The 137,363-nt window shown below is 39.1% G+C and overlaps 8 protein-coding genes across 17 annotated transcripts; 5 read left to right on the forward strand and 3 right to left on the reverse strand.

Annotated features, from left to right (window-relative positions):
* Window positions 1-19,278: 19,278 nt before the first annotated feature.
* LOC143859434 (uncharacterized) lies at window positions 19,279-20,487 on the reverse strand. Its single transcript, XM_077370147.1, has one exon. It carries the CDS (start codon window positions 20,485-20,487, stop codon window positions 19,279-19,281), a length of 1,209 nt encoding a protein of 402 aa, XP_077226262.1.
* A 5,356-nt stretch (window positions 20,488-25,843) lies between these two features.
* On the forward strand, window positions 25,844-27,678 carry LOC143848955 (remorin 4.1-like). Of its 2 annotated transcripts, none has more exons than XM_077358004.1 (2): window positions 25,844-26,561; window positions 27,265-27,324. In XM_077358004.1, exons 1-2 carry the CDS (start codon window positions 26,007-26,009, stop codon window positions 27,310-27,312), a joined length of 603 nt encoding a protein of 200 aa, XP_077214119.1. In that variant the 5' UTR covers window positions 25,844-26,006; the 3' UTR covers window positions 27,313-27,324. The 2 variants fall into 2 exon arrangements, with proteins under 2 accessions (XP_077214119.1, XP_077214114.1); XM_077357999.1 differs by having other exon boundaries at window positions 25,850-26,561; window positions 27,303-27,678.
* A 4,237-nt stretch (window positions 27,679-31,915) lies between these two features.
* LOC143848971 (translocation protein-like protein) lies at window positions 31,916-46,086 on the forward strand. The gene is made up of 5 exons (XM_077358011.1): window positions 31,916-32,158; window positions 39,817-40,131; window positions 40,391-40,592; window positions 45,124-45,352; window positions 45,698-46,086. Exons 1-5 carry the CDS (start codon window positions 32,072-32,074, stop codon window positions 45,936-45,938), a joined length of 1,074 nt encoding a protein of 357 aa, XP_077214126.1. The 5' UTR covers window positions 31,916-32,071; the 3' UTR covers window positions 45,939-46,086.
* Window positions 46,087-52,461: 6,375 nt separating this feature from the next.
* Window positions 52,462-56,540, forward strand: LOC143848981 (guanylate kinase 2-like). Of its 2 annotated transcripts, XM_077358020.1 has the most exons (10): window positions 52,462-52,737; window positions 53,119-53,156; window positions 53,363-53,470; window positions 53,579-53,655; window positions 53,740-53,869; window positions 54,420-54,782; window positions 55,225-55,346; window positions 55,435-55,570; window positions 55,693-55,832; window positions 55,926-56,540. In XM_077358020.1, the coding sequence occupies exons 2-10, from the start codon at window positions 53,154-53,156 to the stop codon at window positions 56,086-56,088; spliced, it is 1,242 nt and encodes a 413-aa protein (XP_077214135.1). In that variant the 5' UTR covers window positions 52,462-52,737; window positions 53,119-53,153; the 3' UTR covers window positions 56,089-56,540. The 2 variants fall into 2 exon arrangements, with proteins under 2 accessions (XP_077214135.1, XP_077214144.1); XM_077358029.1 differs by lacking the exons at window positions 52,462-52,737; window positions 53,119-53,156; window positions 53,363-53,470 and having other exon boundaries at window positions 53,641-53,655; window positions 53,731-53,869.
* A 929-nt stretch (window positions 56,541-57,469) lies between these two features.
* Window positions 57,470-67,526, reverse strand: LOC143848993 (nuclear transcription factor Y subunit A-1-like). Of its 3 annotated transcripts, XR_013235516.1 has the most exons (7): window positions 67,309-67,525; window positions 65,859-66,150; window positions 63,926-64,038; window positions 63,684-63,755; window positions 59,326-59,490; window positions 57,953-58,350; window positions 57,470-57,846 (listed from the first exon to the last, which is right to left on the reverse strand). XR_013235516.1 is itself a non-coding variant. In XM_077358048.1 (6 exons), exons 2-6 carry the CDS (start codon window positions 66,106-66,108, stop codon window positions 58,003-58,005), a joined length of 948 nt encoding a protein of 315 aa, XP_077214163.1. In that variant the 5' UTR covers window positions 66,109-66,147; window positions 67,309-67,526; the 3' UTR covers window positions 57,470-58,002. The 3 variants fall into 3 exon arrangements, 2 of the variants coding, with proteins under 2 accessions (XP_077214163.1, XP_077214155.1); XM_077358048.1 differs by having other exon boundaries at window positions 57,470-58,350; window positions 65,859-66,147; window positions 67,309-67,526; XM_077358040.1 differs by having other exon boundaries at window positions 57,470-58,350.
* A 9,206-nt stretch (window positions 67,527-76,732) lies between these two features.
* On the reverse strand, window positions 76,733-81,081 carry LOC143860477 (putative cytokinin riboside 5'-monophosphate phosphoribohydrolase LOGL10). 3 transcript variants are annotated; one of them, XM_077371153.1, is made up of 8 exons: window positions 80,552-81,081; window positions 80,339-80,436; window positions 80,167-80,197; window positions 79,970-80,069; window positions 79,806-79,876; window positions 79,564-79,707; window positions 79,196-79,331; window positions 76,733-77,148 (listed from the first exon to the last, which is right to left on the reverse strand). In XM_077371153.1, the coding sequence occupies exons 1-7, from the start codon at window positions 80,684-80,686 to the stop codon at window positions 79,233-79,235; spliced, it is 678 nt and encodes a 225-aa protein (XP_077227268.1). In that variant the 5' UTR covers window positions 80,687-81,081; the 3' UTR covers window positions 76,733-77,148; window positions 79,196-79,232. The 3 variants fall into 3 exon arrangements, with proteins under 3 accessions (XP_077227268.1, XP_077227276.1, XP_077227262.1); XM_077371161.1 differs by lacking the exon at window positions 79,196-79,331; XM_077371147.1 differs by having other exon boundaries at window positions 79,806-80,069.
* A 17,051-nt stretch (window positions 81,082-98,132) lies between these two features.
* On the forward strand, window positions 98,133-113,166 carry SVR3 (elongation factor family protein). 4 transcript variants are annotated; one of them, XR_013235522.1, is made up of 16 exons: window positions 98,133-98,434; window positions 99,315-99,424; window positions 101,142-101,345; window positions 102,000-102,176; window positions 102,332-102,484; window positions 103,827-103,916; window positions 104,089-104,229; window positions 104,663-104,779; window positions 105,926-106,077; window positions 106,165-106,249; window positions 106,472-106,566; window positions 106,847-107,012; window positions 107,144-107,339; window positions 112,193-112,384; window positions 112,488-112,546; window positions 112,939-113,166. XR_013235522.1 is itself a non-coding variant. In XM_077358064.1 (15 exons), the coding sequence occupies exons 1-14, from the start codon at window positions 98,200-98,202 to the stop codon at window positions 112,333-112,335; spliced, it is 2,064 nt and encodes a 687-aa protein (XP_077214179.1). In that variant the 5' UTR covers window positions 98,133-98,199; the 3' UTR covers window positions 112,336-112,384; window positions 112,488-112,844. The 4 variants fall into 4 exon arrangements, 2 of the variants coding, with proteins under 2 accessions (XP_077214179.1, XP_077214191.1); XR_013235520.1 differs by lacking the exon at window positions 112,939-113,166 and adding an exon at window positions 112,621-112,844; XM_077358064.1 differs by lacking the exon at window positions 112,939-113,166 and having other exon boundaries at window positions 112,488-112,844.
* A 10,302-nt stretch (window positions 113,167-123,468) lies between these two features.
* Window positions 123,469-129,546, forward strand: LOC143849032 (calcium-dependent protein kinase 20-like). Its single transcript, XM_077358087.1, has 8 exons — window positions 123,469-124,741; window positions 125,976-126,099; window positions 126,325-126,468; window positions 127,207-127,359; window positions 127,623-127,738; window positions 127,882-128,049; window positions 128,752-128,982; window positions 129,087-129,546. The coding sequence occupies exons 1-8, from the start codon at window positions 124,253-124,255 to the stop codon at window positions 129,231-129,233; spliced, it is 1,572 nt and encodes a 523-aa protein (XP_077214202.1). The 5' UTR covers window positions 123,469-124,252; the 3' UTR covers window positions 129,234-129,546.
* The last annotated feature ends 7,817 nt before the right edge of the window (window positions 129,547-137,363 follow it).

Raw genomic sequence — 137,363 nt, forward strand, 5'->3', positions numbered from 1 at the left:
TCTTCATGGTAAATAGAATTATAGAAACATTCTGTATAAATGCAATCACCCCCCCCCCTAAGGTTTCAGTGTGGCCCACATTTTTCTATAATTCAGACATTTCATCTTATCGGCCCCATTATCTTAATGTTTGGATTAGTGGAACTTTCTCGTTGAATGTGGATCGTTGTGTGTTTTTTGTGTTGTTTTTTTTCTAACCATCCATTTAGACAGCAGTAACGGAGGGTGAGAATTATCTATCTATTTTCCTCACTTTCTTATCTCTACATCTTATAATTGGGCAAATTTGCAATCACTTGCATGCAATCACGTTCTTAACATGGTTTTAAATTTCAACCGAAATCCGAAGGAGACCGACACCGAAACCACCAAAAACCGAAACAGTCATTTTTTTTTACCGAAATTTCAATTTTGCCTGAAATTTAAACCAAAAAACCTTTTTTATTATTATTTTAATATTTTACCTTCGGTAATTTCGGGCGAAATTTAATATTGAATAAAATACCATTTTCTTTGTCGTACCAGATTTCGACCGAAATTTCGGTTGAAATTTCAAAATTTCAGAGTCCGAAACCGGTGCCAAAACCGAAATTTTAAACCTTGGTTCTTAACTGGAGTCCATTTATTTGCATCACTTTCATAAGAACGTGGAAAGTGAATTTTATTACTATTAATTTGTTAAATTTGTCAAAATGTTTCCCCACTAAATGCACCCTCAGGGGTGTTTGGATGATTGGATCTATAGAACAAAAGTGTAAAATATTCATTACTTTTCAATCGTTCCACTTTCCTCTTTATCTTTTTTTACTGCCTTGTTCAGTTTGGATTTTGAGAATTGATTTTGCGTCCAACACTGATTATTGGGCTCAAAATTAAACACAAATTTAAGTTTAATTATCGTTTTTGGACTCAAAATTAATTCTAAAATCCAAAACGAACATGATATAGAATGTTATAGAATGACTCGTAGTTTCAAGACTCTAGCACGTCATTGTCAACTCATCCGAGTCTACTCCCTTTTGTCTTGTCAGAAATCTGCACTATGCCCTACGAGGCTAATCAAAACTCCTATTACCATCCTAGTTAACGATTGCCGATCTCCTCAAACAAATACTTGTTTGGTTCAATTGAGTACTCAATCGTATCATGCTAGGTCGGCTGGGATTTGCTTTGGCCACATTTTTATCTGCATTTTGAAACACTTGTGTTAGGCCTAAAATCGGTTAACAGATATGACAGTGACGTAAGAGCTGAGCTGGAGGGCCCGAGGAGCCGAAGTGAAGGGAATGAGTCCGGCAGAACTGTGTTCTGCGCAGAAGCAAACGAGGTCAGAATGACCAATCCGGAGTGTTACTCCGGACAGGCCCTTCAACACTCAAGTCAGTATGAGCAGGAGTGCAGAGCGAGTTTAAGAGTGGTGGGTGAGAAGTTAGTACCCTGATTTATGAGCTTTGGAAGCCCTTTTATAGAGGAAATTTGGGGTAGGTGGGGAGTTAATGCTCCAAGGCAGGTGTCGGCCAGCCATAGGTCCGAGCTCACCTACTCTGAGGTAATTACCGAACTACCCTTGCTGACGCGGGATCTGCAGTGGGCCCACTCCGAGACACGTGGCGGCACCTGATAGGCTGGTCTACGGTGGGCCCTTCCCGAGACGCGTGTCAGAAGCCGATAGGCTGCAGCATTTTTACACCCCATCAGTTGCCCCCCCAGTTCTCCAAGTTATTATGGTGACTTGGGGAAATGTGGTAGAGTACATCTTTAATTGGTGGTGGTAGAGGGGCCTGCGAAGCAGTCCGGATTCTGGAGCAGTCCGGCTTTGGAACAGTCCGGATTTTTGGAACAGTCTGGATTTTTGGACAGTCCGGATTTTTAGAACACTCCGAATTTTTGGAGCAGTCCGGATTTTAAAACAGTCCGGATTTTGGAGCAGTCCGGATTTTAGAACAGTTCGGATTTTAGAACAGTCCGGATTTTGGAGCAGTCCGGCTTTTGGAGCAGTCCGGCTTTGGAAAAGTCCGGATTTTTGGAACAGTCCGGATTTTTGGACAGTCCGAATTTTTAGAACAGTCCGGATTTTAGAACAGTCCGGATTTTGGAGCAGTCCGGCTTTTGGAGCAGTCCGGCTTTGGAACAGTCCGGATTTTTGGACAGTTCGGATTTTTAGAACAGTCCGGATTTTTGGAGCAGTCCGGATTTTAGAACAGTCCGAATTTTGGAGCAGTCCGGATTTTAGAACAGTCCGGATTTTGGAACAGTCCGGCTTGTCGTTTTGCGAAACACGTCATATCCAGTCCGACTTTGGCCGGACTGCTTTTTGTCGTTTTGCGATCCAGTCCGGCTTGGGCCGGACTGCTTTTTGTCGTTTAGCGATCCATTCCGGCTTGGGCCAGACTGCTTTTTGTCGTTTTGCGAAACGGGTCATATCCAGTCCGGCTTGGGCCGGACTGCTTTTTGTCGTTTTGCGAAACGCGTCATATCCAGTCCGGCTTGGGCCGGACTGCTTTTTGTCGTTTAGCGATCCAGTCCGGCTTGGGCCAGACTGTTTTTTGTCGTTTTGCGAAACGCGTCATATCCAGTCCGGCTTGGGTCGGATTGATGCACGAACACTTGGCGGATGCCCTTAATTCCTTGGAGATACGCGCGTATTTGCTTGCGCCTTTGCCTCGATGCGTGTGTCCATTTATTTATTTAATATAGGACACGTGGCACCAGTAAGACGCCCTCGAAGTGTGTGCCCTTCATTAAATGCGCACCGCCTCAGGTAAAACTTATATAAGGAGGTTTTTACCTTCTCATTTTTTACTTTTACTTCTCCTTCTCCTCCTCTTCTTTTCTCTGCCAGTTCGGCGAAGGCCAGTTCGGCTCGTGTAGTTTTGCAGCTGTGAACGGCCGCGGATTCAGAAGCTTCCAGTTCGGTACCTTTAGTAGACCGGTAATTTTCTTCAACGCGCTTCATTCGTTTCTTTTCCTACTTTCATGTCTAGTAGCTCTAGTTCTGAGTCCGGTTCGGGGGAGTCGTCTTCTAGTAGTTCAGGGGCTAGTGCGTCGATTAGAACCGAGGACAGGCCAACAGCCCCGAAAATGGCAAGTCCCGATGTCAGTGCGGATGTCATATGGAGTGATGAGGAGGTGGAGGACGAAGTGATTTTGGATTTGAACGCCATTCCGCTTCGGACAGATAGTTACGTCTCACTGGAGGGGAGTGTTGGTAGTGACGTCGGCGAGGCGTCCACAACGTTAGTCCCTGGCCGGGCCGTTGAGGTTGTGGCGAGGGCCCGGATGGATGCCAATCCCAAATACAACATACAGGCTCTCAACGAGGAGAATCACCTGGATGAGTCCATGCTGGTGGTGATTAGGGATAAATACTGTATTCCATCCTGGCTTGGGCTGAGGGAGGCGACGGAGAGAGATAGGGCTTGTAACGAGAATTCTGATGTTTGCATATATGAAGAGTCGTTGAGAGCCAGACTCAGGTTTCCTATGCACCCATTCTTCGCCTCGGTGCTTCAATTTTACGGGCTGGCTCCGGCTCAAGTAGCGCCTAACTCATGGAGGCTACTGGTAGGGTTCGTATACCTCGTTCAGGGCCGGCTCCAGAGGAACTTGACATTGCCGCTGTTCCGTGTGTGTGCGCAACTGAAGAGGCACAAGGGCGGGGGTTGGATTTACATTAGCCAGCGCCCAGAGGTGAAAATGATCACTGGCATTCCCTCCTCGATACACTTGTGGAGGAACCGGTTCTTTTATGTGGAGGACAGGGAGTCCAGCGAGCCCTGGCCGGTTCCTTTGAAATGGGGCACCCCAGACACAGCTGCGATGAGTCGCAAGCCGCTTCTCGAGGGTGAAGATGCGAGGACGCTTGCTTTGCTTCGAGACTTGCTGGACCGCGAGGGGCCTACCGACTGTTCGGACTTCCAAGGGGAAGAGGTTCTCATCGGGTTGGGCCTTAGTACGGCGACCCGGGCGCATACGTGGCCAGTCTCGCTTAAAACTTATCTTTCCTCTTTTTCCCTGCTTCTGACTAGTTTCATTTTTGTCTATCTTTCAGAGATGCAGCAGCAGTCTTTAGTTGATAAGATGAGGAAGGGGGCCTTTGGGACGGTCCGTCAGGGCCAAAAGAGAAAAACCGTAGAAGGGCGAGTCCGGCGCCCTCCCAGGCCACGGCACCGCCTGCCAGGGCACCGCCTGCAAAGGCCCCGCCTGCCAAAGCCAAGACAGTGGTCAAGTTGGTGGGCGCCCAGAGCCGTGGCCCGGAATCTTCCAAGCCGGGAGGCACATCAGCGAGAGTCCGTCCTCCCGCGGCGAGGACTGAAGACAATGTTTTCCGGCCCAACTGGGCCGTCCAGAAGAACGACACCGGTCTGGGTGAGACTCGGGTGGCTAAGGAGCTTCTTAGCAAAGTCCTCCTTAGCAGTGACAAGCAACAGGTTCTCCACGAAGAGGCCATTTTTTCGTCCCCTTACCAGGTGAAGTGGCTTTTAAGTGTTTATTTATTTTTGCTCAATCCTTCACTCATCTGTGCTTAATGCTGGTCGATCTGCTTGCAGATTTTATTGTATTTCAACGATCTCAATCAGAAGAGTCAGAAGTTCGCTGAGGCGATAACGAAATCGGAGGAGGAGAACGGCAAGTTGATCCGAGAGGTGAAAGAGCTTCAGGAGACCGCTGAAAAATCGGCTGAGGAAAACAAGCGGCTGAAAGAAGAAAACAAGCGGATCAAAGAAGACTTTGCCGCACAGCTGACTGCGCAGAAGGAGGAAGCAGTGGAAGCCCTCAACGCCCAGAGGGACAGAGCCCGAGAGAGGCAAGAGGTGGCTATTCAGAGAAAGGAGGATGAACTCATCGCCCTATCTAGCGAGGGGTACAAAATTGGGTTCTATGACTGCCTCGAACAGGTCAAGGATTCCGACCCGGGCGTTGATTTGTCCAAGATGGTTCTGCCTGATCCACCGACAATTACTGGTGATGATCCGGCCACAGCGGACGCACCCTTGTCTCCAGGGGCAGATCCCGCGCCGGGCGGCGGTGGCGAGGCGTCTTGAGCTCTTCTCCACCCCTTTTTGTGACTTTGGACTTCTTTTTGTAATGGCCCGTTGGAGGCTCGACTTTTTGTAACAGCCCGTTGAGGCGTTGTTTTTGTAATGGTCTTCTGAGGCCCTCATATATGAATAGAAAGCAATTTTTTACTGTTTACTTCTTCTTCGCTTGTCCGTTTCTAGTTTATACTGCTTGTCCGTATACTGTGTGGCGATTGCTCTAGGCGGTCGTCATGGGCTTAGGTTGAGCCTAATGTGCTTGGTGAACCAAGCGTCGAGTACCCTAGTTTTAGTGAACTGGGTTTCCAAGGAGCTTTGGTTTCTGCATCCGGGCTGGTTCCGGACCAGGAGTGGACTCCCGGTCTTTGCGGAGACGAGCCGTGGCGAACCAAGCATCGAGTACCCTAGTTTTAGTGAACTGGGTTTCCAAGGAGCTTTGGTTTCTGCATCCGGGCTGGTTCCGGACCAGGAGTGGACTCCCGGTCTTTGCGGAGACGAGCCGTGGCGAACCAAGTGTTGAGTACCCTAGTTTTAGTGAATTGGGTTTCCAAGGAGCTTTGGTTTCTGCATCCGAGCTGGTTCCGGACCAGGAGTGGACTCCCGGTCTTTGCGAAGACGAGCCGTGGCGAACCAAGCGTCGAGTATCCTAGTTTTAGTGAACTGGGTTTCCAAATGGACGAATACGAAGAGATTTGTAAAAGAGCTTCTTTCATTCATATTCAGTATAGATTTACAAAGTTATTTTCGCACCGGTTAGCTCGCTACTGATGGTATTTGCGAAGGTTCTTTGAGTTCCAGGCGTGGGGTAGGGGCTGTTCCTCGAGTGTTTCCAGCCTATAACTTCCCGGATGAATCACCTCCTTTACTTGGTACGGCCCTTCCCAGGTTGGGGAAAGTTTTCCGACCTTCTTGGGTTGGGAGCAGCTTTCCTTAAGACCAGATCTCCAACTCGAAACTCTCTGGGGCGAATCTTGGAGTCATGATAGCGAGATACTCTCTGCTTGTAGGCGGCGACTCTTATTCGGGATTCTTCTCTGGCCTTCTCTAATAAGTCAAGATTCGCGCGGAGCCCGTTACCGTTGAGCTGTTCGTTGAAGCTGGTGATCCAGGCAGACGGGGTGCCTACATCGACGGGTATTACCGTCTCTGTTCCAAATGACAGGTTGAACGGTGACTCACCTGTTGGTGTGCGTGGGGTGGTGCGATACGCCCATAGGACATGATAGAGCTCGTCTGCCCATCGGCCAGCTTTTTCGTCCAGTCTTTTCTTTATACCCTGTAGTAGGATTCGGTTTGTGACTTCTGTCTGCCCGTTGGTCTGTGGGTGCGCTACTGAGGTGAACCTCTGCTCAATTTTCAGGTCGGAGCAGAATTTCCAAAGTTTCGGCAGTCGAATTGTTTGCCATTATCTGTTATCAAGGCGCGAGGGATCCCGAATCTGCAGATGTGGACCCCGATCCGAGGACGGTGCCGAGGGGCGCGAGATCCCTCCTGCAATCCTCTCGGATCTCCACAACGTGAAGGAGAGCTCTGCCAAGGAACTCTCGAAACTGTCGCCACCCTCACAGCATAGCATGAGTGGCGATATAAAAAAGAAAGAGATAAATCCTGATCCGGAGCCAGGGCTCGAAACCAAGATATATCTAAAAATAACTCAGAGTCGCCATCCATGGATGCGCCATGGAACCAAAACAAATGCTCTGTTTGCAATGGATAACCAGAGATACAAAAGGTCCGTGCCTGATGACGAATGGAGAAGGTCCGAAGAGCGCCCCCAATTCGCCCGAGTGCGAACACTTGGTCTCTTATGCCATTTATTATTAACCTCGAAGAGTTTTGGGCAAAAATCATATGAAATGGGAACAAATATCCCCGGGAAGAGGTCTACCTAATCATGCATGACCAGGGGATGAAATAATAAGCACATACAAAACAAAATAAAAAAATGTGTCGCCTAATCACAACTAGGTTATGAGTGACATACCTAACTGGTGTCTAAGTTCTGATGGACAAGCACATACAAGCTACAGCTAAAGGTATAGGTCTGCACAAGAAAGTAAGAAAACACAACAAAATATACAATATAACAACACCACAAATCCTAAGACTCTAAAACGATTTAGCCCGAGTCCTCGGATGGTCTGATATTCATCCAAAGAAGCCTACGTATCCCCGCCTCCACGAGAATCAAGGCAACGTAGTTCTTCGCGCCTATTCTAAGCTAGGATGCCTAAGACACCTAGACCTCTATCATAGACTCGATCTAAAAGACCGGACTAATTATTAAAGCTTCTTGAACGATTATTTAAATTCCAGTGAATTGTAGATTTTAGGACACCCTATATGCCCTAACTAAATGCAAGTTAGCCCTAAGCTAATGCAGGTGGTTCCTACAACCTATGTGTAACTAGGCTGTGCGTCCTAAAGAAAACAATGGGATCACTAACGCATCTTAGACCTAGTCATCAGTCGGCGATGTGAATCGCCCACTGTAGACACCCCATTTTGACCGTGCCCTAATCTTTCCGAGTTTGAGCAAAACTCAACCAAATCAATCAATTAGGGTCCCAAACTTCACCCTAAGCTAGGTTAGGGTCCCATCTAGCTCCCCGTAAAATTTCGTCGAAATCCGAGCGCGTTTGCTTAGTGAACGAGTCGAGCAAAGTCATAGTGCAAGTTCGCAAAAGGGGGGTGAATTATCCTGGAGAAGGCCGACCAAGGTCCGAATAGGACGCGAGTCGGGCGTGCGCCCATCATTTTTTTGCGCAAATCCGCGCGCCAATCACAACTTGGAGTGCCAATATCAACATTCATTTTCTCTTATAAATAGCCATTTAACCTCATTAAAAGAAAAAAAAAAGAGAAGAATTAAAATTTTGCAGAGAGAGAAAAACGAGAGAAAAAAAAATCCCTAACCCATTTTCCGATCGGAATTATCTCTTCTCCGGGCAAATCCACCCGATTCCGGTCAGTGCTAACCGGATTTCTTCCTTGTTTACACTATTTTCTCCTCATGTTCACCTTGTTCTCTATTGTTCTTCTTAATTCCTCTTTGTAAACCCTAACCTTCTTCGGCCATACTTTTCACCGTTTCTCATCTCCGGCAAGCTTGCCTCCTCCGGCCGAACATTTTTATCTTTGATTAGCTCATTTGTTTCTTCTCTTTGTTAGATTTTCTTGTTTTCTGAAACTTCTAAACTTGAAACCCTAGATTCAACTTTTCTAAAGCCCTAAATACTTTAGATCCAAGCTAAGAAACCCTAATTCGAGCTCTACATCTCAGATCTATCTTCTAGTAGTGGCCTAAGCTTCAGCTTTGTAAAGAGCAGAGAGATTTGGATAAATTGATGAGTATTCAGCATGATACTTCTTGAGAAGTTGAAGGAAAAGATTTCTTTCGAGATATATAAGTGATTCTTCGTGAAAAGAGGAGATCCGAGTTTGATTCATAAGAAGAAAGGGGAAGAAGGTTCGGATCAAGGTGGAGGTAAGGTGATAATTTATTTTTGATTTAAAAATCAAATTATAACTTCTAAAGTATTTTATTTAAACCTGTTCATGATTCTACTAGTTATAACTATGATTCATGATTGTGTGAGTGTTGTTTCCAATTGAATAACAAATTCCTTAAATTCATTTGTGATAATTAGTAGGATTTGTCATTTAATTGTGTTAGAAATTTTAAAGAGAAATTACCTTGTTAATCTGAAATTTTGAATTTCACATCACTTAGAAATGGATTGCTCTGTTTCTGAATCTTTTTAGTCACTGGTGATGTTGAAATATTATCGCTATGATATACGTTTTAGGCCTTCTTAATTCATGCTTCAGTGAAATTACATATGTAAAATTGTAGGACTCTAGAATTTTGTCATCGTTGCAGAAGTTTCGTGGCTTCAGAAATCAGCCTGTTAAATAGTTGTATCATTAGCTGAGAAATTTTTATGTTTATCAGGTTGTATTTTGAAGCCTGAATCTATAATAAGCATGACTGATTTATATATATATAACTATTACATTGATCTTATGTTTTGAAAGTGTTAATTTTCATAATAATACTACATTTATTCCCAGTGTCTGCTCTGTATCAATTAGTGTTCATGAGATGGTATCAGCCCTCGTTTTTATTTTCCTTGATAATGGCAGCCCTACTTCATCTTGATAATGACAACCCTACTTCACTTTGATATTTGCAGCTACCACTTCATCTTGAGATTAGCAACCCATACACTCTTATGATATTGGCAGCCCAATGTATTCTCCACATGTTTATACGTTTATTCCCTTTCATTTCCAACTAATATCATCAGCCCTCTTACCTTATTCCTTCTCCTTTTAATTGATACTAGCAGCCTCTTTTCATTAATTATAGTATTCTCTATTCTCCTAAGTGAAAGAAATGTATTGGTAGTAATGACTTCCTCAAAACATTATTGCTTGATGTGTGGGAAAGTCAACATAAATGGCTAATTCTTAAAATGCTAGATACACTTTATAAAAATCGATAGATATGGTTGTTTTTCATGCTTTGTGAATGGAAAATGATTTTCCCAAGATAAAACAAATAGGGATAGCTAAGAGGGGCAGCATATGTATATATGGGGATTGTAACATCTGCATTTTGAGTGAATAAGTTAGGAAAGAAAACGTTCTCTTTTGTGATCCAAATTGATTTTGTTTTAAAAAGAGAGAGAGCATGGATGAGGTTATGTTAATTAGAGTAATCTGGTTTTTAAGACTCTTGCTTTCCATGCTTGCATATTCAGGTTGCTGATTTTTTTAAAAAAAAAAACCATTTGTTAAATTATCCATTATTCAAATGTTTTTTTTAAGCCCTCAACCTTAACCTGATCCTTTTAGAACCTGTGGCAATCCTTAGTCTTTTGCTTTTTACCATTGATCTTATGAGTGGTAATAAGTGTATTTGATTGATTGATTAATGTTTGAAAATCTTAAAAATCAATTTAGGGGCTGAAATTAACTTACTTTATTTCCTTTTATTGATGATCCTTGGCATAAAACAAGGTAGTCTTTATACATTTTTGTAGTTGGTTAAAAGAGTAGTTAGATGTTAAATATCTAGGTTCATCATGTTTAATTTTTCCTCGCTCTATGTGTCTCTGGCAAGATGATAGTAGGATTACCATATGTACTGTTTTACTCGTTTTTGTTTATTTAGGAATGATGCTAGTCTAGCTATGTTCAGGGTAGGGTATTAATGTATTCAATAAATAAGACTAGGGTGATAACATTCCTATTGAGACTATTTTAAAGAACTGATGCCTGTCTAATCGAATTTTGATAATGCCATTTTATGTGTTATTTGTCATATATTGATTATAATGATCATCTTATTAGTATATTGAAACAATAAAAAAAAGGTGGGTAAGGTGTAATTAAAGAGATATGGCTGTTAATATCATTAATTCTCTAGGGAATAAGAACTGGATGGTTATAAAATGTGATGGATTCACTTTGTTTTGATAGGCGCATCGAGTTCTTGCATTTCTTGTTGGAGTATTCATAATCTGTTCGTTTTGATTTGGATTTTTTGCACTAATATGGGTCATTGTATTTCCATTACTATCACCTTGAGATTTGTTATGTTCTTTATATCAGGTTTTCAAGTAAGTACATTCTGAAATGAGAACACCACTGTGTTTAGCTTGTATGTTTCGGTTACTTTAAAAAAAATAGAATTTGCTTAAAATCAGTTTTGTTTGGGTAGTTGCTCCATATAATGGCGCAGTCATTAAGTAGTTCTGTGTATGTCATTTTTATATGAAAGAAGGAGTTCAGTTTTTAACATTAGGTTTTAGCAACAGTTTTTAGGCTGACAATTATTTATATGATCAGTCCCATCATTCTCATGATTAGTTACCTCGAATACGCACTACAGTGAAAGTCAGTTTTAAGAGTTTATTGTTTTTGTTCAAAAGAGGTCAAATGGCTGATAATCTTTTTCATCCTAATTTCATTAGATAATCCTACCATAGCAAATGGGCAATGAAGGAGTTATCCCAAGCCCATCTTTTAGGGAGACCTACTTAGTCCATGTAATATCTCTCTTTCTTTTGTCTTTTATAAAGATAGCCTCAAGTCATTAGATCCTTCCATTCATCGCCAGGGCGATGAAGGCGCTAGCCTAAGCCCATTATTAGAGGACCTACATAGTCTGAATAGCGCTCCCCTTTTCATTTTTTAGGCTTATCCAGCCTTTAGTAAGTCTTAGAATTTTCCCTCTCACACCTTAATAGTGGTAGCCATTTCCATTTTGATATTAACAGCCTTATTTCACCCTGACAATAGCAAATATCATTTTTTCAGATTTAGTTATACTTCGCTGCTTACATATATTAAAAAAATGCCTCTTTTAATTTATACTTTGTGTAGATTAGAAATATCATTGGAAAAATTTGTATAAAATATTGAGAATTTATTACTTCTCTTTCATACTAAGTTTTGAGTTAGATTCTGAAGATAAATGGATTGTTCAGGTGAGATTATCTCAAAGCTTATTATACTCATTCCTTTTTATTTAAATAAATTGTTTAATAGGAAGAAGGAGATCAGATGACTACTCTATTCGATATTATCGACATGAGTACTGTCTGATTTCAAGGCGGGATATAGAAATATTATCATGTGTATTTGATATCAAATGATTACTTTAGCATCATCTGATTTCATCCCTATATTGGGGTGGTGTTTGTGGTTGGGCATAGAAGTGTTTGATATTGCTTTCTTTTACTTTATTAGGCTATCCAGCGGCTGGTCTGGACTAATTAATGTTGTTTATCATTTTATGATTGCTATAGATTTTTTTTTATTATTGAAAATTCTTCTTTGCTTAGCACTTGATTTATTTTTATAAGAATAGAATGGAATTTGTGATTATCTGGTAGCCTTTTCTTCTCTCTTTGATAGACTAACACAGTCTTATAGATTTCTGTTAATTTTCTTTAGATACTAGAATCCCCTCTCATTGCAAGGGTGATAAAGGTGATAGTCCAAGCCCATCCTAGGAGACTTGCCCAGTCTTGCTAGCATTTTTCTCTATCTCATCTCTGTGCCTAGGAGACTTGCCTAGTCTCATTAGCAATTTTCTCTATCCTACCTCTGTGTCTAAGAGACTTACCCAGTCTCATTCTCTTACTAAACCTCCTCTTTGTGCGTCGTTTGGTTTTGGGAGAACACCTTACTCGGCTTGGCAACATACCCCTACCCTTTGTTGCACCCTAGGGCTAGGTAGCTGTCCGGCCCGGCTGGGTGTTTTTCCTTTGCCAAATATGCACAGGGTCTCTTTTTTCCTTATTACTTGTGAGCTTTAATTTGGGTTTGATAGTCCACTAGCATAGGAATCCGTCCTTAGTCTAGAGAGTCAGTCCTCTTGTTCAGGAATCAAATTCTATCATCATAGGGGTTAGGATTTTATCCAACCTTTCATCAGATCATGTTCTTCTATCCGCTCTTGCAAGGTATAGGATGCTGTCCAACCCTTGCAGAGTCGTGTTTCTGTCTTTTTCCCCCGCAAAGCATAGGATGCTGTCCAACCTTTGCTGGATATCGGGAGCCTGTCCTCCCCTTATGATGATAGGATTATGTCCTCTTGTGTCAAAAAACAACAAAAACATCTGAAAAACTAAAAATCTCAAAAATCTTGAGTCATAAGAGAGTAGCTAGGAAAATCATTTCCGAACTACGTTGGCTTGATCCCTTTCAACAGGGTACGTAGTGCAGCTTGGGATCCAAATCCCAGGTCCAGCCAAACCTTTAAAAATAAACATTTCACATCTTTCAAAATTACAAAAATATTCAAACCTTTTTCAAAAAGATCTTCTTCTAGAGTTAGGAGTCTGTCCTAGATATTTAGGGTGTTTTAGAGTTAGGAGTCTGTCCTGATTTGTTGATATGGTGTGTCCAGTCATGAGAGTGTCCCTAGAGTTAGGAGGCCTCAAGTTGATCGGTTAGACATCTAGTCGAACCGATGGCTAGACTAGAAAGCATATAGTCAGCCCATGGTTTTCTTTAGGATGCACAGCCTAGTTACACATAGGATGTAGGGCCCACCTGCATTAGCTTAAGGCTAATCAACTTGCATTAGTTAAGGCATATAGAGAGTCCTAAAAATTACAATTCACCTGAACTTAAGCTATCGTGTAAAAAGCTTTAAAAATCAGTCGAGTCTAGTGGATCGAGTCTAGGATAGCGGTTCTAGATGGTTAGACATCGTAGTTAGATCAGGGCATCGAACTACGTTGACTCCGATTCTTCCCGAGGCCGGGATACGTAGAGCAGCTGGGATGGACGGCCATCTTGGTCCGAGTCAGGTCGCATTAGAGTCAGGACTCATTTTGTCCAGTCATGTATAGAATTGAATTGTGTTGTGTGTTTTGCTGTGTTTTCTTACTTTCATATACAGATCCTATACCTTTAGCTGTAGCATGCATGTGTTTGCACACCAGAACTCAGACACCAATTAGGTATGACACTCATAACATAGTTATTCTTAGGCGACACTTCTTTCATTTCTTTTATGTGTGCTTATTATTCATCTCCGAGACATGCATGATTAGATAGACGTCTTCTCGGAGATATTCGTTCCCATTTCATATGACTTTCGCCCAAAACTCTTCAAAATTATTAAGTAAATGGCATAAGAGACCAGGTGTTTGCACTTGGGCGGATGAGGTGCTCTTTAGACCTTCCGAATTCGTAACCAGGCACGAACCTTCTTTTATATCTCTGGTTATCCGTTGCAACAGAGTATAGTATGGGATCCTTGGCCCACTTCCTTGGATGGCGACTCTTCTTTGTTTAAGGTACGCCTCGAATCTGGGCTAGTCCCCGAATCGAGAGGTATCTCACCTTTGTATCGCCACTCATGCTATGAGGGGCACTTCTTTCGAGAGTTCCTTGGTAGAGCTCTCCATTCACGTGGATGATCCACTGAGACTTAGCGCGTGGGGCACGTCCCCCGCCCGCATCTCTCGGATCGGGGTCCACACCAACTGACCGGACAGAGGCGCTCCTAGCTAGGACAAACTCCTAACTTTAGAGGAAGATCTTTGGAAAACAAGGTTTTCAAAGGCTTTTGAAAGATTTTCAAAGTTTATTTACAAAAGTTTGGCTGGACTTGGGATAAAGATCCCAAGCTGCACTACGTACCTCGTGGAAGAGGATCAAGCCAACGTAGTTCGAAACGAACTCTCTAACTACACTCAGAACATTTTAAAACAATTCAAATGTTTCGATATTTTTGGATTATAGGTTTCTGATGTTTTCACCCTTTTGGTCAAAGACCGGAGGGAAAATACAAAAACAACACCCTATGGCCAAATCCTAGGGCTAAAAGGGGAAACTAGGCTCTAATAATACCATTATAAGAGCAAATGAGTCAAAGACTCTCTAATAACACCGCAAAGGACAAGTGAGTCAAAGACTCTCTGAAAGAAAAGGAATATGAGTCAAAGACTCTAACAATACCAACTAAAAGGATAAATGAGTCAAGGACTCTCTAAAAGAAATGGAAACATGAGTCAAAGACTCCAATAACACCAATTAAAGGATAAATGAGTCAAAGACTCTCTAAAAAAAATGGAAATACGAGTCAAAGACTCCACTAACACCAACTAAAGAATAGACGAGTTAAAGACTCTCTAAAAGAAATGGAAACATGAGTCAAAGACTCCACTAACACCAACTAAAGAATAGACGAGTTAAAGACTCTCTAAAAGAAATCGAAACATGAGTCAAAGACTCCAATAACACCAACTAAAGAATAGACGAGTCAAAGACTCTCTAAAAGAGAAAGAAACATGAGTCAAAGACTCCACTAACACCAACTAAAGAATAGACGAGTCAAAGACTCTCTAAAAGAGAAAGAAACATGAGTCAAAGACTCCACTAATATCAACTAAAGGATAGATGAGTCAAAGACTCTCTAAAAGAAAAGGAAACACGAGTCAAAGACTCCACTAACACCAACTAAAGGATAAATGAGTCAGAGACTCCCTAAAAGAAAAGGAACATGAGTCAAAGACTCCAATAACACCAACTAAAGAATATACGAGTCAAAGACTCTCTAAAAGAGAAAGAAACATGAGTCAAAGACTCCACTAATACTAACTAAAGGATAGATGAGTCAAAGACTCTCTAAAAGAAAAGGAAACACGAGTCAAAGACCCCACTAACACCAACTAAAGGATAAATGAGTCAGAGACTCCCTAAAAGAAAAGGAACATGAGTCAAAGACTCCACTAACACCAACTAAAGGATAAATGAGTCAGAGACTCCCTAAAAGAAAAGGAACAAGAATTTGCACATTTGGCAGAGGTAAAACACCCAGCCGGGCCGGACAGCTACTTAGCCCTAGGGTGCAACAAATGTGCGCCCAGTACCCCATAAGGGTAGGAGTATGAAGCCAAGCCGAGTAGGGTGTTCTCCCAAAAACCAAACGACGCACAAAGAGGAGAACTAGCGAGAGAATGAGACCGGGCGGGTCTCCCAAACACACACAAAGATGGGGTCCAAGTAACTTTATCATTGCCCTTGCAAGGGGTAAGCAAGGCTAAGACAACTAATTGACCAAATTGGTCTCTAATTAACAGAGGTACAAATTGAGGTGCAACCTCAGAAAGGATTCTACAAATGAGGCCAAGCAGGCCTTCTAAAGGCTAATTACTTACAAAGCCAAGACAGATGACTCCCTAATAACATCAATAAAGATCAAATGAGTCAAAGACTCCCCCGATAACATCATCACACAAACGAATGATTCAAAGGCTCTCTAAATGAGGCAAGGCATGCCTCATATGGGTACACCATTTATCAAAATCAAAGCAACCTCCCTGAGGTTAAGCTAAAAATGAGGCTTGCCTCCAAAGGAGGATTTCCTAATGAGACAGAATATGCCTCCTAGTACAGGTTCTAGTATCTAAAGAAGTCTAGAAGACTGCGTTAGTCCACCAAGAGAGCAGAAAAGAGCTACGAGGCAATCTCAAATTTCCATTCAATTCTTATATAAACAAATCAAGTACTAAGCAAAGAAAGACTTATAACTAAAGAGTACACAAGCTGTAATAATAGCAATCATAGCATGATAAACAACATTAATTAGCCCAGACCAGCCGCTAGGTAGCTTAATGAAGTAAAAACAATATCAAACACTTCAAAGCCAACCACAAACCCCAATACGGGGACTCCAATGAAATCAGATGATGCCAAAGTAATCATCTGATTTCCTACACGTATAATATTTCTACAAACCGCCTTGAAATCAGACGATATTCGTGTCAAGGACATCGAATAGTGCAAATCATCTGATTTCCTTCTTCAATTAAACAATTTATTTAAAATAAAATTAATTAGCCCAGACCAGCCGCTGGGTAGCCTAATGAAATAAAAAAATGATGTTAAACACTTCAAAGCCAACCACAAACCCTAATATGGGGACTCCAATGAAATCAGATGATGCCAAAGTAATCATCTGATTTCCTACACGTATAATATTTCTACAAACCGCCTTGAAATCAAACGATATTCGTGTCAAGGACATCGAATAGTGCAAATCATCTGATTTCCTTCTTCAATTAAACAATGTATTTAAAATAAAATTAATAAGTATGATAAGCTTTCAATATAGTCTCACCTGAACAGTCCATTCATCTTCAGAACCTAACTCAAAACTTAAAATAAAAGAAGAATCTTAAATTTTCAACAAATTATACAAATGCATGCAATGATATTTCTGATTTTTATAAATTTTGGTGCATAACAGGGGGCATCAACTTGTGCAGATTCAAGTGCAAAAAACGGTGAGCCACAAAACACAAAGACGGGCTCCAAGTAACCTTATCATTGCCCAGAGAAGGGTTTTTTTAAAAAAAAATGGTTAAAAGAAATCCAAAAGGTTGGGTAGGCCTACTAAACAAAAGAGGGGAGCGCTACTTGGATTGAGCGAGTCCCCTAAGGATGGGCTTGGGCTAGCGCCTTCATCGCCCTTTCAAGAGAAAGGGTCATCTAAGATTTAAAGGTACCTAAAAGGAGAAGAAGAGAGAAGAGGGTACTACCACAACCAGGTAAGTCCCTCTAATGATGAGCTTGGGCTAACGCCTTCATCGCCCAATCATGAGAAGAAGACTCTAACAAGCCGAAGGAGATATCAAATGCCGATAATTAATCCAAACCGAATGAGAAATCTCACATGAAAGAGAACATTGCCACTCTTAGCTTACTAATCCTAGAAACCTGGTTCTACACCCTAACTCATTTGTCATTTTCCGTATATAGGGGTCGACTGACCAAGATAAGACAAACAAATGATTTAACTCCACATGCACTCAACCATGTAATCACATAATTAACCTCTCCTTGAAACACTGTCACAAGATAATGCAACTCATAAGAATTGCGAGTCATACTATTCAACGATCAACACATGGCGGACTCATACAGCTAAATGATCAAAACACAGAGCAGGTACAAGATATAAGCACAGAAAATGACCAAGACCAATTAGTCCTGACCCCAACAACACTATGGAATTTTAGAACTAGGAAATTTGATACGAACCTCCAGCTTGGGCTGCCACATCGAACTGAGCTAATTATGGCAGATCAGCAGACATGATGCTGTCATTCACTGGCATTTTAACCTCTCAGTGATGTAGATATCAAGTGTATCTACCTGCTGAAATTGTTACCGGAATTGTTGACGGAAATGCTCGCTGAAAAATGATCAGAATTCACTAAGTCATCGAAATTGCAGAGTCGGTTCAGATCGAATCTTGTGATAGTGATGGAGGTTTAGATTTCTTCCGGAATTGCGGGAAAATGGATTAGGAATGAGAACGACGATGGTAACGAGGAGATGAAGCTTGTGGTGGAATGGGTGGTGTCATCAATGAAAGTTGGGATGATGGGTTTTGATTGTAATGGAAAAGGGTATGATGAAAATGGCAGAAGTAGTGGATGGGGTTAGAGATGGGGTCTAAGGGTGAGATGAAGACGATGGGGTTCGGATATGGTGCAAGGATACCCGGATTTCCGTGAATGTTGCCGAAAAGGGGAGTCGAGAACCTCAGATTTGAAGATGGTGGCTGAGGGTTTGTCAACATGGGTCTGTAGAAGGTTGAAATCAAAGGGGCTGATGATGGGGAATTCAAAATGGGTTTCAAAGGGATTTAAAGTATTGGCTGCCATGGAAGAGAAGGTGGCTGATGAAGAAGCAGGTGATGCCGGTCGGGGTTAATGGAGGATGGTCGGATTCCGGCGAGAATCCGACCGGAGAAGAAGGGGGTGGTTGGGATGAGGAGGTGAAGATGGTGGTAGAGATGGTAGTGGTGAGTTCTGGAAAAATTGGCATGGGCTTGGAGGAATGGGTTTTGTGGTCGGAGGAGAAGGGATGGTGGCTGCTAGGGGTGGTGAGAATAAAAATGGAAGAAGAAAGAATAAGAAGAAGAAGAAATGGAGGTGTTGCTCGGCTGCGGGGAGATGGGGTTCGCCGGAGAAAGGAAGGATGGCCGGCGGCTCCTCCTCCTCCCTCTCTCTGTTTTTCTCTCCACCCCAAAAATGAGACCCCCTTCCTTCCTTTTATGCCCTAATTCGATAATTTAGAAGGAAATGATATTTTTACCCCCCTTTTTCGTTTGGACAGCCCCCCTTTTAGTGAATTATGACAACTCTTCTTTTTTTTAACCCTATAGGAGGGGGTGCCTCGGGTAAAACAAGGGGGGAGGGCTCAGTCAAAATGGGGTGTCTACAGCAGACCACTGATTTCCAAAAGAAGTTCTGCACATTCTGCTCGGTGATCTGGGCTAGAGGTTCTGCCTCTACCCATTTGGTAAAATAATCAATGGCCACCACTACGAAGGTGCGCCTTCCGGAGGCCGGTGGGAAGGGGTCCAAGATATCCATCCCCCAAATCGCGAAGGGTAGCGGGCTGATGATTGGAGCCATAGATACAGCGGGCTGATGAATGGTGGGGGAGAACTTTTGGCATTTCTCACACCTCCTGACCAGGGTCAGTGCATCTTGTCTTAATGTCGGCCAGTACAGGCCTCTCAGCAGAACTTTGATCGCCAGGGCCTTGCCCCCTAGATGCTCTCCGCAGATACCTTCGTGTGTCTCTTGCAGGGCGTACGTGGCGTCGCTGGGCCGGAGACATTTTAAGTAGGGGAGGGTGTAGGATCTTTTGAACAGTTTCTCGCCATCAAGTGAAAAACGGGCTGCTCTTTGGATTACCTTGCGCGCTTCTCTCTTGGCCTCGGTAGTCTCCCACTTCGTAGGTATTCGACGATCTCGTCCATCCAGCAGGGCTCGTGTTCCACCTGCATTATTTCAGCAGCCCTTCTTTCGATACTGGATGCCCGTAAGAACTCCATGCGTATATTTCCGAGATTTGTGTATCCGGATGCGGCCAGCTTAGACAGTATGTCTGCCTTTGTGTTGTCCGTTCTGGGGATTCTAACGACCTCAAAACATTTGAACTTGGAAGATAGTTGTCGGACCAGGGATATGTATTTGATCATATGCTCGTCGCGGGCTTCGTATATCCCTTGGATCTGGCTGGTGACCAGCTGGTAGTCACAGTAGGCTTTCAATCTCTGGGCGCCAATCTGGACTGCAAGATTCATTCCGGCGAGGAGTGCTTCGTACTCGGCCTCATTGTTAGATGCGCGAAATCCGAACCTTAAGGCGTAGTCTACGGGGAAACTGTCCGGCCCGGTTAAAACCAGACCGGCTCCGCAACCAGCCTTGTTTGAAGACCAGTCCACGTGCACTTCCCAGAGTGATTCGGCGATTGAGGGATCATGTTCAGCTGGTGGCATGGGGATGATTCCTGTTCTGGCTCCATCTTCTGCTGGGGCTTGGGTGACTTCAGGTTCGGTGATCGGCTGGGGGATGGAGCATTCGGCTACGAAATCTGCCAATACTTGAGCCTTGATTGCGGGCCTAGGCATGTACCGAATGTCAAATTCACTCAGTTCCACGGCCCATTTAACGAGTCGTCCCGAGGTGTCCGGCTTATGAAGAACTTGCCTAAGCGGCTGGTCAGTTAGGACCTTTATCGTGTGAGCTTGAAAATACGGTCTCAACTTCCTGGCTGCCGTCACCAGCGCGTAAGCCAATTTCTCGACCCGCTGGGACCTGATTTCAGCGTCGTGCAGGACTTTACTAACGTAGTAGACCGGCTTTTGTTGGTTGTGCTCTTCACGAACTAGGACTGCGGCCAGAGCCAGGGGGCTTATAGATAGGTACAAAAGTAGCTCCTCACCGGGCTCCGGTTTTGTCAATAGCGGTGGAGAGGACAGATATTGTTTTAACTCCTCGAAGGCGACCTGGCATTCCTCTTTCCAGGGCGCGGTCTTGACTCCTTTGACTGCGCTGAAGAAGGGGAGACACCTCTCTGCAGATTTTGAGACGAAGCGCCCCAGCGCGGCTATCATCCCTGTCAGTCGCTGCACATCTCTGATGGTTTTCGGCGGAGTGAGCTCCACCACGGCCTTGATTTTTTCCGGATTGGCCTCTATCCCTCTCTGGCTGACCATAAACCCTAGGAACTTTCCTGAGCTGACGCCGAAGGTGCATTTGGTGGGATTGAGCTTCATCTTATGATTTCTCAGGACTTGAAATGTTTCCTTCAGGTCGGAGACATGATCGTGTGCGCTTCGGCTCTTGACCAGCATGTCGTCGACATAGACTTCCATATTGCGGCCGATCTGATTGCGGAAGAGCTTGTTTACGAGCCTCTGATATGTTGCTCCAGCGTTTTTCAGGCCGAATGGCATGACGCGGTAGCAGTAGGTCCCCTGGTCTGTTACAAAGGAGGTCTTCGGGATATTTGACTCATACATTCTGATCTCATTATATCCGGAGAAGGCGTCCATGAAGCTCAATAACTCGTGACCTGCAGTGGCGTCGATGAGTTGATCGATCTTTGGAAGCGGGTAACTGTCCTTGGGACAGGCTTTGTTCAGATCAGTGAAGTCGACGCAGGTTCTCCATTTCCCATTTGCTTTTTTTACCAGGACTACGTTTGCCAACCAGTCCGGGTACTGGATTTCTCGAATGAAGTCAGCCCTCAGGAGCCTCTCTACTTCGTCTCTGATCGCCTGCCGCCTTTCGAGGGCGAAGTGTCTCCTTTTCTGCTTTACCGGTCTGCAGGTTGGGTCAACACCTAGCCGGTGCGTGCTGACCTCCGGGTTAATACCGGGCATGTCCGCGGGAGCCCATGCGAAGACATATGCGTTGTTCTGGAGAAACCGGGTGAGGCTGCGCCGGGTGTCGTCGTTTAGAGAGGAGCCGATCTGAATCACCTTCTCGTCATCATTTTTGCACAGGGGAACGGATATAAGGTCTTCGGCGGGCTGAGTTCCTTGAGCTTCATCCCTCAAGTCCAGTAGCTCGATTGGGAACGACTCCGTTGCATTTTTGCCCTTGAGTGCTATTGCATAGCACTCCCTAGATTGTGGCTGGTCTCCCCTAACTTCTCCGACGCCGCTTGTCGTAATAAATTTCATCTTCTGGTGATAAGCAGACGCGACGGCGCGAATCAGATTCTGCCCAGGCCGTCCTAAAATAGCGTTATAGACCGAAGTGGCCCTCACTACTAGGAAGTTGACCATGGCGAAGGCTTGGCAAGGTGGCTCTCCGACGAGGACAGGAAGCTCGATTTGTCCCTCAACCTTGACTACCTCTCTTGAGAAGCCGAAGAGATCTGAGTTTGCCTGCCTTAAGCGGTCGTCACCTATCATCATCCTTTCGAAGGCGTGATAGTATAAGATGTCGGCTGAGCTACCATTGTCTACCAGGACTTTCCTCAGCTCCCAGTTTGCGACGAGCATTGTTAGGACTAGGGCGTCGTCGTGTGGTAATATCAGGCCGTCGAGGTCTGCATCTGAGAAAGAGATCTCATTCTCCGTCTTCGCCTTCTTGCTGCATACGTGCACGGCATTGACTCGGCGTGCGTAAGCTTTCCGAGCAGCGGATGAGGCGCCTCCCGCTGCCGGACCGCCTATGATTGTGCCAATGACTCCCCTTGGTTGGGAGCGGTGTGCCTCTGGTGGTGGATTGGGCGGCGGAGGAGATTGTCTTCGGGCTGGGGGCGATTGAGACCGCGGAGGGCTTCGGCCCTGGGGATCTTTCTCCTTGGGGTCACTTCTGCGGGTGTCGCTTCGGACATATTTTTTCAAGTAGCCCCTGGTGATCAACTGGTCGATCTCCTCCTTCAGCTGCCAGCAGTCATCTGTATCATGGCCGTGGTCCATGTGGAACCGGCAGTACTTCGACTTGTCTCTCCTGTTTCCCTTGGAGATCATTGGGGTTGGCCACTTTATGAACTCTTCTCCGCTGATGGCAGCAAGTATATGTCTTCGGGAGGTGTTGAGAGGGGTGAAGTTTTCCTCCCTTTTCTGGGGGGACTTGTCTCTTCTGACAACCTTATCATCCCTGCGCTGCTTAGCCGGGTACCTGTCTTGGTTCTTGTCATCGGATGTCCTCCTCCGACTCGAGTCTAGAGCAGCCAGTGTCTCTTCCACTGATATGTATTCCTCTGCCCCGGCCATCAGATCTGCTAGGGAGTGAGGATTCCGGCGGGCCACCGCTCTGCGGAAATCATTTGACTTAGCACCTGCGAGAATCGCGTTCGTAGCGGCCGAGGGTCTAGATTTGGCACTTGGAGTGCCTCCCTGTTGAAGCGGCCGATGAAGGCTTTGAGAGGTTCATTATCCTCCTGCCGCAAGGTCATCAGCGATGCTGTTGTTTTCCTTGGCCTGCGGCTGCTCATGAAGTGGCGGACCAGGTCTTCCCCGAAGTCATCGAAGTTGCTGATGGAGTTTGGTCTGATCCTTGAGTACCAGTCCCTTGCTGCACCTGTTAGGGTCGTTGGAAACGCTCTGTAGAGGAAACCGTCTGACGCACCGTGGAGGAGCATCATTGTCCAGAACGTCTCCAAGTGGTCCACGGGGTCAGTGGTCCCATCATACTGCGGGATAGTTGGCATTTTAAATCCCCTGGGTGCTGGGGCACCCATCACGTCGTCGGTGAACGGCGTTCTGCTTGGGAACGGCCTGGACGCAGGCCGGCTTTGATCCCTAGCCAGTTCTTCAATTATGTGGTCCATTTCTTCTATTCTCCGCAGCATCGGGTCAGCCCTACGGTCTGGCGACCTATTTCTCTCCACAGATTGGCTCGCCGCGGAGCTGGAGTGGCTCTCCGGACTCCTACGACAGGACCAGGATTTTGCCTGCGGTGGTGCGCACTCCTCATGAGCTCGGCGCCTTTGCACAGAGCGAGACCGCGACCTCCGACGTCGGTGCGGCTTCGTCTGTGCATGCCCGGCTGCGCGGTGACGGACTTGTTCGGGGTGACGGTGAGTTCGGTCCTCGCCATGGCGCGACGACTCTCCCTTGTAGATTTCTGGCCTTTCTTGGACAAGTCGTGGAGCTTCTGGAGGAGGTTGGGGAGGCGCTTGGAGTAGCTGCTGGTACTGATCTACAAGGGTTGTCATTTGTTGGAAAAGAGCTTGGACTTGCTCTGGAGTGGGCATGGGGTTCAGGTGTTCCGAACACGGTTGGCTCTGTTCGGCCGTAGCAGAAGCTGCTACTACCAGCGAGGCAACCCGCTCGCTCCGGGTCCTGCGAGGCAGGACGGCTCGGGTAGTCCGCGCGGTTGGCACCCGCGCACTCCTGCGCCCTATCATTTTTAAGAAGTGATTGGAACAGCCTTTAGTTCGGGGTCCCACGGATGGCGCAAATCTGTTAGGCCTAAAATCGGTTAACAGATATGACAGTGACGTAAGAGCCGAGCTGGAGGGCCCGAGGAGCCGAAGTGAAGGGAATGAGTCCGGCGGAACTGTGTTCTGCGCAGAAGCAAACGAGGTCAGAATGACCACCCCGGAGTGTTACTCCGGACAGGCCCTTCGACATTCAAGTCAGTATGAGCAGGAGTGCAGAGCGAGTTTAAGAGTGGTGGGTGAGAAGTTATTACCCTGATTTATGAGCTTTGGAAGCCCTTTTATAGAGGAAATTTGGGGTAGGTGGGGAGTTAATGCTCCAAGGCAGGTGTCGGCCAGCCATAGGTCCGAGCTCACCTACTCTGAGGTAATTACCGAACTACCCTTGCTGACGCAGGATCTGCAGTGGGCCTACCCTGAGACACATGGCGGCAGCTGATAGGCTGGTCTGCGGTGGGCCCTTCCCGAGACACGTGTCGGAAGCCAATAGGCTGCAGCATTTTTACACCCCATCAACTTGAATGTGTTGGGAAAGTTGCCTTGTTTCCCAAATAGTAAGTTTCCTTTGCGGTGGGAAACTAGAATGGGAAAGTAAGTTTCCTTTGTAAGTTGCCTTGTTTCCTAAATAGTAAGTTTCCTTTGTGCCGCAAGAGAGCCATGAGGCTACCTCAAGATGAGAGAGAGAGACAGAGAGAGAGAGAGAGAGAGGGGGGTTTTTTTTTTTTTGGACTCCTTTCTGGGGTTTCTTCTAGGTTCCTTTTGGGTTTTCTCTTGGCTTATTTTCAGGTACGGTCTTGGGTTGAGAAGCAAGGAAAGGGTTGCGGGTTTTGGGTTTTTGTTTAAATCTATTGTAATTCTTGTATATTGTTTTCTCACAGGGGAAAATCATGTTTCTCGCCTGTGAAAGTAGGCTTGGCCGAACCATGTAAAATTTTGTGCATGATGTGATCGGATTTGCCCGGCTGGTTTTCTCAACAGAATGAATAGTTCACTCCAGATTGTGTGTTTTTCTACAAATAGTCAGTTTCAAGAAAATTGAAGAAAAGGTTGAACTATCTGCACTTGTTTGAGACCAAAGTGCTTAGCAATAGCAATGCCCATAAAAAAAAGTGATTAAATAGCAATAGCGCTACTGGAACTGTTCCATTATGCAAATGTCACGTGCCATCCATCCGTTTACAACCTTGTCATATCTCCAACATACCGAAAAGATACATACAACCAATAGAGCCATATACACGTCCACCTGACTTTTCTTAGTGGGTTTCTGCCACGTGTCCCATTACCCTCCGCACAACACACTCACATTACATCAAAAAGAAGACAAATCCTACATGAAAGTGTCTAAATCTCATTGGATATGGAAAATAAAATGTTAAGCATCATTTTCATATGATAATAAATAAAATAAAAGCATAGGTTAAAGTTTGATTAGATTTTATTATCAGCTAATACGTGTACTGATCATATGAATCAAGAGACGTTTCACGGGTGCCCTCTTTCGGCAGCCATCATCCCATCACCTCCATGGAATGAATAAGACCACGAGTGGGCCCACACCCTATGAGGAAAACCCACGTGTCGTACGATCTCTATCCATGCGTCATCTCCACCGACCACGTGGCCCACCAAGCATCAATTACGGGTTCCTACGCGTCACTCGCTTAAAAAAACCCGTGGCCGACAAAAACAAACAAGAGAAAATGCCGAATTATTGAGATGACCCTTTTCACACTCTCTCACTCTCTCCTCATTTTTATTTATCTAATGAGGAAGATCATTGTTTTTGGTCCCACACGGAAACACACATGTGCAATCTTGACCGTTGATCATGTAGAACATCATCAGGTGAGCCCATGTGGCCGTCCGATAAAGTTGTTCACGATCAGATCAATGAATCCGATCGTTCAAACATGGCAAAAGTGGGCCCAGAAACTGCAAGTTAGGAATGATCCTAAGGCCTGGACTCTTTATAGCATTTTTCTTTATTTAAAATGATCAACGGTTGGAAATCATCCACCTGTTCGTGTTGCTTCATTGAATTCCACTCTTGTTTGTGTTATTATGAATTGAAAAAGATGTATGTGGCTCAAATGTGACGAAGTTTCCTAACTAAACAATGATTTTGTTTTCTGTACAATGCGCTTTACAATCCTCATATGAACAATCACCCCCTCTTGGCTCCTTTTGTAGTAGTGGTTGGGTCTAGCTAATACATACCATCAACTTGACATGTTGCAAGATCAAGGTGGCTCCAATGGAGAGGAAGAAAGCAATGACAATGAAATCCGAGACATTCACCAGGTGAACTCCCCGGCGAATCAAGGGAGACGGAGAGAGGCGTGGGAGACTAGTAGCCTTAGATCACCTAACTTATCTTTGTCTAGCGAAATTCCTAGCGAGATTTTCACTACTATGAGTAGAGAATTCAATGCTTTGGTATTGGCAGGATCATCAATTGAAGATGGAAACAATGATGGAAGTAACCTAGCCAGAATCGGCGAGGAGGATCACGAAGAGACGAACCCTTTGGCGATTGTCCCAGATAATGGTCGATTCGACCCCGTTCCTTCGCCTAGACCACTTGTAGGTTCATCGGGGAACAGTATTGTGGAGGAAGTGTCACTCCAAATGGTGAAGAAAGAAGAGACCCAATCTAAGATCTCTGCGTGGCAGACGGCCAAGATTGCCAAGATCAACAACAGGTTCAAGAGAGAAGATGCGATCATCAATGGTTGGGAGGGTGAGCATGTCCAGAAGGCTACTACTTGGATGAAGAAAGTAGAGGTATGCATGTACTATCAATACTTATATTATATAGGCATGTACATTTGATTCTTTTATCTCTAAGAATTCCTAGTTCAATCAGGGCTGTTTGGGTGCAAAGCAAAGTTTTCTAGAGTTCGACTAACTCATTTTTCATGATTTTCCCCCTAAAATAAGTAAATTTCCAGTTTTTTTCCACATCGATGATATATATATATATATATATTTTTTCCCTTTATTCCCTTTTTGGATTGTAGGAATTTTTTGGAAAAGCTTGGAAAGAAAAAAATATTTCTAAAATTTCCTACTCTAAAGACTTGAATCACCCCTATTCAATTTTTCTTTTGAGGGACCTTCAATTTTATGTTGACATCACTCTAAATTAATTATAATAATATAATTTTCTTCTAAATCAAGGAAAGAATGGATTTTCCTAAAAAAATTATGCCAGAAATGTTTTTCTTGCAATCCAAAAATTTTCTGTTAATCACAAAAGATCTCCATCTGTTTGGATTGCAGGAATTTTCTTGAAAAGTTTGGAAAGGAAAAGTATTTCTAAATGTTCCTACTTTCTTAATCATAAAAGATCATTTGAAACAACCCCATTCAATATTTATTTAGAGGGACCTTCAATCTATGGTGATATTCCTCTAAATTAACCATAATCATATCATTTCCCTCTAAAATAAGCAACTGTTTCTTGCAACATATGTAATTTCAACAGAGTAAACAAAAACCAATTAAAGATTTTCCTTTATCTAGAGGAAGCTAGAAGAGAAGAGAGCTAAAGCCATGGAGAAGATGCAGAATGAGGTGGTGAAAGCGCGCAGGAAAGCAGAGGAGAGAAGGGCATCTGCAGAGGCTAAGAGAGGAACAAAGGTGGCTAGGGTTCTTGAAATAGCCAACCTGATGAGAGCTGTGGGTAGACCTCCATCCAAACGCTCCTTCTTCTAGCCATGCTCCCTCCCTTTTGCTGGTTTTGACCCACTTCATTGCACAAGATTCTACACATTATAGTTGTAAATGGTTTTGCTGGTCTTTATTAAAACGGTTGCTGAAAAACATTATATGTTTTTCCATGTGTGGTGTATCATAATGATTGATTAGATATTTGAGACGAGTTGCTTAATTTGTTGAATTTCTGAATATTGAATGGCATGGCTTTTAATATCCATCGTAGTTCAAAAATAGTCGACTCGATGAGTCAACTCAAAACCTTGCCGAGTCAAGTTCATTTATTAATATATTCAATTTAGGCCATGTTTGGCTGCCATGGAAAATTTTCCATGAAATTTTAGGTTATCAAGTGGTGAGAGAGGGGATGAGAGACTAGACAGAGAGCATGAGGGAGGAAAGGGTGATAAGGAAAATAAAATAATTTATTTTTTTCCCGCTTTTGGGATTGGAGCAGCCTTCCAAACGGAGCGCCTAGATGGTATCAACTGTGTATTCCTTATATATGAAATAAACAATGTTGTTGTTATTTTTTATTTTGGGTGTGTATTTGTGGTAGGGGTGGTATATGATATTTTTTATTTGTATTATGGGTTAGAGACAGGTTTAATGTCCTTCTCTTGCATCTTTTATCCTTATCAATTAGATTTATGGTGCCTCCTCAGGTTCTTAGATAAATTCTGTGTTCAAAATAAAAATAAAAAAATAATAATAATAGGGAAATGATATATGCGCTCCTTTTCATCACATGGGACACCCAACTGCAATGTACCTGGCACTCAAATCCGTTGAATCCTTCTGACGTGAAGTATATCAGCCCCTCTACAGTCATTAATACACTGTTGCTGGGTGTCCCAAGTGATGAAAAGCGGGCGCATTTATCATTTCCCTAATAATAATAATAATAATAAGAGGGAGCTCTATAAATACACAATTTTCATGTTTTTTCAGTCATCCAACCGATTCATTCTATAGGACCTCACATAAATAAGGTGTTCCTAACAAACCATCTCCATATCATAATCCTAACCATTCAATTTATAGAAGCCTATTTTCTAGCCATCCATTCTAAACCTCCACAAATCATAATCCTTACCATAACCATAACCCTAATCATAACCTATAAAAATAATGGGTTGGATAACAGCTATGGAGTGGTGGTTTCTGAGCTGGAGCTCAAAAACCTTTTCCTATAACAATAATAATAATAATATGATTATTTTGAAAATAGTCATGATAGTTTTAGAAGTGATCAGCCAACAGGTTCCAAAGAAGCCTTAATATCCTCAATAGAAAAAAGATTAGCTTAAATGATCTTACTTGTAAATATTAACCAATCTCGACGGCATCAAAAGGGGTCTGTATGCCTCAAGATCGTGTTGGGAGTGAACGACTAGAGCAACACCTCATGCAATAGGAGGAATATGGCAATAAGCACCTTAGTGCGAAAGACGGAGAAGGCATTTCACATGAGTTGCAACAAACAGCTCTGCCAAGTATTTCGCCCTGTGAAAAAAGAGCAATGGAACTGTCATGGCTAGAATGCAATTTGTGTTGGGCCCGGTGATTCTTGGCCTAATTCAAGATATGTAAGAAATTTAGGCTAATTTGAGCCTATTTGAAGCCAAATCAGTAATTGCACTGGGCTTGGCCCTTGGTAGTTATTTTAAGCCTGTCTTGGCCCTACCATGGTTTTAAATTTCGAACAGCACTGAAACCAAAATTGGGAATACCGGAAACGGTACTTTGTTTCGGCTGAAATTTCGTTTTTTCCGAAATTTCTAAATTTCAACCTAAGAATCTGTATTTTTTAATTATATAATATTTTCTTGAAATTTCGACTGAAATTAGCGAAATTTCGGCCAAAATTTGGTATTAAATATAATATTATTTTTAATTGGTGTATCAGATTTCGGCTGAAATTTTGGTTTCGGTGACGACTGAAACACATTCCAAAACCGAAATTTGAAACCATGGGCCCAACCAACCTAGGCATGACCCGATCTACGTTGGTTTTGGGTCCAACATACAAGTTAGATAGGATTAGCGGGCCTTGATGCACCAAACTCGGCCTGGCCTGGTCCACTTGCATTCCTAATTAGGGGACAAGATGTTTTCAAGACATGACATATTCCCCGAAGAGCACTGCTTCTAGCAATTCTCATCAGTGATATACGGTTAATTAGGTAATCTACAACTAAGCATGGTTGAATTGAAAGTTCAATGTAATTATTTGACACATGCTAATGTCACTCTCCCTAATTTACCATTTCCCTCTGCCCCTTCTCCATCCATCATTTGGCACATACGTGGTGGCCCACCAAAAGGTCGTCATTATAGCAAACTCACATCCGCTAAATAGACCAATGAACCCATAGAGACTTGTAGCGACCCACCAGGTAAACACGGCCAAACATTACCAAGATGTGTCATGTGGGAGGGGCGAGTGGGAAACAATAATGCAAGGTGAGTAACATTAGCAAATGCCTTATTACTATTACAGTGATACTTTGAGCAGATTCCAATCTTAGTGTTTTCGCATAAAATAAAATTTTATGTAGGTCTCAACATATCTTTACTTTGAATCTAAGATATCATAAAGTGTGATTTCCATATCTTAGCTGTACACAAATTGATCATAAAAAGGCAAAATAATTGGTTAAAAGAAGGGAATGATTCGATAGTTGGAATAACCATACATATAAAATCGGGAAATGCTACGGACCATTGCAAAAAGTCATTTCAGGGCTGGCTGTTGCATGTGAGAGCAGCCACACCGGCTTACTTTTCGGCAGATTTTGTCTAATTCATTTAATTCATCATTTGAGGAGAACATTAGTTGAATCACATACAAAATGATGTGTATATATTTATGTATAAATATTTATATGAATTATATGTGAAATGTGATATACACTAAATTATAAGCAAGGTTTAAAATTTCGGTTTCGGTCGAAATTTGGTACACAACCTGAAAACAATATTTTATTCCATATTAAATTTCGGTGAAATATTAAATTAATATTTAAAAAACAGATTTTTTGGGTCAAATTTCAGCCGAAATAAATGACCGTTTCAGTTTTGTTTGATTTTGGTGTCGGTTTCCACCAAAATCCGAAATTGAGTTCGGTCGAAATTTAAAACCATGATTATAAGACGTGCGCAACAACATATGACATTCCCATGTTGTTAAACTGTTATGAATATTTTTTTTTTATGTGATGATATTTGAGTATGTGCATATTCTAGCACTTCCTGAAGTTTCATCTTAAATTCCCATCATTTGCATATGTTTTCATACATTTTCATAATTTTACAAGATTTCAATCAAAATTTCATCCGAGAATTCTACATGTTTCCATTCCTAAAATGACTAAAACAAATACCAAAACCAAAACCTAAAATCTAAAATCTTGACAATGAGATCTAATAAAACAATATAGAGCATAAAGTTCTTCATTAGAGGATATACATACATGTAAATTGGGTGTGGTCACTAATGAACATGAGGTTCCAAATGTTAATGGATAGGATTTGGGCACAACAATTAGATCAAATTGTGTCCATTGGATCCATATCCAAAGAAATTAGTTTAGATGGTAACCTATACCTATCCACATAACCCTATGGAGCTTAAGTGCTATTCTGATTAGAAGCCTAGAATGTGCCTATGTACAAAGTTGTGCTTCATATTTTAGTTCATGTCTATTCATGAGGTGTATTTTTTATTACTGAAAAAATCTATTCAAAATGACAAATAACATTTTTTATTTTCCTATTTTTCATTTTGATGACGATTCTCCCATAATCCTAAGCAAGGTTTTAAATTTAAGCCGAAATCCAAAATTCCGGATTTCAGTGAGGAACGAACCGAAACGTTTCGTAACCGAAATTGGTAAATTTCGGTGAAACTTTTGATAAAATATTAATTTTATTTATTTATTTCCTTACATAATTTCAGCCGAAACTTCAGCCCAAAAAAACCAACATCTCGAAAGCTTATACAAATTTCGCCCTAAATTTCAAGATTTCGAATAAAATTTTGGTTTGGGTGAGGACCGAAATTACTTGGAAAACTGAAATTTAAAACCTTGATCTAAGTCCTAAGCGTGTAGAACCATGAGTAGGATCTAAGACACTCCGGTGGACAGTCCAATTCAAAATAGACCGTTACCCAGACTTAAAAAAATAGTAGGATCCAGATAAAATCCGACCAGGATCTGAATGGATTGTTAACGATCCATCGTGAGTAACAGAGTAAGTAGCCTTTCAAATAAGAGGGGTAAGACGGGGGAGAATAAGCACGTGCGGGTGACACGTTCAATTACCTTAAGCGACGGAAAAAAACAAATGAGAAGGGTGGAGTCTGTAAAAATAGGGGACAAAAATCAGCCTTAAACGTATAAATTAAAAATCCCCTAATTAGGGTTTTCACAGAGAAGAGGGCGAGGAAGAACTATCAGAAAGAAACGATTTAGAATGCACAGTCGCGGGTAAATATTTTCTCCCGTCTCTCCGTAAAATTAAAAATCCCCTTACCCTCCTTCAAGAACAGAGATAAAGAGCGAGAAAGCAATATGAAGAAATCAGGGGCAGAGAAAAAAAGGGTTCGGCGACCAGCAATTCAAAACGGGGGCAGAGATCTCAACGATATAACACCGAAGGTTCGTAATTCAATAAAAATCTTTTTTTTTTTTAAATTTCTGTTTTTTATTTTTTTATTTTTTTTAGATCTAGGGTTTTGCATTGTGTATTATGAGATTATCTGTAACATCGATAGAACAGTCTTCTTCTAAAATTTCGATTACTACATAAAAAAAAGGTATATTTACGATCTTGGGTTTCTAGAAGAGGGTTTGGTTATTGGAATGGGTTGGATTAGGGTTTTCTTGGTTTCTTATTCTCTTTCCTCCCTGGGTCTTTTTTTATCCGGTTTGATCTTTTCTTTATAGTAATTTTGGCATTGAATTCTGGTAATTTTTTTTATTTTTTTTTATTTTTGGGTGAACTGATTGAAATGGATTCGAAGAGTCTGGTTTTCTGTTAAGTGTAGTTGTTATTCTGCTTTTTATAAGCTATGTGATCCGGGTATGCATTTGGGTATTTGAGTACGGGAAATGTTGGGTGGAGGGGCTCCTTTAGACCTTAATATTAGGGTATGTGCATGGCATGCATTGGGGTCCAATTACCTCAACCCGTGCAATCTCCCGATATGTATGGGTCACTGTATGGTTACTTGCTCTTCCCATGCCAGCATGGATGCACCATAGTATCAAAACTCCCTCGACTCCCTTTTACCTTGGCCTTGTCGTGCCAAATCGACTAGGATTTACTTTGGCCGCATTTTGGCCTGAATCCGCATTCTAAACTATGCCCCACATAGCAAACAATTGCAGTAATAGACTAATAGGTGAGTGGACGTTTGGATCAAAATGGCCTGTGGTAAACGTCAATAGTGAAGATTCTATGTTTTTCCCTACAAAGCCAATCAAAACTCCTTTGACTCTACCAAGTTATGGCCGCATCAACCTAGTAGTCAGCCGCATCAATTGAATACTTGGCCGTGCCATGCCGAATCGACTAGGATTTATTTTGGCCGCATTTTGGCCCGAATCCGCGTTCTAAACTATGCCCCACATAGCAAATAATTGCAGCAATAGGTGAGTGGACGTTTGGATCAAAATAGCCTGTTTACAATTCGATAGTGAAGAGTTCGTTGATTGGCTATGTCATCAGTACGGGTACAAGTTGCAGAATCTGACACGGGTACCGAGTGTTGGATTCGGCAAGCCTCAAAAAGAAAGATTCGTGGATTCGCCAAAATAATTTAATCAATTCTCATATTTTAATTATAACAAATAATATATTGAAATTTTTAATAGGTTGAGTAAATATAGTTTTATTTTCACATAAACAACTTACTATTAGGATGGATAAAACTCAAAATGTGATCTAATTGTAAAGTTGTGGTAGTAGCATTCAGGAAAAAAAACAAATAAAAGAGGCCCGAAAGTGTCTACGTGAATCCTGAAGTATTGGAATTTGAGACATGTACGACACAGGTACTTTACCCATTCAAAAGAATCCGTGTAACATAGTTGATTGGACAATTGTGATCGTCCAGTCAGTGACGGTTTGTATTCTGCCTCATACACAGTGGGGCACTTGTTGAACAATTTCTGATCATTGTGGGCAACCTACTTGTATGGGGTCAGTGGAGCAAACCACCAATTTTGGGGGTCAATTGGGGTTATCTCTCTCCTCATTATGAAACTTACCATGTCTTACAGCCTGTTGAATAATAAAAAACAAAAGCGGTGCAGAGAAGCAACAAAATATATCAAAAGATAGATAGAGCAAGCGAGTAAGGACTTGCCTTGAAGAAAATTCTCACATTTGAGAGCCCTAGATTTCTGCAAGGTTATCCTAGGAATTGATCTATGGCTATAATCAATCTACATTTAATTGCTTCCGGTTGCGAGATATGAATTTCTGGATTTATACTCAAGCAAAGGTGAGTTGCTGTGATTTTTTCGCAGTATTTTACTTATTGGTTATTTGGTTTAAGAGATTGTCTCACCTCTGCTGCGATGCGACTAATTGTATCTTCTAGAAATCAGCCTGTCACTTGTATGTGAAGGGCTGAGATTAGAAAATATGCTTTTTAGTGAGATTGATCTCAGGTTTCTCAGCCCATCACATAAAGTGAACGGCTGAATTTTGGGCGACGTGCTTAGTCACGAAGATGTAATGGCTTTTTTGCATGAGTTTCTAGAAAGCGGTAGGTTGGGAAAAAAATGAGAATACCATGCTTATAACTCATACCATACTAATGAAATAGGGAGCTATGTGTTGATCGTAGATCTTTGTGCCCTTCCGTAATAGAATCCTCACAGTTGATCATCTGCGAAGCCACCATATGTTGATTGTAGATCATTGTGCCCTATGTGTAGAATCAGGTGAGACAGTGTACCATTTGCTCCTCCACTATAAGATAGCCTGTGAGGCTCTTACTTATTGGAGTGTTGGTTCTATGCTCTGTGGCGGTAAAAAAAGTAAAATTCTTTAGAAAGTGATCCTTCCCGCAACAATATGAGTACTTTGGAAGGAGAGGAATCCAAGGGTATTTAAGGGCTGTGTCAAGAGAGCCCAGTCCATTTACATAAAGACGATTGCTTTATCCATTTCCTGGGGTACTAGAGAAGTATGGTGCAAGATAAAGACCCTTCCTAGAGAAGTATGGTGCAAAATATTGTCTAAATTTGATATTTCATGGGTCTTTCCAGCTAAGCTCTTAGAGTTATTGGAAAATTGGTTGGAGGAAGAAAGGAAAGATTCTATGGAACGTCTCCTTTCTAGGAACTACATGGGTGTTATGGAAGGAAAGAAATGCTCTCATCTTTAAAGGACATTCAAATGGAGCTCACTTTCTTTATAATAAGGTGATTGCACTTCTTATAGCATGGGTGAGGAATGCTTTAGATTTGTGTCAGTATATGACTTATGACATGGTTGGAAGGAGATATGTCGTGATTGGGCCATGCATCCTAAGATTATCCAAGATTGGGAGCCTCCCGCACATGGCTCCTTGAAGCTAAATTTTGACTGGTCCAGTATTGGAAATCCAGGTCCTTTTGGTATTGGGGGAGTCTTATGAGATGAAAATGGAGTTGTGAGATGGGTCTTTGCGGGGGCCCTATAGGAGAAGCAGATTCAAATGAAGCCGAAGTACGTTTGGCCCATCAGGGAATCAAGCTACTACAAAATGAAGACCTAAATAAAGTGATTGTTGAAGGGGATTCTCTCAATGTGATAAGGTGGCTTAGAGGCTCCCACGCTTATCATGGAGATTTGCATCCTTCTTTGATGAAATCCAAGATAGAGTGGGGGAAACATCAATATCTTCTTCATTAAAAGATTTGTTCCCCAACTTATATGTAGTAGTAGCTCATAAGGAAGTGATGCAAGTGGCCGCAGAAGCGCCGTCGGATTCGCCGGAAAATGATCGGAACTCCCGTGGAAAATCTCTATTCTTGCAAGGGGATGCAAGAAACCCTAATTTGATATTAATCTTGCATTAAACAAGATGAAAAATGAGGGAAATGAGAAGAGATTAGAAAATCCTAATCAAAATTTCCACTTCCAAGAAGAAATCACGAAGATAAAAGAGAAGAGAAAAATCTCTCTCTAATTTCTCTAAAAAAAAGAAATCTCTATACAACTCAAATAAATCAACAAGTAACTACAAATGAAAGGGAAATGGCCTTTTATAGGCAGCCCATACATGTAAAAAGACAAGTATACCACTACTATGGCTAAAATGACTAAAAAGGACATCTAAAAGTCAAAATAACCAAACTACCCCTACATGCTAGTAATGTAGAAGACAAGAAAAACTACACTAGACCTCCAAATGAGCGAGCAATGGCTGATGTAGAAAGTCCTAGGGGATGCTCCTACATCAGTTTTGGTATACCAAAGGCATCATTGTGGGATTTAGTTGTGGAGAAGATTGAAAGAAGGCTACCGTCTTGGAAACAACATATTTATCTCTTGGCAGAAGGATTACTCTCATAAAGGCGGTGATGGCAAATATACCAGTATACTTCATGTCAATATATAAGATCCCAATGAAAGTGGCTCAACGGATTGAAAAGCTACAAAGGGACTTCTACAAAGGAACTTCTTCTGGGAGGACGGAGAAACTAAAATAAAAAGACTCAAGCATCTTATGAAATGGCCGAAAGTGTGCGGACTGAAGATTCGTGGGGACTTAAGAATTGACGAAGATAGATTGAAAAACAAAGCCCTATTGGAAGAATGGTTATGGAGATATGGTGAAGAGAAAAACACATTATGTCAGAAGATCATTGGAGACAAGTATGGGAGGAAGGGGAGTTGGGAGAGTCAGAACTCAGTGTTAGGAAAAGGTTTAGTCGCATGGTAGTCCATCTATGTCCCTAGAGTCTAGTTTGAGCCCCATGTTAGATATATAGTGGATCTGAGGGAGGGCACATGATTTTGAGTAGCTCTATGGTTAAGAGAATCCCGTTTATGCCATGCATTTCCGTAATTATATCGATTAGCGACCCATAAGTCTAGGGTTTGTGATTATATGATTAGGGGGGAGGATGGGAAGTTTGAGATATTAGACTTTGGTGAAAACATAGAGAGTGAGAGAGTGTCAGTATGTCTTCTTTGCTTGGTTTTCTCTCATCCTTTCTCTCAAATTGACAGGAAAAAGGAAAGAAATATAAAAAGATTCAGAAAGTAAAAAGAAATTGATATTTGGTCACAACACACGCCATAAACAAATGAACGATGCACATTTTTCGTTTTTGAGGAGAAGAGAAAATGGTATATTATTTTTTTTTTGTGAGTAGACAACAAAGTGGTATGAAAAAAATACAATGTTTTTCCTTTTGTGTCTAATTTGAATTGCTACTGAACAATAGTTCCATGTGTAGAGAGAAAAAGGAAGAAAAAAAAAGAAAAAGAAATGAGAGAATTGGTGGGAATGGGTCCAATGGGAGATACATGTGAATTATGCACATTTTTTGGGGGAGAAAATAGAAAGTGATATATCATTGTTTTGTGTCTAAGTAGACCACAAAAATACCATGAAAAAAGATATACTGTTATGTCTTTTGTGTCTAATTTGATTTGTTGTCGAAAAATGGTTTTGTGGGTCTTTGATACTCGGATGCTAGTGGAGGGTCAATGGACCGTGTCTCACATGTTATGTTACTGATAATTTTACTCAAATTCTTCATAGATACTTTTGTTGGTCAAAATAACTATAACGTTTGAAATATCACTCTCTTCGAATGAACTGTAATATTTTTTGCTTGTTAGTATTTATTTGCTATTTTAAATTTACTATTAGTTCCACTTCTAAGTTAAATCTAGTTAGGTTTTATGATATTATATATGCATCTTCTGTCTTATCTCATGGTACGGGACACCTGTGCCGATAGTATCTCTGTTTCTCGTGTCTGTGTCTGTATCCATATCCCCATTTCAGTATCTCGGCTGCCGGTGGAAAAAAAAGGAAGACAGGATAATAAAAAAAAATTGGTGACAATGGGAGATACATGATGAATATAGAAAATATGATATTTTATTGAGCCTGAAGCTGCAGAAACAAAAGAATTGTATTTCATTCGCCAGAATGAGAGGAATTCCTTTTTTAAAAAAATTTCATTAAACAATAATTCTCAACCCAACTCAACCCTAAACTAGTTGGGGTCGGCTAATGAATCCTTTAGAAAATTTTCATGAAGAAGGTGAAAGAATCTACCAGGCTCAAATTGACTTAGTCTAATCTTGACACTAGTTGGGTTCCGTCTACATGCATCATTTTCTCCCATTCTCTCCTATCCAAGGTCATGTTCTCTGTTATGTTCCTAGCCATCAAGTCTTTCCTCATTGTTTGCGAGAAATTAATTATGATGGGTGCCACTTAAGGGCAAAAATGTTGAAATGCCTGTATTTGGAGGTTTGTTTACCTTTTTATGCACTATTTCATGGATGCATTTGTCATTTATTTGTTCTGTGGTTGTTTTAATTATGTACCATGAAAGAAAGTTAATCTTGGAGCTTGTTGTTACAAGTCAAATTCTGTTGTTTTTTTTTTTTCCATTTAGAAAAGTTTAAGCATCTACTAATGATGGTTACCCCTATCCCTATCCATCCTGCAATCGTTGCACGGGGAGTCTGAACATCTCACCAGAGTCTGTCAGGACCACATCCCACTGGCCCACTACTAATAGAGAAAATATTGAAACCATTACTGGCCCAGAGCTTTAAAGTCTTTTAGAATTATTTACTAATTAGTCTGAAAGATTATCACTTTTGTTATGAGCTCTTGTTTTTTTCTCCTTACATGTGGGTATTTGTTACATGTTTGAATCCTATATGAGGATTGACCCCGATGAGTCAGAGCTTAATTTTATTGGATTACTTTTTCCTTACTGTTATATGTTGGTACGGTATTTATACTTTTATCATAGATATGCTTTGAAACAGCATAGCCACAGGGGGTCAGCAGTTTGAACAGCTACATCATAAGGTACAAGGTACAAACGTGTCGCCTGTTTTACAGGCGGCATTTCTCTTTGGAAGTGTGTGGTAACTGCGGCTAACATCCACTATAGTCCATAGAATATATATGTACCCATACCAAATTGGTGAATAGCTCAGCATTGTCAAATCTGAGTACTAATCTGGACAGAGTTGATGAAAAAGGTGCCCAACTTTTTGTTTTCAGCAATAACGAGGATTTTTATATACGTACCCATACCAAATTGTCAAATATGAGTACTAATTTTGAGCTTATGACAAAGGCGCCAAGCAATGTTAAAGGGCAAGGTTCAGAAAAACGTCCAAGTCTAAATATATGAAAGCATAAAATCCCCTCTATTGCTCAAAACAAAATGTTTTTATTTAATATGGTTACTAAAATTTTAAAAAATACATAGGGTATACCAAAATGCATTGAAAGTTGACTTTTCCTTATTATGCTTTTGCTTACTTTTTTCAATTGTTGACCATTCATGTTACTGTGGAGGTTCTCACATGAACTTTTAACGCTGTTGCATTTTATTAATTTTCAGAGATATCAAAATGTTGATCCTTGTGGTAGTGACTTACATCTTTCCATGCTTAATAAGAGGAATGTACCTACGAACCTATGATTTAGCCGACACTTTGAATTTATTGCTGACACACCTGTGTCCACACGTGTCGACATCCCTTTCGACACTTGTAATTGTAATTGTACTGCTAGATGTGTCAGACTTAATGTAGGCATTTTGACACATTGTTGTACCATGTCAAGTGTGACATTCTGTTTTATTATTGAATATTTTGTTTACCTCTTTTATCATTTACTCTTCTTATGTTTTTAAACTCTTCTTTTTTATCTTCTTTAATTAATATTTGCTGTTATATCCCCTCCTAAGCCTAAAACCCTAAACAACCTCTTATTCCAATATTATATTCATTGTATCCTATTGGTTTTTTTGTGAACCCGTTTCTGGTTTAGCCGTGTCTCCTTTTCTAAACTTTGGGGTATTTACCGTGTCCGACACTCATGTCTGTGTCCACAAATCATAGCTACGAACTAGTGCTTAAATAGCTGCTACTAGCTGGAATCTTATAATCCTACCACATAGGGTCAAATGAGAATATCTACTAAGAGGATAACCATAGATGTGTCTAAACAGAATGTGGGTAGAAATGTAAAATCTTCATGATATGAAGAGTTGCTAATTTACTTTTCTTAAAATCTCTGCTTTCCTTTTGGACATTGTTATTGCAGAAGCAATCTTCGGGGAATGACGTGTTTCAGTTGTTTGCTGAGAAGGTGAGGGACCATAAGAAACTAGAATCCAGATGGGCTGTTTTACAGGAGACACGGGTTGAGTATTTCAGAGGGAAGGGCTTTGTTAGTTTTTTGAGAAACCATCCAGAGCTCAAAGAAGTATTGGGATCAGATCAAAGTTTAGAAGTAGACGATATTGCCAATACTCTTCTTAGGATGAATCTTTTAGTGAGATGTGATCGTGTGGTAAAAACTGTTCGTCCTGGGAAGAAGAAGTTGTCTACCTGGCCTGCCCATTTGGAAATTTTCCCTGTAAGTAATTTTTTTCCTGTTTTGGAAGGACATGTATACATTTTGATTTCCATGCTTCCATTTTTTAAATTATTCTTTGAGCGACACATTGGGAACCATTTTTGGAGATTCTAAGTTCAACTGACTCGGCTTTCACAAGTAAATCTAGATTAATCTTAGCTATATATATGTATATATATATATATATATTTCATGATTATTGTTTACTGAAAAGTAAATTTTGACGTTTTTCCTTCCTATTTTTTTTCATGTTTTGCAGGATCAAGTGTTTTCTGAAAATGATGCTTTTTTTGCATGGACATTTGTAAAACGAAGGCCACTATGGCAGACGCTTCTGTCCTTCCTTTGGCCTGTGGCAACTCTAGCAATTTGCTTGTTTCCTGTATTTCCCCATCGATGCAAGCTGATAGTACTATACTCCTGTGCTGGAATTTTACTGCTTATATTAAGCCTGCTTTTTTGTAAGTTCAAGTATTCGAAGTATTTCTACAATTATTATAAGCTATAACCATCTCTTTCATATTCATAAATAATTAGTTGTGTTAGTTTTGAAATGTAGTAAAAATATGGTAAAATGCACATACATGTGAAAACATCATTTATACTTAAAACGTATCCTACTGTTGTGTATTAAAATACACACACACACACATGTATGTATGTATATACACACGCACACACACACACACACACACACACACATATATATATATAGGGATTTGCTAGGGTCCATCACAAAAGGCATTTCGCAGCTGGTCTGTCGCATGTCAGACTAGCCACCTCGCGAATGGAGACAACAGCTTTTGTCTCCATTCACGAGGTGGGTGGTCTTACATGCGACAGACCAGCCGCGAAATGCCTTCTGTGATGGACGCTAGCAAGTCCCATATGTATATGTGAGATAATCGTACGTAATAATTTACATATATGAATTCTATCAATGTGTCCAAAACGTATCCTCCTGTGTTTCTCCTATCTTCAGTTAGCGCCTTCATTTGAGGAATCTTCAACAAAAATTACTGCTTCCGCTCTATAATCTTGTTAGTGATCATTCCTGCTTTTGAGATCTTTCCGTCCTTCAGCAGGTGCTGTTCCGTCGCCCCATTAGGTTAAGGAGCATAGTTACAAAAAAATCCGCTAAACTTTAAACATGAAAAAAATTTGCGTTTATATCAAGCCGTATTAAGATTGGGAAATGATATATTCACCCCTTTTTCTTCCCCGGGCACCCCATTTGTTGTGTAAAAAGCAGTCCTAAATAGAGGGGAGTGGCCCAGGAAAAATGTGGGTGAACATATCACTTCCAATTAAAATTTAAAAATATGCACATCAAACAACAATTCATGTCTAAAACGAATTTATGTGTTCTCTGAAGCAATTAATTCAAAATTTTGTTTAAAAGCAACTTTTACGAATTAGAAAAAAGAAAAACTGGACCCTAACTCCCTAACGCACGGCATAATTGTGCCCGAATGCTAAATGCTCCTATCTCTACACCTTCTCTTCCGTATCTCATCCATACTTACACATGGATGCTCCTCCTTGGGCCATCCTCATCCCTCCCCCTCTCCCTTAACCTCTCGTTCTCCAGACCCTTAAAGCCTTAGCCAATGACCATCTGCCTTTGCCACTGTTGTCGGATTTCCGGAGAAGACAATTAGCAGCCACCGATGTCACTCCGTAGCCGGAGAAGATGACAAGCAGGAGCCCACTGTCTCCAAACCATCGGAGAAAAACGACGAGCAAGGAAGCCTTCAGTCTCTCTTTCTGGCTTGCTGATGAGTCTACGATCATCCAACCTTCTTTCTCCCACGTTCCCTTTTGAAGTCCTAAGAAGTAGGTGAGTTCACCTGTCATGCTCATCTCAAACTCTTTTTGCATGGATTGAGCAAAGTCTTCACACATCTTATCATTAGTAGCACCAAATATGGTATCATCTATATATATTTGAACAATAAGCATATCTTTTCCTTTTCTTTAATGAACAAGGTTTTGTCAACCTTGCCCATTTGAAAGCTACTTTCTAATAGGAATGAGCTAAGCCTTTCATTAGGAGCTTGTTTTAAACCATACAAGGCTTTATCCAACCTATAGACATGATTAGGGTATTTGAAATCTTCAAAACCGGGAGGTTGTTCAACATAAACTTCCTCCATGATATACCCATTAAGAAATGTACTCTTCACATCTATTTGATATAACTTGAAGTTCTTATGGCATACAAATGCGAGAAGCATCCTTATAGCTTCCAATCTGGCAACCGGAGCAAAGGTCTCATCATAATCAATGCCTTCCTCTTTGTTGTAACCTTGGGCTACTAATCTAGCTTTGTTTCTTTGAATATCTCCATGCTCATCAAGTTCGTTTCTAAACACTCATTTGGTTCCAATAACTGAGTGATCATTAGGCCTAGGAACTAACCTCCACACTTTGTTTCTTTCAAATTGGTTTAGTTCCTCTTACATAACAACCATCCAAGAATTCATCATTTTTTTCTTCTTTTATGGAATTGGACTCTATTTGGGAGATAAATGCCATGTTGGCACAAACATTTCTATAATGATCTTGTCTTAACTCCTTGAGAGGTTTCACTTATGATTTGAGTAGAATGATGACTAGACATAATTCTACTATGTTTAGGAGGACCTTCTACTTCAACTTCTTCTATTGGCTGACCTTCTAAATCAAGATTTTCTAATGGTTGAACAAAAGTATCTACTTGACTAGGAGGCTCTAGAAGATTGGCATCATCATCATCTTCAATCACTTTAGGAGGTTCAAATGAGGTGTTCCTACACGATTGTGTAGATAAATTATCTACTCCTTTGGCTTAAAATACAGTGGGGCCCCACATTGTTTGAGTAGAAGGATGACTAGACATTTCTATAATGTGATCTTGTCTTAACTCCTTGAGAGGTTTCACTTATGATTTGAGTAGAAGGATGACTAGACATAATTCTACTATGTTTAGGAGGACCTTCTACTTCAACTTCTTCTATTAGTTGACCTTCTAAATCAAGATTTTCTAATGGTTGAACAAGAGTATCTACTTGACTAGGAGGCTCTAGAAGATTGGCATCATCATCATCTTCAATCACTTTAGGAGGTTCAAATGAGGTGTTCCTACACGATCGTGTAGATAAGTTATCTACTCCTTTCGCTTAAAATACAGTGGGGCCCCACATTGTTTGGGTGATGCAAACCATTCATTTGATGGGCCCTCACGTAGATAGGGTGTGACCAAAAAATCAGCTCCATAGGATCATCCCAACCCTTCGATTTGTGGAGGTTAAAATGGACGTATAAACCTTCACAAATCTGTCCATTTTTTAGCTCCTTAGTTCGAAAGGTTAGGATAATCCTATGGAGCTGATTTTTTGGGCACACCCTATCTACGTGAGGACCTATCAAATGAATGGTTTGGATCACCCAAACAATGTGGGCCCATTGTGTTTTAAGCCGGCGGAGTAGATAACTTATCTACACGATCGTGTAGGAATATAGGGATTTGCTAGGGTCAATCGCAAAAGGCATTTCACGGAACGTCTGTTGCATGAGAGCCGCCACCTCATGAATAATGACAAAATTTGTTGAAAAGTGGGCCTATGTGGCTGCTCTCTCATGCAACAAACGTTCCACAAAATGCCGTTCCACAAAATGCCTTTTGCGGTGGACCCTAGCAAATCCCCCCCCACCACACACACACACACACACACACACACACACACACACATATATATATATATATATATAGAGAGAGAGAGAGAGATCTACAATTCCCTCCCGAATACTTCCCGTATCATTCCCTAATTTTCCGAATTTCGCCATGATGATTTTTCCCTGAATCCAAATTTTGTGACTACGTAATAATTCAGAAGTCAAGAGTCTCAAGACAGCATAGCTACAGTACAAAAATTATTCAGCAATGGAATCTCATGTAGTTTTTACCTTTTGTTATCCACGGATTCATCTAATTTGGTGATGATTATCTCTTTTGATTTGTATGTTCTTTTTAAGCTTCTCTTTCACATATCTTTGCACAAGTCTAATTTCTGTTTCTGATTTGTTGTCATCCATGTTATTAACTTTTTCCAGCTTTCTTCTGAAATGAGTGTAATGACTTCCCTCTCCTCTCAAAATCTGGAGTAAATTTTGCTCATTCAGTTGATAGTTTCTCTAGGGATCTACTGCAGAACTGCACAATCTGATCAATAGGGGAAGATTTATAGTTTGCCACCTGTGAAATGGACCGTGAGAAATCTAGGGCCTATATCTGAGTGGTTCAGTCTATCCTCACAAGCATAAAATACATACAATAGCAGGTTGTTTCTTTCCATTTTCTGGATTCAACACGTTCAGATTTAGTTAACAAGAGTAGATACTACCATATTCCATCTCCCTCCCCCTCGTGGAATTCATAACTAATGTCCTACATCACAAGTTCGTAATTACTTGTTTCAAGTTTCTACAACAACAGCATCAATCAAATCTATTAAGTTTTGTTATTTAGTCTCCAGAACTCCTTACCCAACAAATGGAGGAAAGCATTTTACGAATTACACCAGTCGTCTCACTCAAAAATCGATCAATGGTATCCTTATCAATCCATTTAATTGATGTAGCTCGGCAGTTGAGGACCTTGAGTCAATTTGTTTTGATTTTTTTTTTTTTCATCTTTTCCACATTTCTTCTTGTTTTAATGTCTTAGTTTCGGGAGGCTATTTCACCATAATACTGGTTGGAGATGGGATATGATTATGACCACAAACCTGAAATTCTGTAATACGGCTATGTTGACGCAACTGTGCTGCTAGAAATACTAACTGGTGGTTGTCCTACAAGTTGGTAGGAGGAGGCTTGTTTACCCAATCCCTACAGGATCTACCAAAAATATATTATGTGCACTCTGAATATTTACTTAAAATTAGACCGTTTTCTATCTTATGTATGAGTGAAAAATTCTCTTCTTAAGATTCATTCTTTAACCTGCAGTGAGAGCTGTAATCTTCGGTGCGTTATGGATCCTTCTTGGAAAGCGCGCATGGATTTTCCCCAACATCCTAGCAGAGGAGGCAACATTGTCAGAATTATTCCGGTTCTGGCCCAAGAAAGATGAAGAAGAACGGCCCAAGTGGACTTCAAGGCTTACTTTTGCGATAGTGGCCGTGTTCGTCATATCGCTACTTCGGCACCATGCCCCCGATGAGGCTGCTAGAGCCAGGTCAGTTTGCACTAATACTTTGACCGAATCAAAGATATTTCTTAGAACTAAACTTGCATTTCAATTATATGGTACCCTAGGGGATCAGCAACAGTATCTCTCGCACATTTGCATCTTGGACTGTATCTCTGTTCTTTAATTTTGATGCTTATCATCACCCATATGGGTGCAACTTGGGTCGGGTTGAGCTTTTACTATAAAATGAATTGGAATCAACCCTAACCCGACCTGATTTTTTGGTACAACTGTACAAGTTCAACCCGAATTCCAAAAACTCGACTGAGTTGTACTCTTAATCATCCATGTCCATGAAACTCATGAAATGGATTAAATTTGTGCTCGCAGGTATCAAAAGCGTGTTTCGAACATTATCGATGATGTAATTGAATGGTCTCCAAGATTGGCATTGTCGGGGATGATGGAAAAGCAGCAAACTGTGGTTAATGGAACTGAAGCCAACCATTCTGAAGATGGAAGTAAAACAACCAAAGAAGAAGAGGTAACAGATAGGGTGGATGTGGAGATGAACTCTGATGGACAAGATGAGGGTCAAGATACCAGAGATGAGTCTGATGTCCATATATGATGTAAGGTAAGGTAATGAACATAGAAACAGAAACAAAGAAATATTTATTTTGTATTTTCTTAGAGTGTAGATTGTAATCAAGCTCTGCGTATTTAAAGCTGGAAATTGTGGTTTTTGTTGGCTTAATAAAGCATTTGATTTCAAACCACCCACTTTCTTTACTTGCCTTCAGAGAATTCTACTTGGGATACTCTGTAGGTTGTGGTTGCGTTCGGCAAGCATTCTTAAAAATGCTTCTCAGAATGAGAAAAGCCGAAAATAAAAAATGCCATTCAGCAACCCCAACCTGGATCCCTGTTCTCCTGTTTTCTGTCTTTTGTGTGCTTAAAAAATGCGATTCTTCACTCATATGAGTTGATTTGAATCAGAGATTCTCATTAGTTGTTTCTACTCACTTAGACTCGTTCGTTTGGATTTGGAGAATCAATTTTGAGTCGAAATAATCAGTTTTGGACTCGAATTTGATTCTCAAAATCCAAAACAGCGCCTTAGGCCCTGTTAGACGTTTAATTTTGAGTCCAATAATTGATTTGGGGTTCAGCTTAGACTTGTTTGCCCATCGACCTTGGTCCACCTCCACCCTCATCGGATGATTCTAGACCTTTGATCAAGCATGATGAAAATTGTGTCCTTTAAGATACTTCTAGGCCGTTGATTTTCTTCATGTCTCAATCTTGCAAATGAGATCCCTGAGCCCTTGTGATCGGCCCATTAGATCAACAGTCCGGATGATCAGGCACATATTGTAGAATTCCTATCACATGCTTGTCACTTGCCTTTTTTTTAAACCACTGCATCAAGTATGGGTAGATTATTGTATTCTGGTCTGCTTATTACCTACGCCGAGGATAACTGATAACGAAAGCACCCTTTACAACTCACATTTGAATCGTACCACCACACTATCAACTTACTGTTGAAAAGTTGGCACATTCTCACACGTCTCTCTTTTCTGGAATCTTGACGCCTAATTTGGTGGGGATTGCATTCAAACAAGCAATGAAATAATGACCTATGTATGTAATATAAAGCCATCGGGTATAAAGTTTTTCTTTTTGAACTTGACTTTCTTTTATTTTAGATGTTTAACATGGTCAGAACTTAGCTTTGAGTTAACATTTATGTAAAAGATATTAAGTTTGAGTTGTTCAATGATAGATGCTTGGACAAATATGTAAGTGGGTACTTACTTGTGATGGTTTGCTTCTTTTCTTATTCTCTTTCTTCTCATGTCTCTCTCGGTTGTGGTCCGTCATTTTTAATAAAATTTTCACCATTTCAAAAAAATGTTTTTATATTATATAAGGTTTCTCTCTTCTCCTCGACCCATAGGTATGTCATACTTTATGGGTACATTCTGCCCTGCATCCATATGTCATTGGTACCACTGCCACTGTCATGTGTCAAAGTTTATTACAGTCCCAACCACTACAGCAAATTCTTCTAAAATAGATTAAAGAATGTTTCTTATGTACCTACATATAGCGTTGTGGTCCGCTCAGCTCAAGCCATGTTGTTCGGATAGGTCCTGCCATTTGGTGGTAAAACACAACACCCTCAAATATATTGGCCGATATAAATTGCCAGCTGATTGTGATTAATTATTTAGGCCTTGTTCGTTTGAGATTAGGCCAGCTGATTGTGAGTCCAAAACTAATTACTGGACTCAAAATTAAATGTAAATTTGAGTCTAATAATTGGTTTTGGAGTCACAATCGATTGGCATAATCTTAAACGAACAGGGCCTTAGTAAAAAGTTGTTCCCAATTATTCTTCACTTATTATCGGAACCATTGAAACATGTGGAAACAGATGGGTTCCACTTCTATTCACTATCATATGTTGATTTGATGATCACAAGATTAATCCTCTAGTATAAATTTCTACATATAAGAATTTCACCCGAAAATTATTTTCTAGATTTGATAATGGACCCAATTTGATTCGGATTTTGAATCGAATTGTCTGTCTATAAGATGTAGTTTTGAATTTTTTTTATAATAATTACATTTTTATATGAGGAAAAGGATTGTACGCTCGACCGTACCTAAAGTTAGGTACGGTAGAGTGCCAAATCACATGGGTCCCCCATTTTTGGTGGGCATCTAAACCATTCATTTGTAAGGCCCCATCATAGATAGGGTGCATACCAAAAATCAGCACCATTGAATCATCCTAACCCCTCCAAAACTGGAGGCCAAAATGGTCAGATTTGTGGACAAACACTGTCTGTCCATTTTGGCCTCCACAAATGGATGGGTTAGGATGATCCTATGGAGCTGATTTTTGGTATGCACCCTATCTATGATGGGGCCTTGCAAATGAATGGTTTATATGCTCACCAAAAATGTGGGACCCATGTGATTTGGCATTCTACCGTATCTAACTTTAGGTACGGTCGAGCATACAATCTTATTCCTCTTTTTATATATATTTTTGTTTAGCTCATTTTTCTTACGGAAATACTAAAAATGCTCCATTTTATTTGGTAAATGATATCAGCACAACCATGTTTTAATAATTGCACAAAGCTTCTCTTTTCTCTTTTAATTGACCTGGAAAAGCTTTTTAGGAACTGTAATAACCATTCGACAGCTCTTAAAACACTATAAGACAAGATGAGTTAGTGAAAATATCAAAACATGGTTGTGCTGATATCATTTCCTTTTAATTTCTCTACGCATAGGAAATATAAAAAAAAAAATATAGGGAAGCAGGGTGTTACTATCAAATAGTACTAGAGCTGATACACTTACATTATCGGACAGCTGGTTCAATTTGTAACAAAAAAGTCAATATCGACGGCCGATGCGTGTTGTTAGTGAGCTGCCGACATGTTACGTGCCGGAGAAGTTCTCTTTGAATTAAATAGACTAGAGGGGGCTGTCCCGGGTAAATAAAAGGGTGAATATATAATAAACAATCTTGATAGCTGTCCATGGCTTTCCCGTTAGTAGCAAGAAAAGATGATTCTTATTTGAATATTACAAGGCAAATGGTTGTGGTCCTGCTTGCTATTATTTATGTCACAATAATGCTCCCTCCTTACCTTACTAGGGTAATTTACTCTGTCCTGAATCTCATCCATCATCTCTGAAAACCTCTATGCTCTGTTTGGTTGCTTGTAGATGGCTGAGAGAATAGGAGAAAAATAAGTCAAAGAGAATTAGACAAGAATGAAAGATAATGGAAGATGGGGAGAATATTACGAGGGAGATTTGCGAGTAATGTTTGGTTGCGCGAGGAAATTAGCGGAAGATGTAGGGTGTCATTATCAAAGAATAGGTGGAAGAGAGAGAAAAGTAAGAGAGAGAGAGAAAAAAAAGAATAAGACAAGAATTTCTCCTAATTCCCCAAATAAATTTTCTCATTTTGGTGAAAAAAGGGGAGAAGATTATGGGGTGGGGGACATCTCCGCCACGTAGGCCCCACCTAGGATAAAAACCAATAATGATGTCTAGAAGTTGTCTAGTGGTCAAAGGTGTAAATAACAACCAAACATGCTTTGGGGAGATCTCTGGGAGATCTCATGCATTTGAAACTCGTACGATCCCCCGCAAAACAAGCAACCAAACATAGCACTAGGGATGGAAATGATTTCTGATCAACCATCGAATAGCATTGAGAGAAGCCCCTTATGCTCCGTTTCTATTTACATAAAATGTGTACAAAACAAATTTCGCAAAAAATAGGTGTAAAATTTGTTTTTATGTCTATCTTAAGTCGAAAGAAACATAGCTATAGAAATCCCAAAGTTGGTAGTCACCACTTGGATTCTCGGATTGCATTGCAAATAGTCTGTTTCTGATATATTTATAGACATTCTGTTGCCATTTTCACTTTAAATTGCACCTCATGATTGCATCAGATGAGCATTCAGATAATTTAACCATTTGATCACACTTGATTGTGATTCTACGGTCTAGATCAACTCTAGATCATGATTGTTAGATAGTGTAAACTTCGGTCTGCCTCGTACCGGTTATTTGACCATTGGATCGCGATCGATTGCTAACATGTTGTCCGGATCACCTACGATCGAGATTTGATTATTGGTACGTGTCCGGTCACTATCCTGCAGACCATATCACATCCGATCGAGTTTTGTCCATTGGTAAATGTTTGGTCACAATCCTGTGGTTCATATCGCAGCCAATCAGCTCTCGACTGTTATCATGAGATCCTATGGTCAAGATTACACTCGATAAACTATGTCCTTTGGAACACATCTAAGTGCGATCCGGCGGTCTAGATTGCACTCGCACATGACCGATCTCATCCGATCATCGTCCAATTGCACTAATCGAACAAGATCAACATGGATCATGATCAACGACTCAGATCTAAATGAAAAAAATTTAATGCTCCCAATCACACCTTGAGACGATACTCAGGTGCAAATTGAAAAGTGCGCCAAAAATTTTCAAATTATATGTAGTAAATGTACCTTTACAGATGTGACAATGGGACATTAAGGCCTCTTTAGAAGATGATAAATATGTCATCACTAAAACTTATAACCATTATTTGCAAATATATATATATATATATATATATATATATATAGAGAGAATAGAGTTCCTAAGGTGTCACCTCATATAGCTTATATGAGGTGGCGCTTAAAAACATAAGGGGCCCACTTTGTTTGGATGATCAAAAGCATTCATATGATAGGCCCTCACATAGATAGGGTGTGCCCAAAAAATCAACTTCATAGGATCATCCTAACCCTTCCATTTGTGGAGGTTGAAATGGATGAGTATAAACCTCCATAAATCTGCCCATTTTTAACCTCCATAAATGGAAGGGATAGGATGATCCTATGAACCTGATTTTTTGTAGGCACCATATCCATCTAAGGGCCTTTCAAATGAGTGGTTTCGATCACCCCAAAAATGTGGGCCCCTTATGTTTTGTGAGCGCCACCTCATATAAGCTATATGAGGTGACACCTTAGGAACTCTATTCTCATATGTATATATATATATATATATATATATATATATATATATATATATATATATATATATACTACTATAAGCTGGGAGGAAAAGAAGTGAATTTTCTGTATCTACTACTATAAGCTGGGAGGAAAAGAAGAGATTTTTTTTATTTTTTTGAAAATTATATGAGAATTACACATCACTTTTTTTGACTTTTTTTAACAAATGCACCCATTCAACTCATATATTTTCAATCCTCCCCCTCCTTTATGCTTTTAACAAAGGCACCCATTAAAGCCTATGGAAATGATTTTTGGGGCACAACCTAGTTATGTTGTGTTCCATCACATGGACGGTTTGAATCAACCTGTGATGTGGTCCGTACAGTTCTTTGTCGGCCCGTGCATCGCACGGGATTTTTTACTAGTATATATATATATATATTTGGATGGATATAAGGCTGTCAAAGCCATGGTTTTAAATTTCGGTGGAGACCGACACCGAAACCACCCAGAACCGAAATGGTCATTTATTTCGGCCGAAATTTCGGTCAAAATTTCGGTTTTTCTGAAATTTGACCCAAAAAATCTGTTTTTTTAATTAATTTAATATTAAAACCGAAATTTTGACCCAAAAAATCTGATTTTTTAATTAATTTAATATTTCACCGAAATTTAATAATGAATAAAATATTTGTTTCGATTTTTGTACCAGATTTCTACCGAAAATTTGAAATTTCAAGGTCCGAAACCGGTACCGAAACCGAAATTTTAAACCTTGGTCAAAGCCACATTTTTATTATGATATAAGGCTGTCAAAGCTACATTTTTATTATGAAACACAACGTAGTTTTCAAAATGTACTCCATGTGATGGAACACAACGTAAATAGGTTGTCACCCTAAAATCATTTCCATAGGATGATCCTAGCCCTCCGATCTATAGATATTTCCATAATATGCAGTTCTCTATAGATCTGAGGGCTAGGATCATCCACAGAAATGTTTTCTTGGGTACAACCTATTTATGGTGTGGCCCATCACATGGACGGTTTGGATCATCCTATAGTGTGGTCCGTACAATACTTTTTGAAAAATACGGGACTATAAGGGTGGGACCAAGTGAAATAGGCTGGACTTTTGATGGCCTTTTGATGGCCAACAATATTCATGGACCCACCCAGATTAGGATTTAAATTGAGATCATACAAATAATCTAACCCTTTCGATCAAAAAATTGTTCCCAATTGAGAAAATGAGCTCTCCACCAGAGATAGAAATCGCCAATCTTGTACTATTTCTAATTCCCCACCAGATCAACGGCTCAGATCACTAGGTTTTGATCCTCCAAAAAAGGATGAGTTAATAATCTAGAATCAGAATAGCCCAAGTGCCCAACTGGCAACTGCACACATTGTGTAGCTTTTTGCATCAAATTGCCAGAAGTAAGAAAACTACTTTCCTTGGAAATCGTGAAAAGCGGTAAAATCTGGATTTGTGGTTTTCCCTCAATTATTTCCCGGTTTTTTGAAAGCCCAAAAAGAGAACCTTCCCAGAAACCTCTATAAAACGGCCAGGCTTTGTGGTCTTTGTCGCAAATTGAATACAACAGAACGGTAGTTAGCTTCTCTATTTAGCCTCTTCTTTTCCAAGAAAAATTCCTAATTTTTCTTTGTTTCTTCTTTTCAATTCTTCGTTTCAACGAACATCCATTTGGAAGATTTTTTTTTTCTGGGTCAGGGGTTGGTTGACCTTTCCTCACCTTATTTCTTATATTCATTGATTTTTGCTCAAAGGGATTGTTAGATCTTAAGATCTTAGCGAGATTGAGGTGGGGCTTTTGTATTCTCTCTATTTGGTAAGGAACTTTTCTTAGCCTTTTATAATTCTCCCTTCATATGGCTTTTTGGGATTTTATGTATGAGTTTTTATATACATGGGTGCTATGTTTTATTCAAGATATGGGTTTTGTATAACCTTTGAAAATAGTCTTAAAGAAGCTCAGTGTTGTCTGTTGTAGTTAATGGGTGTTGTCTCTTTTTTAGTCCTTTTTTGTATGATCTAGTTTTTTGGTATATGGGATCTGGGTTATTTTTGTTTTTGTTGGGTGGGTATGATGGGGTTTGTGGTTCTGTGTCTAATCAGTGATATTTTTGGCTTGATTTTGTTAAATGTAGTTAAATTGGGTATTTGAGTTGTTGTTTTTTATTTTTATCTTTCTGTTTGTATGTTTGTTCAGGTTAGAAGCTTCATTTGGGGAAGCAATATTTCTCCATGGTGAGATATTGATTGATCTTGTTTATAGGCTTTATTTCCTATTTTGAAAAAGCAGTTAAAAGTCTAATCTTGAATTATGTTATCGTAGATCAGTTTCAGATTTAAGTATGTGTTAAAATTTTCTTTCGATATTAGGAGTCTTGATCTGTTGGGTTTGATTGGATTATGGTATAGAGGGTTTTGATCTCTTCGCATTTTCTAATCAGGGAGAAGCTCATGAGTTCTTTCTAGATGGGCTGCAAGAAGTTTTCCATGTTGGGTTTGATTCAGAGTCCAGAGGCTACCAAACAGCTACCATTATCGGCGATAAGATAGTGAGTTAATCCAATATATCAATGCATTATGCTTTCTAATTGTTCATACATCGACGATAAATTCTAAACAGATCATCTTCCTAAACGTTAGTCTGTGGTTTTGTTCAGTATGTAATTGGAGGATCTGATGATGGATCAACATTGTCGATTAGTGTCCGGATCTTTGATAAGTCCACAAGCAAATGGTGAGATAGTTACCGACTACTTTACATTCGCACATTTTGGGTCATGGTCTAGATTGGATTGTTGATTTGTGTTAGAACTGGCAGGGTGGTTCCGACTGTATTAGGCACGAAACCTGCCCCATGTAAAGGCCATTCAGCAATGCTTCTTAATAGAGATAGAATATTGATTCTAAAGAGAGACTCTGCACCCGACGACTGTGCCTGGTTTCTCGAGGTTCGATCTCTGAACTGCTTTTGTCTACTACGTTTGATATACTCCTTTGATGACTGAATTGTTAGAAGTGATGGGAAATGGATTATATATATATATATATATATATATATATATATATATATATATATATATATATATATATATATATATATATATATATGTATGTGTGTGTGTGTGTGTGTAGTTATCAACATGAATCTCCACCCCCCCCCCCCCCCCCCCCTCTGCTGTATGTACTTTTCAGTGGTACTCTCACAGTCCTTTCAAATCTGCAATGGAACAACAAACCATGATTATAGTAACTGGTGTTGTGTTCATGTGAGTTATGTATGCATAATCAAATGGGAACTAAAGTTGTTTGAGCCCCCAGTTAATCCATCTGGCTAGATATATTTTCATTGCAGAATTTGATCTAGTTCTCTTTTTTGCACTTGACATACCCTATTTTTTTTTAATGGTGAAATATTATTAAAGAATGAGGGATAGAGGTGGTGAAGCAAATGTGAATATACCATATTCTTATCTGTTCATTTTTTATTTTTTTCTATAGGTGGACACCACATTTGTTAACGAGCATAAGAAGATACTAAACACTGAGGTAGTTGCTTGGAGTAAGGGGGTGAAGGGTGATGGTCCTAAGCCAATAGTTATTAGTGGTCCCTCCGGAGTGGGCAAAGGCACATTAATATCCAAACTCATGAGGGACTTCCCATCCACCTTTGGTTTTTCCGTGAGTCACACAACCCGTGCTCCAAGAGACAAGGAGATGGATGGAATTCATTACCATTTCACCGATCGAAATGTAATGGAAAAGGACATTCAAGATGGAAAGTTCCTCGAATCTGCACAAGTTCATGAAAATCTCTATGGGACAAGTATCGAAGCAGTTGAGACAGTAACGGATTCAGGAAAGGTAAAATGACATGCTATGTTGCTTGTATAAATGTAAGTGTAGGTTCTTCAGCTTGGTATATATATGAGAATTTGAAATCATATTTTAATTATTTGTTGAAGAATAAGTGATTAAATAACACCAACTCTAACAGCTTAAGCTTTTGTAGTAATTGGTTGTTTCACATGGTATCAGAGCAATTGCCTCACGGCAGGTCCTGGGTTAAGAACCCAACAACTCCTTGATATTAAAATTCACATGTACTTCCAATCCAAAAGAGAGGCCACATGTGTCACGTGTATGGCCAACCCAAAAAAGAGGGGGGCTGTGTTGAAGTATAAATGATTAAATAACATCCACTCTTAACAGCTTAAGCTTTTGGAGGAATTGATTGTTTCATATTATTTATACTAACCTATTTGATACAGCTGGTTTAGATGCATTAACTTCTTTTCAAATGCAGAGGTGCATTCTTGACATTGATGTTCAAGGCGCTAGATCTGTGAAGGCTAGTTCTCTTGAAGTGATATCCATCTTTATTTGTCCTCCCTCATTTGAGGAGCTTGAGAAGCGTCTTCGTGCACGGTAAATTTGAAGCTTGAGGCCGAAACTTCTCATTATATCTTGAACCATGTCTATTCGCTTTATTAACCGCATTTGAGTCTGTGCTTAGGGGCACCGAAACAGAGGAACAAGTCCAAAAGCGTCTCAGAAATGCGAAAGCGGAGATTGAGCAAGGGAAGTCTTCAGGTCTCTTTGATCATATTTTGGTGAATGACGACCTCGAAACATGCTATGCAAATCTTAAGGTGCTTCCCATTTTTTCACACAAATTACTTTCATCTGCTCATGCTTCCAAATTCTCATGCCAATCAGTGATAGTAGAGTTCCAAGAGATGGTCTGAACTCTCGTGTAATTGCTTTGCTGTAGAAAATCCTGGCCCTAGATGGACACAATGATATTCCAGCTGCGAAGAATGTTGAACTTCCTTTAGGTCACTTGGTAGCAGAAATGGACCAAAAGGTTCTTATACACTGCAGAACTGAACTAGGGAGACCATCAAACAACCTGTAAGCCTTTCTTGTTCTGATTTATGCTGAATTGCACATACAATACCTATTGAGAATGCTTATATTTTTTTTGCCATTGCTTGGACTGAGCAGGTTCGTGCTTGACGTATCGTCAGTAAAGGGAGGTGCACCAGGGCGCACAAGAGGATTAAACATGTACGCCATTGGCCCATTTGGAGATGGTGTAAATGGGATCAAACAAGTTGAGAACAACTCTTTTTCAGCAATTGAGGGAAGAGCTTCACACTATTACTAACCAGTATCTCAGTTTTGGATTAACACAACAATAAACTTATATATTTGCTACCATTCAGAAAAAAACAAAAAACAAAATTAGACTGATAAATTTGCTTGCAAGCCATCACATTGGATGAAAGAAGGAGAAAGAGGATGCTGAGTAAGTATTTGGAGACAAGCTAATATCACGGTTGCCTGACATTCCTTATTTGTGGCGAGAACTGACACTTCTCTCGCAGGGAAAACTCATGTGTTTGGCTTGTGTTTCTTAAAGGAATTGCTGATCTTTGTTGTAGTAGTGATGCTATATCATTCAAATGCCCATTTAGCATTCTAGTATTGGATTTCTTTTTAGTGACAGCTTAAGTGAGTTGTTGGTATTTGACTCGGTGGATTGTAATTTCACTTTTCTATACCAATTCTATGTGGTTTCTACTAATAGAAATAAAACCCTAATATTTGCCTCCACAAGTTTATCCATGGTGCCATTTGTCCTTGTATGTATGCAAAACACAAATATACTTCTAAAGAGCAAGAACAGTGAAACCAACTCTGCAAATGGGAAAGGGGGGTTTGCGGTTAGAAGGCTAAGTGTACCGGAATATTTAAATCTCCTTAGGCCTAGCTGGTTTTGGATTTTGAAAATGGATTATGAGTCTAAAACTGATTATTGGACTCAAAATTAAGGGGCAATGTTTGTCTTGGACTTTGAGAACCGACTGTGAGTCCAATACCGATGTAAATCCTCTTCCCGTCAAGACACAAACTTTGTTTGAATTGGATGCCGAAGCATAAAAAGGTTTTTTTATCCCTCAAGCTAGATTACACAAGAAATACTGACTAGTGGGCGACCCACACAAAACAACTATATCTAGTAGCAATTTTCAGGTGATTTTAATGTCCAAAATCACAGCTTAACTTGCAATATCTGTTTACACCATCCACCCTTTCAGAAAATTCATACATAGAAGACGTAACATTTCATTTTGTTTTATTATATAATTTTAAAATTATAGCAACAGATCAAAATTCCCTAAAAGCAACATTTTGGAGTCTTCGATTTACTGCAGCAGCCAACATTTAAGGAAAAAGAGGAACTGGTCTTAGCATCTTGGAAAAGAAGAATTATAGGTAGATTGGTTTAAGCATGTCTGTCTGATACACACCTGATGTTGCCCAATCTGTAAGAAGGCAGATTGGTTTAATATTTCATTGGTCATAGTTGAACAGCAGCAGGGGAAATAAGGTGAACCAAAACTTAGGGCAGTTTGGGCGTTCTCAAAAGTTTCAAGAGAAACAAAAGGGACAACTGTTGTGCCTATATCTGATAAAAAAAATCCACATCTCTTGTGATAAGAAAGCCTCATGATTGCAAACAAATCACCCAACATTAAACTATCTCCCAACAATAAAAGTGTCATGTTTTTGTTAAAAACAAAGAGGTCTTTTACACACCCTGATGATATATTGTCTGTTGTAATCCCCAAATCCAAGAAAGTACAAAGTACGGATTCTCCACATTCACATTAACTTGATTCAACAGAAGATATTCATAACTCTCTTCTTACATGAAAGGATAGGAGACAGAGAAATAGGGATGCCTGATAGAATAGACAACCCACAAAGCCTACTTCTTCCTCCCTCTCAGTTTCCCTCCCAAAAGGAAGAAAAAACAACCAAGCCAAGAATGAATTGCCTTTGAAACACTTGATAACCAGGGGTTCCCCTCTCTGGTTGAACAGGTCCAATGCCACCAGCACGCCTACCTACCGTTGCCCTGTTGGTAGGGGTGCCACATATGAGAAAAGACTCTCAACAGTTACACCTACAGAAATATGCATATGAGCAAACCATTAACAAAATGAAAAAGATAATACTCGAACCGGTAGAGCAATGCTGGGAACACCCTCTGATTCCCCCATGCAAAGGGGAATCATTGGATGGTGAGTGCCCTCTGTGGTGCCTGGCTGACCAGGACGCCACCCCGCTGCTGATAGCAGCCATTGTCGTTGGAGTATGAGTGTTGTTCATGTGTGTCCTGCATCATAGGACCTTTTACTTCCTTCTGATTCTTTGAGGAACCTAGGGTACACTCAGATTGAAAGGGTTCTGAACCCGACGAGCTTGCTGACTGTGTGGGAGGAGCTGAACCTGAACCCATATCCCTATTAGAAGAGGGATTAGTGGCATTATTATCGAGCTTCTTTGTATTGAGGAAACGACCTCCACAACCTCTTGCCCTTCTCATCGCGTGTTGGTGACGAGATTCATGAAGATACGGCTGTAAAAAGATATGCAAGATCAGACACCTATCCTATATCTAGCTCAGAACCAGAAAATCCAGAGTCAATTTGGCACAATTCTCTTTAATTTAAATAAATTTCATAGCTGAATGGAGAAAATGAAATAGTTTGCCCATATGTTAACAGGTGACATTATCAAGCAATGTTAGTATTGGAACTCTAGTTAGCCAACTTATGAGCTAAGTTTGAATCCAGCTTTAGAAGGGACGTAGTATTAGGGCGGATCATGGTAATGCTGAGAATAAAGATACTACACAGTGGATGGTAAATCATGGGCAGTGATGAAGGGTATCAATCACACTGTTTAACTCCCTAAGTCAATTGTGCCATCCAAATTTACTCGGTTTTGGCAGCACTGAGTCAGTTGAAAACTTCTTTGACTTCCCAAAGTAAATAAAGTGTCAATCACGGACTCGCCCAAATCGACGCGTTTTTAAACATTGGCTAATCAACAAAACATGAAAGATTTACGCAAATGACAATTTTGTTCCCCTCTTAAAAAAGCAAACAAAAAATAAAAAAATGCAATCCTTACGAATATGACAGCAACAACTGTCAGAAATATTAAACCAGTTCCTCGAGCAATAATTGGATTCTGTGGGAGATTCAACATACACTGGCAACGAAGAATCAAAACCACCCAAAGAAATAGTAAATCTGGAGACAACCACCCATCTAATTTAGCATCCTTAACATCCCAGCCCTAGCTAAACTAGTCCATAGCATTGTGTAATAATATACTTACCAACAAGGGTCAACATACCAAAACCCGAAACATTGCTTGAGATATCCAACAATAGTCCACTAACAATGCAAAAAATTTGAAAACTACTGCCATATATTATTTGCCAACAAAGATACAAGCATCATGAAAACCTCAATAACACCATATAGACAATCAATCAAGCACATTTACTTCTTTTGGATAGGTAATTCAAGGCACGTGCATATACCTTTCTGACTTTTATCAATTTCTTTTCCAATTCAGCCTTGGCACGTGATTGTCTTCGCCTCAGAATGCCATGGTATTGCTTGGCATTCACATAAACGGGCTCCTCTGCCATTTCAAGGGGCAAAGGCATGCGCGTATGATGCATTGCAAGTAAATGAGGATGTACCTGACACATTTGACAAGGATCGTTAATCATAAATTCATTTTTTAATGGACGTAAATTTGTCATACGTTCAAACATTAGTTGCTTTTAAATATTCTTGAATAAATTTTGTTGGTCTGCTGTATTGTGGAAGATACAGTACAAGAAGTTTCACTGTTCACATATAACAGCATGCGGCACTATAGCAAAGAACTGTAATCCATATATTAATTACTCTTTCTTGGGTACACAGCAAAAACTCCACTTTCTAGCAAATATCTAACCAAAAAGGAATAAAAAAGAAGAAAACAGTTACAATTTTGCATGCAGCCTATTATTTCATACAATGTTTTAAAAGGGCGCATCAAAAAAGAAAAAAGAAAAAAGAAATAATGTCGATGACTCTCTAGCAAGGAAGGTTTTCTATAGGATTCATTTCATAGAAAAGTGCCTATTAAATATGTTGATATGATTAAGGATATGTACGATGGAGCAGTAACTAGTGTCAGAACTATAGATGACACGTCTAGTGAGTTTTCAATTACAATAGAATTGCACCAAGTATCAGCTCTAAGCCCTTATCTTTTTACGCTAGTTATGGATGAACTTACGGAGGGTATCCAGGATGAGGTGCTGTGGTGTATGTTATTTGGAGATGACATAGTATTAATTGACAAAACCAAAGTAGGAGTTAATGCAAAGTTAGAGTTATGCAGAACTACTTTGGAATCCAAAGGTTTTAGACTGAGCAGGACTAAGACAGAGTATATAGAGTGCAACTTTAGTAATGTAAGCAGGCGGGGCGAGGAGGTACCTAAGAGGGATATCTTTCGCTATCTTGGTTCAATCCTACATAAGGAGAAATTTAAGAGAACGTTAACTATAGAATAAGAGTAGGTTGGTTGAAGTGGAGGCATGCTTCAGGAGTTCCGTGCAACCGTAACATACCTACGAAGTTGAAGGGAAAGTTTTATAAGACAGCTGTGAGGCTAGCCATGTTGTACGGCTCAGAATGTTGGGCCACTAAGAAGCAGCATGTGCATAAGATGAGTGTAGCAGAGATGAGAATGCTTAGATGGATGTGCGGCCATACAAGGTTAGATAGAATTAAAAATGAAGACATCCGTAAAAAGGTGGGGGTGGCACCAATTGAGGAGAGGATGAGAGAGCACCGCTTCAGATGGGTTGGGCATATCCAACGTAAGCCTTTGGATGCTCCAGTGAGAAGAAGTGACTCGTGCCAAGTTGATGAAGTCAAAAGAGGTAGGGGCAGACCGAAAACAACTTGGGTAGAAACAATGAGGAAAGACTTAATGGCTAGGAACATAACAGAGAACATGACCTTAGATAGGTGAGAATGGAAGAAAATGATCCATGTAGACGAACCCAACTAGTGTCAGGATTAGACTTAGTCAATTTGAGCCAGGTAGATCCTTTCACCTTTTTCATGAAAATTCTCTAAAGGAATCATTAGCTGACCCCAACTAGTTTGGGACAAAGGCTTAGTTGAGTTGAGTTGAGTACTCTCTCGCAAGGTACGTGTCGACCGGCTAGAGCTTGGTATTGGGCAAGCCTTGCCCCATTTGTAGAGGCCATTTTTTACTGTTATCTCATTCCATTCACTTTCTTATTTGTTCTGTTTTCATCGTTATTATCCTTCACGCTAGGTGCCCTCAAAATCAAATGGAATCAAGGTCCAATTTTCCAGTAATCTCATAGGCAATGTAAGACAACTAAATCCATGACAGAAGAACCAGACATGAATAACAAAAAAAAGTTTTTTTTTTTTTTTGCATCAATCCTATCAAACTTAGACATGGACACATGTGGACAAGTGTCACGGGCCATTTTTGCATCCAAACCCATGATGCCTTACTTGTTCACAACCACCAAGCCTGTCGTGCCCAACTTTGAATCCACTCTCATGATTAGCCTACATCAAGAGTACATCGAACACAAGGCCCTCAAGCCAAATGTAAGGTCCATCCAGGTGCTGAGGCATGATGCAAATACACCAAGTCTTATGACCCAACAACTCAAGGAACAGACCTATGCCATGAACCAATTCGCAAGAACAGAAGTCCCACAAGGCGACTCTAGGCGTCTTGAAGCGAGGCCAAGTCCAGCCACGCTCTGTTGCGCCAAGTCCAAAGACTTAGGTGCTCACACCACTGCATCAAGGGACGATTAGGATCGCTGAAGCCCATCAAGGAATGAAGCATTGTACTACATCCCAATCTGCCAAACCCAAAGGCTTGGTCCGAGGAGCAAGCATGCCCCATGGACTAATCCCAGTTGGCATTATGAATAAGAAGTGCCCTCGTCTCATTGCGCCTTCGAAAGTATGTTGGGAGAACATGTTGGGTGGGCACTTATATTGAAGAGGGTTGGTTGGTCCTATTCTTTTTGGGGTTGGCTCTTGTGACATGCTAGCCCAGGCCCAACATGTTGTGGGTCGAACCTTGGTGGCTTGAAACATAGTGGCAAATCGACTTGCATTTTGTAGGCTTGCTCTAAGGGAGCTTTGGGTGCAGAGAACACAACCCAACATACCTAAAGACAGTGTATGTTGGGTCGTGTTCCAACTCGCATTGTGTGTACGGACGGTGCACGAGGCTATAACTATACTTTGCCTCACACCCATGACACAAGGCATGTCCGAAATGGAGATTCTAGAATATTACATGAAGCCACGCTAAAATGGTGCACTGTAAAACAAACAATTGCACTTGCTAATAAAACCGAATTCAGATTCCCAGTTATCTCATAATCCTATTGATAAAACTGAATGCATGAGAAGCACTTAGAAAAAACCAATAAAAGAGACACTATATCAAATCTATCTAAATTGGACATGTTTGCTGGTGTCGGACAGAAACATTAGGTTTCTATGGCAAAGATCCTACAACATTAGGTTTCTATGGCAAAGATCCTACAACATACATATAACAAATATTTCACTTGTCTTAAAAAATAAAGCAAATTGAACTCTAGGTTAACATTTTCCAGTAATATCAGAATCAATATTCTAGTGGCTGAGCCTTGACGCAAAGGTAAGGTTGCTCCATTGTGACCTGGTGGTCACGGGTTCGAGTCACGGAAACAGTCTCTCTGCAAAGCAGGGGTAAGGCTGCGTACATCTAGCCCTCCCTAGACCCCGCAATGGCAGGAGCCTCGTGCACTGGGCCGCCCTTTTCTTTATCAGAATCAAGAGTCTGAACCTGAATATTTGACAGGATAAACACTCATAAACATAGAAAAAAGTGAGATTTGAAGCAGACCTATCACGTTTAGACACAGGGATGTTTGTGTTGTAAAACCCAACATGCAGACATAACTGTACAATTATAATTTAATCTCAAATAAAAAAATATAAAAACCAGTTCATAAAAGCATAAAGTATAGGAAAAAATTAGGCACATGGCATTAAAACTGTGTGAATAATATGAAAATATACAAGTAAAATAAATCAAGAAAAAAAAAGATTATGTTGTTGCTTCTTCTAATATTTAAGCCTATATGTACAATACATGCCTGACACAGCAATTTTAGACAGTGGAATGCCCTTGTTAGAAAACAATGAACTATGAATGACTGCATTAGATACCATAAGTACAGAATCGAATGATCAATGACAACAGGTTTCAGACCAGCCACAGCTATTTACTAATATGGAGAGGAGAGGGGACAACAAGTGGAGTGAATACAATATGTCATTCTAGTTTGGTATGAAGGTCAGTGGAGAATTGATAATCGAAGAAGGCCCCAAAGACCGAGTTCAAGATAGCCAGGCGACTATCAATCAAGGACTGCTTCTTGCAACTGGCATTAGTAGATGAAAATTGCTAAAAGACAGTGACTCTTAGGTCCGTTCCTAACAGTCACTTTTTCTGCCTCACATGTTCCATGTGGACATGATCAGGTCCATTTGACACAACATATCATTCCGAAAAAAAAAGTATTAGCTCATAAGAGTATAAAGCTACCTAGATGAACATATAAGTACACTTACACTAAATAAATAGCATATAAATAATACAAATAAGAAAATAGAATATTCGAGGTTTTCTCTCTAAAAGGAGTGTTCATGTGTGTCCGACACATAAATCGAGATTGGATAGATACCGTATGAAAGCACAAATATTGTAGTTGACAGATCTGCTAAAGCTCAAATAATCAGGTGACATCCTTCTAATCATATGATACAGGTTTCATACCAGAGTCTGAGCTCCATAGGCAGCCATAACCCCACCATAATAAGGATCAGAATATGGATATGATGCACAAGGCTGTAAAAAATTAAAAAAACATAGAATCCCATCAGCAGTATTTCCTGGCAAAAGCATGCATGGGAACATTTACTTCTTGTTAATAAATTCATTTGTTCAAGCAAGATAAGAATGAAAATATTGATGTTTCATACTAAAAAGAAAAACGAAAAACATGGAAAAAATCTTACAGCTGAGTGACCAAGTTCCAATTGGGTATGTGGTAGCATGTACTCAGCCATCACCGGAGGTGCTGTAGATGTTGCAGGCTGTGGATGCTGATGCTCAGGTCCATGGTTCCCATCTACCATAGAAAGAAGAACCTTATTAATACACAACAGCTTTTATATCCACTCAACAAGATAATAAGATGAGTTCTTTAGCTGCCATGGAAAGGTCCTTCATATAGAGCCCAACTGAATGCCATGAATAGGAAACATCTGGCTACATCCCAATATCATATTCCCACAGGCAGGGTAGACTTTGGACCTAGATTTAAAAACTTAAATCAAAATAAGATTATTCATTTTTCCATTGATCATCAGTTCGACAAAACGGTAAAAACATATGCAAAATTTTCTTGTCCTTCAATGAACAGCAAATGAAAAAATTACTGACTACTTCCAATAAAAAAAATACCTAAGACATGTAGCATGTATTATGAAATTACAAATTCCACAGCAAGAAGAGTTAATAGAGTACCAATGCATACAATAACTATAAATAATACAAATTTAAGGCACTTTGGTCAAAACCTATCCAATATTTTCCACACCATAAAGCTAAGCCACAAAATCAAGCTGCGAAAGAAATAGGACCCATGTACATGTTGATTATTCATAATTAGAAAGTTGTATCCTACCATTAAAAAAAATATATTTAAAAGTTGTATCCAGTTCAGCCTGCATTGTCCAATCCATGGTTTTTCCTTGTGGGAATCCTCAGAGTATAATCATAAAATAAAAGTGAAAAATAAAGTCAATTATATTATCCATGGGTAAAATCAGATCATGATACATAGTCTTGGAGAGCAAACATAAAATGTAAAGAGTAGAGAACACAAGGACTAACACTTGCGAGTACTAGATTAAATATTGCATCGGATCCAAATAAACCTTTTAAGTAAAAGATAATGTTGCAATTGACAAAACTTAGAGAATTAGAAATTGCCTAAAGAAATTTGCAACAGAGAGAGGAGATCAAACAGAGTAGTAGTTTTGACTTTTCAGTATCTCAAAGCATTGCGGAGGAACCTATATTAAAAGCATCTATTAAAGCAAATAGCCACACCAATTAACAATGCAAAAAAAAAAAAAGAACTAATTTTAAAAGCAACTGTGTTTATACCAAGTTACATCACAATATATAGATAAAAATTACAAACACACACACACACACAGTCTCTTGACACTGGGTGAATGTACTAAGTCAGATCCATTGAGACTGCCTGCCAATAGTTGCAATCAGAGAATCTCCCAATAAAGAATAGGAGAAGGTTATGAAGAAATAGAAATACCTAAAGACAATCTCCCAATATAAGTGTTGTATAGCAATACCTATAGAATTGGCCATTTACCTAAAGACAATTATTTGAAAGGTGAATCATTCGATAATAAGGGGATAATTGTAGTCAATGGTAATCATTTGAGAATGAGGGGATATTGTGGCGGTGGTGTTTTCCCCCTAAGTGATAACAACAAAGTTTCATTAGATAAAAGAATAACAGCTCATTAGGTAAATGGCCAATCCAGGTGTTTCATGGATTTTCCAAACATATAAAATAGTGTTTGCATTGCCCCGCATGTTAATCTTTTAATCCTGTTCATGACTATTGATGTCAACTGGAGGAACATTTTTTTTTTTTTTGGGTGACTTCGAAGATTATTATAGACTACATACTTGAGCAACCACGAAAGATAAGGATGAGTCATGTCTTCTAGAATTTGATGAAGCTTGCCAAAAATTACAAACCAAGATTGAGCCCTCCACTCCAATAATCTAAAATAAAGAAACCTCTCCGATCTTAAATTTACGTAAAAATATACAATTTCACGAGACAAACCTATGAAGACATCTCAAAATGCACACAATTCGAAGGGAAAAAAGCAGATTGTGTTGCCATACTTTTAACCTCTTTACTAACATCAGCCCCCTGATCCACACCATCATCAGCTACCGATTGGGAAACTTTTGAGCCAGCATCTCCACCACAGAGTTCAAGTGAAGACGATTTTGATGAGCTCTCTGATAACACACCCGGATACGCTACATTATACCCAACAACACGCAGCCAAGGCTGAGAACAGATTGTCGGAGGTGGAACACCATTGGCATTGGGTTCTATCGAATTTGCATTTTCATGTTTTGAGTGCATGCTTCCCGACTTTCTTTAGTGAACTATTTACCTCCTACCCTACTATACAAAGAGATTCCAAATCAATACAACACAGTAAAATTCATCACTAAAAGCGATTGTAAACATAACAATAAAAATAAGGGCATGAATGTCGGCATCACCAGATCCAAGAAAAAGAAAATCAACAACTAATCAAAGCTATAATAGAGACAAAGAGAACCAAGTACAAGAACAGGCAAAGAAGATAAACAGTGGAAGCATGTCCAGATCATCAGATTGAATGAAAACTTATTAACAGGGGAATGAAAAATTCACTTTTTCCCCCACAAATATAATTTTCTCAAAGCTTGGTACTCTTCTGCAAGCTACCAGCATGGTTTAAATTTTCGGTCGAAATGTGTCGTTTTCAGTTGAAGCCCAAATGAAATTCCCATTGAATCGGAAATTTACAAGATTTTTGCCAAAATTCCTCCAAAATTTCACCGAAATTCGGACCGAAATTTAAGAGTAGCCGAAATATTTCCACCGAATTTTACAAGATTTTGGCCGAAATTTCCACCCAAACTGAAATATTTTGATTTCTATAAAGGCCAAAACCAAAATAAAAACTGAAATTTAAAACCTAGGCTACGGGGACCAACGATATTCCAAATGAACAAGAAGAAACAAAATCATCAGGAACTAAAGATAAAGAAAACTTAATTCAGGGAAAAAAATTCTCCCCTCTAAATAAAGAAAAAAAAAATTCAAAACAAGTGTTATGCAGCAAAATCATCATCATAAACTCAGAAACAGTGAAAGAGTCCTTAGAGCAACAAATGAATCTAAAAACCCTTAAAATTTGACAATCTCTAACTGATCTAACCCTGAAATCTTACAAAATATGCAAAAAATATAAAATAAGGCAGCGTTTTCTCCAAGCCAGGGAAAAAAGAAACCTAGAATATGATCACAAAAATGAAAAAAGAAAGAAAGAAAACGAGATTATCATACAGCAATCTCATAATCGGTTTCCAACACGATCTTTGAAACACGATTATACGATACGAACTGGTCGTACATCTAGAATTCATCCAAGTACCGACAATCAGACCAAAATCGAGTCACGAAACCCAAAACCCTAACCCTAGTAATATCTAATAACTGAGAAAGATAAATAACGGATTAGGAGTAACAAAACAACTGAAAAAGGAAAAAAAAATATCTGAGAAAACTTACCGATCGAGAGCAGTAGAAGAAACCTAGAATTCTCTTCTATGATTTTCCACCCATCGATTTCTCTGTAAACACATTCCTCTGTAATTCACCGAGGAAGAAAAAGAAACAAAAAAAAATAGAAATAGGAAAAGAAAAAGAAAAAAAAAATCGATTTTCTTGTTCACGGAAAGATGTCGCTCGCTGCTAAAATGACTTTTTTCTCGGACAAATTTTCCCCCGGTAAAATACCTCCAAAAAAATATTTAAAATATAAAATCTGGTATCTTTTTGCATAATGACGGTTGCATCCCTACCCCTGTCGCATGACGCTTCTGCCCCTGCATTTTTTTTTTTTTACTTTTTTTCTAATGGGAAATGTTAAATTCGCTCTTCTTCTTTTTTTAATAACTTCGGACAGCCCACTCTAGTGTAAAATAGTAGTGATAACTCATAAATACACTAGAGGGGGCTGTCCCAAGTAAAAAGAAGAAGAAGAGGCAGATGTATCATTTCAGTTTATAATTTGAGGAATGATAGATGCAAGGGTCCTCTTTATGCAAGGGCTAAAGAAGGGCCCTTGAATAGATCCACATCATTAAGTGCAACCGAATTCAGTTTCTCAACCTACTTTTAAAATGTCGTGGATCTATTCAAGGGCCTTGCATAAATAGAGACCTTGCATCTATCATTCCTCTTATAATTTTAATGAATACATAAGAAAGGATTATTTTTATCTGATCTGATCATCACTGTTGGATGGGTTTACATAGATCCAATGGTTAGGGTTTTTAATTATGAGACCTTTTGTTAAACGATACTGATATTGACACTAACTGAGCTTGCCTTTCTTGTTTTATTTATGTTCTGAGAGCTTTTTGGGAACTGTAATAACCTCTTACACCTATTTAAATAATAAAAGAATCGAAAAGTTAGTGCACTTATTAAAACATGGCGGTGCCAGTATCCTTGTGAAGTAGAAGAAAAAAAAAAATAAAAAAATGAAGGATGAAGTGTGGCGGGAGCTGAGAAGAAAGAAGAACTCTCCCGCTCCTCAACGAGAATTCCCCCCTAATAGTAGATATGAAGATGCTAGCTCTCCCCCCATTAAGGACAAACCACTAGAAAAAGATGACAAAACACTGTGAACAAACCACCAGAAGTCAAGGAAGAGCCAGAGAATCAGGAAGTTGAGTAAGAAGAAGATAGACCTCCTGAAACATTAGGCCTATCAACTTCACTGAAGCTATCAATCCATACTAGAATTCGCATCAGAATCATTCAAGACGGATAGCAGGAAATTGATCACAATGAGCAAGGCATATGTTTCTTTGCCATCGGTTTGCTAGTAGGATCCTAGTATATAAGGATCTCTTAATCCTTTGTTTTCCCAGTCTAGTGTATACCTTTCTTTAATTTAATAAACCCGTAGGGGTCACTGCTAAACCTCAACTTACCTATATATAAAAAAAGAAAAAAAAAACATAAAAAATATTTAATTTTGAACGACAACAGTGTTACTTTAGTCATTTTAAGGTCTATTAATCTTAAATTTTCCTAAATGATTCAAAAGCCCTTACGAAATTATCGTTTTAACCAAATTATCCTTATTCATAAGGATACAACTGTCATTTTATAATACAGTCAGCTATTGGAGAAAGACATAACTACCCTTTGTATTTTATAGAACTATACATACATACAAGTAGGCCTCGATTCACTATCCTAACCGTATAAACAATGCCATCATAATTAATAGAAAAATAAATTCCAATGGCCCCACGTCAGGTTCAAAGAGATACGGGGGGTATTTCAGGAACCCGAAAGATGGTAAGGAAAGAGAAGAGAGGCATTTTCGTCATTTTATAAGCACTATCCAATAGCCGCCCTGATGCCTAATTTTCCGTTCCCTGGTTAACCAATGGCCGAGTTAACTAACCGTAGGTCCAGTTAGCGTCAACCACTTTGGTGAGTGGCACCTGACACCCGATTTGACACTGCAACGTGTCGCAAAGATTAGGAAGCGGGGCCCACTTAACCATTAGCTATCGACACGTGGCTAGAAGAGCGCCAGTAGTTGTTGAGTTAACGGCAACAAGACGGAGCTCCGCCGTTAGGGGCGTCGCCCTGTCTTGGAGCAAGGTAGCAGCCCGGATCCGGTCCGAATTTAGGAAGACACGGCCCCAATCTCATGACGGAGACCGTTAATTACTAGAACCGGACCGTCCGATTTACGATTCCGATGCTTGCACGTGGCGGTGCCAGGCCCATTTTGGGAAGCCAAAGACAGCTCATCGAGTAGATATACCATATAAAGTACTAAAATACAAAAATTACGTGGGGATTTTGATTTTATTTTGTCGTCTTTCTTCTTTTTTTCAGACCGGTCTTTCTGGAATTTTCTACTGGGCTCTGTTCACTTGCTTTCTTAAGAAATGACAGCAGAAGAAAGTAAGCCAAATTTTTCAGGGACCGGACATGATTTGACATTTCTCGCCGTTCACTTGTTTTCTCTTAAAAGTGAAATTACACATGTGGTTAATGACGTAGAAAACCAACTTTCTTGCACTTTCCCTCTAAATTTTCTCACCAATAAGATGGGAAAATCACTTTCCTGATAAAACCACTTTGCCTGCATACTTTCTTTTCCTCTCTCGGCCAAGTGAACAACGGAATTTTCTCACAAAAGGAATTTTCTCACAGTTTCTTTTCATGTCTTTTTCAGTTTTCCACGTCAGAATTCTTTTCCTTTCTTTTCTTTTCTTGCAGCTAGAAAAGAAAAGTGAACAGAGCCTTGGGGATCGTGGGGCCGGCTGGAGGGTAGTTTTGTCATTTAATGAGTGGGTTTGATGCCCCCGTATCAATTGGAATGTATTGCATTGATATCTTGATCAAGGATTATGAGCGAATTTGATCGTTTGATCCTACGGTAGATTGGAGAAGATGATTATTTTCTAGAGCAATGATAAATTCACCCTGTATTTTTCAAAATGGACTGTACAGTACACACCATAGGATGATCCAAACCGTCCATTTGATAGGCCACAATGTGACTCCCTCTTTAGATCGAAGGGTTATACTCATCCTCTGGAAATGATTTTTGGGGCACAACCTATTTACGTAGTGGCCTATCAAATGGGCGGTTTGGATCATCCTATGGTGTGGGTTGTACAGTTCATGTTTAAAAATACTTGGTGAATTCATTCTAGAAGGGGGTGAATTTATCACTGCCCTTTTCCTATTAAAATTGAATCAAAATAGGTTGAAAATTAAATTGGGGTTTTAAGATCTTTTCATCTTCTCACCTTTTTCTTCTTCTCTACCTTGGGCTTATCTACTCTCGGAAATAATGTAGAGGGCCTTTTGGAGAAGCCCTTGTCCCAAATGCATGTAAGCCTCAGAGCTTCTAAGCTTCTAAGTCTTTATTTCGAAGCTTCTAAGTCTTTATTTCTCCCTGTTATAATTTCTCCATGTTAGTTACTAGGCGTAGGTTGTGAGAGCCATAGGTCAAGTCTCACCAATTTGTAAGGAAACTAAAGTGTACAAAGAGTAGGAGAGAAAGTCTACTTAGGTTTAGCAACCCATGAGTTTTTTCAAAATCTCAAGAGTGCACTTAGGTGTAAGATAGTGTCTCTTGATAATCTACGCATCCTATGAGTCTTTTTACATGACTAGTCATTAAATTAAGGGCAATGATATTCCCCCACTCCCAACAGAAATCGTTAACTTTTAAGCCTTCTGGAGCTAACCGTGGCTCCTCCACGCCTTTGTATATCCTAACGATATCTGTTAAAGGAGGGGAAAATATCCATCAGAAGGGGGGAAATATCACTGCCCTAAATTAATTAATCAAAGACATATAACATCAAAGTCCCTCATCTGTCTATTCTAATATGGCCTATCCTTGAGTACCAGGCCTAGGTAGAAAACTCATCCATTCTAAGATTGTAGAGTGTGAATTGATCAGAGCAAACCATGGATAGCTTTTCCAAATATAAGTAGATAATACATCTGTAAAATGGTTTATCTTTGGAAAATAGTTGGGGGTCCCACATTTTTAATGACTGAATATATTACAACAACAGAAACACTACATGTCCATTGAAATAAATATTTAGGGGCCGTTTAAATACCATCATTTTAAAATCTTGGATCTCTTCAAAACTTTGGATTGAAGATAACCGGAATATTAAATCCTGAATTTTGAAATATGTTGTTTGGATAACATCATGTAATTTTCAAGGATTCAATATTATGTTATTTGGATGCGATCCTGGATTATTTCAAAAGCTGCATTTTTGTTTTTAACGTTAAAGGAGGCGAATTTACCTCGTGCAGTGCAGTGAAACATTATTATATGTGCATGTTAGTGGGGTTAGTTAGATTGTGGTTATTAATTATGTGGTTATGGGTTTAAGGTTGTGGATGTTAGTTATTTCCTATGTGTTATGTAAGTGGGTTAGTGGGGTAGTGATGTAAAACTACCTTTATGCTTGTATTTAAGTTTGTATTTTAATGGAATGAAGAAAAAAAGAATTCTACAGAAAAGGAAACTTTTTAGGAGAGTCATGGTTCCTCTCGATTTGAACCACTAGGAGGTCCGGTTGCCTCGAATCAACCTCCCTTCCCTTCTCTTTCTATTTTCTATTTCCGTTACGGCCAATTAGGCACGTAACACATTCTCACATAAACCGTTGAGGGGGGCGGGGTTGATAAAATACCACATATGTGGGGGTTTTCACTACTTAATCAAGATGTAAACAAGGAAACTTTACAAATTAAATTATGATGAAGATGGTGCTTCTGAAAGCAGGGGTTTTTTTTCCTTTATACTAGCATGGATTTGATGATACTATATTTTTCGTATGGAAGAGGAATCACATGGGAATTACTTCATGTATGTCCTTCACCTTGCTCACTGAAACTTATGCTAGTACAAGCTTTTCACTGCATTACAGATTTGTACTTCATATTTCACTTATTTTTTTATCTATCATATGTAGATATGCCAGCTTTTGTTGCCCCATGCCGTGGTGTTCTCTACCAATTGAGTGAATTTGCAAATGGCTGTCGACCAGAAATATGGAGTTATTTAATTACATCATTAGTTCATTACGATATGCAATAGAACAAATTTTTGGAGTCTTTAAGGCACGCTTCCCCATATTAATGTTTGCCACTTCATATCCTTCCAAAACACAAGTGAAGATGGTATTACCGTATTAGCGACATGTGTGATACATAATCACATCAGAAAGGAGAAAAGGACTTATGGACTTTTTTTAATTATATACGGACTGGGGACTCCAATAGAAGAAGAGGAGCCGATTGCAAAAGTTTATCCAAAAGTAATGTTGATAGTACATATTACCTCTCAAAAGGCAACAACGAGAGAGAGAGAGAGAGAGAGAGAGAGAGATTACAACTTTGAAACTATTGCAAATGCAATGTGGAATCACCGACAGTGAATCTCATCTGTGATTATTTCATTAAAAATGGAATCATGATAGTGAATGTCATCTCTAATTATCTCATTAATAATAAATTAGAAGTCCTTAGCAGCAATTTCTTTTGGAGAAATTCCTTCATTCGTGGATATGAGAAGAAGAAAAAAAATGAGAAGCTTCAAGGCGCGTAGTCGTTTTTCTTAAGACGTTGACGATATTCGCCCCCACCAAATTTGTGCAAGGGGGTCCACGAATTCGCCTCCAAGATACAATGAAGCCCGGTTTCAAAATAATTTTGTTTGATGACGTTTTGCACTAATGACACCAAACCAAGAATCACCCTTAGATTTGACAAGTATGTGAGACCCAAGTGTTTGTTTCTCCAGAATAACAAACACTTGATAGATTTTCTAAAACACAAGTGAAAAAATACGTTGTAGGGGAAACTGCAAGAGAGAATCAAGAGACTAAAAATTTCATGGTTTTCTCAACATTGAGTATATCTAATCTGGACGTTTTTTCTCTCTATTTATAGAACACTTGTGTTCTTCTAAGTAGAAACACCATTTGGAAACATCCCTTCAAAAGTTCAAACCAACGTTTCTTTGATTGTGTCTTTTCACTTCTTGAATGGTCACGAACCTTCATGACGTGTGTCTTTTGGACATCGAACTTTCCATTCATGACTCTTGAAAGCAAAGGTCACGAATCAATTTGAAAAACCCAAGAGAAACACCCATACGCTTTATCTCTTCTCAAAACATTTTGAAAAACTTTTTCAAACTTTACTTTGACTCTAAAACGTGATTTTAAAAATCCCAACAATTTCTAATAAATATTGATTATATCATTTGAGTGCGATGATTCACTTCAATTGATTGATGGTGAGTATACTGTAATAGAACAATTCATGGAGCTTTTTTCTTCCAGTATTATGTCCTTTTTACTATTTTCACGTGGTGATCATGGTCTCTCACCTAGTTTTGGTCTTACTAGTAGTGAAATAATCCATTTGAATGGTATTACTTGATAGTACTAGAATATAAAATTATTTATTAAACAATAGAGAAAACTAATTCTTAAATAGTACAACATTAACTAAACAACGAATGGAAATAATTCCAGGTTAGAAAACTATGTCAACAAACAGAAGATAAAACCAACTAAGAATAAGCTATTCATGATAACATCTTTCACGATGAGTGCTTATTCTAGCTAAATCCTATCACACAATCAAGCATGCCCTATAAATCACTTTGCACTTCTAAATAACACTTTAATTTGTAAAAAAATTTCAAACAAAGTGGAAAAATTATGAAAGACAAGTAAAAAACTCTCTTTCCATGAACTGATCAATTTAAACAATCCAAGATTGTGTCAATATCCTTTTTAAATCACAAAGAAATAATTAGTTGATAAATACCTAGTTACAGAACTTCACCTCCAATGAGAATCTCTTGAAGAAGTTTTCTTCCTCCCAATACTTTTTTTTAAAATTTGATCGATCTAATAGCTATGATAACACTTCGTAGGAATATTGGTGGGCCAAAAATGAATCCGATCACATGCCAAGTAATGAAGACTTAATAAAGATGCAAATGCACGAACCAACACAAAGTATATGTGGTTCGTCAACAATGCCTAAAAGCATAGGGAAAGAACCGATTTCCACTACAAAAAGAATAAATAATGAAGATGGCCAAAGGGTTTGGCCAAATCTCGTATCTCGTGCCTATATACTTCTTTTAAACTTTAAAAATATCCTTCTCAAACTCATCATCTCTACTCAAGACCAAGGGAAAAAAAACATTTCTCTAATTTCTCGTGAAATGTAAAACTTTGTCTTGTGTTGTCTTTTGTTCCCTTCCTCTTCCTTGTGTTTGAACTTCTATAGGTGTTTCCCCAATCTAAAACCTACTTCTAATTGAGAGGGAAGCCCACAACCCATGCATCTCCTAATCAAACCCATGCATCTCCTAATCAAACTAGGAAACATTTCCTAAACTTAACTGGTAGTTACAAAGAAAAGGAAAACACCGAACTCTCCTTCCGTCTCCTAATACCATTAGGATATCTCTACTGATGAAAGAAACAAGACACCTTTCCCAATAAAGATATAAGAGAAAAGTGTTCCAGCGCACGGAGCTCCCTGCGCATAAGTGGCTTATAAAGCCTCCTATTGGTCACTTTTGTGGACCCGCTAAACGAACCAATGGGCGGCTTTTTAAGCCACTTAAGCGGGAAGCTCCCTGCGCAGCTGTGCAGGAACACTTTCCTCATGATATAATAGGCCATAATGCATGTTGCATACGATGTTCTTTTATTTAACCATTAAGACGCTATAGAATCTCATCTTCTTATTGGTGCTCTAAATTTCATAACAAGGTGGGTGCGATCCATACCGTAGGATCACGCTCGTGTGTGTCCAATGGCTAATCCTGGACCGGGTTTGATCTAGTTCGTCGGATCGTGGGTGACAGCTAGTGTCCGATCGAGTGTCATTTGGACCGTGGATTGGTGATCGATCGCTATCTAGCAGCTATGGGAGAGGGAGGAGATTTTACACAACAACGGTCACTCCAGGATTGATCTTGACCATAGAATCGTTGATGGGCGCGATCCAACGATCAAATTTCAAATCGATCTGGAAAGGTGCCTTGTGGTGTTTTTTCAGAGGTAAAAGACACCAAAAGCTCTATAAAAAGAATAGAAACCACCCATTTAAAGCATAATTCGAAATTCTTTTATGAAGACTTACAAACTCTTGAAAGCCTTTCTAAATTTGTTATTTATGTTATTTTAGAAATTTTTTGTTCTAGTGTAATGTTATTATGCAAAACCAGCCACTAGGGTCTCACATACTTGCTCACCCAAAGGTGATTCGAGGTTTTATTCCGTTTAGAGCAAAACTTCATAAAAAATTTAGTGAAGAATTCACATTCTTCATTGTATCTTGAAGGCAAATTCTTGGTTCCCCTTGTACACTATTGGTGGGGGCAAATATTGTCTTAAGAAAAAGCAACTAGGGCCTTCAAACATATCATTTTCCATATTCTACCATTTCCAACATCCATTTTCGCCAACACTCCCATCTTAGATTGATTGCGCAAATTATATATTGAGAGCAAACTATGGCCGGTTGAACCCATGAGATAGCCGTGAAAAGTTATTGCGTATTGGAAAGCTCCAACTATCTTCAAGAAGCGGAATCGTAGCATGCCTCCAAGGTCTTTAAGTCTAATAATCAGTTTTGGACTCATAATCAGTTCTCAAAATAAAAAACAATGTTGACAACTAATTCTGAGTCCAAAACCAATCATTGGGCTTAAAATTAAGGCCAAGCCAGTTCATTTATTATTATGACGACGGATTGTGAGTCCAAAACCTATTATTGGACTCAAAATTAAACATAATTTTGAGTCCAAAAATTTGTTTTGGATTCACAATCGGTTGTCAAAAGCATGGTTTTAAATTTCGACCGAAATCCTAAATTTCGGATTTCGGTGGAGACCGACACCAAAATCACCCAAAACCGAAACGGTCATTTATTTCGGCTGAAATTTCAGAATTTCGGTCAAAATTTCGGTTTTTCATAAATTTGACCCAAAAATTCTGTTTTTTTTTAATATTAATTTAATATTTCACCGAATTTCAGTAATTTCAGCCGAAATTTAATATTGAATAACATATTGAATTTGGGTTTTGTACCAGATTTCGACCGAAAATTCAGGGTCCAAAACCGGTACCGAAACCGAAATTTTAAACCTTGGTCAAAAGTAGATTAAAAGGGCATAAACGGTTTTGGACTCACAATCAGTTGTCAAATTGTAAAACTAAGAGGGCCTAAGTATTCAAGATTATCGGATTAATATATTGTGGCCAACATAATCTAACCTACCTCATATAAGCCTCGATATATGGAGCAGTTCCTTGCTTATATCTTCAGATTATTTTATTTACAGAAGAGAGGGTTGAATTGGCACAAGCAACAAAAGAGCTCATACAAGGCCAAGGAGCAAAATCCAAAACACTCCAAAGGCTACCATCCACATATCACATACTTGCAAAACAAAAGACACAAGTCACCACAAACAAATATGTAAAAAGCAATGGAGAAAGGGAAAACTCACACACACACACACTCTCTCTCTCCCTCTCTCTCTGTCTTTCATCAATGGCCTTATAAAAAAATATTTGGCCGACAATGACCCTCACAATTAGAGAACAGAGGATATAGAAAAGCACTATTTGAATGATAATATACAAAGCTCACGAGGGTACTTTTATGAGAAAAAACAAGTTGGCCAAAAGTCAAGTAGAGAAATCATCCTCTCCCACGAAATGTAGCAATTGGGCCCACCCACCCACATCTAAGATTATCATCACTCTCATCGGGCAATCCTAACCATCCATTGAACTGGAGACAAAAAATTGGATGGTTAAAGAATATAAATAAATCAATGCTATATAATGCATATTCAATAGGAAAATTTTTCTCAAATTGGCCTATTAGGATTGAGATTTGAGGCCATGGCACTATGGTGGGGCCCATAAATTAACTCTGGGGATTATACTATACTACTTTTGCCAAGTGAGTGGGCCCACTAAGTGCATTTCATTATCTCAATGAGCTAGCGTACGTGTGCATGTATGTGGTTATATCGTTGACTTTTAAACCCACGAAAGCCAAACAAATTTAGACCTCTGTTTTGGTAGATTCACCCCCTCCATAGAGGGAGTGTGGATATTAAGTTTAAGCTAGAGGGAGTCGGTGAGGATTCTACCAAACCAAAGGGGGTGTGGATATTAATTTCCTAGGCTCTGTTTCTTCCGTATAAAATAGGCATAAAACAAATTTTACTCCGCATTTTACACCTATTTTATGCCGAAGGAAACAGACGTAAAATGGGAGTTGATATTTTCACTCCCTTCGAATTACGTGCACGCTCCCCTTATAAAGTGATTTGATGTCAAAAAGCGTTAAAGTTATCCACTTTTCACTTCAAATCACATTATCAGGTATAAGGGGAGCGTGCGGATAATGCAGGGGGAGTGAAAATATCATCGCCCAATACAGAGACATGCATATGTACATTATCTAGGGAAATGATATATTCGGCCCATTTTCTTCACCGGGCCTTCCCCTCTAGTGTATTTATGACTACTGTTTTTACCATACAAAGGGGTGGCTTGGGGAAGAAAAAGGGGCGAATATATCATTTCCCACTATTGATACGGATATGTATAAGTGGCTTGGGAATTGATATCTCCACCACCTTTACAATATTTCAGAACTTTTCATTGACCTTTTCTAGAAAATAAAGTCATTTTCAAGAAAAAGGCAAATATAAGTGGGTGTAAATGCAGGATAATGGGTGGAAATATCATTTCGTATGGGATTTGGTTGGCCATTTCGCGGTTAACTTTTGCACGAGAGGACAGCCACCTTAGATAAATAAATGATTAAGACAAAAGTTGTTGAAAATTGAGCCTAGGTGGCCTGTCTTTCATGCAAAAGTCAGCTGTGAAATAGCCTCCTGTGAAATTGCCTACCAATTCCCTATAAATATACTAGTAAAAAACCCGTGCGATGCACGGGCCGACAAAGATCGGTACGGACCACGTCATAGGTTGATCCAAACCGTTCATGTGATGGAACACAATATAAATAGGTTGTGCCCCAAAAATCATTTCCATAGGCTGATCCTAGCCCTCCAATCTATAGATGTTTCCATAATTCTTCTACTATAATAAGCTGGAATGAAAAGAGAAGAGTTTTTTCGATTTTTTTGAAAATTACGTGAGAATTACACCTCACATTTTTTGACTTTTTTTAACAAATGCACCTATTCAACTCATATAATTTCAATCCTTACCCCCTCCTTTATGCTTTTAACAAAGGCACTCATTGAATCATATAATTGCAATCCTACCTCTCCTTTATGCTTTTAACAAAGGCACCCATTAAAGCCGTATAATTTCGATCTTACCCCCCTCATTTATGATTTTTTAATTAAAAAACTATAGGGTGATCTTAACCATCCGATTTAAGATAAGAGGAATTATGGAAACATCTATAGATTGGAGGGCTAGGATCAGCCTATGAAAATGATTTTTGGGGCACAACCTATGTATGTTGTGTTCCATCACATGGACGGTTTGGATCAACCTATGATGTGGTCCGTACCATTGTTTGTCGGCCCGTGCATCGCACGGCCTGGGCAATTCTGCCAAAAGCCATTTCACGACTGACTTTTGCATAAGAGAACAGCAACACAAGCTCACTTTTCAGCAGATTTTGTTTTATTCATTTAATTCATCTGAGGTGGCCGTTATCTCGTGCAAAACTCACCTGCAAAATTGCCTTAGCAAATCCCTATATACGGACACACACACATTTGCCATTGTATTCAAGGAATGAAATGCTGTTGTGCTTTGATTGTTGTTTGCAAAAGAGTACGTACTATTTATACTGTATCTATACAAATGGTTGGAGTTAGATCAACATCTTGGAGCATGCCCACTTGTAGCAGACTCTAATAATGGGTCCACTTCCCAGCTTTGTTTTGGTGCGACCCTGTCATGGAGTGGGGAGTACTCCTGCAAAAACCAGTCAAAACACAACAACATATCATTCCCTACTTTTTCCTCAAACTCTGTTTTGTCACCCAATCCAATAATTTCACCAACCAACCAAAAACCTACACTAAAAAATATTCTCTCTCTCTCTCTCTCTCTCTCTCTCTCTCTCTCTCACTCTCTCACACACACACACACACACACACAAAGACTTAATTACCTCCATTTTTCTAATTAGTTCAGACTTAATTACCTCCATTTTTCTAATTAGTTCTTCTGCTGTCTCTGCTGAAACAACAATTTGTCTTGCAGAATCCTCAATGAAACCTTCCTCTACCCCTTTATCAAACAATGCAAGCAAGCTATTGTAGTACCCATCTACATTCAATAGTCCCACCTGTTCCAAAATAAAATAATAAAATGCAAACCCAATTCATGAAATTTTATTAGAAGTTAAATTAAACAAAGAAATGGATAATTAAAAATCCATCTTACTGGTTTTTCATGAATGCCTAGCTGAGACCATGTTATCATCTCTAATAGTTCTTCCATGGTTCCATAACCACCTAGAGGTTTGAAAATAGTAAACATGAGGAAGAATTCTAATTCAAAGAAAACTAGAGGAAACTTTACACTTGGGTAATAATATTTCAACTCACCAGGAAGGGCAATAAAAGCATCAGCATGTTTGGCCATCACTGACTTTCTTTCATGCATGTCTGCAACTGGTTTCACTTCTCCAACAGTTTCTCCTGAAATCTGCCAATAATAATTGAGGTCGATCAGTTTCTAAAACACATATTACAACAAGATGAAACAAAGAAAAGAGAGAACAAGAGAAGATAAAATTTTATACCTCTTGTGGCAGGAGAGCCATGGGAATTACTCTGCCATAAGGGAAGCAAACTTTTATATAATAACTAAAAAAATCTTCCCAAAAGTAGTAATATAAATAAATGATGCTTTAAGTGAGGGAAGAAAAAGAAAAACCAATAAAAATGCAATGAAAAGTATAAACATAAACATACCCAAGAACATGACAGCCACCATTAAAAACAGTCTGAGAGATCAAACCCATCAGACCTACACTTCCACCACCATAGACCAAATCTATTTTTCTCTCAACCTGTAAAGAAGATGAAAGAAAAAAAAGTAGAGAAAGTCTATTAAACAACACAGAAAAAACCCAAAAGAGAAAAGGAAAATTAACTCTTTAGTGGACAACTCCATTATCTTATTACCAACTGTTTTCCAAGCTCAAGAGCTGCATCACTGAAATTAGGCTTGTTGCCTGATCTACTCCCACAAAAAACACAAATTCTTTTGAACCTTCCTTTCTTCTCACTTTCTACAGATTTCTCCTCATCTCCTTCCATATTACCAGCAAGAGAGACAAAGAAGCAAAGCCCAAAAAGATAGGGAACAAAAGGAACAAAAGGGCAATACAAGGAAAAAAATGAAGATTTTCTAGAGAATCCAAAAACAGAATCCCTTGCTTTCTAACCTCCCCCCTTTATCCCCAACACACCTCCTTTTGTCTGCTAAATGAAGACGTACTTGGTGTTGGAGAAGAGCCTAACAATAATGCATCCCCATACTCTCCCCTTTTATCCCTTTAATCTAAAGATCTCTGTTAAAAATACATCAAATAAATGTCTTTGAGTTTCCTTCCCTAAATTTCAGAGAGAAAACCGTTCCCATTCCTTCCCATGGCTGTCCATCCAATCAATGCTTTGTTTTTTCCCACTGCATGTACTTGGGTCATTCTACCCCCCCCCCCTCTCTCTCTCTCTCTCTCTCTCTCTCTCTCTCTCTCTCTCTAGTTTATTATTGGTATATGGTTTGTTTGTTGTGATTAGATTGATTTTTATATACCATAAGTGGGTGTAGCACAAAATTATGACTAATGGGAGGATCTTAACTCCCCTAGTCAAAGGACTTATGTGGGTTAGGGATCCAAGTTTTCGGTTGTTGGGCCATTAAACTGAACCTTTTACCTTTAATCAAGTTGGATTAGTATAGATTCACGTTTATTATTTTAGCCAACCTGTCCCTAAGTGGACCAATGCCTAAAACATTTGTCAATCATGAAGAAGCAAGGAATAGGCGTGCAACTTGGGCCCAGCTCAACGCCAACCCGACTGGTTCAACCTGATTTCGTGTCAACATGGATTGGGATTTATTCGGTCTAAGTTGAGTTAGTGTTGGGAAAAGCCAATCCGATTTAATCTTGGGTTGGGTTAGAGTTGACACTTCAGGCAACCATATCCGGCCCCAACCCAACCTAATTCCCCTAATTTTATCGTGTTTTTATTGTGATTATAAAAAATCTTAGTGTTCTTATTTTCTCTCTGTATTTTTGTTTTTGTTTTTTGGGGGTCAATCCGAATCCAACTCAGGCAGATTTAGAAAATCAAGTTAGGGTTGAGAGATTTAGAGGCGGATTGGGTTAGGATTGACCCTCCTTAACCTGAAGCTTGAGTTGAGTTGCGTTATAACTTTAATTAAGGTTGAAGAAATGCTACCTTGAGTTGGGCTAAGGGTTGGTCTCAATCCAATCCAACCCAACCAGCCCGAGTTGCACCCTTAGCGAGGAATCGATCAATAATTAGGACAATCAGGTCATTAATGATTTAAGCCTACGGTCCATCCATTAATTAAATGATCAAAATACATTGCTATTATTTATACACCATTTTTGGTGTTTGATCTATGCACATTATCTAACTTCTTGTTTTGGGTAAGTTGAAGTTTGTGGGGACCCTACCAAATTAGTGATAAAAAGAATAGAACAGTGTTATAATCTTTCATATACTCTACCTAATCCATCTCCAATGATTTTTTAGCTGTCGTTATAAAAATTACATGCAAAAATATTAAATGAATTACAGCTTTTATGAAAGAGCTTGACCATTTTATATAAGAAAGAATGAGAAAAGAAATAGGGTTTTACTAAATCAACAATGTTATCTTATTCCAATTTTTTTATTAACAATCAGAGATGCTTGTTTTATACAACCAGAGGATCTTAGTCTATGCCATTCGAAAATCCATGCTTGGCTTTGGAAGGAAAGGCAAGGACAAGTTGGAATGGCTCCTTTCAATACTGGCCCATATCTCTAAGTTAATGCCCTTCTTTATGAACTCATGCTTAGACTTTTGTGCTCTGTCAAGAGGAAGATAAATTTTCAAGTGCGGCAAACTCCCATTTAAGTACTCATTAAGGAGTGATATTGTTTGTGAGTGGACCACACTGAATTTTCCTATAAGTACTCATTGAGTGTTGACACAATGGAGGAGTCCCCACACCTGACACTCGCCTGTTCAAGATCAATTCACACTGAAATTCAGGGTTCTTCCTTACCATACTTTTAGAATTACAGTCAGTCTTTATAGAGAGACTAGCATTCTTAGCCCATGCTATGCATGACAGTAAAATAATGGGCCCCACCCTATAAAAAATGATATGTAAAATGGTTGGGCCCACCTTAATGCATGGGCTTGGGTGAGATCGTGGGACCCATCCCATCAAAACTGGCGGGCCCCATCCGATGCATGGGTTTGAGCGGAGTTAATGGGACCCACTCTATCAAAACATGGTGTAAAATGATGGGCCCCACACCATGCATGGATTAGAGAGGAGATGATGGGTCCAGTGGTGAGTGCAAAATGACAGGCATCACCATATGTATGGGTTTGAGTAGAGAGGGCGGGCCTCACCTTATCAAGACGTGTTGTCAAATGATGGGCCCCACCCATGTTATGCATGAGCCTGTAAAGAATCCACCTTAGAAAAGTTCTAGTAAACTATTTTTATGGAAAAGTTTTCTCATAAAAAATTTCCATAGAAAGAAAACCAATGACATGGAAAGAAACATGTTTAGTATATAAGAGAGAGAGAGAGGGGGGAGGTTGAATGCGATTATATAAGGATTAATGGATAGAAAACAAAGGATATCCAGAGTTTTCAGCCATCATCCCTTTATACCTTTTTTTTCTTCTTATTTTGGTGGCTCTGGCTTTTCCACAAGCATCTATAGACTTCTTTGTTGGGTAAGTTGGGGTTTAGTAGGACCCTTATCTTCATTAATGAAATATAATAGGAATGCAATCCTTCATTTCTTTTCCATTGCTATCGTCCTCAAGATCTTTAGGTGGATATGGTCTACAACATTACACGTGTCACAATCTACACTCCCCGCGTAATGAATCCATTAAAGGAGCAACATACAACCTTCCTTCAAGATTGTGACAGAAGATTGAGCGGTATGAGTCCCAAATTAAGTAAAAACATTCTATTCTTTTTGGGGGAAAGGGGGCAAGTGGTCCACACACACTAAAGTCTGGATGGGAGACCCTCATGAAAGATATGGGTCTCATGGCTAACGGCAGTAGTGTGTTTGGTAAGGGTGCAACTTGGACAAATGATATGGGTCTTATGGCGGCTAACACCAGTAGTGTGTTTGGTAAGGGTGCAACTTGGACTGTGGTTGGGTTGAGCTTTTGCTAAGAAAAAAATGAATTGGAATCAACCTGAACCCAACCCGATTTTATGGTAAAAGCTCAAACCGAGTTCCAAAAAATTGACCCGAGTTGCGCCCCTACTATTTGGAGGGGGGTGTTCATGTTCGATAAGATGTGATTGGACCGGTGATGCGACGTAGAGCGCCATTGGACCCATAAGTAACAATATCCTTATACACGAAAGCATAGATACAAAGTTTGGATTTGCGAATAATTCAGAGAGGCAAATGTCTGAATTTTGGGGAAAAATTAATGCAGTTTACAACGTGTGTATCTATTATCTACTTTCCTAAATAAGACAACAAAAAAGCATGAAAGGATGGTTAGGTGCATGTGTTTTCTGGATTAGGATGTGAATTTCACTGTCACTATAATGTCTTTTTCAATAATTTCGAATTCCTTGCGAGATTTACAAGTAACATATGAAAAGTTGATGATTTATTCGTTAAATCCGCATCTAACTCAGTGGTAGATTTCCTTGTGGAGAGGGTACGTTTTACGATGTGGTTGGACCCATTGATGCGACATAGAGCACCATCAGACCCATAAGTGATAAGTAGCAACAGCATCCTTGTACATGAAAGCGTAGCTACAAAGTTCGGGTTTAAGAATAATTCGGCGACGCAGATGTTTGAAATTTTTGCAAAAATGTCTGTGTGCATGCTAGCTTCTATTTACATCATGCATAGCTATTATAAATCTTCCTAAATAACACAACAAAAAGCATGGAAGGATGGTTAGCTGCATGTGTTTGTTTGATTAGGATGTGAATTCAGTCTTCACTATAATATATATTTTTTTAATAATTTAAAAATAATAAATGAATTGATGATCTATTTTTTAAATCTGAATTTAATTTGAAAAAAATCACATTTAATTCAGTGGTATATACATGATTTCTTTGTGGTTAGGGTTTTAAGATGGTTCCACTTGGGCCCCAACATCTATATTAGCATTGTAAATGCAAATCCCATATCAAAATCATTAGAGAAATGATCTTTGGAAAAGGATTATACACCAAACTCAATATATATTTATATATGCCATCTTCTCTATTGATTGTTGGGTAGCTAAGAATAGATTATGAGTGATGGGTCCATAGGTATCAAAGTTAGGTTTTAGTTCTATTAAACTAATGAAACAATTAGTGGGGCTCTTGGCAGATTGTAAGGGTCTTAAAGTCAGACTGATTGGCCTTCTAATATGATAAAACAGTGCATACCAAATATAGATTCAATCTTTGTTTCCATTTTTAATGTTAAGTAAGTGTTATGTGTGTATTTATATGTAAGGGCTCCTTTTGATGCACGATAGAATATTTCTTATGCGACACTTTTTTCGTTGCATACACACAAGATATAATATATTGTACGAAAAACAATGCATAAAAAGAATTTATCATACGTGTTTGGTATGATAATAAAATATTTCATTAATAAATTGTTCTCCCTTACTATATACTATATGCAATAGGTGCATGTTAAAAATTATTTTACATAAAAAGAAACCATTGTGGATCTAAATGGGGTAATAAGAACTTGATGTTTGTACCCGCTTGCTTTGAAATTGGCACAACTCTATTTGTATGTTTTCTCATGGCCATTAACCACTCCGAGAAGTTTTATGTGCCCCCCCTCCCCCCACAGTCTAATGGCATAAAAAATAGCATTGGCATCATTGTTAGACCAACACACATCGCGCACATATGTGTGTGTTGCAATAGAGAACACTTTAATAAATATTTTTAAGTATAGAACTTTAAAAGCGAGTAAGAAATAATTAATAAATGTAAAAAAAAATAAAAAATTTAATTATATATATTACAAGGATTGAATGTATTTCATCACCCGTCTATAAACTGAGACGGATTTTGTCTTATATACTGTCAACGATCGGATTTAATTGTGCGTGTTTTGCGTTGTGCATTTTTTTTTTTTTTTTTTTTTTTTTTCAGATTATCACCTAGATATTGTCAACAATCGAAGGCTCTCTCACTTTCTGCACCCTATATTGACCGCATCAAGTTACGTCTCATTTTTAATTAATGTTTTTTTTCTTTTTCATTTTTCATTTTTCCTTTTCACTTTCTGCCTCCTCTCTCTCTCTCTCTACCTTCATTTTATTTGCCAGTTTTCTTCTGACTGTTGAAGCCTAGTAATCCTTGTACAAATTTTGATGTACAATGAGTCAAAGATAGTTAACAGTTTGTTACCAATAGAGTTTCGATCTGGCAGAAATGAAGAAAGCTAAACACAAATTTCCTATATTCATTCGGCATCTTTTGATTCTTTGACTCTATAATAATTTATTGATTATTATTTATCAACCATTCTCTGCCCACCTGGAACAAATCCCTCGCTCGGTCCTTGTTTCTAGCTTTCGAAGCGACATTTGAAGGATTAATTGATGATGTTTAATCACCGTCATAATTAAAGAAAGGAGACATCTAATGCATATTAGGAAAGGGATGAGCTTAAACATCATCAATTAATTTGACTTTATCTATTAGCATATAAGGAAAGTCCACACATAGCCATCCCACAAGATGGGCTGGAACCTTGTGTTTGTAAACTTACAACCCCAACAATTCAAAGTCTTTTGGAAGGTTTATGTAAGAGGTTGAAAGGTAAGTATGAAGGTCCCTTTCCTATTATAAAGAATGTAGGAAAGGTATCATACAAACTTCGGCTACCAACTAAGCTGAAGATTTATATGAACTTCCATCCCAATTGTGCGAAGCTTTGAGACAACGAAGACCCAATGCAAGGAATCTCAAATTGTGCCACAGCCACCATGGCAACATTCTTTGATAATGAGGGGGAATAGATCATGGTAGATGAGAAGACGAGTCTAAGGGGCCTTCCTACACAAAAATACTTGGTTAAATAGAAAGGACAGTTGGGGGTTCCATGCAAAAGCAAAAGATCCCACATCGAAAAAGTGAATGGATATGGATGGGCTTATAAGGACTAGGGCACCCTCTCCTTAATGGCTAACTTGGGTGACTTCTACCAGGATCCCAACAAGTGGTATCAGAGCTGGGGTGTGGTAACACCGGTCTACCCTTGACGATGGAGAAAATCCTTCGGGGAAGATCTCTATAACCCCTGTCTACCTCTAAGACGGTGAAATTCCCTCGGAGAAGATCTCGTAGTTCTCATGTTGCCATCACTTGGAGGGTTAAGATTATCCATGCTGCTTCCGCATGCAAGGGGAGATTGTTGGGGGTTCCACGCAAAAGCAAAAGATCCCACAGCGAAAAAGTGGATGGATATGGATGGGCTTATAAGGACTTGAGCTTACTCCCCTTAACAGCTAGCTTTTAAGGGTGAGTTCTACCCGGATCCCAACAAGGACTACTTGAGAGTGAAGCAAGTGAACACTTTGGCAGTTTGAAGAGCAGATTCACAATTTCTTGATGAGCACGTCCACGTGATTAAGTGGGGGGAGAGTTGTAAAAGAATGAAAAATTTGAGCTCACATGACCCTCTTTATATGCCTGACGAAGGCCCAAGGTAACTCTAGAAAGGGGAAGAATATATTCTAGTACTCTATAAAAACAAGCGGAAGGCACGTAAGGATATGAGAAGAGATAATTATGAAGCATTCTTGTAAGAAGGTTTTAACTAAGCTAGAACCTTTTAAGATGGTCCTAGACCGTTAGTTGATCGACATATAGAACAGGCCTCCCCATTTGCAAATCACTTCAAACCTTGTACACACTTTTGGAGAGTAATACAAGTTCTTCCTATTACATCTGTGTGCTCAGGAAACCTACGTTTGGTTGTGGGCCCAAAATAATCCCAGAAACCAAAATAACCCTGCACGAAACCCTAGGAAGGAAAAAAAAAATACTCCCAGGAACTAAAAATAAGCTTGCAGAAGAAATTTTTTTCTTCCCAACAGTTCAAGCGACGAAACTTCCCACCATAGTCCGGTCAACCAAACATGGGATTTTATTTTACCGGGATACTGCCAGGGAGTTTTTTTTTCCCACCAATCTCCCAGGAAGTTTTTTGTTCCACAAAAATCCCAAGAACCAAAAAATTCCAGCAACCAATCGGATAGCATTGCACAAGTGTCGCACGAGTGTGAGGCTGAGGGACTAGTAGGCCCGTGACATAACACTTAGTTTGAATTTTTAATCTGACTAGGAATAATAAAATTGACCCTTGCTCTCAATTTCATCCATACGTATGTCCCAGTGGTATAGGATCAAAATGAGAAATCTGGCCCACCTCAATTTGATCTTCATCGTACAATTTTCAATTATAGTCCAAGATTCGAAGTGGGTCCCATAGAAGGGAGGTAGGACAGTGATTTTATTAGTAAGGAATTATCCAACAGGAGGATTCTAAGAGCAAGGCTCATCACCCACTTAATTAACCACCATTTCTAGCAATGCTCTTTATCCCTATATAGAGCTAAAACGTATTGTCATATGTCATCACCATACAATATGTGGGCCCAATGGTGATCTAGACCCTCCATTAACAAGTCCGGTTGTAGATGGGCCTTAGTCTCAAAACCATATTGATTGGATGATCCTAACCGTTAGTTTATCAGCATTACGTCAAATAATCCTAAACAAACCGGACTTAGAGGCTGAGCTAATCAATACGGATAAATAAGAAGGTGACGTAATGAATGACGTGTTTATATGCTCAAGGTACAATCATGCTGGGTCACCGTCAACGGGTGGCCCGAGATGAACCGGGCCGGGCTGGGCTTAGGGTATTTTCTTTTGTCGAAGCTTGACCTGGGAATATTGCACCGATATGTGGCTGCTCCCTCATGCAATGGTCCCTAGTAAATCCCCTTATATATGAATAAAAGCTATTGGGGCTAAGGAAACATGACATTATGGCGGACAAATAGTAGGACATGGGACCCATGGTGGGACGATCAACATCATTTTTCTGGTGGGTCCCACCATAGATGAGTTCTACCATGATTAACTTCAGTAGTGGTATAAGTAGTCAACATGGATTTACCTGGAACTTACCTCGTAGAATAGTGGTAAGGTAGTATTTGGTTGTCTACTTGTAAAGTAGTGGTAGAGACTAGGGACTGGAGAGAGAGAGAGAGACTACTTTTTGGCTTGGATTTTATTGGGAGGAGACAAGAGTGACACATAGACAGACAAGCAATAACTAATCCCTCTCCAGAGATTTTCAATGCTCTGTTTGGTTGCTGGGTTTTTTTTGTTCCCAGGATTTATGTGGGTAAAGGTTTAGTGGTCACATCAGCTTTTTCTTGCTGACATCAGCAAAATCTTGTCTTGAAAAGGGTGTTCTCTCTTTCTCTCTCTACCCTCTCTCTCCACTCATCATAATATCTTTCTCTAATTAATGTTTGTCCCCTCTTTTGTCTCCTACCTTTACCCACATAAATCCCAGGAAAAAAAAAAAACCCAGCATCCAAACAGAGCACCATCCAAGCTTTTGTGCAACCAAACAGATCCTAATTGGACAATCTACAATGTATAATCGCCGGCTTCCAAGGCCCGTCTCAACTCGAAAGTGGGCAAAAGTGGTTACACTCTTACAAAAATTCGCACACATTTCCTATTATTTTATTAGGACTGCTAAATTGAAGGTTGCCTTGGAAAACCTCGGTCACAGTGCTTGCAATTGGATCCATATCATCCAACCACATTTATCATTCCTTTATGATGCTCCATTTCTTCTTATGTAAAATGGGCGTCGAATAAAATTTGTTTTACACCATTTTACATCAAAAGAAGCAGAGCTTGTATTTTCCAGTGCTGTTATAAATGTAGTTGGGTGACAGATCCAGGGGAAGAGCTAGGAATTTACACTTAAGGGGCCGGACTAATTTACTCTTGGCTGCATTGGTCATTGGGAGGCCGTGGCCACTAAACTAGCTAAACATGCATGTACATCCATGCAAATATAAATGGGATTTTGCAAGTCATTGGGGGCCATGGCCTCCTCATGCTATATGTGCCTCGGCCCCGTATAGATCCAATAGGGTGCCCTTGTGGCTGGGATTTTTGAAGGGTGTGTTTTAGTTTAGGCAGATGATATTTTCACCCCTCTCCAGTACGCATTCGCCCCCTTTTAACGTGATTTGACATAACAAAGCGTTAAGGTTGCCCACTATAGACGTTATAAGGGAGCGAATGCGTACTGCATTCCCTGATCAGATCATTCCCTACATCAAATGAGTCTGTTCTACGCTTTTATGGTCGAAAGACTAAACCAAGACAGGTGAGCTAATGATGCCTCTTGGGGTGAAAATATCATCTCCCTTTAGTTTATTATTCCTCTTATTTTATAGGTATATAAGTATATTACTTATTTTTTTCTATTTTTTAATGTGTTAAAAATGCAGCTTTAGTATTTCGGGCCATATTAATAACATGTTGAATTTTCGCTTTTTCAAGCATGACGAGTTAACTCGTTTAGTAACAAGACTTTTATTACTAAAGATCCTTTGGTGGAAACCAACTAAATCAATGGCGTGGATTACTAAATCAAACACCCCACTTGTGATTGAATAAATTCTCTAGCTTTTGAGTAGTCCTCACAAACGGGTGGGTTGGGTCGGGTTACCTGCGGTTCACGCTAGTGCGGGTTGCGGGTCAAAATGACCCGCATTCCAATGGGTCAGCAACCAGGTGACCTGTACCCAGTGCGGGTGGGTCGGGTCGACTCGCGGATTACCCTCATTTTTTTTCAAAACAGTGTTTTTTTTTGCAGTGATAAATTCACCCCCTAATTTTCAAAATGGACAGTACAGCCTATACCATAGGATGATCCAAACCATCCATTTGATGGGCCACAATGTAAATAGATTGTGCCCCAAAAATCATTGCCATAGGATGATCCTAACCGTCCGATCTATAGAAGTTTCCATATTGTGAGTCCTCTTTAGATCGGAGGGTTCGAATCATCATATGCTAATGAGTTTTTTGGCACAACCTGTTTACATTATGGCCCATCAAATGCACGGTTTGGATCATCCTATGGTGTGGGCTGTACCGTCCAATCATGCATTTTGAAAAGTAGGGGGTGTATTCATGCATATCTTAGCCCATGAGCTACTCGAAGCTGGGATGAGGTCTTGAGTCGGAAAAGCCCATTTTTGCGAAGTAACAAATTAGTGACAGTAACAAATTTATTTATGTAAGTGTAAAGATAAAAGTATAAAAGAGTAAAAAGAATAAAACCCCTTTTGTTTTGGCTTTTGATCATATGATCTTAACCCTTGGTTTTCTCTTTTTAAATAAAAATAAAAATAAAAATATTAAAAAAATCCACAAAACCCACGAGTTAACCCGACCCGACCCATGTTTTGACGGGTTAGGTGACCCGTGGATCGCTTTTCACGGGTCACTAAAACTCCAACCTGTACCTGCAAATTTGTGTGTGGGTCGTGTCGACCCGCAGGCACGGGTCAGTTTTGCCGGGTCTACTTCTGAGAATGAAAATGAAAACTTTAAGTGGTGAGGTTGCACAAACTCAGGTCGATTTTTGGGAATTCTGGTTGACCTTTTAGCAAAAGTTCATCCTGGACCGACCGAAATTGCTCCCCTGTGTGGTGAATATATCACCATCAGGAGGCAGGTACTAGGGTTGCAACTTGAACGATCAAGTTAGGTTTGAGTCTGGCAGGGTTCAAGCCGAAATCAGATTATGCCATTTCTATATGCTCTTTCCAACCCCAAGCCTAAATCCATTTACTATATATTTAATTTTGGAATGGAATTTACGTTGAAAGTTTATAATTCACTATTATACCCAAAAAAACGTCTCATACTCATAATTCACTATTATTATCAGAAACATGGGCTCAACTCTTGGTGCCTGTGGGAACCTGAACTGGAATGTTCTTTGCTCACCATTCATGAGGAAAGATTACATATTTCCACAGGAGACTGTAGATAATATTGCTGCACTCCTAATCTAATATTGCTGCACTCCTAATCTCTCAATCAGGTGCCTATTATGACTTGTGGGTAGACGGGGAGAAAGCCAATGTCAGCACTCAGCAGAACCTTCTGAAGTAGTGAAGAAGGCTCGTAATGACAACTCCCATTGAACAAACAGGTTTGTCTAGATATTTTGTTCCTCTTGTTTTCCCATGGATTTGGCTATACCATTTTATATCAATTATGTAATTCTCCTTTCTTTTGTTTATCTTCTTATTCTACTCAGAGATCCACATATGAGATGTGTTGTGCTTCTGATTTTTCTTTTTAGTTCTGTTTTTTAATCTTTAAATATGTTATTTAACAGGGTAATGGTGCAGTATTTTGTGGGCTCCATGTTGATAATGGCCATATTAAAGGGACGATGATAATTGAGAAGTATAACCTGAATGTTCGTCTTACACCAGACCTGAACATTATCTTGTGTGACATTAGACATGCATGGAGGCAACGCTCACAACAGCTCTTGCAGAGGCTGGCTTTTTGGTAATGACTAATCTGTCAATTCAACTTGTTTTTGGGTACTAAACTAAGTTGTTTTGGGTATGCTGGGGTTCCACGCAAAAGCAAATAGTCCCACATCTGTATAAACATGTGGATGTGGATGGGTTATAAGGGAATGGGCACCCTTTCTGCTGTTTCATAAAAATATTGTTGAAATCTAACAAACATAAATATCAAGACAGTGCAAAGTTAGGATCACTGACCCTTTTCTCTCACATCAGATAACAATTAAAAAAAATGGAAAATGAATCAAATGTGCCATTTGTTTCCCGCTTTTTAAGGTTTTTGAATGGAAAATAAGGTGGAAATTCAAGACCTAGAGAAGGTTTTTGAGCCATTATTTTACAATTGGTGACACAAACGCCATCAGAAGAACCATTCGGTGCCTTCACAAACCGTATGGTGAGGAACAAAACCATTCTTTCTTGATCAAAATACAGATGTCTGTCTGTTGTCTATCTTGCCTTTCAGAAATTTTCAACTGTTGGTTTTTTACTTTGATCTTTTATCACATCTGATGAAAAAAAAAAGGAAAGAAAAGAATAATAAGAAAATGATGTTTGTGGAGAACATACAGTTTTCTGGGCATCACTTGATCAGCATGAATAGATTAGTTCTTTTCCTCTTACTTGTTGCAGGGCTTTGACAAACTGAAAGAGATAGTTGACAAGTGGGAAGGTCAAGTGGAAGCACCATCAAAATTCAATTTGAAGCTATTTGCTGACAGGAAACCGTATGAAGCTATGGATGAGCTTGCAAAGGTGCAGGACAAAACTGCTCACCAGTTGGCCATGAAGTCATCCACAATTTTGTCGTCGCCCAGCAAAATGGCAAGACTGAATGATTCCCATGTTGGCAATCCGCAATTTTGTTGCCTCCAGTAAAATGGCATTAGTATTTCATCAGCATCTCTCTCTCATATGATATGTACTGTTTATTTAGAATGTAAGGCAGTGTGGATTTTCTAATGTGTTTTGTATCTGAATCATTGAAGAGCTTTTCAGTTGTTGGCCAATTGAACAATGAACAATTCTCAAGCTTGGGTTTTTTGTCACTAGAATGTTGCCCAAAGGTGCTTCTAGGGGCAACCCAATGGTCCAATTTTCCTGTGAAACACCCCCACATCAAAGATAGGAAGTTTGGAATTCAGTATGGACTTAGAGATGTACTCTAGGGGCTGTTTGATTTCGGGACAAGCTATCCCACAGGATCTATTCCAGGATACGAGATAATTCGTTGTTTTTCCGCACAACTAGTGTAAGATCAAGGGAAAATTGTTAGAAAAATGCAAAGTTTTGGTTAAATTGTCAAGTAAGGGTACGTTCTTTTTATTTGTGAAATAAGGGCTGTCGGTGCTTTTAGAAATCCCAAAGGACAAGAATACCCTCCCTCTTTTTTTCCCTTCACCTTTTTAGCTCACTTCCCTATGCATTTTCACCTACCCTATCACCTTTTTAGCTCACTTCCCTAATGGTTCCGAGATATAAAATGTGGTTCCGAGGTTTAAAATGTGGTTCCCTAGTATAAAATGTGGTTCCCAAGTAGTTCCGGGGTAGAAATTGTGGTTTCCTAGTGGTTCCGAGGTATAAAATGTGGTTCCCTACTGGTTCTGTGGTAGAAAATGTGGTTCCGTAGTGGTTCCGGGGTATAAAATGTGGTTCCGGGGTATAAAATGTGGTTCCGTAGTGGTTCTGGGGTATAAAATGTGGTTCCCTAGTGGTTCCGGGGAATAAAATGTGATTCCCTAGTGGTTCCGAGGTATAAAATGTGATTCCCTGGTGGTTCCGGGGTGTAAATGGGGTTTCCTAGTGGTTTCGAGGTATAAATGGTGCTTCCATAGTGGTTCCAGGGTATAAAATGTGGTTCCCTAGTGGTTCCGAGGTATAAAATGTGGTTCCCTAGTATAAAATGTGGTTCCCAAGTGGTTCCGGGGTAGAAATTGTGGTTCCCTAGTGGTTCCGAGGTATAAAATGTGGTTCCCTAGTGGTTCTGTGGTAGAAAATGTGGTTCTGTAGTGGTTCCGGGGTATAAAATGTGGTTCCGTAGTGGTTCTGAGGTATAAAATGTGGTTCCCTAGTGGTTCCGGGGAATAAAATGTGGTTCCCTAGTGGTTCTGAGGTATAAAATGTGATTCCCTGGTGGTTCCGGGGTGTAAATGGGGCTCCCTAGTGGTTCTGAGGTATAAATGGTGCTTCCATAGTGGTTCCAGGGTATAAAATATGGTTTCCTAGTGGTTCCGAGGTATAAAATGTGGTTCCCTGGTGGTTCCCTAGTATAAAATGTGGTTCCCAAGTGGTTCCGGGGTAGAAATTGTGGTTCCCTAGTGGTTCCGAGGTATAAAATGTGGTTCCCTAGTGGTTCTGTGGTAGAAAATGTGGTTCCGGGGTATAAAATGTGTAGTGGTTCCGGGGAATAAAATGTGGTTCCCTAGTGGTTCCGAGGTATAAAATGTGATTCCCTGGTGGTTCCGGGGTGTAAATGGGGCTTCCTAGTGGTTCCGAGGTATAAATAGTGCTTCCATAGTGGTTCCAGGGTATAAAATGTGGTTCCCTAGTTGTTCCAAGGTATAAAATGTGGTTCCGTAGTGGTTCCGGGGTAGAAAATGTGGTTCCCTAGTAGTTCCGGGGTATAAAATGTGGTTCCCTAGTGGTTCCGGGGTATAAAATGTGGTTCCCTAGTGGTTCCGGAGTAGAAAATGTGGTTCCCTAGTGGTTTCGGGGTATAAAATGTGGTTCCCTAGTGGTTCCGAGGTATAAAATGTGGTTCCGTAGTGGTTCCGGGGTATAAAATGTGGTTCTGTAGTGGTTCCGAGGTAGAAAATGTGATTCCCTAGTGTTTTCGGTGTATAAAATGTGGTTTCGTAATGGTTCCGGGGTATAAAATGTGGTTCCCTAGTGGTTCCGGGGTATAAAATGTGGTTCCCTAGTGGTTCCGGAGTATAGAATGTGGTTCCGTAGTGGTTCCGAGGTATAAAATGTGGTTCCTTAGTGGTTCCGAGGTATAAAATATGGTTCCCTAGTGGTTCCGGGGTAGAAAATGTGGTTCCCTAGTGGTCCTGGAGTAGAAAATGTGGTTCCCTAGTGGTTCCGGAGTAGAAAATGTGGTTCCTTAGTGGTTCTGAGGTATAAAATGTGTTTCCCTAGTGGTTCCGGGGTAGAAAATGTAGTTCCCTAGTGGTTCTGAGGCATAAAATGTGGTTCGGTAGTGGTTCGAGGGTATAAAATGTGGTTCTCTAGTGGTTCCGAGGTATAAAATGTGGTTCCATAGTGGTTCGGAGGTATAAAATGTGGTTCTGTAATGGTTCTGAGGTATAAAATGTGGTTCCGTAGTGGTTCTGAGGTATAAAATATGGTTCCCTAGTGGTTCCAGCGTATAAAATGTGGTTCTCTAGTGGTTCCGGAGTAGAAAATGTGGTTCCAGGGTATAAAATGTGGTTCCCTAGTGGTTCCGGGGTATAAAATGTGGTTCCCTAGTGGTTCCGATGTTTAAAATTTCGTTCCCTAGAGGTTCCGAGGTAGATAATGTGGTTCCCACGCCGGGCCTGTACGGGCCGGGTCGACTGGCGTGTCACCCGGATTTTTGCCATATTTTTTAAGATGTTTTTGGGAAATGATATCCGCACTACCGTATTTTGATGAGTACACTCCTCACTTATTAAAAGTACAGTATGGCCCGCACCATAGGATGATCCAAACCATTCATTGGATGGGCCACAACCTAAATAGGTTGTGCCCCAAAAAGCATTTCCGTAGGTTTATCCTAACCCTCTGATGTTAGAGGGTTGGTCCTAACCCTCCATAGATCGGAGGGTTAGGATCAACCTATGGAAATGATTTTTGGGACACAACCAATTTAGGCTGTGACCCATCTAATTGACGCTTTGGATCATCGTATGGGGGGGCCATACTGTACTTTTAATTAAATGAGGAGTGCCCTCATCAAAACACAGTAGTGTGGATAACATTTCCCTTTTTTATATAGGAATTTGCTAGCCACCTTTGCCGAGGCAACTTCTCGGCTTGTGGCCCATCCTTTGATGCAATGATTGGCAGAAGTAATATGGGTGCAAAGGTGGCTAGTAAAAGCATAATTGCAAAAAATAGGATTTGTGGCTGAAGTGCTAAGTTTTAAATGAAAAATTACGAAAAAATGAAAGCAAAGTATTAAAATTATAAAAAAAAAACCAAAAGGATGCACTTACATATGACAATTACCGAACTATAAAGTTTGACTGTCTTCCGTCGGAAGTCCGAACGTTTGTTCGGAAGTCCGAACAAACCTTCGGACTTCCGAATGTAACCAATATTTTGGTTATGTATACTGGCTTCGACTTCCGACGGAAGCCAGTAGAATAGGGATAATTCCAAAGATTTTTATTTTCAAATTGAGTAAAAATTCGAAGGATAATAGGGATATACATTGTGATCTTAGTGTCATGCATGCAACTATAAATTGAAGCTTGATTTTGATGTTTTAGAATAAAAAAATGCAAAGAAAATGGATTACCAAACCCTGTTGTAAATGGCAACCTTCATGATTACCAAACCCTGTTCTAAGAGTCCGACTCTCTCTCTCATGATTACCAAACCTTGTTGTAAATGGCAATCTTCAAAACCCTTCCATGGAGTTTTCCACGTTAGAATAGTCTTGAAGAAGAAGAAGGTGGTAGGTGAGAAGGTAATAAGTGCATAGGGATAGGGAGGGTATCCTTGTCCTTTGGGATTTCTAAAAACACTGACAACCCCTATTTCACAAATAAAAAGAACGTACCCTTACTTGACAATTTAACCAAAACTTTGCATTTTTCTAACACTTTATCCTAAGATCAACACCAGAAAAACACTTTTATCTTAATAAAAGGGAAATGATATATCCGCCCCTTTTGATGACCAGGAACACCCCTGTCAGTGTATCAATAACTAAAGAGGGGCTGTTGTACTTATGTCAAAAGAATTCAATGCCCCTGATTTGCCACAAACACTGACAGGGGGTGTTCCTGGTCATCAAAAGGGGCGGATATATCACTTCCCTAATAAAATATAAGGACAAATGCAAATTTGACTAAAAAACTGGAATTATTTTTGTCTTTACTTTTAAGAAAATTCAGTGTTTTCATGAATAGAAATCATTGCTATAGAAGTTATATAGAATAAGGCAACCAAAGGGTCTTATTCATAAAAACCTATCCTGCAATCAAACAGCTCCCTAAGCTCATAACGTGGACATACTCATAGCCGAATGCCTACGAATTAGGGAACTCCATCAGCCGTAGGCCCCACATTAGCACGTGTACATGCGATCGAGTCCATTGATCCAGAGCCCAGATTGTTGCAAGTCCCACCATAATTGAATCCTAGCCCTCCGATCAGCAAGTTCCTTCTAAGAATCTGCCAACAGAAGCTAAACCATTGATTTTGTAGGCGTTGATCAAGTACATTGAATGTCCATTCAAGATAAGATTTTCCCTCGCTGGATCAACGGTTCCAATCACACATAACCAAAAATCATTTCCATAGGAAGATGCTAGCCCTCCGATCTATAGAGGTTCCCATACTATAGATCGGAGGGCTGGGATCATCTTATAGAAATGGTTTTTTGGGCACAACCTATTTACGTTATTGCCCATCACATGGACGGTTTGGATCATCCTATAGTATGGCCCGTACAGTACATTTTGAAAAATGAGGGCCTATAAGAACTTAAACCATACAAACTCGTTCGTTGGAAGAGAACGAACCACATAACTTGTTACGATGTTTTTCCAAAGGATAATAGAAACAAGACCTTTTAAATTGATAAATCCACTCCTTTTCTTGCTCTTAAATTCATAACAGCCTCTCACTCGCATAATCCCCCCCATTGCTCTCACTCGTTCTCTCTCGTTCACATCCTCTTTCGAGAGCAATGGAAATGGCCATTGCCTTCCAATCCCCTCTCAAACCCTCTCTATCTCTCTTTCGAAAAAACCCTAACCCTAAACAGAACCCTTCTTCCCTTAATCTCACCAAAGAAATCCTCGGCCGTGGCTTTTCTTCATCTCCAATGGCAAAATTTCCCTGCAATTTCACTCCTCGTTCAACATTTTCACGTCGTCCCTCGATCAAATGCTCCGTCTCAGCATCAACCGATACCGTTACAGGTATATACTAGTCTTTAAATTTCTCATTTTTTTTTTTCTTCTTCTCTTCATCGTGTCATTTCATTTGAATCCACTTAGTTTAATTATTTGAGAAATCACAGTTTTTAGGGTTTTTTTTTTTTTTTTTTTTTGGTATAAAATTTCAGTTTTAGGGTTGAGCTTATTCAGCTTTAAAGATATGCTTTAGTCTTTAAAATTTTCCATTTTTTGGGTTTTTTCATCTTGATCGTGTCATTTCATTGAATCAACGTAGTTTAATTATTTGAGAAATCGCAGTTTCTAGGGTTTTCTTTAGAAAATTTCAGTTTTAGGGGTGAGCTTATTCGGCTCTACAGGTACACTTATCTTCTCTCCTTGTAAGTCTTTAAATTTCTCAATTTTTGATTTTTTTTTTCATTCTTCATCGTGTCATTTCATTGAATCCATGTAGTTTAATTATTCAAGAAATCGTGGTTTTAGGGTTTTCTTTTATTCGGCTTTACTGGTACCGCTACAGGTATACTTCTCTGATTATAATTCTTTAAATTACTCACTTTTTTCCCGCTTCGTAGTGTCATTTCATTGAACCCGCGTAATTTAATTATTCAATAAATCAAAGTTTCTTGGGTTTTCTGTAGAAAATTTCAGTTTTAAGGGTGATCTTATTTGGCTCTGGTGTATCTTTGTACTTATAAATTATAATTTAGAAGCTTTTATCTTTGATTATATGGTGAATTTCATTTTTTTTTTTGTATAATGTTTTGCGATTTTATCCTTTTTGCTGAGATTATGCTTCCATTTCCGTGCACAAGTCTTATGGTATGTCGCGGATTGGATGTTTCCTAATTTTGGGCACCTTTCATTATAAAGGGTTGTAATTGTAATTTGTATGTTGCAGTAGGGAAAAAGAGTCAGTTATTGACGAGAAGGGATGTACGGAATATAGCGATTGTTGCTCATGTAGATCATGGGAAAACTACACTGGTGGATGCAATGTTGAGACAAGCAAAGGTATCATCATAGCATTTGATTTGTAGATGAATTCTTTTTCTTCTGTGCTAATTATTTTCATTTTCAGAAGAACTTTATACACATTGCCAGTTTAACTTTGTATATAATGTCATTGAAGCTTTGATTTACAAACTTCATAGATCGCTAGAATTAATGAATATCCAGTAATACTAAATCTACTGTTCTACTTCAATTTTCTAGAATTTCACCATGAGGTTTCCTCAGAACCTTCTCACCCGAGATCCATTTTTGTTTGCGACCTCACACTACACGCCACATGTGTATGGTGACTGTGCCATTGCTGTCATGGGCTGCCATGAGGCCCGATCTGCTCGTGAGTACCATGGCAACAGATAATCCTAGATATTCAGTCATAGCCTGCAAATGGCAACCGTCAATTTCATTAGAGGAAACCCCTAAAAAGTCCTTATTTATTGAGGGGATAAGATAATCCGTCTGGAATGGGACCTGCAAGTACTGTAGGATCTCATGGTGGCCAATCAAATCAACATTCTGATCACCATGTAGACTTTCCATGTGTGTTGTGGGACCCATCATCAGAATATCGTCATGGGTGTGCGATGGTTACTAGCAGTGCTCTATTATGATATCTTCCAATAGTTTTTCTTTTAAACTATTTTATTCTATGAATGGTCAAACAGAGATGGATATGTCTCATTGCCTTGGAGCTATACATGCTTACCACGAGAGGATTGGAGCAGCTTTACATCTCTCTTCCCCATAGACTGCCACGGGGATGAAGCCAGGTCTGCGACTTAGGTATTGGAACAAATCTCTTTTGCATGGATAAGTTGGGAAAATGCTCCATATACTCAATAAAATTGAAGAAAGGAGATGCTCTTCATCTCACACTTTCATGGAGAGAATGATGATCTGTGCACAACTGCACTTGAAATTCAAAACTTAGAGTTACTGACTTGAACCACGCCAACTCCATCTAGGAATCATATTGCAGTACTTGGAAACTTCTTGTCCACTATCTGTGAACATTCCAAAGTTTACCATAAGTTCTAGTCTATTGACGAGGTTTGAGAAGTTGATGTATTTGTCAATTTCAAACTTCTTTTTCCGTCATGTGTAGTATGGTACTATGGTCAAGGCAGACCAAAACCACATATTGATGGTTTCTGGAAAATCTCAAGGACTTTATAGATTAATTGACTAGCCTTTGGGGTTTCTTATACAGAATGGAAAAGTTAATCCAGAAGTTCTTTAGGAGACTGCTTGTCTCTGATATTAGATGGAGGGTTTCCATGTAGGATTGCGGAGTTTCATACATGCTCTTGTCACTGATAAGTCATCCCTCGTCCACTATTAAGTCATCTACTCTTGGCCCCATTTCTTAGTTCTCAGATCACAGTTTCAGAATTTTCTTGTGCCATTCAATTTTCATAAATTTTTTTTTTTTTTTTTCAATTTTCATAATATTATGCTCACTTCACTGGGCAATGGGCATAACCCCGGAATATTTCAGTTCCTAAAATTTTGGATTTATACTCTATTCCCCACTAAAAATTTCTATATTAAAAATAAGTGGATGTCTCACTGTCAGTTCTTGAACATCCACAAGAAACATTTACACTTGGCTGTCAGAATGTTCAATCTGATAATTGAACCTATTTCTACTATTGTCAATCTTAATTACCGGCTATATTATGACTGGCGAATAACTAACTACTGGTTGCTCTTTTTGCAGGTTTTTCGTGCAAACCAGTTCGTACAGGAGAGGATAATGGACTCAAACGATCTAGAGCGGGAAAGAGGAATTACAATACTTAGCAAAAACACATCAATCTTTTACAAGGATACAAAGATTAATATTATCGATACTCCAGGTCATTCTGATTTTGGTGGCGAAGTGGAGCGTGTCCTTAATATGGTGGAGGGAGTTCTTCTAGTGGTACTGTCTTAGTTACTTGATTTTCAAGTCCCTCTGTTCTTCCTGGATTGATAATTTCTTATGCAAAAAGGAAGACTTTACCTTGAATCATATCACTTTTTTCAAGTCCCTTTATTCTTCTGCCATCAAATTCACACCCGCATTTGTTTTCTTTGCGAGGTCCCAATATCGTTGAACAAGGTATTCCTTTTTTGCCTCGTGCCTTTGAGGGTTTCCCTCATTATAGGACCCACTTGATTTATAAGTCCCTTTACTCTTTTGCCCACAAATTCGCACAGACATCTGTATTCTTTGCAAGGTCCCAATATTACTGAAGAACATATTTTCCTTTCTGCTAATTAATGCACCTTTTGAGCGATTCCCTTATTTTTGGACCCTTTTCTCCATGAGAAATTATATGATGCCCGACCGTGAGAATGTAAAGGGCGGGTAGAGACAAAACCTGCTGCCTTGGTTTTTTAACCAAGGAAAAGTTAGAAAAAGGGCTTTCTCTTGGATTAAAAATCAAGGGAGAGATGGTTTTCTCTCTCCGCCCTTTATAATCTCACGGCCGGGCATCATATAAGTTCTCATTATCCATTATCCTCTTGATAACCGTACATCTTATGATGGTTGTGGTTTATTGACTAATCGCAGTGTTGCTTAATTTTGTAGGTAGATTCTGTGGAGGGACCAATGCCACAAACCAGATTTGTTCTAAAGAAAGCTCTAGAGTTTGGACATGCCGTTGTAGTTGTGGTGAATAAGATTGATAGGCCTTCGGCCCGTCCAGACTATGTGGTCAATTCCACATTTGAACTCTTTATTGAGCTAAATGCAACAGATGAACAGGTCTTTCTATCAGTGTATCTTGTTGTCACTTCGTGCTTTCCTTGGTTTCTTGTTTGTACGCTAGAATAGTAATTATGTATAACTAGATGTCATAAGACTAGCAGCATATATGTATTTTTAGTTTGACCTCCAGGTTATTTTCTTGGTCTATGCAGTGTGATTTCCAAGCAATATATGCAAGTGCTATTAAGGGGAAGGCTGGACTATCTCCAGACAATTTGGCAGATGATCTTGGGCCACTTTTTGAAGCTATTACTAGATGCATACCGGAGCCATCCATTGATAAAGATGGTGCATTGCAGATGCTTGTTAGTGGTTCTTCTTAATATGGATGGCAGATTTAGCTTCTTGATAAATATGGTCTTGCTTGTCTTTTGCATGCTGATCTTTATGAAATGTCATATGCATAAATTAATTAGTTTTCCTTTTTGAAAGGTAGAAGAAGTAGTAATTTTTTGGCAAGCCCTCTTATTGACGTGGTTGTGGATTTGTTCTTCCGTTCACATTGATTTACATTTTGAAATTTTATTTCTCATACAAGTGTTCCTTGCTGTAACAATTATGTCCATATTAAGTAAAGATTTACTATAGGAAAAGTATGAATGTAAGTTGATTTTGATATGAACTGACGACTGAAGAGTATATAATCTCCTTTTTTATGTAATTGCAATTTTCACTCAAATTTTTTTTTTTTTTTGTTTATTGATCCTTGGACTTCACATATGTTATTATAGTTGTCATTCAAAAGAATTTTTTTGAACGGAAAAAAATCTTTTTGTTAATTGATCCCGGGCTTTACTGTCTTTATGTACTTATAGTTGTCATTCATAAAAAAAGAACAGAAAAATCTTCTCTTAATACTTCTTCTCTGGATGGAGGATGCATGGATGTCATCTATGCCCAATTTGAAACAATTACAAATAACCTGAAACTTATTACAACCAAGTGCTTTAGTAAAACTGTCTGTTAATTGATACATGGACTTCACATATGGAGGAGACATTTGTTTGCTAAGAATATTTTCTCAAATGAAGTGGCAATCAACTTTTTTTACCTAAAAGTATATCAAAAGCTATGTTAAGAAAGGTGAAAGGAGAACATGCCTCGACCAAGGTGGTCAGGGCAATAACAATTTGGAATATATCATTTGCCATTTCTGCTTCCTTCGAAATTCTTTTTCAATGCTTTGACATCTTTGTTATCCATTTCAACACTTTAAACATCGAATGAGTCATCTATTTTGTACTTGTTTGAAATTATTGTTCTTCACAATCTAGACTTTTTGCCGTAAAAAAAAAATTGTCCACCAACTTTATAACAATATAATAGCATTGACAATCTGTTGGATTTTGTCTAGTAGTTCATAACATATTTCATGCACATTTTATTGTGATCCTACTACAGCTTCAAATTCTAAAAGAGGCATCCAGTAAACATTTGAAGTAATAGAAACTTATTTTGCTACAGAATTTACTAACTTGTGTGATACTATTGAGCACTAAGATTCTTGTCTTCCTGATTTTGTAGTGTAGAATGTACACATTTTTTAAATATATTTTCTGCTGGATTTCTTTTCAAAATTCTTTTCATCTATAAAATAACATCTTAATATGCTTGTTGTGCTTTATCAACGAGTTTTTCAAATTCCAGGTAACAAATGTTGAGTATGAAGACCATAAAGGGCGAATAGCAATTGGTCGCTTACATGCTGGGGAGTTGCGAAGAGGCATGGAAGTTAAGGTGAGAACCCTTTTAGTGCGAAACATAATTTATGCCTAATAGGTCATACTAGATACGGTTTTTTTTCCTCACAATGTAGTCAACTTCGCATATTGCCTAGGCTGGAGATCTCATCTACTCGCACAGTTAGTCATTACATGGTTGTCATATTAATGTCACTTTGAATTCGCAGGTATGCACCTCAGATGAAAGTGAAGCATGTAGATTTGCTAGAGTTAGCGAGCTTTTTGTGTTTGAGAACTTTTATAGGGTTCCGGTGGAGACTGTGGAGGCTGGTGATATTTGTGCTGTCTGTGGTATTGCTGATATTCTGGTAAGCATCTTTTTTTTTACCAGTTAATTTTGGAAGTTGTGTTGATTATTTAATGATCCTAATAACAATATTTGTCAGTTATTATAGGTTCACAAAATATGTATATTTTTTTTATTAGTGTGGCATTATCATGATTTGTCATTTATTATCGGTTTGTGGATATAAAATAATTCATTTATTATCGGTTTTTAGATATACATTTTATTTTATATATTTGATTTTTTAATTTATTTATTTTATATATTTATTTTTTTAATTTGCCTATATTATCTTGATAAAACCACAAAATTTTGAATTTATGTTGATAATTACATTAATTCCAGAGAACAATATTTGTCACTATGGTGACAGTACTCTCTAACCTTGAATGATGGTCCTTCAAAAAATGGTCAGTGAATAGTGATAGTTTGTTTTCTACTTTTCTTTGTTGCAGATTGGAGAGACAATTGCGGATAAAGTTTCTGGAAAGGCGTTGCCCTCCATTAAGGTGGAGGAGCCAACTGTGAAAATGTCTTTCTCAATTAATACTTCACCTTTTGTTGGTCGTGAGGTAATTAATCAGGCTACATTTTTCTTCTTTTTGATTTTTAGGGAATGATTGAGAATCCATCAATTAGAAAATGGAACTTATTAGATTAGATTTAGTGGAATATTTCTTAAACTTTCTGAGGTAGACTCGGGGAACTTTCTGAGGTATACTCAGGGTTCTCATCAAAGTTCTTGCTTGAACAATATGTAAAAATATGTGGTGGCTGATGGTAATAATCACCATCTAGTGGGGTATTGTAGAGCTCTATTATTTTCGGTCTAGGTCCATAAGCATTGCAAGTTTCTTTGGTGGAAGTGGCCTTTACATTGAGTAGATCATAATTAGGGGTGTAAACGAGCCGAGCCGAGCCGAGCTTGGCCAGGCTCGGCTCGGCTCGGCTCGGCTCGTTAAGCTCAAAAGCTCGGCTCGGGCTCGACTCGGGCTCGGCTCGGCTCGGTCAGGCTTGGCCAGGCTCGCGAGCCTTACCGAGCTCGAGTTATATTATGTTCACACCCCTCATCTTCCCTGTACAGCCCTATTAGTGTAATTTGACTACTTTTTTTACACTATGGGGGGTGGTCCTAGTAACAAATGGGGTTCCAAAAATGAAGTGACATATTTTGCCCCCCCCCCCCCTTTCACTCCCTGGACAACCCTTTTAATGCATAAATTAATATATAATATATATATTTAAATTTAAATATATTAAATACTTAACGAGCCTTAACGAGCCGAGCTGAGCCGAGCCTAGCCTAAATTGGGCTCGGCTCGTTAAGCTTAATGAGCCTGGAGAGCCGGCTCGGCTCGGCTCGTTAAGGATTCGAGCCAAGCTCGAGCGAGCCTCCGAGCCCGAGCCAAAATTGACACCCTTAATCATAATTCATAGGACAGTATGTTACATTGAGTGGCTAAGGGCGTCAACCAATAAATTCAATTTGAAGCCGCATGATGCTTTGGTGTTTACTTTCCTTTGCTTAATTAAACTCCCACTGTGATATTGTGCATGCTCCTTGTACCCAAACTCTTCACATGGAGATTAGAGAAGGATATAAATGGAAAAATATTATTTTCTACATTTGCTTGTTCATCGTGTTACTTTTTTGAAGGGGTGCCTTATGTTTTGCTGTGATGAGATCTGATGTTATTTTATACCTTATGTTTTCTCAGGGAAAGTATGTAACCAGTCGGAACCTTCGAGATCGCCTCTACCGTGAACTCGAGAGGAATTTAGCAATGAAAGTTGAAGATGGTGAAACAGCTGATACATTCATTGTTAGTGGAAGGGGCACTTTACATATCACCATATTGATAGAGAACATGTAAGTTTTGCTGTAACATTCTTACTTTCCCTTGTTTTTGTTATGCATAAATCATTTGTTACCCTAATCCTCTCAACGTTATTCCAGGAGAAGGGAAGGTTATGAGTTTATGGTGGGGCCACCGAAGGTCATAAACAAAAGAGTGGATGATAAGTTGCTGGAGCCTTTTGAGGTGATTTCTCTCAACATGAATACATCATTGTTGTTGAATGAAGATTTCATTAGTCAATATATGTGTGACACATTCTGTATGGTGGTAGTTTCTTTGCGTTGGTTAACATGTATTTGTTTAAGATGATACCCAATGAAAGAAACTGGATTTCAATTTGATTGAAAAGTTATTGCTCCATTTCCTTCTAATGTCAAATGACCGTGTTACCTGTATTTAATGCAGACTGCCACTGTAGAGGTACCAGAAGAATACATGGGACCTGTTGTTGAACTTCTAGGGAAAAGGCGTGGGCAAATGTTTGATATGCAGGGACTTGGGTTTGTACCTCTTTGCTTCTCTATTGTTTCTCGTATTCATTTTTTGTTTGAAATCATTAAAGAAATTGTGTAAACCAGAACATAAAGCAATTGAATAAGTTCATATTTCGACTCATACATGTAGCAAATTTTGATGCTTAAGTGATAAGTTTTTCCCTTTCCTCCATCAAAGTGTTTATATTATTAGACATATAGCAGCATTTCAGAAGTTTTCTCTGTTCAACACCCATGGTACATCTGTTTTGTTGGGCTTATAATATTAACTCTGTTTTTTACATAGATCGGAAGGAACATCATTAATTAAATATAAGATCCCCACTCGTGGCCTTCTTGGACTTCGGAATGCAATCCTAACGGCTTCTCGAGGTACAGCAGTTCTCAACACAGTATTTGATACCTATGGACCGTGGGCAGGGGATATTAGCACCCGAGATCAGGGATCCTTGGTAAAGTTGGCCAAATTCTTACTTTTAAGATTGGTTTTCACGCCTTTTTTAAATATCAATACTCTCACCTGAATTGCAGTTGAAGTAAATGATTCCAACCTGAGTAAAAAAATCTAAAAATTAATGTGTAGGTTGCCTTTGAGGATGGAACTACTACTTCCTATGCTCTTACTAGTTCTCAAGAAAGAGGTCAGATGTTTGTTAGTCCTGGTGTGGATGTGTATAAAGGACAAATAGTTGGCATCCATCAGCGTCCTGGTGACTTGTCCCTTAATGTGTGCAAGAAAAAGGCAGCAACTAATGTACGCTCGAACAAGGAAACAACAGGTGAAATAATTATATTATTATCTGAAATTTTCTTCTTGGTTAGTCGCTAGCTTTTGATGACCTGAGCATGGGAATAACTGCAATTTGTCATGTCATGATGGTAGTTTCTATTTCTTCAAAAATTCAAGCACACACACACACACGAGTAAACAGTTCCTGCGCTCGAGCTCAGATAGCTTATATGCACTCGAGTGCAGGAAACAAGGGCACACATTTTTTCGGTGATCCTAAGCATTCATTTGAAAGGCCCCATTATGGATGGGGTGTGAACCAAAACTCAGCTCCATTTGATCTTCTTAGGGTGTCCATTTGTGGGGTGAGAAAATGGACAGATACTGTTTGTCCACAAATCTGTCCATTTTTCACCCCACAAATGGAAGGGTTAGGTTGATCCAATGGAGCTGATTTTTGTTCACACTCCATACATGATGGGGCCTGTCAAATGAATGCTTAAGATCACCCAAAAAATGTGGGCCCACCATGAGGACAGATAAGCTTATCTGCGCTCTAGTGCAGGAACTGCTCTCTCTCTCTCTCTCTCTCTCTCTCTCTATATATATATATATATATATATATATATATATATATATATATATATATATATACTAGTAAAAAACCCTGTGCATCGACAAAGAACTGTGCGGACCACATCATAGGTTGATCCAAACCGTCCATGTGATGGAACACAACATTAATAGGTTGTGCCCGTAAAATCATTTCCATAGGCTGATCCTAGCCCTCCAATCTGTAGAGGTTTCCATAATTGTTGTTCCTCTTAAGATGCACGGGTTCGTCAATATTTTGAAAGGCGTCCTGAATCCGTAGTATTATGTAATATGTTCACAAAAATCTGTAGTATTATGTAACATATGTACCCAATCCGTAATTTTGCAAAGAAAAAATGTCACTATGTTGACTTTGTCCACTTTTTTTTATTAACAAAGCATAAAGGAGAGGGGGGTAGGATTGAAATTCAAATAATTCTCTCCTTTTCTCTTCTGCTATATATATATATATATACTAGTAAAAAACCCCGTGCGATGCACGGGCCGACAAAGAACTGTACGGACCACATCATAGGTTGATCCAAACCATCCATGTGATGGAACACAACATCAATAGGTTGTGCCAGTAAAATCATTTCCATAGGCTGATCCTAGCCCTCCAATCTATAGAGGTTTCTATAATGAAAAAAACATAAAGGAGGGGGGTAGGATTGAAATTATGTGGCTTTAATGGGTGCCTTTGTTGAAAAGCATAAAGGAGGGGGTAGGATTGAAAATATGTGGGTTGAATGGGTGCCTTTGTTAAAAAAAGTGATGTGTAATTCTCATAGAATTTTGGGAGAAATTCAAATAATTCTCTCCTTTTCTCTTCTGCTATATATATATACTAGTAAAAAACCCCGTGCGATGCACGGGCCGAGAAAGAAAAAGTAATTGATGAAAATATAAAAAAAAAACAAAAATACTAATAGAAGGCAATAGTCAAATCAACTCAAAGAAGCCAAAATGAAAAAAAGAGGATAATTGGGAAAAAAATAATGAAATAGGAAGAGAAAAGAAAGTTAGAAAAAAATACTAAAAAGTGGATGTATTACCCGAATCAGTCAAAAGAGAATAATGAAATGTGTGACTGGAGTAGTTTTGAGGCAATAGTCAAAACAACTAAGCAAAACGGAAAAAGAGAATAATAGGAAAAAAATAAAAATAAAGAAATAGGAAGAAAAAAAATAGAACAACATTCTAAAAAGTTAATGTATTACCCGTATCCGTCAAAAGAGAGTAATGAAATGTGTGACTGGAGTAGTTTTGAGCCTATAAAAACAACTGGCATTATCTAACGAATCTTTCATAACATAGGACATGAATCCCATGTTCTGAGGCCCAAAACTACTGTAGAAAAAGACAACCCCTTATGAAGAATCAGCAAACAAAACTAAATTACGTGAGTTTAGGAACTCTTATAAGACTATTCACCAAAATAAAGTTTTAATAGTACCCTTGGGCTTATGAAGAAATCATTAATCGCAAATAAGAGCGAAAGAGTATCTTTTAGTAAAAACAGAATGTTAGAAGAAGTCATAAAATGAATAGGTAAAACCAAGAGAAGAGTTGAAATTATGAATAATAATTAATAATAGTTGCATTCTATTTCTTACCTTAACATGGTTCTTATAATATCCCTTAAGAACAGGGTTGTTAAAGAAATCATCTTCAAATGGATTGACCACTGCAAGTGCAAGTGAACCATAATATTAGTAGCATTTTGACAATAATTCTCCATAATAAATAAGTTCCAAAAACAATATAAAACTTAAAATAGAAAGAAAAAAATTTGAATTTTACCAAGAAATTCATTAATCTAAGAGTGGCGCATCCAAATGGTGTAACCATCAAGCTATGGTATGGTCTGAAGATCTACATTCGAACCCACTTCAACCGCTCTGTTAACGAAAAAGAAGAGAAACAGTTGTGTTTCTCGCATGGTGGAGAGGGAGAGAGGAGTAGGGAATTTAGGAAATCGTAAGGGCATTAAAATGGAAAAAAAATTCAATGGTCTCGCTGTTTCTTTACACGTGGAGAGAGAGGAGGGGGAAGAGAGAGAGACGTCAAAAGCAACGGATAAAAAAATCCACGCGTCTAGAGGTGTAATTTTACGAAAGAAATTAAAAAAAATTCAGGACTTTCCTTTCTACTATATAGATATATATATGTTTGAGATTAAGGCTAATGTCAAAAATATCTCTAATGCATAAAAATATCTCACTCGTGGTAAATTGGGGTACTGAAGGAAATCATAATTTGTTTTGAGGGTTCGACCGGAAAGAAGCGACTAAAAAAGCCCATAAAATTCCACGTGTGAAATTAAAAAATTAAATAAAGCCTGGCTTTTCTACCCAGCTTATTATATATAGTAAAAAACCTCGACAAAGAACTGTACGGACCACATCATAGGTTGATCCAAACCGTCCATGTGATGGAACACAACATCAATAGGTTGTGCCCGTAAAATCATTTCCATAGGCTGATCCTAGCCCTCCAATCTATAGAGGTTTCCATAATTAAAAAAGCATAAAGGAGGGGGGTAGGATTGAAATTATGTGGCTTTAATGGGTGCCTTTGTTAAAAAGCATAAAGGAGAGGGTAGGATTGAAAATATGGGGGTTGAATGGGTGCCTTTGTTAAAAAAAGTCAAAAAAAGTGATGTGTAATTCTCATAGAATTTTGGGAAAAATTCAAATAATTCTCTCCTTTTGTCTTCTGCTATATATATATAATATATATGAGGAAATGGTTTGTGTGCAGCTGCACAGATAGCTTATCTATGCATGGTTGCCACAAACCATGGGGGGGCCACATTTTTGGAGGGATCCAAAGCATTCATTTGGAAGGCCCTTTCATGGATTGGGTGTGTACCAAAAATCAGCCCTATAGGATCATCCTAACCCAATCAAAGTTGGAGGGGAAAATGGATAGACACTGTTTCTGCCTATTTTTCCCTCCACAAATGGCAGGGTTAGGATGATCCTAGAGGGCTGATTTTTGGTACACACCCTATCCATGGAAGGGCCTTTCAAATGAATGCTTTAGATCCCTCCAAAAATGTGGTCGCCCCATGGTTTGTGGCAGCCATGCACAGATAAGCTATCTGTGCAGCTGCACACAAACCATTTCCTCTATATATATATATATATATATATATATATATATATATATATATATATATATATGAGAAAACATTTCCTACACACTTGTGTAGGTAAGTTACCTACACACTAGCTTAAAATACAGTGGGGGCCCACATTGTTTGGGTGATCCAAACCATTCATTTGAATGGTCCTCACAGAGATAGGGTGTCCATAAAAATGGACTAATTTGTGAAGGTTTATACACGTCCATTTTACCTCCACAAATCGTAGGGTTGGGATGATCCTATGGATCTGATTTTTTGTGGACACCCTATCTCTGTGAGGACCATTCAAATGAATGGTTTGGATCACCCAAACAATGTGGGCCCCCACTGTATTTTAAGCTAGTGTGTAGGTAACTTACCTACACAAGTGTGTAGGAAATGTTTTCTCATATTCTCTCTCTCTCTATATATATATATATATAAATCATTTCTGAAAAGAGGATAACCTGGGCATGGAAATGACTACGATAAGATGTTATGTCATGATGGTAATTTTTGTTTCTTGAAAAATTCAAGCATATTTATTATTCATTTCTGAAATGAGGATAACGACCATAGCTTAAAATCAGATGTATTGTCCATTTTCAAAGCAAACAAGGTTCTGTTAGGCATTTATGAGATCAAGATCTTTTGGCCATTTTTGGAATTGTAGTGGCTTGGGGGAAAATTAAGGGAAATCTACAGTGGTGTAAGAACACCTTGTTTTGGTGGGTCCTGCTTTAAGTTCTCTATTTGTGGAAAAATTCAAACTCATTTTGAAAATGCTCAACATTTTGAGTGAACTGTGATTTACAAGGGAACTTTGAATTATGTTGTTTTTTAACTTTTAATTCAGGTCTTGCTTCAGAGATCAAAGAAAATCAAGGGAACAAAGCAATGATCATGCCTTTTTCTTTTTTTTCCGGTACAAAATATGAGATAATAAATACATGATGACTCTGAATTGTAAACAATTCAAATATGTAGATTGTTCTGCTTGGTAACTATTGTTCATTCCAATGAGGATTCCTTTCAAACAAAAAAATCACATAAGTATGTTTCAAGGTTCCATTGACAAAGTAACCATGTAATTGTGTTTGTTCATCATATTTTTTTTCCATTATCTAGGTTTTCAGTCAATTTATTTGTAGTAATTTTTGCTCGTTCTCTGTATGCAGTGGTTCTTGATACACCCTTAAGTTATAGTTTGGATGATTGTATAGAGTACATCCAAGAAGATGAGTTGGTAGAGGTTACTCCTCAAAGCATTCGAATGTGCAAGAACCCGAAGCTTTCGAAGAAAAGTAAATCTTCATCATAGATGAACCAAAGCAATCCGCCATTCATGCCTCTCTCCACACAAAACTTGGGTCTGTGATCTAGTCCTTTTAACAATGAAGCACATAACTCTTAGTGCCAATGTTCAATTTGATTGTCCAATACAAATAATTAAACCCTTTTGCTTTCATACAGCTTACATTGCTTTGAACAGACAGAACAAAGTTCAGAACACATGTCAAGAATATATATTGGTGAGTCAAATGTGTATTCTGCCTGATTTAAAGGTGTACATAAACCTATAGAACATCTTTATTGTTTCTCTCAGGTCTTCACTCTTCACCATACATGACAATTTTGCTACTTTTATACTGCATATAGAAGAAAAGTGATTCAGGGAACCTTCCTCTTCTTTCTTCTTTTTATGGGTATGAGAGAAACATGCTCATTTTTTTTACTATGTTGTATCACTTATATGTTAAATGTATGGAATGCATATAGATTGCAAGAAAAACATTTCTAGTAGAAAAAATTTCTTGGGATTTTTCTTTCTTTTCTGTTGTTCTTGACCACGTTTAGTTACCATCCAATGTCTGATGTTTGGGGCCGCTTTTTCATGTCGGTGCCTACCCGATGAGCGGTCCAGATCATGCTGATGCAACATGGTTAGGCACAGTCATGTGTCTCCTGTAGGGTGCATCTCAGAGCATCTTATTCCTCAAAGTTAAAAACCACATTTATGAACTTTTAAATTCTGAAACAGTAACATCTTAAGTTTCTCACGTTGAGGGTTTTCAATCTTATGTATGGATTTGTTGCAAAGGCAATTTAGGCCCTTTTTTGGTATTTACAAGAATTTTTGGGAAAAGAAAAATTTGCCCAAAGATTTTCCATTATTTGGATACACATGGAAAACACTGACTTTGAACCACCTTGGTTCAAGTTTCATTTGCAGGGGCATTTAATATAAATAATCCTATTTGGGTGGCATCTAAAGAGGCCCTTGGTGAATTTCAAAGCGGCCTTACCATATTCAAATAAGATTAAAACTTAAATAATCTTGATCTGCAAATAAGGACCGACTTTGCCTGTATCCAAAGTGGCCTTAATGTTTGTATTTGTCCTGGAAATCAGAATCAGTTGAGACATTACCTTGTCATTACAGGGAATGACTCCTCTTGTTAAGATGCTTAGTTGTTCCACATGTGTCCCTTGTCTTCTTGTAACAATCAATTATTAACTAATATATAAATTAATTATTGAGAAATTATACGGTGGCCGCCCTTGACATTTAAAGGGCGGAGATCAAGTTAAAAGTTAAAAAGGGGAGTTTGACCTAGATCAAAAATCAAAGGGGAGGGTTTTTTCTCTCTCTGCCCTTCTTGTCTAACGGTCGGCCACCACATAAAAACTCTTAATTATTAACTAATGGTTTAATTAAGGCCCTGTTTGTTTTGGATTTTGAGCCAAAACTGATTATTGGATTTAAATTTAAATGTAAATTTGAGCCCAACAATCAGTTTTGGAGTCGATATTGCTTCTCAAAATCCAAAACAAACATGGCCAGAAGGGAACATAATGAAGTCATGTAAATCAGAATGCCAATGTAGAGCTAAGGACTTGTTTGTTGTGGGTTAAAAATTAAACGTAAATTTTTGTCCAATAATCAGTTTTGGGCTCACAATCGGGTGTCAAAAATCCAAAACAACCATGGGCCAACGGCTAACCAACTAGAGTTGATTATGCAAATGATCAGATGATCGATTGTTCAAGCCTTCTAGGCATGGAAATCACACCTTTGCATGGGGCTCTTCATTGTTGTAATTGGCTGACTAGTGCCCAAGGATTAGAACATAGTCCTAATTAAAACATAAATTTACCTTAAAAGGTTTTAAAATCCTTAACAAAAATTTATCTAAATTATCAGGAGAAAATTAAAATCACCCAAACTTCCCTTGATATCTTTCAAGAAAAGAAAAAAAAGTCTTTTTTCACCTGTCTTACATCAGGTGGTTGAGCAGGTCCACTAGTTGGTTGTGTTGATCTAAATACTGATTGTCAAGGTGACAGGGACTATTTAAGACCAAGGATAGGTTGTGCCCTAACAATCATCTCCATGAGATGATCCTAACCTTCCGATCTGGATTGAAGGGTTGGGATCATCCTATTTGGGGCAAGGCTTATCTGAGTTTGGCGCAACAAAGGAATAGTTTGGATCATCGAACCATGTGGGTCCCACTTTTTTAAAAAAAAAAAAAACTTGCACCTAACGGTTGTAACAAGATTAGGCCTAGAAAGGTGTTGGGTCCATCATTAACAGACTTGAAATGGTTTAACGATTATAATGATTTTGCTCACCACCTGAACAAACCCACAATACCTAGAAGGTGTGGGGCCCTTCATTACCAGACTTGCAATGCTTTTAATGATTAAAATGTTTTTTTCTCATCACTTACATTTGTTTTTTGAAAAGAAACTTCTTTTTTTTCTTAATTTTTTGGGTTTTTTTTTTTTTTTTCTTGTGTTTTGGAACAAGAAGAAAAGCCACAATACATATTAGGGCAGTGATAAATCGACCCCCCAAAATGATAAATCGACTCCCCATGTATCTATCTCTCTCTAACCCAGAGGAGAGAGAAAGACACATGGGGAGTCGATTTATCATATTTGGGAGTCGATTTATCACTCCCCTACATATTATAATGTCTGTGCTCATCACATACATCATTTGGAAAAGTTTACTTTTATGCCACCAATAAGCATTATAATGTTTTTGGCCCATCAACTTACATATCTTTTGTAGTGTGATGATCCCTTCTGATACTCATTCAAATACCATTTTCTTTTTCCAACAGCAATCTGCACAAGTGTAGTAGGATTTGACCAAGTTCATCTAAGACCCACAATCAGATTATCCATTTCGTGAAAACTTCAAAATAAAAGAGACGGAAGTAGTCATCATACAATAAAAATATATGAGTTGAATAAGATGTGTCTGACCTTTTCTTTTTGGCTAGTGAGAGAAGCACATAGAGAAGCTTGGTTTGGGCACACTCTCACAAAGTCAGTGTCATCTGGATCATTCATCCAGGAGACTTCCATGTGATTTGATTTGAAAGTTGCACCATCTGAATGTTTTCTCTTCATCTTATCTGTACCACATTGACCCTAGGAAATGAAGGGTTGGATCATGCTAGTAAGTAGAAACCACATATGGGTGGGGCCGAAATGAAGTTTCTATTCACTAATAAAGCTTGTCCTCACTCTTTTTTTTAAATATGAAAATACGTCCATGAGCAAGGTTTAAAATTTCGGTTTCGGTACCGGTTTCGGCCCCTGGAATTTAATCTGGTACATAACCTGAAACGAATATTTTATTCCATATTAAATTTCAGCCGAAATTTCCGAAATTTCAGTGAAATATTAAAAAAACAGATTTTTTGGGTCACATTTCGGAAAAACCGAAATTTCGGCCGAAATAAATGACCGTTTCGGTGTCGGTCGATTTCGGTCGAAATTTAAAACCATGTCCATGAGGACAGGAGCCTAGGAATTTATGTTTTCTTGGTATTTTTTAGCAATAGAAAGTGTGATGCTCCAAGATTAGAACCCTTGTTTTTATCATTTCAAAAAAAAAAACCCTTGTTTTTACCGAATGCCCTTGAATTACGTGGTGGAAATGGCTTTTTGCGAAATTGCCTTAGACAATCCTCTCTTACTTTGGATTACCAGGAATCAGAATCGGTATCCTAATCCAATTACAAGTCCTATTACCTTAGAAATGGAATGTAAATAAAATTAATTTAAATGAATTAAGTAAAAAATTTATTTCGACTATGGCGGAATCATAATACCATCTATTAGGACGAGAAACAGATTTCAGCATTTTTTTTTTTTCCAGTTTAATTCTGCCTAGGTGTCATTTCTGCCCTTTCATTCCATTCATTTTCTTGAACCAAATGTTGGAAACAGAATAGGATACCGATTCTAGCTCTGATTCTGGAATTCCAAGGCCATCCTTGTAAGAACTTGTCAAATGCTAGCTTACCGAACAAGGAAAAACAGAAAAATAAAAGGTTGATAAAACTACTTAACTACCCCTTATTTTAAAACTACCTGGCAGGGTGCACATGTGGCAAATGTGCCTGATCAATCAGCACCATTGATCAGATGATCCATCCGACGGTCCTGGTTTGGCCTTGTTTGTGGCGCCGAATGGAGATTTCAATTGTAATCAACAGCTTAAAGGAAGTCTTTTTCATCTTGCTTGATCAATGGTCTAGAATCCTCGTGAGGGTGGGTCCACATTCTATAGTCAGATTTGAGATCGGCAATAATAACAATGGTGGATCCTCGCCGTACATTATCATTTTCATGAAAAATGATGCTTGTCTTAAAAGATTTTTCCATATTAGCATGAATTATGCTATCCAGGATGTGGCCCACCAAAAGGGGACATCCAATTGGCCACAAGCGGACCCACCTATGTGATGCTGTATTACAATCATGGTTTCAAATTTCGGTTTGGGAATGCGTTTCGGTCATCACCAAAACCCAAAATTTTTAAAATTCGGCTGAAATCTTATACACCAGTTAAAAACTATATTATATTCAAGACCAAATTTCGGCCAACCCGAGTGAAAATTCGGCCATGATTACAAATTTACAATTAGGTCTCCCCTCATTGGTTGTAACACGAAGTGGCTTACCTGTTTAAGTTGGTGGGCCCCAGCTTAGATAGATCTTGACCGTCCAAACATTTGCATTGATTAAATCAAATGGTGATGGGGAAAAGACAAAATTGACCCGATCCAAAGCCCTCTCTCTCGACCTCTTGCATTCCACGTGACAACCACTCGTTTACATTTAAATATAATTAAAGAAAAACACTTCTAATCATGGAATTTGACCGGCCAGCCAAAAGAATGTGGTGGTTTTGTCACTGGTTTAGTGAAAAGACGAAGATACCCAGTTAACTTCAAATTAGAGTTTGGCGAATGCTTCAATTATTTATAAATTTCAAGGGCTTTATAGTCTTTCTGGTAAAGATAAATTTAAAGAGTCCTAATCCCATGTGGCCATGATGACCTTCGGCGGGATTCTAAAGAAATCCCGTGCACAGTGGGGCCCGTAAAGGGACATGGGAAATGTCCACTTTAGCCCCCTTTATTCCTCTAAAGTCTTATCAGTTTTGCCCTTCCAAGTCTTCTTCAATCTGGTGGGCCCCACTGTGGATTATGGATTGGGTCACATGTTCTAGAAAGCTTCCTTAACCGTTGGATTCGTGACTTACAAATGAACGGCAGAAAATAATCTAGCCATGGGCCCACTGGCCCTTCCACTTATTACATTAGCTATAATTATGTGAATGAAAAGGACTTTGGGTGGCATAACTTATCTATTTGTCGGACCCAATAGGGTCAGTAGACCCCACATGTACAAGTTCCTTAATTGACCAAAATCCCCCTCAAATTGATGAAAAATTACATGTTAACCATTCTTCTGACGTTTTTCGCGCACGACTATAGTTTGATAAATGCACTACTCACTCTGTTTTAAAATCCTCAAGATGTCATTTTGTGTAAAACAAACTGAGAAGTGCCATTATCAAAAATTGGGTGTGGGGATATCAGTCTCCAAGAATAATCAAAAGCGAGGGATTCCGGTCATCCCACGACAGCGTGCAAAGCGTCAAACAAAGCACAAAGACGGCACCTACTCGTGACAAACGGGGTAAAATATCTGCATTGACTGCCTTAATTACAAAAATACCCTTTGAAACCCTTCCGCGTCTCTTCTAAAGATGCTAGTGTTCATCGCAGAAGGCATTTCGCGGATGAGCTGTTGCATGTGAGAGGCTCACTTTTCAGCAGATTTTGTCTTCATTCACAAGGTGGCTCACCACTTTCCAATTAAAAACACACTAATTTCTCTCTTTCAACGACTAATTCTACAAGGTGTGCCATGTCATCATTACAGGCTAATGAGAAGTTGACACATGTAATAATCATAACTGCACGATATTACACGGCCCGTGCTGGCCAACCAAGAGGGATGGAACGTGTCGGTGAAGGACATCGACCCATAAACCCTGGGTCTTACCACCGATTTCTTGGCAACTGCACATCACGCCATAAACCCTGGGTCTTTTTTCTGCCTAGGAATGATAGAATGAAGGGCGCCCTTGCAAAAATCAGCTACAAGGGTGTCCCCAAGAGTGGGTCCAGGTGTGAAGACCACTAATTGGCAATCTCAAAAGTATGGGACCCACCAAGTTTCAATGGACGCCCACGCACTAAACTATTTTTGTTTTGAAATGATATTTTTGCCCCCTTTTCTTCCAGGGGCCCACCCCCCTGTAACGTATTAATTAATAGTGAATATATATTTTCCCTTCTTATTAGATCCAAATTGTGGGACCACCAAGCTATCAATGGAAGCCCTTGGTCCTTTTACGTTCTGTTTCCTCCTTTTTTATTTCAAAATAAATGTGCATTAATGTAGTTTTCGCTTTATAAAATTAGGGAAGTGATATATTCGCTCTTTTTTTTTACTGGGGACAACCCCTTCTAGCCTATTTTTTACTTGGGGCAGCCCCTACTGGCCTACTTATGTTTTTCTTTTACACTAGAGGGGGCCCTAAAATTAGTGATGGGACCCACCATTTGGCAATAGGAAGGAGGAAAGAACTATTTTAGGACCTCCCGGAGCTTTATGGAAAATGCTGGAAATGGACATGAAAATATCAGTATTATTTTTTGGGTGAAAGGCTGAGAAGGAGGGTGGAAAAATCATTTCTCAAATACTAAACCTACTTGGGCTTATACCAAATGCAAGCCCAATGGTCATAGATCAACAGTCTAGATTGATGAATGATATTAAGTATCTTGATCTGATGTGGTGAAGGGTATAAGGGTAGTGAATATCATCCTTATTGAGATATGAATGATTAGTGTAGCCCTAAGTTCAACTATATCATGATTAGGAGAAATTATATGGTGGACGGCCGTATGCATGAACTTGTAGCCCAAAAATACAGTGGGACCCATATTATTCTGGTGATCCAAACCATTCATTTGTTGGGGACGTAAATAGGGTTGCCCAAAAAATATTCTCCACAGAATGATCAGTTCAACCAAAGAGACAATAAGATCAAGCCCAGATCGATCTCCGCCATGGCCAATTGAAGTAGTTCTTAATCATTCATTTGTATTCTTTTTTCTTTTTTTTGCATGATTAGATCAAAATAAATACACCCTCGACATTGTATTGCCTAGATCAATTATGTATGTGCATATTGAATGCCATGATCCTAGTTTTATCGTTGGCCCCTCTAAGGACATGAGAAACTTAGGCGATATTCGGCAAATATTTTTGGAGTGCTTTTTCACTTTATTTTGCTCAAAGAATGAGAAAAGGGAAAGAATGAAATTTGCAAACTCGGCCGCTCCAACCGTTTGGAGCAGCAAAAGAAGTTGAAATCTCTCATGTCCCCTCTCCCTCCCCTGGTTTCACCCGCTCTGAAAGTTGAAAATTGAGAAATTAGGATAGGATGTTTAGAACTTAAAAAAATTGTGTAAATCTTCCATGGAGGCACTCATTTTCTCATAATTTGATGAATTAGAGGGGGAATCTTCTTCAATCCAACGGCAAGGGTTGATTGATGTGCCTCCCAAAGGACTTCATACAAATTCTTACTTCTATATTGAACTTCATGAATTTTTATTTTTTTTATCGGTAAGCTAGGGTTAGGGGGAACCAGGCCAGTATATTAATTAAAGAAAGATGATACAATAAGAGAAACAAGACTACTCCCCAATCTTTAGAACAATGTCTAAGGAAGGGGCAGAACAACCAAGGACATGATACCCTAAATATCAAAACTAAAATCAAGAAAGAGGAGAGAAAACATGAGATCTCTAGAGTCAGCCCCAATTTAAGACCTTAGTGATCCAAGGCGTCATTCATCTTGAGACTAAACTTTCTTGCTCTCTGGCTCTTCCTCAACTTCATGAAAATTATTGAACGGGGAAAGATCCAGGCAAAGTGGATGGTGAATGCTTAGAATACAGCACAACCTCTTAGTGGTTCCTTCGGATGATTTGAACTATCCATTTGACAACTCAATTCTGTAATTCCTATGTCTGAAAAATCAAGCCAATTGCCCTCACTAACATCCAATAACAAGGCCTATCAAAGCAACGGTCCAGATCATTCAAAGGAACGATCTACTTCCCCACAAGAGTGTGGGACCTACTGCTTAGTTCGGGCGTTTATTATATTCCAGACAAGTGTCTGGCCCCACCCACATCCATGTGGGTGATTGACATTGCTTACTTACACATGTTTGGAAAGAATAATTTTAATAGGAGAAAACGGTTTCTACACACAAGGTGTAGGTGTAGATAAGTTATCTACATACTAGCCTAAAATACAATGGGGACCCACATTGTTTGGGTGATCCAAAGCACTCATTTCATGGTCCCTCATAGATAGGGTGTGTCCAGAAAATCTGCTTCATAGGAACTTCCTAACCCTTCGAACCGTGGAGGCAAAAAAATAGACAGATTTGTTAAGGTTTATACACGTCCATTTTACCTCCAAAAATCGTAGGGTTGGGATGATCCTATGGAGCTGATTTTTTGTGGACACCCTATCTATGTAAGGGCCAATCAAATGAATGGTTTGGATCACCCAAACAATATGCCCTCCACTGTATTTTAAGCTAGTGTGTAAATAACTTATCTAAACTGTTTTCTCATAAGTGAAAACAAGCTTAAGGAGTTAGAAAACGATTTTATAGGTATCAAACCACTTAGAGCCCTTTTCCTTTTTATTTTCTTCTCTTTGACTCATGCCTTCTTTGTTTTCCCTTCAAGCTTTGGCCGAAAGTTGGAGTTGGTGGCTTCCAAAAGTCTGCTCCCAAACATGCTTCAAGGGGAAGATGGGCTTCCAGGAAGGCCCAAAGCGAAGTCAACTAGGGACTATGGGCCTCCTTTGGATGCCCCTAAAATTTATTTGCATATAGTCTTTAATGGATAAAATATTAGTCATATACAATATTATATTCAAATAATGGCTGTAATACTTTTTTTTATCACTTATTTGCTTCCAAAGTCGTCTTAATATCTCATTAACTAATTTATGGCTATCTATACTATACATAATGAGAAAATTTGAGTGGCCTCAATGTTATTTAAAAGCTTATAATATAAAGTTAATTTTAACTATTAAAATACCTTATAAATGTAAAGTTGCTTTCAACTACTAAATACCTTAAAAATGAAAATTTTTCTTTCTTTTTACGGAAAATTACATTTACACCCCCTCTAGTTTCTAACACATCCACTTCCACCCCTATAGTTTAAAACGTGACAAATACACCCATGTAGTTTCAATTTGTTTAAGGTAGCCCCCCTCAGCTGAAGGTTCGTCCATAAATTGAAGGGTTAGGATGATCCGATGGAGCTGATTTTTTAGGCACACCCTATTTATGTCAGGACCCATCAAATGAACACTATGGATCATCCAAACAATGTGGGGATCATCCAAACAATGTGGGCCCACATTATTTGGATGATTTTTTGGTAGTGTTTGGATTCGGGTATGGGCCCAAAAATGTACAGTGGGCCCACTCCATACACTTCATAGGATGATCTAAACCGTTCATTTGATGGGCCACGATGAAAATAGCCTGTACCCTGTAAATCATCACCATAAGATGATCCTAACCATCCTATCTATAGAGGTTTCTATAATGTTATTGCCCGTACAGATCGGAGGGCTAGGATCAACGTCTGGAGATGATTTAGGTAAAAATGAAGATTTAGACCATCCTATGAAGTGGGCCCACTATACTCTTGAAAACATAGTGGACTTCATGCGCCCAGCATCTAGAATCTTTAAAATTATAATCCCGAAGGAAGGCGTGCATTCTGGCATGAATAAATGTTCACGCATAGCACACATGTCATCTTCTAGAAGGTTAGCTTACAATAATCTTATTTGCAAATTAAGAAGAAGAATGATAGAATGAAGGGCACCCTTCCAAAAATCAGCTTCAAGGGCGCCCCTATTGGTCGATTTCAGCAAAGTCAGACCGTTTCCACTTTTTTAGGCCGCCATCCACTTTTTCCGGTACCATCCATAAAAGCAGTTTACTGAAATCAACCAATAAGAGCGCGCCCTTAAGCTGATTTAATTTCTAAATGTAATCTTAGAATATATGGTTTGCCTTCTTTTAGGATTGTAAAATTCAGGTTTTAGCCGGTAAATTCCAGTATTTTACATTCCTGGTTTATAAAATTCCTGTATCCAAACAATCCCTTTTAAACGTCTCCAATTAGCCGTTACAATGCGCATCCGAAGAAGCTTTCAGCAGCTAATGACAACACCAGAGTTTTAAATTTTAAAATGAAGAGATGTGTGCCGATATCAAAAGAAGTTATTGACACCAAATATTAGGTCTATGACAAAAGTTATGAGTTCTTGGGAAATAAGGGGCCCAGAGAAGATTTTGATTTGGATTTCTCACATTTGCAGCCCTTTTCGCGATCCAGATCAAATTCTTGGATTTCCAATTCAGCAGCTGGCAGTGAAAAAATCAGATTTCCAAATAAGAAATTGGAAATCTATAGATCTGGTAGTTTCCTTCACCCTATTTGCTCCTCAGCCTCTCTCCTCTAATAGGAAGTACCCCATTCCCCCTCTCTCTCTCCCTCAACATGAGCTGCCGGATCTATTCATTTTGAACTCAAGACTCAATTCCAATTCCAATTCCAAATCCAAATTCAATATATGAGGTATTCAAACGGGCCCTCAGATATTTTTTAATCTTAGTCTTCACTGGATCTTTTCTAATTAGCTGTTAAAGCAGTTTCATTTGTTTTATCAATGTCATTATCAACATAATTACATAAGGATATGCGGATCTAAATTCCCCTTTCATTTGACAATGAAGCAACAAATTAGAGGGTATTTACGTAGTTGTGTGAAAAAGCAGGGGCAACTTTTATCACCTCAGAGAGAAAAAATCGGGATTTCGTTTGGACTGTGCAGATTCAAAAGAAGAAGGAAAAAAAAAGAAGAGAGGGCGAGTTTGTAATTTTGCAAGGGAGAGAAGGTTAGAAGAGGAAGTAACCTTGACCTTTCATCTTCTCTCTCTTTCAGCCTTAAAATTTAAAACCCTCATCTCTGTCTCCACTAATACCCATTCCCCTTCTAGAAGAAAGAAGAAACCTCAAATCTATTGTTGATTTTTAATTTAATTCCCTTTTTCTCCTCCCTTCACGGTTTCAACTATTTCTAGATAAGCGAAAATAAATTTGGTGACCTTCTGCGAAGATCTCTTGTTTTTTTTCCTTTCAAATATCTCCCAAACTCAAATGGGATTTGTGTTTCTGTAAGGGGCTAGGGTTTCTGTTCTTCTTAAAAGAGTCCTTTTTTTAATCCCTTTATTCACCATTTCTGTTATTTTAAAGCCTTTGAAGCTCCAAACACCAAATTGTTTGGGGCTTTTCTTTTGCAGCTCGGAAAAAGTTAGGGTTTGATTTTTTTTTTCTTAGTTTTCTTCATTCCTAGGGTTTCCTGAAGAAAAGTTCGGATCTTGAATCGTCTGATCACTTTATTCACCATTTCTGCCATTTTATGGCTTTTGAAGCTCCGAACACCGATTTGGTTGTTTAGGTTTTGGGCTTTTCTTTTGCAGCTTGGAAAAAGTTAGGGTTTTGATATATTTTTACTTAGTTTTCTTCATTCCTAGGATTTCCTGAAGAAAAGTTTGGATCTTGAATCATTTCTGCTATTTTAAGGCTTTTGAAGCTCCGAACACCGATTTGGTTGTCTTAGTTTGGGGCTTTTCTTTTGCATCTTGCAAAAAGTTTGAGGTTTTGACATTTTTTTCCTTAGTTTTTTGTCATTCGTAGGTTTTCCAAAAGTTTGGATCTTGAATCGTTTGATCTATGGGAAATTGTTGTGCCGCACCGGGGGGTTCTTCAAGGAAGAAAAAACCTAACCCTTTCTCAGTCGATTACGCGGTAAATCACAGATCTGATGGACTCAAGCTCTGCGTATTGAAAGATCCGACAGGGCGTGATATTTCGATCAGATACGAGCTTGGCCGCGAGCTCGGAAGAGGAGAATTTGGGATCACGTATCTCTGTACGGATAAATCTACAGGGGAAGTACTTGCCTGTAAATCGATCTCGAAGAAGAAGCTGAGAACGGCTGTGGATATTGAAGATGTGAGGAGAGAGGTGGAGATTATGAGGCATTTGCCAAAACATCCAAATATTGTAACTTTGAAGGACACTTATGAGGATGATAGTGCTGTTCATCTTGTGATGGAATTGTGTGAAGGAGGAGAATTGTTTGATCGGATTGTCGCGAGAGGGCATTACACGGAGAGGGCGGCAGCTGCCGTTACACGGACGATTGTCGAAGTTGTGCAGGTTAGATCTTGAGATTTATTCCTTTTGATTGATCTGATTATTGTCTTTGGTGAAATTGCTTTTGGATGTCTTACGTGAATGGGGGTTGAAGATTATGATCTTATGAGGAATTTGGGTTCTGGGTATTTTATTTTTTCTTGATTGAATTTCTGTAGGGGTTCTTGTATTGGTAGTAGTTTTATTCTATTATTTGTTAGTGACATGATTTTGATGAGAACTGTTGGGATTCCTGTGGATTATTGTTTGTTAAGAGTTTGAATAGTATTTTGGTGAAACTGACGGGATTCTTTTGTTGGGATTATTTGTTCATAATAGTGAGCCTGTGGGGATTATTGATCAGTTATCTCTTTTGGGTTAATCTCTAGATATCTCTAGATCTGTTGGAGATCAATCAAATCTCTATATGGTAAAATTTGATTATTGATCATTTGTCTTTTTGGGGTCAATCTCTAGATCTGTTAGAGATCAATCAATCTTTCTATGGTGAAATTCAAAATCCTCCTTTTCTCAGTAGAGCCCTTTGGGTTACTCTCAGTAGAGTCCAGTGTCGAGATAATCATCACCGAAACTAAAGGTGGGCTGATCCTTCTACGATTCTGTGCTGTTGGGATGTTGAAGCATGAGAATCGCTTCAAGATCCATCATTTGGTGTCCTGAGCGAGAACAATACTTGCCTGCTTATTTGTCCCAGAACATGGAATCTTGATTGTACTTATCCTTGCTGGGCAGGCCTATCTGTGTGATGTTGTGGCATCCTTGGAGGTCTTTGATTCTTTTCTTCTTTTTTTTGAACTTCCCACTACCTTAGAATCTTTATTCTTTATGCTTATTACGTGTACCATTCCATTGGCTGTAAGTTCTCTTATTATTTATTCATCGCCAGCCATGGAAAAGACAGAATTTGTTCAAGATGGAGTGACATGGTTTGATTCTTGGAATTTCCATAATTCCTTGGAAATTCCTTTAAGTTGCAGGCATTACTGTTTGTTTTTCTTGAAGACCTTTACAGTTTTCCACTTAGTGCATTTTGGTGCTACTTATCAGTTTCCCTAGAGCCGACCGCAACTAGTTTGGGACAAAGGCTTTGTTGAGTTGAGTTGAGTTGAGTTTAGCGGTTTCCCTAGAAGGGGTCGGAACTGGAAGTATTCTTGGGTTTTGATTTAGTGTATTTCTGGAAATATTAAATTTGGTTTATTATTTGGTCATTAGCCTCAATTTGTTTATGCTTTTGCAGATGTGTCATAAGCATGGGGTGATGCATCGGGACCTGAAACCCGAGAACTTCTTGTTTGCGAACAAAAAGGAAACGTCTCCTCTCAAGGCAATTGATTTTGGGTTGTCTGTATTCTTCAAACCTGGTAAGCTGTTGGGATATCTTGCTTATAATTATGTGGTAGCATGAGTGTTTTTTGCTTTATGTGTTAATTAATCACATCTCATTTTTAACAAAGAGATGCATAGGCTCTCTCATTGTCATTGCCCTATTGCATTTCATTTGCAATTTCGCGCTTGCTCAGTGCTCACAATTTGTAACTTCCCCTTTCTTCCATTTACCTTGGCTGAAACTTTGTGATTCTCAACAGGTGAGTGCTTCACTGAGATAGTGGGCAGTCCTTATTACATGGCCCCGGAGGTGCTGAAGCGAAATTATGGCCCAGAAGTCGACGTATGGAGTGCGGGAGTGATTCTTTATATCTTACTATGTGGAGTACCACCTTTCTGGGCAGGTCAGTTCTCTACTTTGAGTCACCGTTTCTTGATTTTCATCAGCATACCCAATATACAGAAGCTGTCTAAGTTCATACTGAATATTGATCACCTCTCTTTCTTAATATAAAATCACCCATCTCGACTTCGGACTTTAGCATATTATTAGCGTCTACAAGTTATTATTTAATAGTATTTGCCAAATAATTTCCTGGTCCCAATATTTTTATATAATAATAAAAGAAATTTACTTAAAACATACAGGAGCATTACTGAAGAATCTAAGGCTCTTTGAAGTTAATCGAACCTTTGTCATCTTCCTTTAGAGCTTATTTCTTTAGCCCCCTAACCATACTAAGATTTTTGCTTTGGTCACTTGTAATTAAAAAAGAACTTTTTTTTTACTGGCATAATTAAAAGGACTGTTAACCGATTAATGACCATTAACCTTTAGGAATTCCTCCCAGGATAATTTAATAGCCTGTCTATTTTAATATTGTTCCTCTTGTCCCTATGGTATTAACTTAAGAAAGGTTCTTCTGTATATTTCAAACTCTACAGTTTTCGATATGTATCTTCTGTAAAGAATTCAAACTGAGGGGTTTGTTGTGAGATTAAATGTCCAAAACCTCTCCCTAGAGTGTTGTTCCTCTTATTTGTCAGATTTGATTGAAGTTACATAAATTTTGTTTATGTTCTCCCCTCTCTTAAGATTTATTGCCCTCACTCTCTCTAAGATTTGTTCTTTTTTTATACAGAAACTGAACAGGGAGTTGCACAGGCAATTATTCGCTCTGTTGTAGATTTTAAAAGAGACCCTTGGCCTAAAATTTCTGATAATGCAAAAGACCTTGTGAAGCGGATGCTTAATCCAGATCCTAAGCGACGGTTAACAGCGCAAGAAGTGCTTGGTAATGTTCAATTCCTCTTTTGCTAATTTTTCCATATTGTTGCCTATTTCATTTATGATTGAGTTTATCCATGTACTGGAGAAATCAACAAATATGCTGATGTACAAGTATTTCATGATATTTTTGGATGTATAATAATGAGGTTCCCTTGACCATTCAAAAAAAAAAATTGAGGTTCCCATGGGTCCATGTTCTTTTATATTTATGCAGTAATGAAAGCTTTAATATACTGGTATTCTAACATCTTCCTTACTTGGATGCAGAACATCCTTGGTTGGTGAATGCCAAAAAAGCCCCAAATGTCCCACTGGGTGAAACTGTTAGAGCAAGGCTTAAGCAATTTTCTGTAATGAACAAGTTCAAAAAGAGAGCCCTGAGGGTATGATTTGAAATGTTACTTAGTTTTGTTTTATGATTCTAAAGAAACCCTCCTTGGGCTTAGGATTTTGCATAGTGGCCGCTTTTTCTGTCAGGATTGTCTTGGTGATTGTCGACTTTACACTGTTATGGAATTTTTTGCAGGTTGTGGCTGAACATCTATCTGTGGAGGAGGTAGCAGGCATAAAGGAGATGTTCCAACTGATGGACATTAATAATAATGGCAAGATAACGCTTGAGGAATTAAAACTCGGTTTGCAGAAGGCTGGCAACCCAGTCCCAGACCCTGATGTTCAGATGCTAATGGAAGCTGTAAGTTACTGTGGCCAGCATCATTTTATTTTTCTTTTGAGAAATTCTCTATGCATGCTGCATTTTTTACTCAATATTTGCTGTTTGGGAACAAGACACTTTCTTTTGGGTTCCATGAGTACATCTAGGACTTGCATTTGATTAACAACTGATATGTATTTATTAAGTTATCTGTAAGCATTCACACACATGGGTTCTGCAAGTGTGGGTGCACCACATACGTAAAAATCAAAAGACAAATTGACTGCAATGTAATATTCATCTATCGGCATAAATGCTGTCGCTCATTTTCATATGTTAGTTTTTCAGACTTTGCATGCCGTTAACATTCTTTCCATCTCTCCATTGTATCTGAGAAATCTAGATTTTCAAGTTACTTTAAAATACTTTGAAGTACGAGTTGAACTCATTTTCATACATATTTTCACGGTAGAAATTGCATAGTTCACTTTTGTACATCTTCAACATACTATGGAAATTCAACCCCTCATTCTGCTACTGTTTTATTTTTACTACAAATGTAGCATCATTTATAATTTGTTATCCTCTCTAATATCATGTCTTCGTAGTTTCTTAGAAATATACCAAGCTGTTATAGAAGCAAGTTGCCATGTGCATTAGTTAGGTATCTTAAATACTTTTCATTAGTATTATTTGCACGTCATTGTTGACTCTAGAACTGGGTTTTCCTTGTTCTGGCAGGCTGATTTTGATGGGAATGGGACTCTTGACTATGGGGAATTTGTTGCTGTTACGATTCACCTAAGAAAGATGGGCAATGATGAACACCTGCACAAAGCTTTCTTATACTTCGATCGGAACCAAAGTGGATACATAGAGATCGAAGAACTGACAGACTGTTTATCAGATGACTTGGGTTCCAATTCTGAGGAAGTCATCAATGCCATTATCCACGACGTAGACACAGACAAGGTTAGCTATATTCCCTTCAATCAGACCTCAACCTTTCAACCCCACTTGGTTTGTTCCATTTTGTCTAATGCATTTCTAATTATTCGATTCGACTTCTTAATCAGGATGGGCGCATCAGTTACGAAGAGTTTGCAGCCATGATGAAGGCAGGCACAGATTGGAGAAAAGCATCAAGGCAGTATTCACGAGAACGGTTCAATAGTCTCAGCTTAAAATTGATGAAGGATGGATCTTTGCAAGTAACCATGTAGTTGAAAAAGAGCCCCCAAAAATTGTGAAAATCAAAAATGAAAATTCCCTTTTTGTTGTATTTATAAAATTCTTTGTTTTGTAACCTTTTTTTCTCATTTTGGGTCATGATTCTTTTCCTTGGTTAAGTAAGGGATTGTGTTCTGAATGCTATATTGTTACTTGCTTTCTGTGTCACTGGAGAAGGGGGAGTGGGTCACGGGTTGGAAAAGGAGGTCAGTGAAAGGGGAACTTTTTGGTTGTAAATACGTCTATTTGATATGCTTTCTGTTTTGGGTTGTAACCAATCTTGAGGAAGTTGTTTGGTATTGCTTACTTAATTGCTTCTGCCAGCTCCAAGTTAGTTATATTGTTGTTCTTTCCAGCTAAAAAGTGCTCTCTCTCTCTCTCTCTCTCTCTCTCTCTCAAATGATTTTTAGGTTAATTTTTTGGGAATGGGATATTAGGACCTCTTTGGAAGCTATATTCAACTCAATTTTTTAGCGTGATTCTTTCCATTGAACCCAAGTTTGCACCTTTAATTTAAGTAGGGAAAATTATTAAAAAAATGTAAAGTTTTAGTTATATTGTGAATAAAGGGTAGACATTTTAATTTTATTAAAAAAGGGTGTTCAAGTGAGAGAATATGGCTTTTAGGACAAATATACCCTCGTTTTATCTCACCATCTTTTTAGGCTCTAATTCCTAAGCTATTTTCACCTACCCACTTCACCTTTTGCTTTCTTTTTTTCCAACCCATCCAACGTGAAAAACAGCCATTGTAGCCATTGCCATCCTTTACAAGCTCCAATCCCATTGTATATTGGAAAAAAACACCATTACTTGTCACAAATTTGAACTTTAAATAGGTCCAAGTAGGTCAATGCTCCTCTACTTGAATAAGGTTTATATCTCCTCTTCATATTTTCATATTTTCATGTTATTTGTGCTTTGGTTTATTTTCATAGTCTCTACAAGCCTCTTTGTTTGGTTATTACCATGTTTATTTTGACCTCTCTCTCTCTCTCTCTCTCTCTCTCTCTCTGTGTGTGTATAGAGAGAAGTCTGAATGGACATCGTATGTATACTTGGACTCTTAGAACCATTACTTAGGCCTCGGAACCACAATTTAGTGGTTACGAGGAGGTTAAATAGTGGTTCCAAGACTGTAAATTATGGTTCTAAAGTCGTTAGTACATTGTAATACTACTTTATTTATTGTCAAAATGATCATGATTGTATCATTGGTGCTTTAAACATCTTAGAACCATTACATAGGCCTCGGAACCACAATTTAGTGCTTCTGAGAGGTTACATAGTGGTTCCAAGAGTGTAAATTATGGTTCCAAGAGTCCAAGTAGTAGTTGGTACATTGTAATAGTATTTTCGTTGTTGTAAAAGTGATCATGATTGTATCATTAGTGTTTTAAACATATTGGAACAATTATGTAGGCGTCAGAACCACAATTTAGTGGTTCCTAGAGGTTACATAGTGGTTCCAAGACTGTAAACTATGGTTCCAAAGTGGTTGGTACATTGTAATACTACTTTATTGGTTGTCAAAGTGGTGATTACTATATCATTGGTGTTTTAAACATATTGGAACCATTACGTAGGCCTCGGAACCACAATTTAGTGGTTCCGAGAGGTTACATAGTGGTTCCGAGAGGTTACATAGTGGTTCCAATAGTGTAAATTATGGTTCCAAGTGTCCAAGTAGTGGTTAGTATTTTACTAGTTGTAAAAGTGATCACGATAGTATCATTGGTGTTTTAAACATATCGGAACCATTATGTAGGCCTCGGAACTACAATTTAGTAGTTCCGAGAGGTTACATAGTGGTTCCAAGAGTGTAAATTATTGTTCCAAGAGTCCAAGTAGTAGTTGGTACATTGTAATAGTATTTTAGTGGTTGTAAAAGTGATCATGACTATATAATTGGTGTTTTAAACATATTGGAACCATTACGTAGGCCTCAGAACCACAATTTAGTGGTTCCAAGAGGTTACATAGTGGTTCCAAGAGTGTAAATTATGGTTCCGAGAGTCCAAATAGTGGTTGGTACATTTTAATACTATTTTATTGGTTGTAAAAGTGATCATGACTGTTTAAACATATTGGAACCATTATGTAAGCCTCGTACCAACTGCTTAATAAGCTACCCCGAAGAGCTCGAATCGATTGCATCCCGGTCAGCCGAGTCCCTGATGCTTTCTGATGACCGCCTAGGGAGGTAAAGAACGGGTTGAGGAGAGCGGTAGGAATCAATTCCAATTTGAAAGCATGAAAATCCATCTGCATCTAGCGTAGCACCATTGCTTGGAGTCCGACAGGCAGACAGAAAGGTATTGGGTGGAGCAGTCCCGATCGCAACGAACTCCCGTAATGGCCGGATAAAGCCCATTATTCAAAGTTATGGGCTCGCCGTGATAGATCCCCCTATGCCTGGGACTTCTCCCTATGCTTCATAGGTAATTCGTTTCAATTTAAAGGCCCAGGGGTGTGGCTCCGGGTCTATAGCTAGTTCGATGCCATTTCTTTCTCTCCTGCCCATCGATCTTTCATCCAATCCCATCTGGTCGAAGGGTATGGGAATCATTCGCAGGATTCCGATCGGGAATTCACTAACGATTTTTATAAACATTTGAATCATGATCAATTGGACAACAAAAATCCGTGGTTTTATAACCAACCATTGGGGGATTCTTTGGCATGACAAGGAATAGAGCAGTAGGATAAGCTTGTACTCAACTGCTTCTTCGGGCGGGCTACCCATTTGAATCCCTGTTCCCGGTGAGCAACCACTATTTATTCCGACTAGCGGCCTAACCATCCGGGTGAGAAACGCGTGAAGTATCCGGGTGGGATGGGAAATAAAGGTGGTAAGGTTTATAGGCTAGCTATGATTGATCGGCATCTCCGGAATCCGTCCATCTATCCGTTCTATATGTCAGCCAGGTCAGGTTTCAGGGTTGGAGTAGAAGGATTCGTGCTCTATCAACGACGTTGGATCTGGCCTCTAACCCAATAACCTTCACTCCAGAGTTGGGGAATAACAACACCTACACCTCGTTCTCTTCACAGGTTTACCTTGCATCCTCTTCTTGGATGGCCTCATTTCTCGTTAGCCCTAAAGCAGATAGCCTCATTTCTCGTTGGCAAGCTCACTCCTCATTCCTGTTTCCCCTAGGCGAAAGGCAGCTATCGACTTGTGCACCATAAAAGTGGAGAACTCGTTAAGATTGTTGGTCTTTCCGTCGAACTTCTTGTGGGTGAGTCATCGACATCATCAACTCATTCGTTTGGTTGAGTCCTTTCATTCATTGTTTAAGACCCAGGAACCCTACTCCCACTGCTTGGGTTAGGGAATACCTATTCCTCGCCCATAGCTCCTCCTCACTTTACTGACTGGATTTTCGTTCTTTTATGTAAACAATTCCATCGAATAGAACATCTCACATATACACAGAGAAGAAAGAAGTCATCTTACTCTACGATGCAATGAGAAGCGCTTCTTGGTTGCTTTTACATTTCTCTGTCCTTAATCGAGAGAAGAGAAATTCATGAACGGATAGACAGACAATTGACAATCAGTCAGTTATGTTTAACTACGATACATTGAGAAAGGCTTAACAGCATTAAAAAGTTGATGATAGGGTTCGTTTTGGCTCCTCTTTTGTCATAGGTTGTTCCCGAGCCTCGATCAAGGGAGTTCATGCACTTCAGCCTATCGCCTATCATCAAGCTCTTATTGAACTAAGGAATTCGTGATTGATTCTGTCCTAGCAACAAAAGCTTTCTTTGAACATACCGAGATAGCTACATTGCCAGTGGTAAGTACAGCTCTTATAGCTTAGGGCAGCTAGAAAGAAGGGAATAGCAGCTCCTCTAGGCTCCTCAGGCTTAGGGCGGCTCACAAACCCATCTGTTCCTTCGTTTCCCTCCCTAACAGTCGCCTCACTTCACTCCTGACTTCCAGACTGACGGACTTAGGGAATTAAGGACTGACTGTCAGACTGCCGGGGCTAGTTGAGACTAGTTAGTCTGTTCCGGTTGTTCCTCGGAATGGATCAAACCCGGGAATTTTCATTAAAACAACGGCTGTCAGTTCGAAATTCCTAAGTGAAGTAGCGAATTCCTGAAGTCCGTCGTTTAAGGGTAAAGGAGTTCTGTTATGTAAAAGAAAACGACTGCTAGAGCAAGAAAAGAGCAGGAAGGAGTTCATTCCGAATGTCTTGGCTAAAGCCTTCGCTTCCTACACTCCGTTGGTTAATGTCCTTGAAGATTTCAATGATGGCATGCTTCACAGTTTGATCTACGACCACCCTTCAACAGCTGATGTTGCGTACCAGCCGATTCTCTGCCTCTTTGTTTGATAGCAGATCTTCCACAACAACTGATGTTGCGCACTAGCTGATCTTCCACTTTTTGTTGATGTTGCAGCGTATTCTCCGCTTCGCTTCTATGAAAGAGCTTATGCTCCGCATTGACTCGAGAGTGAACCTTACGACCACATCTTCGACAACAAGTCGATTCCATAGGTTGTTTTAGTGTCCTTGTGTCTTCTATTATGGTATTCCACTCCATACCTTAATATCCCGATCTAGTGAGTTGTCAGAATAGTCCTGGTCTCAATCAAACTCTTGATCTTATCGCAGCTTTGGTAAAGATTACTTTCCTTATTGTGATTTTATGTTCAGTGGTGCGTCACCTGACTCCGAGGTAAATTGTTGAATCAGTTTGTAGTTAGACTTGACCTCTGGAAGCGAGGAAAGTAGGTAGGCTAGGGAGATGCTCACACCAAGGCGGGGCTGTTATGAGAGCCCGAAAGCTGGACTAATAGTTGTTGTTTGCTCGTCCTATTGGGAAGCAGACTAGTCCTGGTAGTCTGTCCCCTCTAGTGATCCTAGCCAGTCCAGTTTCAGCAATGAAGGCCCGCAGCAATCAAGGGAAAGGAGATTCTTTCCCACCAACATTTGTTCGATAGTCCAATCGTCAGAGTTCCGTCCAATCCTGAGATGCCGAACAAACCAGACAATGACCTTATGCATTCAGGTATGCAGTGAAACTGGTCACGAAGGAGAAGGTCTCCTTGGCTGTAATAGCAACGGCAGGTTTATACAATGGGTTGAACAAAGTGACCAAGATAGTGGTTCCGAGATGTTACATAGTGGTTCCAAGAGTGTAAATTATGGTTCCAAGAGTCCAAGTAGTAGTTGGTACATTGTAATAGTATTTTAGTGGTTGTAAAAGTGATCATGACTGTATAATTTGTGTTTTAAACATATTAGAACCATTATGTAGGCCACGGAACTACAATTTAGTGGTTCCGAGAGGTTACATAGTGGTTCCAAGACTGTAAATTATGGTTCTAAAGTTGTTGTTACATTGTAATAGTATTTTATTGGTTGTCAAAGTGGTCATGACTGTATCATTGGCGTTTTAAACATCTTGGAACCATTACGTAGGCCTCGGAACCACAATTTAGTGGTTTCGAGAGGTTACATAGTGGTTCCAAGAGTGTAAATTATGGTTCCAAGAGTGAATGTAGTGGTTCCTACATTGTAATAGTGATCATGAGTGTATCATTGCTGTCTTAAACATCTTGGAACCATTATGTATGCCTTGGAACCATAATTTACTAGTCCCGAAGGAGTTAAATAGTGGTTCCATGAGTGTAAAGTATGGTTTCAAGAGTGCAAGTAGTGGTGCCTACATTATAATAGTATTGCATTAGTTGTAAAATTGATCATGAGTGTATCATTGGTATTTTAAACATCTTGGAACTATTACGTAGGCCTCGGAACTACAATTTAGTGGTTCCGAGAGGTTCAATAGTGGTTCTAACATTCTAAAGTGGTTGTAACATTGTAAATGGTGGGCCTATCATTGAACAACGTAGGCCCCGCCCATACCACACCATAAGATAATCCAAACCGTCCATTTGATGGGCCATAAACATAAATAGGTTGCGTCCCAAAATATCATTTCCATAGGCTGATCCTAGCCCTCCGATCTAAATAGAAACTACATCTTATGCAACCTCTATAGATTGTAGGGTTGTGATCATCCTATGGAAATGATTTTTGGGGCACAACCTATTTACATTGTGGCCCATCAAATGAATGGTTTGGATCATCCTATGGAGTTGATCGTACAGTAACATTAAGGCATGTCCACAACATAGGATGATCCAAGTCGTCCATGGTTTGGATAATCCTATAGAGTTGGTCGTACAGTAACATTAAGGCCCAATCATAGGCCCCACCGATATTTTTCAAATTGCAGCGTACCGTCCACAACATAGGATGATCCAAGCCATCCATGGTTTGGATCATCCTATGGCGTGGTTCGTACAGTAACATTACGGTCCAATTTAGGCCCCACCCATATTTTTGAAAATGAAGTGTACCGTCCAGACTATAGGATGATCCGAGCCATGGACGACTTGGATCATCCTATGAAGTGTACCCTCCAATCTATAGAGGTTTCCATAATAAGCAATTTCTCTTTATATCTGAAGGCTAGGATCATCATATGGAAATGGTTTTTTGGGACACAACCTATTTACGGTGTGGCCTATCAAATGGACCGCTTGGATCATCCTATGGTCTAGACGGTACACTGTCATAGTGGGGGGTTGGATTTGGGCACCAAGGAGGATAATTTTGGGGGCCCATCAACTGTTCCTGTTGTGGAGAGAGAGAGAGAGAGAGAGAGAGAGAGAGAGAGAGAGAGAGAGAGGGGTCTAAAGGTGGGAAACGTGCACTAACATGATTCAAGGGGGGTGGGGACACACTACATCATCAACAGTGGGGGAAAGTAAAAGAAGGGTTTGAAGAGGGTTCAGAGGAAACAGCAAAAGTGACGGCTTATTTTAATAATATAAAAGGGCAGTTTCGTCCATTTCACTCTCTGACCATACCTGCCTCTTTTTCATGAATTTGAACTTGATTCATAATTTCACTAAAACTTTGCATTTTTTAAATAATTTTCCCATTTAAATAACTAGGGGATAACTAGGCATCTGATGAACATTAATTTTTTGTCGACTCTTCGGGTGAATGTAGCCATTAGCAGATGGCCAAAAAAAAGAGCAAAATATTAAAAAAAATGTAGAGAGAGAAAGAAAATTGGTGGATGAACGAGTCTAACGCTATGGGGGTGGTGAGAAGATTCCTGGACTTTTTAAAATTAATCTCATAGAAAAAATGGGTGGTTTGGCTTCTTGTTTTTTTTTTTTTGTTTACTTGCTTTTTATAGGTTTTGCGGGTGGTGTTAGGATACTCAAAATGCTGCGTGTGATATCCCTATTGGTTCCTGTTTACTTTAGGGAGCTGATAAATTCGCACCCCCAGCAGGATAATTCACACCCTTTTAAACGTTAAAATGTGTGCGAATTTTCCTATATCATTCCCCTTACTTTATTTATATATGTATTTTCCAAAGGTTGTCTTTCAAAAAAAGATTAACGTCGGCAATTTATAGCTATAAGTAGTTAGACTAGGTACGTGGGGTATATGGGGTGGGGTCCATCTTTTCTAGTCACATAGTTAGACTAGGTATGTGGGGGGGGTTTTGGTCTCTTGTTTCACACGTAAGGGGTTTTATTTTTGTAATGGGTGCGTAAGGGAAGGGGTTTTATGTACCTTCTAGAAAGGACATGGTTTTCCTCTTGGGTAAGAGATGTGTCTCTTGAAGGATGAGTGAGACCTTTCAAGGGAGAGGAGAGGAGAGGAATTCGGGTCGTGAGATTTGGGTATATATATCTCAGGAGATGATTTTTTTAAACCCCCCCCCCCTGGTAGGATGATGCGCCCCCCTTGTAAAGTGAATTGTGGGCAGACTTCACGGTTTTTTATGTCAAATCACGTTAAAAGCTACAAAGGGATCCCTATTTATTATCTCAACTATTCTCTATAATTTCGGAAGGTGGTTGAATTGATCTAGGGAGTTAGACCGATCAATGTGTGGAAAGAGAGTCATTTACTTTTCATGCTGCCACCAACTTTACCAACTTTACAGATAGTCGTTTAGAGGTGTTGTGATCTAAAATTGCACTAAATAACACAATATTTCGCTTTCCTTTCCTTTCCTTTCCTTTCCAGGTGACATGGCAGAAGAAAAATGTTTCGTTTTCCTTGGAAAGCCTC

This window comes from Tasmannia lanceolata, unplaced genomic scaffold (assembly GCF_043159265.1).
Source record: "Tasmannia lanceolata isolate RefF3 unplaced genomic scaffold, GAP_Taslan_0.1 ptg000003l, whole genome shotgun sequence".
Taxonomy (NCBI): domain Eukaryota; kingdom Viridiplantae; phylum Streptophyta; class Magnoliopsida; order Canellales; family Winteraceae; genus Tasmannia; species Tasmannia lanceolata.

What these genes read in the sequence shown, in the direction of transcription:
- LOC143859434 (XM_077370147.1), bottom strand. Translation starts at nt 20,487, where the DNA reads ATGATAGCCGCGCTGGGGCGCTTCGTCTCAAAATCTGCAGAGAGGTGT.
- LOC143848955 (XM_077357999.1), top strand. Translation starts at nt 26,007, where the DNA reads ATGTTGCAAGATCAAGGTGGCTCCAATGGAGAGGAAGAAAGCAATGAC. An exon ending in CTTGGATGAAGAAAGTAGAG is followed by an intron (nt 26,562 to 27,302) that starts GTATGCATGTAC and finishes TCCTTTATCTAG; the next exon opens with AGGAAGCTAGAAGAGAAGAG.
- LOC143848971 (XM_077358011.1), top strand. Translation starts at nt 32,072, where the DNA reads ATGAAGAAATCAGGGGCAGAGAAAAAAAGGGTTCGGCGACCAGCAATT. An exon ending in TATATTAAGCCTGCTTTTTT is followed by an intron (nt 40,593 to 45,123) that starts GTAAGTTCAAGT and finishes TTTAACCTGCAG; the next exon opens with TGAGAGCTGTAATCTTCGGT. An exon ending in GATGAGGCTGCTAGAGCCAG is followed by an intron (nt 45,353 to 45,697) that starts GTCAGTTTGCAC and finishes TTGTGCTCGCAG; the next exon opens with GTATCAAAAGCGTGTTTCGA.
- LOC143848981 (XM_077358020.1), top strand. An exon ending in GATAAGTCCACAAGCAAATG is followed by an intron (nt 53,656 to 53,739) that starts GTGAGATAGTTA and finishes TAGAACTGGCAG; the next exon opens with GGTGGTTCCGACTGTATTAG. An exon ending in ACTGTGCCTGGTTTCTCGAG is followed by an intron (nt 53,870 to 54,419) that starts GTTCGATCTCTG and finishes TTTTTTCTATAG; the next exon opens with GTGGACACCACATTTGTTAA.
- LOC143848993 (XM_077358048.1), bottom strand. Translation starts at nt 66,108, where the DNA reads ATGCACTCAAAACATGAAAATGCAAATTCGATAGAACCCAATGCCAAT. An exon ending in TGTTAGTAAAGAGGTTAAAA is followed by an intron (nt 64,039 to 65,858) that starts GTATGGCAACAC and finishes TTTCTATGGTAG; the next exon opens with ATGGGAACCATGGACCTGAG. An exon ending in TGGAACTTGGTCACTCAGCT is followed by an intron (nt 63,756 to 63,925) that starts GTAAGATTTTTT and finishes AATTTTTTACAG; the next exon opens with CCTTGTGCATCATATCCATA.
- LOC143860477 (XM_077371147.1), bottom strand. Translation starts at nt 80,686, where the DNA reads ATGGAAGGAGATGAGGAGAAATCTGTAGAAAGTGAGAAGAAAGGAAGG. An exon ending in GGTGGCTGTCATGTTCTTGG is followed by an intron (nt 80,198 to 80,338) that starts GTATGTTTATGT and finishes CCCTTATGGCAG; the next exon opens with AGTAATTCCCATGGCTCTCC. An exon ending in TAGGCATTCATGAAAAACCA is followed by an intron (nt 79,708 to 79,805) that starts GTAAGATGGATT and finishes ATTTTGGAACAG; the next exon opens with GTGGGACTATTGAATGTAGA.
- SVR3 (XM_077358064.1), top strand. Translation starts at nt 98,200, where the DNA reads ATGGAAATGGCCATTGCCTTCCAATCCCCTCTCAAACCCTCTCTATCT. An exon ending in ATCAACCGATACCGTTACAG is followed by an intron (nt 98,435 to 99,314) that starts GTATATACTAGT and finishes ATGTTGCAGTAG; the next exon opens with GGAAAAAGAGTCAGTTATTG. An exon ending in CACCTTTTGTTGGTCGTGAG is followed by an intron (nt 104,780 to 105,925) that starts GTAATTAATCAG and finishes ATGTTTTCTCAG; the next exon opens with GGAAAGTATGTAACCAGTCG.
- LOC143849032 (XM_077358087.1), top strand. Translation starts at nt 124,253, where the DNA reads ATGGGAAATTGTTGTGCCGCACCGGGGGGTTCTTCAAGGAAGAAAAAA. An exon ending in TTCAGATGCTAATGGAAGCT is followed by an intron (nt 128,050 to 128,751) that starts GTAAGTTACTGT and finishes TTGTTCTGGCAG; the next exon opens with GCTGATTTTGATGGGAATGG. An exon ending in ACGACGTAGACACAGACAAG is followed by an intron (nt 128,983 to 129,086) that starts GTTAGCTATATT and finishes CTTCTTAATCAG; the next exon opens with GATGGGCGCATCAGTTACGA.